Source organism: Phodopus roborovskii, unplaced genomic scaffold (genome assembly GCF_943737965.1).
Source record: "Phodopus roborovskii unplaced genomic scaffold, PHOROB, whole genome shotgun sequence".
In the NCBI taxonomy this organism is placed as follows: Eukaryota; Metazoa; Chordata; class Mammalia; order Rodentia; family Cricetidae; genus Phodopus; species Phodopus roborovskii.
This window is the reverse complement of record NW_026126575.1, coordinates 910,106-1,054,284: the sequence shown is the minus strand read 5'-3', so window position 1 is coordinate 1,054,284 and position 144,179 is coordinate 910,106. Positions and strand designations below refer to the sequence as shown.

General features: G+C 44.3%; 2 protein-coding genes across 3 annotated transcripts in view; both read left to right on the top strand.

Annotated features, from left to right (window-relative positions):
* The window catches only part of Prokr1 (prokineticin receptor 1), a 7,611-nt gene extending 5,455 nt beyond the window's left edge, over positions 1-2,156 (top strand). The window contains exon 2 of the mRNA XM_051203335.1: positions 1,377-2,156. Coding sequence (XP_051059292.1) covers positions 1,377-2,073 — 697 coding nt within the window. The 3' untranslated portion in view covers positions 2,074-2,156. The remainder of the gene's footprint in view (positions 1-1,376) is intronic.
* Positions 2,157-46,464: 44,308 nt separating this feature from the next.
* On the top strand, positions 46,465-122,083 carry Arhgap25 (Rho GTPase activating protein 25). Of its 2 annotated transcripts, none has more exons than XM_051203332.1 (11): positions 46,465-46,781; positions 80,627-80,826; positions 85,577-85,664; positions 89,194-89,310; positions 104,936-105,143; positions 110,600-110,732; positions 112,672-112,745; positions 114,086-114,207; positions 114,963-115,159; positions 118,217-118,749; positions 121,359-122,083. In XM_051203332.1, the coding sequence occupies exons 1-11, from the start codon at positions 46,721-46,723 to the stop codon at positions 121,570-121,572; spliced, it is 1,947 nt and encodes a 648-aa protein (XP_051059289.1). In that variant the 5' UTR covers positions 46,465-46,720; the 3' UTR covers positions 121,573-122,083. The 2 variants fall into 2 exon arrangements, with proteins under 2 accessions (XP_051059289.1, XP_051059290.1); XM_051203333.1 differs by lacking the exon at positions 46,465-46,781 and adding an exon at positions 80,426-80,474.
* The last annotated feature ends 22,096 nt before the right edge of the window (positions 122,084-144,179 follow it).

Genomic DNA, 144,179 nt, shown 5'->3' with positions numbered 1-144,179 from the left:
AACTAAGAGATGCTGTGTGTGTGTGTGTGTGTGTGTGTGTGTGTGTTGATGTAATGTAAGCCCAGAGCCCCTGTATGCTAGGCAAGTACTCTACCTCTGTGCCACACTCCAGTCAGCATGATGGCTGCTATGAAGGTCCCATGTATGCACAATGCCAACTTTGATCTGTTCCAGTTTTCCAACACCAAGGAGTTGCTTGGAGTTCCAGGGATGCATGCTGGTGGCCAGCAGCAGCCATCTAGGGTGTTCAGAGGGTTCAGAGCCTTACTCCTGGGAGCTGGAAGAGCACAGGGGTCTCACTCCAGGGATCCCCCAGGCTGGCCCTTCATGGGATGACACTTGTGAAATTCAGTCAGGAAAACACAAGAAGGGATCTTTCCTTAGACAAAAGTCCCAAGCAAGATAACCTCAAAGGGGTTGTCTACAAAGGGAACAGAATTGGCCTGGCTCTCCTTCGGGGCCCTGTTACACTGCCATCAACTGCCCGGGACCAGCTATGCACACAAAAGAGTTTGTTCCTAGTGTCAGTCCTTTCTATCCCTTGCCTACCTTTCTTCCAACCTTACCAGCTGTGCAAAACCTTCCAGGAAGCCGGAGCTCTCTGCACAAGTGTGCACTCTGGGAAGAGTGCCATCATGTTACCCAGGTGACTCATAAAGTGCTCTCTGCTTCCTGGATCACTGTGGTAACAGTGTAGACTCTTTGGGAGAGGACAAAAGCAGCATCTTTTACTGCTCCATGCTTTGTGGTTTTAAAAAAAAAGTCATGTGTAAACCAATTGATTTTCACATCAGCCCCATGAGAGGGGAGTGTCTGAATGTTTTCTGTCAAGGGTTTTGTGTCATATAATCTTGAGAAAGTTCCTCATCTTTCAACAGCCTGTATCTTTCCAAATGAGGTAAACACACTTTCCCTCTCTGCATGCAGAACAATACTTCCTAAAACCCAAAATGAAAACAAAACCTTGGTCCATGCTTTGGTTGGAAAGGGTGATTTTTCCCCGGCAACTAATTCAAGTTGGAGCTGTCAGGCCTACTTAACTTTGAACCTTGCAGGCCTAAGGAGAAATGATGGGCCAGTGCCTGGCCAAAGACCTATGGGAACTATAGTTACTACATTTAAAAGTAATTTCCCCCAGTATATGCCCGGTTTAAAACTTAGCTAGGGATATTATACTAATTAACACATTTAATCTTTAAACTACCCAAATAATACTTGGGCAGATGAGCAAGCTGAGACAGGGACTAGTCAGAGGTGGAGCTAAGGTTTGCTACAGAGCTCTTGACCTGTGCATCTCCCTCAGTATCACAGTATCCAGTATCCAGTATCACAGGCAGGCTCCTTCAGAGGCTGACTCCTCTTCTGTGCTTGCCCAGGTACCTGGCCATAGTCCACCCTCTGAGACCACGAATGAAGTGTCAAACAGCTGCGGGCCTGATCTTCCTGGTGTGGTCAGTGTCCATCCTCATCGCCATCCCGGCCGCCTACTTCACCACGGAGACTGTACTGGTCATTGTGCAGAGCCAGGAAAAGATCTTCTGTGGCCAGATCTGGCCGGTGGACCAGCAGGTCTACTATAGGTCATACTTCCTCTTGGTCTTCGGCCTCGAGTTCGTGGGCCCTGTGATCGCCATGACCCTGTGCTATGCCAGGGTATCCCGGGAGCTCTGGTTCAAGGCGGTGCCAGGCTTCCAGACCGAACAGATCCGCCGGAGGCTTCGCTGCCGCCGCAGGACCGTGCTGGGACTTGTGTGTGTTCTCTCAGCCTATGTCCTATGCTGGGCACCCTTCTATGGCTTCACTATTGTGCGTGACTTCTTCCCCTCCGTGTTTGTGAAGGAGAAGCACTACCTCACCGCCTTCTATGTGGTGGAGTGCATTGCCATGAGCAATAGCATGATCAACACGCTGTGCTTCGTGTCGGTCAGGAACAACACCAGTAAGTACCTCAAGAGGATCCTGCGGCTCCGGTGGAGGGCCTCTCCCAGCGGGAGCAAGGCCAGTGCCGACCTGGACCTCAGGACCACGGGGATGCCTGCCACAGAGGAGGTGGACTGCATCGGACTGAAATAAGCAAAATGGTACCACAACACCTGAATGCTCACGGAAATGATGAATGTGTTTTTCGGGAGAAAGCAGAGGAAAGAGACAACCACTTAGACACACTATTCAAGGAACATCGAAGTGTAGATTTTCTGAAAGGGTATCTGAGACACTGTTACCAGTGGTCAGTGTTTACTGAATACCTAAATTTTGTAAAGAGTAGACACCAGTGAAAATCATTTATTTGATAAAAATGAAGTGGGGATTATAGCAAGGAAATACGGTGCAGAGTGTCTGGAATAGAGTTTCCAAATAGAAGGCAGAGCAGGCTATGCAGGACTCTCCTGGGCCACACATGGGCCTGCCTCACCCCCAGCAGTACTCTTGGGCTTGCCTTTACTTCCAGCATTAGCAAGCCTGGAGCAAGAGTACAGAAGAGGTTCCCAATTCTGCCTACAGGAGTCTCTCTCTACTCATCCCAGAATCCAATTCCCACTGGGAGGGGACTCAGATGCAGGTGTGGATACTCTAGATCCCATGGCCAAGTTCTGACCACCACTCCCTATGGCCACCTTTTAGGCCCAGGTTTCTGCATTAGACAGTGGGGGGAGGGGGCTTCTCTGGAGAATGGACTTGGGGGAGAAACCACATGGACTCTGTCTGGGTACCATTTGGATAGGGAATTTGAAGTTCTGAGTCATGTCGAGAGGGGAAGCCTGGGTTCATGAGAAAATGGCTCCCTCACTTCATGGCCTCCTCACTGCAGCGGGGGAAGGAGGTAGAGAGGGAGAAAGCATGTGCAGGAGAAAGAAGGTGCTGTCCCATTGTTCAGCTACTGTGGCCTGGACCACTTATGCTTCCCCTGGAGTTCTCATGCCTCTGTGTTTATGGAGCATAGAGCCCTTGAAGGTAAGCACAGCACCTCCCTTTCCCATTCCCGCCAGCTCTCAAACATGGGGTAGGAGGTGGGAGGGTGGGGGGTTTCAGCCCAACCAGCCTATTTGATGAGGTTGCCTCATGGGTACCATTGGGAGAAAAATTTCTTAGCCACTGGTGCCTGAATCTTGGCCTGGTCATGATTCTGGGGATTAAGACTTGCTGCTCTTTTGAAATGAAGGTGGCCTGGGGGAAATCACCACATCTCTGCTCTTCAGTGTGAATGAAGACTTGCATGTCAGTGGCATAACCTGGACACCCAGAAAAAGAGATTGGCCCAACAGGGAGCTCTTGGGACTCTACAGACTTAAGGAAGTTTCACCCATTAGGTAACTTGCCTCCTTTGGCATTTAGACTTCTTTTCTGAGGAGATCTGAGATCCAGCTTTGACTGTGTTGTCAACACAGAGCTGAGATGAGCCTTCTAAAGACAAAGGTCATACCTGAGAAACGTTCTAGAATTGTTGTGAGAGCAGTCAAATAATATGTGGAAGACATTCTTTTAACCATTTGAATAGACAATGACAACTGCCACTACCACAGCTGCCACCTCAGCAGCCACCACCACCACCACCACAATAGTGAACTTAGCAACTGCGGGGTGCCTGGACAAAGGAAAACTTGTATATATACCTTGCTTATAGATCCATCAGCCTCACAGACATCTCCCATCAATGTTCTTCATGTGAATTATTTTCTTATGCTTCTGGACTGTGTATTGTACATCACAGCCCATTGATACAAACAAGACCATGAGCTTTCAAGGCAGATACATAAAGGAAGTGCTACATGGTCTCCAATCAGGAGATAAGCATGAGGTTTTGTATACTCCAGATCAGAGAACCCTTCTTGTCAAGTAGACTGTCATCTCACACATGCTCCCAGAATCATATCACCCTCATAACCCATTATCCCACACATGTTCCCAGTCAGCATGAACAATGTCTCTCAGCCTGCTTTGTTCTCATGAGCATGCAGAGCCATAGAGCAGCCTCTTCTCGTTCCTTAGATTTCATTATAGGGCAAGGCATTAATAAGACTGGGTGATACCCATGTGTGCTTTCCCTCCAATACAGGCAAGACTATTTTTGACCACAAAGTTTTTTTTTTTAAATTGTCTATTTCCCCAGAAAAACACATTTTAAAGACCCATTTATTTATTCTCATTCAATATCCAACAGATTTAACCTTACAACAGAATTTTCCTAGACGATAAAAATTCATTAAAGAACAAACCTAAACCAAACACCGGGGTGGGGGGCCCTAGTTTTTATTTGAAATTTCATTACAAAAAAAATTACAAAAAAGAAAGAAAACTACATACCAAAATTAATCAGACCCAAAGACTCTTTTTTTTTTTTTTTTTTTTTTTTTTTTTTTTTTTTTTAGAATAAAAGCACATATTACATTCTAAAATGACTAAGTTAATTTGGGGATTTAGAAATACTTAGATGGCACAATTGTTCCTGCTACTAAGGGTAAACAAAAAAACTCTGTTAAATAGTTCTTTTTAATCCATAACATATGGACTCTTCTGCCTTTTAGTCTATAATGTATTAAAATTTCACTTCTAACTATTTATAGTACTTCTAATATTAGTGTTTGCTTGTGATTTTATGGCAAATGGTTGTTATCAAATGGAATACCAATAGATGTACACATATGATCACTGACTGTACTGTGTCTGTCATTTCTCTCTACCCTTCCATCCTTTTCCAAGCTCTAGTATGATGGTCTTTAAGATAACATCAAGTAGCTTTCATGATTATAGTAACTCACACTGCTCTTGCCAACAGTTTCCCATCTCCATCAAGAGCTATGGCTGATTGATGTACCTTCTTCCTTGAGTCTGGGCTGATGGAGTCAAGAATGATTTTCAGCATCTGAGTACTAAGATTTGATGTCTGTGTGCCCATTATGCCAGTCCTAGGAGTAAGCCCATGAACAGGCTCAGTGTCCACATGTGCAGAGAGGATGACAGAGAGACTGAGGATTGGTGCTGCATACAGATTCCTGGGGCTAACAGCTCAGACAATGGGCTTCTCGAAAACAAAACCAACCAACCAACTAAACAAACAAACAAAAAAAAATCAACTAATGGTAAGCTCCCAAAGATGACACTTGTGACAGATATTTCTTTTGTGTTATCTAAATACTTTCAGTATTCAAAGAGATATGCAGATATCCTATGCAGAAGGGTGTAGATGTGATTTTGCAAAATCATACTGTTTCCATAACTAAGAGAATAAATAAAACATGAATTCTTAAATCAAAGACATTAAAACAGATGATGTGGTGGGTACTCTGAAGCATGAAGCAAGATCCATGTTTGCTGTGGGCAAAGATGCTGGAGTACTTGTGAGATGAACAGATTTTAAATCTGACTCCTATTCTTGAAAAACGTGATCTTTTGTAGCCTGGTTGAAGAGAAGAGTCCGGTTCTCCTTCCTAGAGTGTGAGAATATCAGTTTAAAACTCAGATTCTGCAGTTGTAGAAACTGAAGTGCAGCAAACAGGTGAGGTGGGGGAGGCTGGACAGGATGGAGTTCAATGTCGGACAGTTGGATACTGTGAGAGCCTCGAGTTCCTGAAGCTGAGCCCAGCATTCTTTTATCACAGAATTCCTTGGTGCAGAGTGCATAACATCTTAGAGAGGTGGGATTCTGTCCAAATATTCTTGACATGTCTGTTCAACCTGCCTGGCCTTCTCTGGAGACCCTTAAGGAGTTTAGCAGAGACATTCCTGGCTCCTCTGCAAGCCAAGTTTTAGCTAATTCAACCCCCTGGACCTCACAGCCAGCCAAGAAGGCTCCAAGCTCAGAGGGAATATCTCAGATCTATTTCTGATGGCTCTATTTACCTAGCCTACCCTGAGGCCTCTAGGAATGCAACAGAACAGAACTTGGCTTCCCTTCCCTAAGATGCAGAATGAGCACAACGCTATGTTTGCCTGGATGTTCACATAGTCAGGATGCCAGAGTTTAGAAACTGCACAGAGCCAACTCACGTCCTTCCCTGGGAGGCCAAGACTGACATGTTTGTGAATGAAGGAGGATTTGAACTTGAGGATTGAAGCACAGAGAAACAAAACAGAACACTATGTCACAGGCCCAGAAACATTTTTCTGCTCCTGATAGGCAACCGTTTTTCCCACAGCATTGAAACTGTGGTCTCTGCAAGAAAGAAATTGAAACCTGAAAAACATGTAAACGTAGTTAAGGGCTATCACAGTCTCCCCTTTCCCCCCATGGTGCTTTCAAAGGCTCGAGTAAGAACCATTTTAGAATATATGCAGGTGACTCCATTATTTTTGGAATTAGTATGACTGTCATTTTAAATTATGATTGATTGTATTAAAAAGCACTGAGGAGATGCACTGTTGTTTGTCTGAAACAGCTTCCTAGAGAGGATTAATTAAAGAAAGAAGACCTAGCTGGAATGTGGCTGTATCATTGTTGGGAAATTTAAGTCCTTGTCCCTTACAGCTCTCTTCCTCCCCGCCCAGATGTAGAACTTCCATACAAACAAGGTTGAGCAAACAAGGTTGTTTTCAGAACTTTCCAGTGTGCAGTGCCTGTGCCTTGACCCCAGGTGTGGGTGGTGCTTAGCCCATCCCTTGGCTTGGGAATATAAGCCCATTACTCTCTGTAATGAATGGCAGCAGCTTCTTCACTTCTGGTGGTGGTCTGTTAAGTGCTTCGATCCCGACACCCTCCGCCAAGCTCCATACTCTGGTCCCGCGAGCGCTACACATCATTTAATGACTTGGGGGCTTGGAATAAATGAGAAGGGGAAAGCTGAAAGCCAGCTAAGCACCAATACCCACCTCTTCCTGCTTCTCTGCCTGATGAGACTCAGTTTCATATTCTAACTGCCACAGACATCTAACTGCCCTACCTTCTTGGCTACAGTGGGTTTATACTCCCAAACTGTGAGGCAGAATAAAGCCTTTCATCCTTAACTTGTGTTTGCACAGCAACAGGTCAGGGGATGGACAGAGTCTAAAAACAGTTTATATTTTCATCTATCACATCTGTATCTGCTTCTCTCTATCTTATTGTTGTTTATTTAGTTACATTTGATGATAAATCTTCTTTTCCATTCTTTCCAATAGAAATGTCGATGCTCATGTATTATAAGAAAGCAGTTATCTTGGAAGGTGTCTCAATCAGTGTTCTATTGCTATGAAGAAATACCACAACCAAGACAACTGTTATAAAAGAAAGCATTTAATTGGGGTTTGCTTACAGTTTCAGAGTTAGTCATCATGATGGGACACAGGCAGCACTCTAGGAACACAGTGCTGGAGGAGTAGCTGAGTTTTATACTGGATCCAAAAGCAGCAGGAAGAGAAAGAGACTCTGGGCTTGGCTTGGGCCTTTGAAACCTCAAAGCCCACCCTCCAATGACATACTTCTTCCAAGAAGATCACATCTACTCCAGCAAAGCCACACTTCCTAATCCTTCTCGAGTAGTGCCACTCCCTGATGACCAAGCATGCAAACATAGGAGCCTATGGGGTCATTCTTATTCAAGCCACCATAGGAGGGTGAGTGGCCAAGACAGGAGGCAGAGAGACTGATTTGAAAGCACAATAACAAAAGAGATAGATGGAGTGGATCTTAGGGTCCAGCCTCGCTTTTTGACATGGCCATAGGATGGTATCACCCACAAATGTGTGGGCTCATTATATGCTCTCCTGAGGTACTTATGAACCGTGAGCCTCAAGTGGGCCTAAAGTAGGGAGGAAGGAAAGGATTGCAGCTTTCAATCTGGGTAACTGCAACTTCTGGGATGAGAGCTGATTTAGGTGGCATACGAAACATTATTTGATGTATTGATTTGAGGTATTGATAAAATATTTAGACTACAGTTACAGCAAGTAGCTAGAAAGAACAGTTAGAACTCAGAGCAAGTTGTAAGTCAGAGAGTTTCCATGCAGGAGTCACACTGCCAGATTCGACTCATAGGTTAGAGCACTCACAAATCATCAAACTGATAATGTGTAGTCTTAAGAAAACCAGAAGTGCTAATAAAGCCAGAGTCTGCTGGTACAATAGAAAGGCTCCCAGGTCTTCTCATATCAGACACAATGTTTGCTCCAAGAGGAAAGCTGAGTAATTGTAAAAATGTAAAAATTATGTAAGGCAGGGAACTTCCAGGTTTTGAAATCTTTTTAAAAGTAGATCACCTTAGGAATTTACCTAAGATCTCAGTCACTTTTCTTCCCTCAGAACACCTGTAAGGAGCAACAGAAGGGGGAGCAGTTTTCTTTGGCTCAGGCTTTGAGGGGTGGAGTCCATCATGGCAGGAAAGGCACAGTGACTTCGTGAAGCAGCTGTTCATACACACCGGAAGTCAGGAAGCAGACGGGTGAATGCACACGTTAAGACAGCTTTCTTCTTTTCCCCATTCCATTCAGTCCAAGCCCCCAGTTCATGGTATGGTGCTTCCCACATTCAAGGTCTTCAAAGACATGACCAAAGGTGAGCCTCACTAATGCTGGGGGATTGGGGTCCTTAACACAATCAAATTGGCAACAGAAACTAACATCACAGAAAGTAATCCTGAAAAGGGCTATCTTGCTAACAGAATTCCACAGATAAGGACTCTTATGTCAAACTATTAGAAAATTCCAGAAGATCCAGGGGCCCACACGTTTCCAAGGAAATAAGACTGAACCACCTGTCTTTCCACCCAGACAGACTCCCTTTGATCATGTCTATCTATCCCCGGATGCACTTCTGAGGTGGTTCTCTGTCTTTGTTAGGGTTACTATTGTGATAAACACCATGACTGAGGTGTTTGGGGAGGAAAGGGCTTATGTAGCTTACACTTCTGTTCATCATCTATGAAATCAGGACAAATAGGGAAGGACCCTGGAATCAGGAGCTGGTGCAGATGCCATGGAGGACTGCTGCTTCCTGGCTTACTCCTCATGGCTTGTTTTGTTTTATTTTGTTCTTTCAAGATAGGGTTTCTCTGTGTAGCCTTGGTTGTTCTGGAACTCATTCTTGTAGACCAGGCTGGCCTTGAACTCAAAGTTATCTGCTGACCTCTGCTTCCCGAGTGCTGGGACTAAAGGTGTGCACCACCAGAACCCAGGGCCACCCACAATGGGCTGGACCCTCTCCCATGAATCACTAATTAAGAAAATGCCCTACAGTCAGATCTTGTGGAGACATTTTCTCAATTGAGGCTCCCTCCTTCAGATGGCAGTAGCTTGTGGCAAGGTGACACAAAACTAGCCAGAAAAGTCACTCACTACCTTAATACCACCCTCCCTGTTTAATTAGAAAGAGCAGAGCTTATAGAAATGCTTAATAACTATTTGAGAAACCAAAGGAGATAGGGAAAACAGGGATGGGGAAAAAGAAAGATTACTTTAATTTTTTTTTTTCAAATGAATGGGAAGTTAAGCTCCCTCCCACTATCCAGTGTTCTATTTTTCCTTGGTAAAAATCAATCAACTTTTTATCTCATAGTAGATATCGGATTTCCCAGGTTCCCTTGCTGTAAGGGTGATTACAAGTTATCTACTTGCAAAATCTAGGAGAAAACTTAGTATTCTTCTCAAGGAAGAAAGGAAACTTTAATCTTTTCTTTCCAACATGCTGCTGTGTATGGAGAACAGTTGTGATGGCCAGAGCTCTAGCAGCCTTCTCTGATAATTGAAATGAAACTTGTACTAGACTGTGGGGAATAAATAAACCAACTGTAATTCTGAGGCATCCACACCAACACTGACCTGACCTCCTCAGACAGAAATTAACTTCCCTTTGGTTTAAAAGAACTCCTTCCTAGTGGCTTCCCCCAAAATAGTTGTTTCAGTTAGTTAGAATGACATTTTGTTTTCCATGGGACCTTCCGTTTGTATTTAGTGCTGGGATTCAAGGCATGCACCACTGCTGTCTGGCTCACAGCTGTTTTTTGAGAGCTTGCACCGCTAAACTACAGACAGTGTGTTGAGCTCAGGCTTGAAGAACTCAGGATTAGAACTGCTTCCTGTATGAGAGCTGTGTGTATGTTTTTCTGACTTTTTAATTTAGGAAGTAACCAAGAACAGTCTCTCATGAATTTTTAACAAGAACAGTTAGAACATCAATATATCTAAAATGACCCAAAAAGTACATTTTATTTATGAATATCAAAGGAGAAATAAGGAACAATAAAGGCCATCTCATGTGGACATACACAGAAACTCCCAGAACCCTTGAATGAGAACAGCCATTTGGGTTTCAGTGACATTCAGTACTTTTGGAATCATCAAGAGGGAAAAAAAGGTATCTAAAGACCTTCAAAATGGAAGTTTACAAAACAACTCTCACTCCAGGTTAAGAGAGGCTACAAGAACAGTACATATTCAGCTAAATGGCTTCAGGGATCAATCACAAACGCACGGAGGTTTACATTGACCTCCCACTTCACCTCCACAGTCAGCAGGCGCCGCTACCCCAGGTGTGTAACATAACAGGAAGGTTAGACGCCCCATCCACCTTCCACGGGTTATGGAGGCTTCCCAGAAAGTCTGGGCCTCATAGGTTTACTAACTGTCTCTGACCAGCAGTCCCATTCCTTAGACTATGTCAGCTGTTACGGGATTCTGTGGGCTGTAACATTCCACAGGAGGCTCTTCCTCTAGAACCCTCTGTCCCCCACTTCCTGTAGGACCAGTCACATACACTGGGCTTGGCAGGGTCCCACCTTTCTTCCTTATCAACAGCAGTTTACTAGAGTCTCTCCAATCTGAGTATTGCCTGCCCCTCAGGTGATCTTGTGCCCAGGAAGCCCAAGGCCTCATGGAGCTTGTTCCTCATTGGAGGAACTGACTCTACTGTATGACCTTGATAATGTGAACTTCAATTAATGCTTAGGAAAATGCATATATGAATAATATATTACTAAATAATAATATACTACTAAAAATTAGCATCTGTTGCTAGTATTTCTTGCAGTCCATATATGGGGTAGGTACAAGCACATAGTCTGACTAAGAACGAGGATTTTCCTGAGAAAACCACTCTCACTTGGTCTGAAGAATCAGCAGTCAGCTTTAGTGTCTTCTCTATGAACATGCGCATGCGCACACACACACACACACACACACACACACACACACACACACACATACACTCACACTCACAGAGTGTAAGTTACTCTTTACCTTGTGATGGATAAAACATTGGTCCTGGGATATTTAATTCTTAATTCCAGGAACCAGTGAATGCTGCCTCATGTGGTCAGTATGATTGCATTAATGATTATGGAGTCTAGATATGGAAGATCACCTAGTGAGCCCCAAACAGTATCAGAATCGTCCTGGCAAGTGGAAGGTGAGTTATGTGTGATTTTAGGCGGCTGTGCAATCAGAGGTTGGAGGGATGTGTTTTGACATTAGGAAAGGCATCACAAACAAGGCACCAGAGGCTCAAGACATCAGCTTCCCCTGCACAGCCTTCAGGAGGAGTCAGCTCTCTCCAGCTTGCTACAGTGTGGTGGTGGCTTAGGACTTCCAACCTCCTGCTGAGGACTTGAACTCCCTCAGGCCTGTTGCTTTGGGATCACTCTGAAAGGTCAAGTTTCCAAAGCCTCAGCTCTGCTTCCAGATTTGCTGCACGATTTAGCCCCTCACTGCTTGGGGCTAACAGTTGGACTCTGGTGGCTGGTCTTGCTCTGCTGTGCTGAAGAACAAGAAGGACCTTTCCCTGGGGCAAGGCATTTTTGGGAGTGAGATGATTATTTGTGATGAGATGAGTTATTTGGACCACCACTGATTTCTCCTTGTTGTTCTCTCTACACCCCTCATTGTAGTGGAGATAGTCCATAAGAACCACAGTCTAATTGCTTTTCCCAGAAAACCCTCATTCATGGCTTAAAAATGCCCCTGTCCCCAACTGTGGTTCTCAGGACTTAGGAGAGGCAGATTGGCTCTGGGGCTTTTCTTCCCATGAAGTGTTTCCCCTAAGCCCCTGGTCAGGAATCAATTTGCTGGGGTGGATGTGGCTCATTTTTGGCGAACAGGCCTCTCCCTCCCTGTTGTCCTGGTGGGAGCATTGTGTTCAAGCAGACTTTGAGCCTTGGACTTGTTTACACACTCAGCTAAATTCAGTGCTGTGTTACTCCCTCCTGTTCAGTGCTTGAGGATCTGCCAGGAGGGCGGGATCTGTGGGACTCAGCTGTTAACACTGCTAAGCCCAGACCCAGCATGTCACTCACTCCAGGGTTTGTGGGCCGAACAACATGAAACCCATATTGCTCTTTGTATCATTATTGTTACCACCCAGTGTTACTCAATCATTAGTTCACAAATGTCTGTTTGGGGTTTGTTGTGTTTGGGGGGCATGATGGGAATTCAGCAACCAACAAAGCAAAAGCATCAACTCAAGAACCCAAGGAAGAGAATGCACAGACAGAAATCCCCATAGTGGTATGTGTTATGGAGGGGTGGGGTGAAGGGCTAGCGTGTGGCAATTGGAGGGAAGAGACTGAAAGGAATTGGGGGGGGGTGGTTCTGGACAACTTAGCTTCTTGGAGATGACGATGAAGAAGCCAGCCCTGCAAAGACCCTGGCAGTCTTTTCTAGTATTGGAGCTTGCAAGAGCAAAGGCATAGGGGATCAAGGAGCTGAGGTAAGAAAGGACAAAGAGCTACATGGTTGGAGCAAGGAAGGGATGGGTGGAGAGTCCTCTTACTGACAAGCCAGGGCCTCACAGGCCTCAGGAAAGAGAATGGCTTCTCAAAATTTGAGGGTTGCTGTGGCTCTGAATTAGTGTTGAACATTTGTGTTCAGTCCCTGCATTGAGAACTATGCGTTAGTGTGGGAGAGCCACCAAGTTTATCAACCCAGGTGTCAAACATGGGGTGAGCTATGAAGCTCAGACTCCGGTTCTAGAAAACTTCCCATTCCTTTGAACTTTTTACTGATGTTCCCAGAGCTTTGGTTGCCAAGACCCTAGTGTTTCATTAAGCGTTCCACTTAATAACATTTTTTAAAGTCATCTTTTAGTTTACATAGGAGAGTACTATATTTCTTGAAGTTTTCATCTTTCTTAATGGTCATTTATTGCTAACTAGTATGCTTTATGTAGTATGTTGGACACTATGTTTTAGGCTGTGTGCTGAATTATTTTATGTCAACCTTATACAAGCTAGAGTTATTTGAGGGAAGGGAACCATACTCTGGAGAATTGACAAGATTGGGCTGCAGTCAAGCCTATAGAGAATTTTTCTGACTAGTGATTGATGCCTAGTGATTGATGGGGAAGGGCCCAGTGCATGGAGCCTGTTGTGCCCAGATTCTGAACCCCCAAATAACCAAGAGACCTGTTCCAATGCAAAAGCAAAGAGTCTTTTTTTTATTGATGTTTAATGAACTAACTGCATTAACTCAGACCCTTTGTCTGTTCATCATATCGGATGGAGGGAGAAGGACCCAGGGGAACCATGAGGCAGGAAACGTATGGGGCAGCATGAGGGGAGTGTCTAGGGGCACACAACAGTCTCAGGACTGCTGAGCTTCTGGGCTTGGATGTCCTGTCCTGTGTTGATTGGTCAAGTGGTCGTTATGGCCTATAGGTCTTCCCGGGAGGTTGCTTTGCTCTGCACATCACTGTTGTGCCTCTTGCACCTTAAAGCACACACAGAGTCCCACCAGCTAACTTCTGATATATTCCTTGCCACAAGGATGGCATCTGATCTTCTAGGGCAGGCCCAGCAAGGTCAGACATGTTCAGAGGCCTAATTGTCTTTTCTGCAGCCTGTCATGGCTGCTAAAGCAGGGGGCTGGTTCCTTCAGTGCCATACCTGGGGTGATGGTCCTGGGTTCTATAAAAAAAGCAGGCTGAACAAGCCACAAGAAGCAAGCCAGTAAGCAGCACCCTCCATGGTCTCTGCATCAGCTCCTGCCTCTAAATTCCCACCCTGTTTGAGCTCCTGTCCTAACTTCCTTCAGTGATAGACTATAGATGAGGAAGCATAAGCCAAATAAGCCCTTTCCTCCCCATCTCGGCTTTGGTCATGGTGTTCATTACAGCAATAGTAACCTAAACAAGGGTAGGTTGAATGGTTACAAGCCAGATTGCCTAGTTAGAGGAATAGCTTCTTTGCTTACAATGTGACTTTAGGCAAGTTCCTTTGTGCCTGTATGACAATTGCTTTCTCTTTCTTCATAGGATTGATAACAGCATTAATTTCTGCAGACACGTGGCCCAGTCTTATCCCAGCACAAGGCTAAGGCAGGAGGATTGTGAATTAGAAGCCAATTGCCTACTTCAGTTTTTTTGTTTTGTTTTGTTTTTGGTTTTTTGATCCCCCCCCCCTCCAGACAGGATTTCTTTGTGTAGCCCTGCTGTCCTGGAACTCAATCTGTAGACCATGCTGGTCTCCAGCTCAGAGATCCACCTGGCTCTGCCTCTCTGAGTGCTGAGATTAAAGGTGTGTGCCACCACTGCCAAGCTCTACCTCCGTACTTTAAACTAAATGGTGTTTGTGAGGACTGGTTGTGTAAATACACGGGCAGTCCTTGGCACAGTGCCTGGCCCCAGGTGTGCATAGTGAATGCAGTTTTGCTCATCTTTTCTGTTTTCTTTGTCTGTCTGTGGCAGTGCATGCTTTCCTTGATTTCTGCTCATACTTAAGAAAGGGCATTGAGAGGGTGTCTGGGAGGCAGCTGCACTGTGGGCGTGGCTCTAGGGTCCTTAGCTGGAGGGTGACGCCCTCCTTCAGTGCGCTCACCTTTGCTGGCCGGATGCCCAGAGAAGGCATCCTCCTTTCTTCTGTGCTCTCAGCTCAAGAGCTTTCCTGTAGCCCCCATCCTGTTTTTCAGTAACATTTCCTCCATCAAAATTGTTTTATGTCCCAGATGGAGAATCCTTCAGCTTAATTCTTTCCCCAAACCAGTCTTCCAGTTTTCTCACAAGGTCAGAACAGGTTCATTAGCGATGGGGTAATCTGGAGTCAAGAATTTTTTAACAGTGTTCCAGTGTTCAGCCTCATCTCTAGTGTTACTTCCAGAGATCCAGGACTTGACAGATTGGAGCTCTGAGGTTTCTGTGGTGCAAACGCAACTTTTTATCTGTCTACATGGAGTGTTGAGATGTGGCTTTCCTGGACAGTTAAGCCTGTTTGGTTTCCAACTTGCAAACTTTTATTGCCAACTTTCCTTTCTTGATTCCTTTATTTAAAAATCCCAGAACAGCGATTCTCATGGGTTTAGAAAGGATCAGAGACACATGTACCAAAGTGTCATGTCTAACTGGGGGATAGCCCTTCATTACATATCAGAGATCTGGAGTCCAGGGTAGCCACACTGATAGTGGGAGACAACACAGGGAAGAGATAAGTTCCTCTGATTTGTGGCCAAATGTCATCTCAAAACCTTTGCCTTAGCACAGGAGTCCTGATGTAATAACATTGGACATATTTTCTTCGTTACCTCACTCTTGCCTCCAGAAGGGCCCCAAGATCCCAGACACTCATGAGATTGTGGCTCTTGCTTTCCCCCAGTCCTCGCCTGTGAAGCTGCTGGCTGTACCTGCAGAACAACAAAAATGCCTCATAGCAGCTGATCCCTGATGGAGGCCCCTCATTTTAATAAGTTAGTTTTCATAAATGGAGACAATTTCTCACGAGGTTTGGGTAACGTAATGGAAATTTCTACTCAAGAAAAGCATGTGCCATTCCAGTATGTGACTCACTGCAAGGAATCGGCTCTCCAAAGGTTCTAAACTCCACTTCAGGAGCTGTTGCTGAGACACCTCGAGACCACACTCCACCCTTGCTCACTGGGCTATGTGGATACTCTTATTTATTTGACATTTCAGTTAAAAAGCATTTTTGCTGCTATCCATGGGGCTGGGATGACCAGGCTAGGGAGACAAGGGGATGAAGAAATGACAGACACACATACAAAAAACGCTGGGGTTAGAGGCCACACGCTCTGATGGAGCTGCACTAATAGCCCAGAACCCCAGTGCTTTAATTAGGTCAGTGCAGTGGGGGAGGAGTGGGCCAGTCTCAGGAGGAGGATTATAGGTGAGCAGTGTCAGGCTGCAAACATCGGGAGGAGAAAGCTGTGGTTGCTGGACTTTGCACATTATCAATATTTGCACTTGGACCACACAAAGACTTTGCCATTCCTCTGAGCCTGACCTGAGGGAAAGGCTTTGTCAATCCCTCATGGCTTCCAGGCCTTGGTCTTGACTTGGCAGTGTCCGTGCCAAATAACACATATCCACTCAAGACTTCATTGACTCCTTACAGATCAGGGCTTCCAGGATTCCCACACATTTCCATGAAAACTTTCAGGTCCACACGTATAATATATGACCAGAAAGAGATCTTAACAAGTTCTTTATCTAAAGGTCCTATTTTCTAGGAAAAGGTGGTTTGAACCTAGAAATTTGCTTAAGGTTGCACAATTATTATGTTTTTTTTTTTTTTAGGAAAAAATCATCACCTTTCATGCCAGATTTCTAGGGTTCAAAGACATCAAGCTACATGTTCTTTCCAATGCATTTACTCCACATTTACTCATCAGTAGACAGAGCTCTAAGCACTGGATAGCCTGGAATGAACAATCACTCAAAGCTTGGCCTTCATAGAGCCCATATTTTGGTTGAGATAGGAAACTTTCTAAGTACACATTTAAATAAAAGAAGGAGCGTTTATATATGACTCCCAGTATAACTAAAGTAAACGAGGAAGCAGGTGGAATGCATATGTACATGCTCATGTGTGTAAATACACACACATACAGGCTATAGAACATAAAGAAAAGTAACAAGGACTGAAGGACATGGAATGATGGCTTTTTAAATGATTAGTTGAGAAAGTCCTCTCTGAAGAGGTGACATGTTATTTTGACATCTTATTTTGAAGGTAAAACTCCTGGTATCTGGACTAAAAAACTTCCATGTTGAAGAAACAGAAAGAAGTCCTGGAATGAGAGAGTGGGAGGGCCAGGAAAGTGGTGAAAGCTGAACAGAAAGGAACACCACAGATGGCAGGGCAGGTACCAAATGTCACAGAACCTTGATGGCCACTGAAGGATTTCAAGGGTTATTCTAGTGTTTTAGAAGTGAGTGGGACATTTTTGAGTAAAAAAGTGACCTAAACAAGCTGCCTTTAAAAAATGTTCCCTCCTCCACAGTGTATAGAATGGACTATAATAGGCAAAGATAAAGAAAGACCTATTATGAGAGCAGGTGATTTATGTGGAGATAATAAATATTTTAGCAATATGAAGACACTATTATGAACAAGTGTGAGCCAATATTAAAACAAGTTTTAATACATTTCAAAGAGCTGAAATGATCTAGGATATATTCTCTGAAAAGTAATTATAAATGAATATCAATGTTAAAATAATTCTCCACAGCTTGGAGATTGAACAAGACATGTAAAAATGACCTAAAGAGAACACCATGGACAAAAGGACAGGAAGACAATAAGGACTGGAGGATAGGGTGGAGTCACAGGAAATGCTGTCTTTTGGATGTGACACTGTCAATGTAATCATAAACACACAGCAGCTGTGCCTACCCACACAGGACAGGAGAGCAAGAGAGGGATAGTTTGGAAGAAGAAGGGGACCTTTAGGAGTGGGAGAAGGGATGCCAGGGTGTAACATGTTCGTGGCATATGGCATGCATGTGTGGAATCATCAAAAAACTAAATATAAAAAGAATTGTAAACAAACAAATAAAAATTAACCAATAAAAATATTACAACAAAAATTTAAAAATATTTTGAACGGGGTGATAGCATATTGTGGAGTAGTATAGCGGAAGCATTTCTTAGAGGGAATTTATAGTTTTAAATTATTAATTTGGTTTGTACAAGAAAAAATTAATAACACACAAAATAAAGCAGAGAGGAGAATGGAAGCAGAAGAAATAAAAATAGATAAGAATGAAAAAAATCAAATTAAAAGACTGCTTTGTAAAGGGTTAAAAATTTTAGATGCTAAAAATTTCTTAGCAAGACAAATCATTAAAAAGTAGGGAAAGAAAACAACAATAAACCCATAACAATGTATTTCCAGGGTGAGATAGGAGATGTCAGGAAAGACTCTACATAGATTCTACATATTAAAACATGAAGGGTGAGGTGCCTCATTAGCGCAGTAGGTAGTGCGTCAGTCTCATAAAACATGAAGGGTGATAATATAAATATTTTATGCTAACTGAATTTGGAATTCACATAAATGGACAAATTTCTAGGTAGATACAACTTATCAAAAGTCACCCAAAAGAAAATGGAAAAAAAATTCTTAATAACTTCAGATCACTTTAAAGTTAAATTTGCAATAAAAATTTCCATTATTTCTTAATACTTTTTCATTAAAATCAGCAGCAGCAGCTGTGGCAATCCCCAAACTCTAGTCTGGTACTTTGTAAGACACCAGTCTGGTAGAGATTGTACAGTGGAAGGAAATTACAGGCTAGTACCCCTTGTTAATCCCATTGGAAAATGTAGTAAAATGACAACCTGTAATTTATCTTAGAATTGCAAGGCTGGCACAGATCAACCAACTTAGCTCAATGCATTAATCAATGATCAAACCTTATGATCAGCTAAATAAAACATCAATTATCGATTCAAAGTTGGAGAAATTGCTGACAGAAGGAAGCATCCCAACCTGCGGAATGGCATCTACATGAACACCTTACACCAGAGTCATGACCTGGTCACCTGTTCTGAGTTGTTTACTCAACACTGCTACAAACCCCACTGGCTTCACTGAATCAGGACAATTTTACAAAAGGCATTAAGAATGGGTGGAAAACCTATCATTTATATGGTGAAGTGAGTTTTGTGTGTAGAAGTCTCAAGTAATCTATAAGCAACCTGTTAGCAAATCAATTTAGTGAGTTTGTAGATTATTAGTCAATCTGAACATAAAGCTAATGATTTAGTTACATCACAGCAGCAAGCAACTGGAAAGTAAATATTTAACTACTACTATCTACAACAGCATTGAATTTCATTAAACACTTAGGAAGAAAAGTTTTGTACCTGACCACTCTTATAACTACAAAATTTTATAGTCATTAAAGGGGGAATGAAATCTAATTAATTAACAATAGTTAGGTCCATCCAGTCAACTAGTCAATGTTCATAGATTAGAAGACTTGGTTTTGCTAAATTTTACTCTTTCCACTTTTGTGAATTCAATTAAGTGCCACTTAAAATATCAACTCTTCTACAGAAATTTTCATGTTGTCTCAATATTTACTTTTATTGTGATTTTTACTTGTGTATGTTCTCTGTGTGGGTATGTGCACCTGAGTGCAGATGCCTGTGGTGTCCAAAAGAGGGCATAGGAGTCCTTGGTGCTAGAGTTAGAGGCAGTTGTGTGTTGTCTGATGTGGGTGCTTGGAACTGAACCCAAGTCTTTGGCAAGAGCAGCACAAACTCTTAACCATTGGGCTGTTTCTCCAGCCCCTGCAGGCTTATTCTAAGATCCATGTGAATTGCTAAGGATCTAGATATTGGGAGAGTTAAAAAGGAGAAAGTGTTAAAACAAAGTTAAAAGACACATGCCACACCACTCCACTTCAAACAGCATGCCAGCACACTAACGAATGCACGCTGGTGTTAGTATAAGATAGGCAACACAATCAAGGGAAGGGAGGAAGAAGGGGATCTAGAACAACACCCACTCAGGTCTGTGTAGGCAATTCTTTTTTGAAAAGGTGTCAAGACAACTTAAGTTGTAAAAAGAACTTTTTGTTTGTTTGCTCTTCAGCAGGTGTTGATGAAACAGCTGGATAGTTGAACAGAAGAAATGAATTTCAAATCTTCTCTCTATAGATTCAACATAGGCAAGAACTGCAAAGAAAATGTCAAGGAATGTCTTCAGAACCTTGGGGACAGGAATCAAATGATCAGACAGAGCATAAAAAGCCTAACAGAAAATACAATTTTGCTATATTAGAACGCCCTGAGGTTAAAGTTTTCTACTCATCTGAGATACTGAGAAAACAAACAGAAAAGCCATAAATCAGTAGAAAACATTTATAATATATAACTCTGATAGGGATTTAAATACAAATATTTTAATGATAACTAAAAATTAAAAATTAAAACCAAACAACAAAAGACAAATAATCAAAGAAAAATTACAAAAGACTTAGACACATCACAAGTGAAAATACAGTATAGCCAGGCAGTGGTGACACACGCCTTTAATCCTATCATTCAGGAGGCAGAGGCAGGTGGATCTCTTAGTTTCAGGCCAGCCTGGTTTACAGAGCAGGTTCTTAGGCAGCCAGGGTCACACATAGAAACCTTGTCTAGAAAAAAAAGAAAACACAGTATAAATAACCAATTTCATGGTGCATCTCAAGATCTTGGAGAAACAGAATAAGCTAAACACAAAACAAGTGGAAGGTGAGAATAAGAATAATAAAGACCAAAACTAAAATTAATGAAAGAGCCTAAAAGGACAAAACATACAAAGTACAAAGGACTCCTGAACTAATAAGTTTTTTTTTTTTTTTTGCTTTGTTTTTTTGTTTTTTGGTTTTTTTTTTTTTTTTTTTTGGAAAGATTAACAAGATTGACATGGCCAGAAACAAGTTAAGAAAGAAAAGATTAAATGGAATTAGAGATGAAAAACTGATAAGAATAGCAGATACCACTTAAATCAATGGGTTGTTAGGTGCCATGCCCGCACAGCCAGAGTACTGAGCTTGGCGGAGGGTGTCAGGATTGAAACATTTAACCAGGAGAAGCTAAGAAGAAGCTGCTGCCACTGTTTATTACAGAGAGTAAATGGCTCTCTGGGCTAAGCATAGGAAGAAATCATGTACCACCCACACCTGGGGTCAAGGCACCTGCACTGTGCACTGGAAAGTTCTGAAAACAACCTTGTTTGCATCGAAGTTCTACAGCTGGGTGGGGAGGAAGAGAGCTATAAGGGACAAGTACTTAAATTTCCCAACAGTTAGGATATTTAGAAATCTTATACTCAATAAATCAGAAACTCTAGAACTAGATTAAAATCTTAGACTCAGGTAACCTTTAAAAATTGAACCAAGGAAGTATTTCTTAGATCAATGGAATAACAATTCTCCCAGCAAAGAAACTGCAGGAATAGCTCCAGGAACCTATCCATAAAATGAAAATGAAGAAATGCTCTTAAACCCATTCTCCAAAGCCAGTATTGCCCAAACCAGACAAGGATTGGATACGATCAGAAAATATAGACCTATTTACTCGGTGAACATAGATGCAAATTTTCTCTACAAAAACCTTGCAAACTAAATTTAACAACACATTTAAAAAATCGAACCCCATGAACAGGTTTGTTTCATTTCAGGATGAATGACTGTTTCAATAAGTGCAAATCAATAAATACAATATAGCAGTGAGTCAAACCAAGGATGAAAGTTATAGGGTCTGCTTAACAGAAGAAAAGTCATTTGAAGAAACAACAAACTGTGCCAACCCCCGAAGAAAATGGGTCTGTAGGGTTGTCTCAACATAATAATAATAAGCTCTATGAAACTCTTGAACCAGCAATGGGCTGAGCGTACAGCTGTTGTGGTACTGACTGCAGTAGTTTGAACTGAAGGACTTGCTCCAAAATCAGGAAATGAGACCTGAAAAGACAGAAGTCAGCTTATCCCCATTAGAAGGTGCAACAATCTAGAAGAGACCAAAAGCAGCAAAGCATTTGATAAATGCAGCAAAGCAGGAAAACAAAAAATCAACATTAAAAAAATAACAGAAAGAATAAGATAGTCAGGAATAATCCTAAGGAAGGAAATGGAGACATTTATAATAAAACATATACTAGATAAAAGACAACTTCTTTAGCAAAAGGTGCTGAGGATACTGGGTATCCACATGTAAAAGAATGAAGTTAGGTCCATATTTTTTAGCTTGCACAAAAATGAATTAAAAGTGGATCAAAGTCCTAATCACAACATCTGAAGTTAAAGCTTCAAGGACAAGCACTTCTAGGCAGAAGCCGAGACAATGGCTTTCAGAATAAGATTCCAACAGAGAAGGAAGTAGCCTTCAGGGCTGACTAGTCCAATTGTATCAAATTAAAAGGCAGATCCAAAGAAAGAATTACTGGAGTGAAGAGACAGTCTACAGAATGGGTGGAAATCTCATTCAGCTATTCAACTAGTGTGTGATTGATCCACTAAGTACGTAAAGAACTGTTATGAATAAGTTTTTTTCCATGCCAGTCTGGACCCACCATGGTGGCAGCCCCAATTAACACACAGAGACTCTGTATTTGATATAATGCTGTTGGCCAGTTACTTGTTTCTTATTGGCTAGCTCTGTCTTAAGTATTAACCCATTTCTATTAATCTAAATACTTCCACGTGGTCTCATCTTATTGGAGAGTGGGGCTGGCATCTGCTCTCCCCAGTCTCTCCATGCTGACTCCTCCCTACTACTCGAATCCTCCTTGTTTCCTAGTCCCACCTATCTTGCTTTCCTATTGGCCAATAGTGCTTTATTCATTAACCAGTGTGAGAAACATATTTACAGAATGATATCTCCCATCAAAGAACTTTTTTAAAAAGTACACACTGAAAAACAAAACAAAACAAATAACCCAATCAATAAATCAAGAACTAAACAGACAATTCTTACAAAAATAGAAACTACCTGGAAGTATACGAATGATAAATACATGATAGTCCTAATGACTGTCATTAGGGAAACAAAACAGCAATGCTGAGAAGGATGTGGGGAAAGAGGAATTTTTAACACTGCTCGAGTGAATGTAAATTGGTGCAGTCATGATTAAAATGAGTATGGAGGCTTCAAAACAACTAAGAATAGTTCTACCACGGACCTGCTTTACCTTTCCTACTATATTCCAAATGGAATCAAAGTCATCAGATAACAGGTACTTTTGCCTGTCCATGTCTTTCTGTGCACTGTTCCCCGGATGGAACCAGCCTGTACAGGCCCACCAGGATGCAGACAGACACAGAGAATGTAGACCAGATACTCAATAGGTGTCATACAACCACAAAGAAGACAAAATATTTGCAGGAAAATGGGTGGAAATGACTCAGGAAGATAGCTATCTTGTATCTGTGGGTGGGGTCTTGGAGAAGGGCAGCCTAAGGTGTGGGAATAGTGGGCTGACTATGATCAAAGTAAATTGAACACACTATGAAAATGTCACAGTGAATCAGTAAATATGTGCAAATACAGTGCTTACAAAGGGAAACACATGAATGGCTAAGTATAACAAAAAGTTTCAGCTTCATTGGTCAGCAAAGAAGTGAAAAGTAAAATATTAAGGAAATTCCAGTTCTCACAAATAGGAATGGTTAAGATTTAATGAAAACATTACCAATACTGTGGGGGACTAGCTTTCATATACTGCTAGTAAAAGCACAAAGTGTCAGGATGACTCCCACAAGTTGATGTCTTCTGTGATCCTTCTCTGTAGTTTCCTGCAGTTGTGATCTCCCAGAATATATGCAGCATCTGTGACACATACCTGCTCTACTTGTTTATGTTAGTGTTTTCTTTTCTCTTTCTTTTTTTCTTTTCTTTTCTCTTCTTTCCTTTTTCTTTTTTGTCAACTTGATACAACCTACAGTCACTAGGGAATTTTCAACTGAAGTTGAAGTTTTCAACTGGAAAAAAAGTAAATAAATAAAATCACATTGATCAGATTGGCCTGTGGCCAAGTCTGTGAGGAATTGTCTTGACTGATGATTTATGGGAGGGTGGAGTGCAGCATCATCCCTAGGCAGGTGGGTATAAGAAAGCTAGATGTGCTGGGCTTGGTGGCACACTCTTTTAATCCCAGCATTCTGGAGGCAGAGGCAGGTCTAGTCTATAAAGTGAGTTCCAGGATAGCCAAGGCTGTTACACAGAGAAACCTTGTCTCAAAAAACCAAAGGAAAAGGAGAGAGAGAGAGAGAGAGAGAGAGAGAGAGAGAGAGAGAGAGAGAAGATAAAGAAATAAAAAAGAAGAGGAAAAGAAAGGAAAAAAGCTATTTGAGCAAGAGACAGTGAGTGAGCCAGTAAGCAACATTCCTCTATGACCTCTGCCTCAGTTCCTGCCTCCACATTGCTGCCCTGACATCACTCAGTGATGAACACCCTGGAAGTGTAAGACAAATATGCCCTCTCCTCCCCACATTGCTTTGAACTAAAATGGTTCTTCATAGTAACAGAAAAGCAAACTAAGACAACTGTCATGAGTATTCTGGCCCTATCTGATAACATGAACTCAGCTACTGTGTTTATGCTAGAAAAATTATTCATGCACAATCGAATTTGTGGCAGCCATTTAAAAATAAGATGGAGAACCACTCGACTACCTCCTGCCATTTTCTGTGTCCTTTCCTTTCATCTGAGGTCATCAACCCTTCCTGTGTTTCTGGGTCCCTAGTCAATGCTGTGCTTCACTACAATGAGGCAGAGGAAGTTTGGCCCCTTTCATGTGACATTCACATAAATGGCAAAAAATGAATTGGTTAGAAAATATTACATTGTTCATGTATCCCAAAGCAATTAATTTTTTAAATATTTGTGTGTGCATGCACACATGTGTACATGTATATACATGTGAACTCTTGCCATTTCTTGTGTATGGAGGTCAGACTATAACTTGCTGGACTCCTCTTTTTCTACCTTGTGGGTCCTGGGGATTGAACTTAGATCATCAGGCTTGGTGGTAAGTTCCTCTTTCTCTTTGCTGAACCATTGTGGTAGCCTGCCAAGCCAATTGTGAGCTGTTATTGTTTTATTAATTGAGTACGTTCAAAGGAATATCATAAATTCATTTCCTGCTCAGCTACATGGCAGAATGGAGATCAGAAACTAAAATTTTGTTTCAAGTGAAAGTTTATAGTCAAACCAGTGTTGTAGCTGCAGTTGAAATAGCATCACATTCTAAATAAGGGGAGGGGGAATTCTTGTAAGGAAATATGTCTGCCATGAAAATAGCTTATCAATGACATTTACAGGAAGCTATTTCTAGTCAACAAGTTATTTGCTTTGCATGCTAGGTTGCTACTGGGTTCAAACTTTGGGAATGTCAGATCATGAAAATTCTCTTATTCCACGTAACTCTTGCTGCCCAGGAAGCCAAGGCATCTTGGAAACCAGCCTTCTTGCTTTTCAGTTGAGGAGAACATTGAAGAGACTCACTATTGAGGCAAGAATCACACAGCTAGTTAAGATTTGGAAGAAGACCCTGATCTTGCAACACATTGTTCTTTCTGTTTCTATAAAAGGAGAAAACATGGTGTGCCTTATTGTCAGGGTCCTGGGGTGGTGTGTAGGGAGGGGTGTAGGGGTGGGGGTGGGCAGAGAGTCAGTTTCAGGGAAAGTTGGTTCATTACAAAAACACCATCCCCCAGGAACCAAACTCTGTGCCCTCCTCCTACCTGTATCAGCCATGGCCCCTTGTGCTGCTTTGGGTCAGGGAGGTGGGAAGGGGACTCAAGACTAGGAGCCCAGAGAAAGTTCAGTTCAGCAAGGAGTCCACAGAAGCTGAAGGAAATCCCAAAGGATGCACCCACAGTTGTAACCTTCTTAATCAGGGGGTCTACTGATTTTGAATATTGCATTTAATGGCCTCTGGGCTGTTCCCCTGATTGCCATGGGGCTATCATTTTACTGATTGATGAGTCAAACAAACAGAAAGTGGTTTGGGCAATGAACAAATGCAGACAGGGAATAAGGTCACCACTCACGCATTCCTCTCTGTATGGCTCCTTTGGAAGTCCTTCATTGAGTGATCTTTTCACTTTGAGTGATGTAGCAGGGTTTCATGTAAACTGTGTGACTGTGATGAGCTTTCATCATGAGAAAATACATTTCAGCCAGATGAGAACAAAGCCTGGGCAGCTTTGTAATTTCTTCCAAATCTTTATTTCCAGGTTGGAACCAGTCCTTAGTATTGAGAGTCTGGGGTGTGCTGACTGCTGTTCACATGAAACAATGTAGCATGTGCCTAGCAAGCAGATAGGGCCTGTGGATGGGCTCTCAGGACTGTGCCACTATCCTTAGAAAGCAAAAAGATAGTATACCTACTATGAACACATCATGCCAGACACACACACACACACACACACACACACACACACACACACACACACACGTTTCTTTCCATAACATCAGAATTTGATGAATAACAATAAATCCACATGCTACATTGGTTTCATTGGCTGCAATTTTCTAAGTAGTCACTATTTCTCTTGATGGGTGGCTGCTTATGGGTTCTGTCATTCCAATCTTAAGATACTAATACTAATGTTAACTCTGAGTTCAAGTATTACATGCAACACAGTAGTCACAGCTACATATGTGTGTATGTGTAGGACACAGAATGGCTACAAAAAAGGTCAAGGAGGTCGAAGCATTACATTGGGAATTGAGGGTCGAGGAGGGATTGCTTCCAGAAAATAACTTCCAACTACATGGAAGTTACTGAGAGGGTGGTTTGGATATTTCATGAAGGGTTAAGAAAGCAGACCCTTCGAAGATGAAACTTGTATTACCTTGAACAGCTTCTAGGGAAGCAGGAGGCCTTATCTAGGGTGTGGTCTTGGAAGTGAGGGGTTCCCTGAGGGTTGAAGCCCCACCTCCAGAGAGAAGTGGTACTTCTTCTGGCCAGCAGCCAGACTGCTGTGGACTTGTGACTTTACCTCTCTCCATAGGAATATCTAAGTATTTGCTTTCTTTTTAAAGACATATTCAGGTTTATTTTGGGGTGTTTTGGCTGCACATATGTCTGTGCCCATGGAGATAAGAAGAGGGTTCTGGGTCCCCTAGAACTAGAGTTAGAGGTGGTCGTGAGTCATCGTGTGGGTACTGGGAATCAAACTCTCTTGGCTGTGTTCCAACAGCCCATCAAACTCCTCCTCAGACAGGAGAAAGTGTGAAAAAAGACAGATGATGACAGAGGTGCTGTGGAGTGAACCTCCATGCCTTCCGCAAATCTTACCAAACTCAAGGTAGTGCTGAGGCTGAACCCATGTCAGTGCAGGACACAGTGTGTCCCTAAAAGAACAATAGAGGCTCACGGAAATGGCCAAGAGGAGACTGGGATTTCAAGGGTATGGAACTGAGGGTTTTAGACTAGTTTGCCCTTGTCCCCCGGACAGCAGATGTTGGGTTTCCATAAAAAAAAAATGGTTTTTAGTACACAGCTGGAGACAGACTAAAGGAGATGACATGGGGACACAGGTGTACACCAGGGGACAAAGAACTGATGGCATCTGAAATGGGAGGTACTAGTGAGCAGAGGCAGCCAGGAGTAGGGTGAGTATCCACAGCCAGGACCCTCACAGCATGGCTGTGGGGGAAGTCCTGGCACAACCAATAGTCAAGTAAGTGACAATCTCTCTACATTGCTATGAAGTCACACATTTAATAACAACAATAAACTGTGGTGATCAAATTCTGTTCTCAGCTCTCAACAACATGAAGTAATATGCATATTTCTACACCTTTAAAAAAAGACTTAAAGGAGCTAGAGAATTGGCTCATGCTTAAGAACACTGACTTTTCTTAAAGGATCCAGATTAAATTCCCAGCACCCACATGGTGGCTCCCAACTGTCTGTGACTCCAGTTCTTGGAGATCCAATGCCATCTTCTGGCTTCCATAGGCAGCAGGCATACACATAGTGTGTCCCCCTCCCCAGGCAGAACACTCGTGCCCATAAAATAAAAAAAATTACAAATATATTTAGAAACTAGATGTGAGAAGCTGAGATTATGTGACCGATCACAGCATGTACATGCTAAAGTTAATTCTCACGTTTACCTTCTTACTTTCAACTATAATCATCCCTTAAAAGTGAAATTAGTTTTTCCTATAAAATTGTCAAAGTTTCATTCTAGTTTTTCTAAATTGCTTCCAAAAATAATTTCCTGGCTAAATCATTTGGCCTTACCTGTTCTTGATACCCAACACAAATGCCTCGAGCATTTCAACTCTGGCAAGGAAGCCATATAAAACTAATTTAAATGTAGTGATTTCAATTGCACTTGAAGCACCTGGTGCTGCTTGGCATTTTCTAAGACACTTTGGGGAAAAGCATGGCAGTGATGTAAACTGTTATCAGAACAGGAAGGATGAGGGGTGAGTGTGGGGTCACTTAGCCTTCTGAGAAGAGTTCAGACACGATACATCTGGTCAGCTAGTGACCACATCTGCTGGATGTGAGTTTAGGAGAAAGTCTTCCTATTGGTGCCCAGTATGCTGCAGGAGTAGGGGTGGGGAGTATGTGGGGGTTGTTGGGGGTTCAGACACACTTGGGTATTTCTAGCGAACTGGGAAGACTGTCTGAGATGAGCCTGCTGTGGCAACTGTTGCCTGAGGGAAGGAGTATGGGAGGCTCGGCCTGTAAAAGGGTGTGTTTTCCCAGGGAGGTAGGAACAGAAAAAACACAATATTGATGTTGAAGAGCTCTCCATTAGCTTAGATGCTCACATGACTTCAGAAGGGCAGAACTGAAGGACAGCAGGAAACTGCAGCCCCCAGTAATCCAGCTTCAGATCCCTCAGCTAGGAAGGACCATTCTTCTCTCTTCGATGGGATACTGGCAGGCTCCCTCGTGTGTTCGATGAGACCATGAGCTTGGTTTGCATTCACCCCTGGGAAAATATCTCCTCTATCTCATCACCTGGAGCCTTGGGGTCCCTGAGACTTTCCTACTTGCTGTGGGCCTGATTCCAGTGAGGCACTAAAACTGGATTCCCACAGAGAGAGCTCAGGTGGCTGGAAAGTCCAGCAGAGGGAGCTAAGAAGCAAGAGTTTTCCTTCTGCCAAATAGTCTCAGCAGTTATGGATACAAAGACAAAACAAAACAAAACAAAACAAAACAAAACAAAACACTTTTCTCTGCAGGATTATAATTGGGAACAGATTTAAGTCAAGCTCAGAAGTCCTGTAATTTGGTCAGTGTTTGTGTGGCAGATCTGTCCGCTTTGTCAGGTCTTCTTTCCTGAGGGTCAGGAAGAAAAATGCCACATCCGCCAGCTGATGGGGACATCTGCTCTGTGTATGTGGCTCCTTGGAGACAAAAAGAATGGAATTCAATTGAACTTTGGATTATGAGGCTGAATAGCCAATGCATTTTTCATCTTGCTCTCCCCCTAGTAAGTTAAAAAGAAATGCTTTTCTTTAAGGTAATAGCATTATCCTTTCTGAGAGATGCTTCAGTGTAAGTCCTGTGACAAGCCTGGACATCAGATCTATAGAAGAGGGAGCTATTTAACCAGAATGCATTGTATGAGCTTGATTTTATATATGTGCACAAATGGTCAAACCAGTAATTGAAAAATGAGAAAAGAGAATTGGCCACAGAAAAGACATGGGCTTGAATTATTTAAAAAAAGTTAGAAAAAAGAAATTGAAAAGATTCAGTTCCTGAGCAAATGGAATAATAATGATAGTTTTGTACTAATGGAGGGTCTACAGACCCATCCTGGGTATTAAGTGGATGATAACCAGAGCCTGATGGACCTAAATAGCCTATGAATCAGTCGCTACTCCTCAGATGGTAGGGAAATAATAACTATGGTACAAATCTGACTGAAAACTGCTATATAGTTTCTATTTACTTACTGAAAACTCTTTCAATAGGTCACATTTAGCTTTTCTGGCTAGTTCTATTGATGAACTCTAGCCCAGGAGCCTTCAGAGTTGTTCCCTCTGAGTATATAGTGAACTGTTGGCCATCAGTGACTTCTAGGCCAGGTGAATTTGGACACAGAGGAGGATGCCCCACCCTACAGGCTTCCAAACAGGGGCCTCTGCCGCAGATAGATGACAAGGCATTTCAGGTCGGACTTATCCTCGGTGATACATGACCTCACCATGCACACTTATATAACATGTCTACTTATATATCTTGACCATAGCTTGTCCTCTCTGCTACAGATGTATTAGGTAAGTAGGAGTCAGCTAAGATGGAAATGCCTTTCACTCTCTAGTAACTGGTGCGTGGTGCATAAAAAGCCAGACTTCTGCTATGTGTCCCATAGCATAGGGCCAGCCCAATGTAGACAGGGTTTCCTATGCCTCCTTGGTCTCCAGCTTTCTCTTGGGCTGTTTGGATTATGTAGCACTTGAAACTTTGCTTCTTAATTTTAACCACAACCGAATGAGTGGCACAGGCTGCAGCCTTCATTGTCCCCCTAGAAGATACCCATCTTCCCCTTTGCTTTCCTGCTCTAGGTCACAAGAGTGTCTAATGCCACTCTCTGTTTGCCAGTTATTCACCTCCTCAGGGCCTGGTATTGGCCTCCAGGGTGGTTCTTGTGGCTCGGGGAGGAGTAGAGGTGAACTTTTCCCCTACATCTTAAAATAGTTTTCTAGTGGGGACAGGTGCTTTCCTAAGATAAATTTTGGTGCAAGTCTTAAGTCAATATTTTTTTCAGTTGTTATGAGTTTAACTAATAATAGTGTATTTGTAAGACACTCTAGCCTATTTAAAAGCTACACTCATATCCTTGGTCTTGATGAAAAAAAAAAAAAAAAAAAAAACCTAAAGAAAAGAAAAAAGTAGGGAAAGTTCCTTAATAGGAAAACATGCTTTACAAAAGTATTTCTAATCAATAAAATCTCATTGGCTCGGATGGGCACAGATAGAATGGTAGCAGAGCGTTTCTGCTTTCCTTTCTCACAGAGCACTGGTTTTGAGTACTTCAGCTGTTCTGATGGCTAAACAACTTCCCTGTCAGAGCAATGACTAAGCTGTGAGCCGGAAGTGTATACCACAGAGCACAACCTAGTTTGCCAAAGGAAGTCCATGCTTTGAAATCTGGGGAAGAGGACGGGCCCTTTCACTGCAGGTCCCTCCCTCCTCAGAACTCTGCTCAAACCAGCACCGCCTAAATGCGCTCAAGAATTGCCATTCTATCCTCCTGCCCCAGACTTAGCAGAACTTGTGGGTTGAAGCCAGTGGAGCCAAGCTTTTATTTTGGGTGCTGGAGATTACATCAGGGGCCTTGGGCATGCTAGAGTAGAGTGACTGCCTGGATGATTCTGCGGTCCTCTCCAGTTTGAGAAGGACTGCTTAAAGACAGTTTCTTTCATCTTGCGAACTGTTCATTTCTCTCGCCAACACTTGGTTTCTGGGTGGCAGGTGACCTTATTCTGGTCACTGAGTCTCTGTAGAAGGATTGTTGTGGGGGCTTCTGGGCAATGAATTCTTGCTGTTGGAAGGGGTGGGGGTGGGGGGATGATGCAAGGACTGCTCTGCCTCAGACTAGCTGGTTTCCTGTCTGGGTGAGAACAGAACTGTTGTCTTCCTGCATCATGGGGGGAGCTAGCATATTGAACTAGTCTAACTGAAATGGCATCTGGGAGCCCATAAAATTGGTGGTGCGTAGCCAAACCATTTGGGGACTTCTTGTGTTTTATCTGTGTGGTTAAGATAGTTGAGTTGGATTCAGCACAAAGCCCCATGATAAAAGTCCCTTCTGGAACTCCATTGCCTCTGGCTATATGAACAAGCGGCTGCTAAGACCTGAACTCTAACTCTATGTTGGAACATAAATTTACTAAACTTACCACCTCTACAGCCCAGGGCTCCTGCAGAACAGCTCTGGGATCCCTTAAGTCCATATGATATATCTCCACATAGACACAGACTCTTAGTAGCTGAATAAGGCCACAGGATTCTTTGTTGCAGAATTAGGTGTGTAGGATGGCTGTTGAGGTGTGGCAGACATACTTGCCCCAGGCTAGATCAGTTTAACAGTAAATATATTCATATACTCACACGAATGAGTGGGGAGAGGCAGGTAGGAGAAAGAACACCCCACCCTCAGGTTCAGTCACTCACACCTCTCATTTCTGAGGCTAGGGCCATTTCCAACTCTTTCCATGCTGAAGCCTTTTCTGAGCCATGTTTTGATCATTCTCCTTCTGCTGCCGTTTATCCCTTGGTGCAATTCTAACCCCCAAATCCCATACTCATCCTTTTTCTTTTTATGGTAGTAAAGCTTTTATTTATTTCTTTTTAAAAACATATTAATTCCAGTTCTCCCCTTTCTCCTCCTCCTGACCCCAGAGCCCTTTTGCTCCTCAGGGAGGATAGGGCCTCCTATGGAGAGTCAGCAAAGTCTGTCCCATCACCACAATGAGGCAGGACCAAAGTCCGCTCCGCTGTGTCGAGGCCGAGCAAGGTATCTCTCTGTAGGGAATGGGCTCCCAAAGGCCAGCTCATACATTAGGGATAGATCCCACTGTGGTGGCCCCACAAACTGCCCAAGGCACCCACTGTCACCTGCATTCAGGGCATCTAGTTTGGTTTCATGCAGGTTCCCCAGCTGTCAGTCCAGAGTCAGTGAGCTCCCACTAGCTCAGGCCAGCTGTTTCTGTGGGTTTCCCTATCCTGGTCTTGATCTCTTTGCTCTTATTATTGCTCCTCCCTCTCTTTGACTAGACTCAGGGAGCTCAGTCCCAGTGCTTAGTTATGGATCTCCACATCTGCTTCTGTTGGTTACTGGTTGAATTATGGTAGTCTTCAATCTGATTACAGGGGAAGGCCAGTTCAAGCATTGTCTCCTGTTGGGAAATTTAACTTCTTGTCCCTTACAGCTCTCTTCCTCTCCACCCAGATGTAGAACTTCCATACAAACAAGGTTGTTTTCAAAAGTTTCCGGTGCGCAGTGCTTGTGCCTTGACCCCAGGTGTGGGTGGTGCATGACTTCCTCCTATGCTTAGCCCATTCCCTGGCTTGGGTATATAAGCCCATTACTCTCTGTAATAAATGGTGGCAGCAGCTTCTTCTCCACTTCTCGCAGTGGTCTGTTAAGTGTTTCAAACCCGACACCCTCCGCCAAGCTCGGTACTCTGGCTGTGCAGGCGCAGCAGTCTCCATGATTGCTTAGAGTTTTATCTGGGGTCATCCTTGTGTATTCCTGGGAATTTCCTTAATGACAGGTTTCTCAATAATCCAATAATGGCTCCCTCTATTAAGATAAGTTTTTCCTTGCCCTCCCTCTCAGTTCTTTCCCAAACTTGACCATCCTGTTCCCTCACATTCATCTTCTCATACCCCGAAGATGGAGGTTTCTGTCTACCTGGTCCTGAAGCTGTTTAGCCCCAAAGAAATACACAAAGACCTATATTAATTTGTAAAGTGTTTGGCTGCTTGCTTAGGCTTCTAATGACTAAGCTCTCTCTTAATTATTAACCCATTTTATTAGTCTATGTATTGCCTTGAGGCTGTGGATTACCTGTAATCAAGCATGTTACTCCTTAGGCAGCATGGTGTCTCCTGGCTGCCTCTCTCTCCCTCTCCTCCCCCCAACATTCTCCTCATTGGTAGCCATGCCTATATTTCCTACCTGGCTCCTGGCCAATCAGTGTTTTATTCATCAACCATAGAAGGGCATTCTCTATCAATTCCCCTTCCTTCTTCTCTCTCCCCTGTCACCCTCCCATCTCTCTCATGCTTCTGATTTACTCAGGAGATCTTGTCTATTTTTCCTTCCTATGAGGATCCATGTATGTCTCTCTTAGGGTCCTCTTTGTTACCTAGCTTCCCTGGGGTTGTGGACTATAGGCTAGTTATCCTTTGCTTTATGCCTAATATCCACTTATGAGTGAGTACCATATTTGTCTTTCTGGGACTGGGTTACCTCACTCAGGATGGGCTTTTCTAGTTTCATCAATTTGTCTGGAAATTTCAAGATGTCATTGTTTATTACCACTGAGTAGTACTCCATTGTGTAAATGTACTACATTTTCTTTATCCACTTTTTGGTTGAGGAGAATCTAGGTTGTTTCCAGATTCTGGCTATTATGAATAATGCTGCTATGAGCATAGTTGAGCAAATGTCCTTGTGGTGTCAGTGTGCACATCCTTTGGGTATATGCCCAAAAATGATTTTGCTGGGTCTTGAATTTTCTGAGAGGGGCCACACTGATTTCCAAAATGGTTGAACAAGTTTTCACTTCCAGCAGCAGTGGAGGAGTTTTCCCCTTACTCCACATCCTCTCTAGCATATCATCAGTGTTTTTGATCTTAGCCATTTTGATAGGCTGGTATCTCAGAGTTGTTTTGGTTTACATTTCCATGATAGCTAAGGATATTGAGCAATTCCTTAAATATCTTTCAGCCATTTGAGTTTATTCTGTTGAAAATTCTCCATTTAGATCTGTACCCCATTTTTAATTGGATTATTTGGTATTTTGGTGTCTAGTTTCTTGAGTTCTTTGTATACTTACAAAGATTAGACTTCTGTCAGATGTGGTGTTGGTGAAGATCTTTTGCCATTCTACAGGGAGCCATTTTGTTTTGTTGACTGTGTCCTTTGCTTTATCGAGGCTTCTCAGTTTTAGGAGGTCCCATTTATTAATTGATGTTCTCAGTGTCTGTGCTACTGGTGTTCTATTTAGGAAGTGGTCTTCTGTGCCAGTGCGTTCAAGACTACTTCCCACTTTCTCTTCTATGAGGTTCAGTGTGGTAGATTTATGTTGAGGTGCTTGGATCTATTTGTATTCTTCTATATGTTAGGCTCCAGTTATGCCAGCACTCTTTGTTGAAGATACTTGTTTTTTCTTTTTTTGTTCTTTGCATATACTCATCCTCTAAAGCCTGTGGTTCCTCCTTGCCTTTCTTTATCCCCATTTAGATGGGAACTGGGGAAATTATAGAGAATGGAGTATGATTTCTAGCCAAGTTGGACTAGTTTTTTGTTTGCTTTTATTGGGATATGGCATTTACTGTCCCTGGTGACTCATTTCAGAGGAAGGAGAGATGCCATCAGGGACAAAGAACAGAGCCTTCATTGAGTATACATGTTCTGTGAACTGATAATTATTAACAATAATTATTCTTAACTCTTTCATACCATTAAGAAACTTCAAGATAGAAAAGGACACTACAGTGTGTCATGTGGATAAGGGATGGCTCCTAGACTCCCCCTGTCTTTCACCCCCTCCTCTGGAACTTGAGTGAACAATCTCTCTTAGACACCTCAGAAGGTGTGGAATGTAGATCTCTTTACTTTCACAATTTTATTTTAAATTTAAAGTTTCAGTTATCTGGCACAGATTAAGGAAGAAAATGTGTGTAAGCCATGTGTGTGGAGCATTAGACAAACCATCATATGACAGTATCTTTAGGTGCACTTACATGGTCTCCAGGACAATGTCAAGTAGGCACATGCATTCTACTTTGTAGCATCTTGGACCCAAACTTCCTTTAACCCAATAAGATTTTGCCCCAGCCTGCTTTTCTCTTTGATCATAGCTAAACAACACATGCAACCCTGCCCACCCTCCATTCTAGGCATTCTAGGCATTCTGTGTATTCAGTTGCATTTGTGTGTGTGTGTGTGTGTGTGTGTGTGTGTGTGTGTATCCCTCAGCGCTTCTATTGTAGTTAGATGTGTCTTAATTTAAATTCCCATGCTATGTGTAACCAAGGTCACCTCTATAATATAGACCCTATAGACTCATGATCTCTCCCAGAGCCAAAACATTGAGGCTTATATTAGATTTACAACTGAGCTAATTCATTGCTTCAACCTCTTTCCCTGCAAAAGACCAGAGATTAATTACAGCCTAAGAGATTTTGCATGTACACAGCTCACATCATTGCCCTAGGCTGAGAGCAATCACTTGATCTTTCACAGTTTAACTTAAAAATCAGATGTGCATTCTTATAATTTTCAATATACAAACTGCATCCAACACGCATTGGCAGGAAAGCTTTGATTTCTTCAAAGTGTGAGTGAAAACTGAGGCAGGTCTTTAAGTTCTTCCACATGTGGAGATTTTTTCTGATCTGTATGTGGACTAATTTATTTTATAGTGATCTGCACTTCTTTTCTCTAAAGCCATTACCTTAGACTTCATTGAAAGAGCCCCATTTTCTTCATTGCACTTGTGTTTACTGGTTTAAGAGATCTACTTAATCATATAATTAGAATGCTGAGTAATTTATTTTACCCAGGGAAGCATTAGCTGGGGATCAGATGCAACTAAGTCCATTTGGGCAATCCATGCAGTTCATTTGATGGGAATAGAAAGGAATAGCAGGCCACTAGCTGTCAGTGCAAACTGACATCTGTCTAAAAGCTTTACAGAGGAGAAGCTGTGGACTGAAAGGAAAAATCTGATAGATGAAATCTCTTCCATACAGTTGAACGATTCCTCTAGAGCCTGGTCATTAATGTGTTGTTGGGCACCTAACACCTTGCCATTTGGGATACAATGAATTATGGGCTGCACTCAGTCTTCTTGAAACAGAATCTTCATTATTAAAGAAGAAGCCTTAAGGTTCAGATGCTCAGAGAAGCATTGGTGTAGAGTCTGGGTATCAGTTACTTTTCTGATGCTATGATAAAATGTCATGACCAAAATCAACTTAAGGAAGGTTTATTTTGGTTTATAGTTTCAGGGGATTAGAGTCCACAATGGCTAGGAAGTCATGACAGCAGCGAGGAGTGGGAAACTAGTTACATTTCCCCTGTACACAGGAAACAGAGTACAAACTACAAGTAGGTGGGTAGGGTGAAGCTATGCATTCTCAGAGCTTCCCCCACCCACATACTCTAGTAAACACAGAGTCCTAAAGATTCCATAGCTGCAGTAAACTGTCCATAGAACTGTGCCAAGTGAGCCTCTGGAGGATGTTTCCTGTTCAAACCACCATAGTTTGCCTTAGAACCTCATTTCTCACTCTCTGTGTTTTTCTCCTTGATAGACTCACCACCTTTTGAATTTGGCACAAAGTAAATGGAGGATAACATTGTTCTGAGAACAATTGAAAAGAGTTTTGTTGGAAATTGCCATAGGACTCTTGAGAACAAGCCAGATTTATAATGTTGTATGAGCCTTTTCCTGCTGCTATAACAAAAACCTCAAAAAATGAATGTCTCAGCTTTATTCTCTGGCAGGTCTGGAAATTGGATGTTCAAAATTGGTCTCCCTGGGCTAAAGTGAGGTGTCACTGGGTCTGATTTCCTTGGAGAACACGTGGGAGATGTACTTCCTTATCATTGTGGTGAGAGTCTGCCACACCCTTGCCTTCTCACTCCTCTCTGGCATCCCTTGGACCTCTGTTCTGTCTCAAACCTGCTTCCAAAGTCAGACATCCTGTCCCGCTTTGGGACACTTACAATTACAGTCAGGGCCCAGAGAATCATGTCTGCAAGGCCCCCACCATGCTGTGAAATCATCATGATCATGATCATCATTGTGTGTGTGTGTGTGTGTGTGTGTGTGTGTGTGTGTGTGTGTGTGGTGTATGATATGGTGTGTATTGATGTGTGTCTTTTTCTGGTTCCTGGCAAACTCCTAAAATCCTCTGTGGATTGTTATTTTGATTAGGTTAATTGAGATGAGAAGCTCTCCCTTTTGTGGACTGCACTATTTCCTGGGCTGGGAACCTGAACTACATAAAAACGAAGAGGGTAATCATGGAAGTTGTTCTTAAGAGCTGTTTGTTTTGGTTTTTGAGACAGTGTCCTTTACCAGTCTGCAGCTCTTCAGGCAGGCTTGGCTGGCTGACCACTGAGCCCCAGAGATCTACCTGTCTCTAACTCCCCAACTCTGGGTCTTTAAGTGTACACCACTTCTCCTAGGTTTTGCACGTGGTTCTGGGAGGTGGGACTCTGGTTCTCATGCCTGTGTGGCAAGCACTGTATCAAATGACTCAATCTTGCAGCCCCTTCAAATTCTTTTGTGGATTAACAGCCTCATTGCTATTTTCCCCCTATTCTTCAAGCACAACTATCTAGACCCACTTAGGAAACTTCTTGGAAGCAATTTTAGCTAATGCAACTCAGGATTCACAGAAAATAGTTATGTTTCAAACGAAGATGAACATGGATTTCAATTTTACGGCTAGTTTAAACTTCATAAGCAAAGTCTTTTGCATAATGGATAAACTGTGTTGGGATTCTTTTATGAAAATAACTAAGAATGACTTTCTCTTTTTACCATTAGAACTGACAATCACAAATTAATTCCTTTCCTTTCAGATTATATTGCATATTGTATGTTTCAGGGATCATATTATTTATTTTTAGGGGGTCCCTAAAACTTTCCAACAAAATACAGATTTCTAACCTGACCTCTAAACAAATTGCTCCTCTGTCCCACATGGTTCTGCAAAGCAGGAGGAGCAGTGTCTGTAAGAGGAAAAGGCAGCTGAGTGACTGTGAAGCCAGTGCCTTGTTCCTGCCAGTGTGTGAAATCCACTGCTCCTGCTCACCCTCCCCCAGCAGCTCTGTCCTGTGTGTAGTTACTCAACTGGAACCTCAGAGTTCCATATCAGCTCTGGATCAGCTGCTGTCACTTCCTGTTCCAGCAGAGCTTGGCTGTGACTCTTATGAGCTCAGGACAGCGAAGTCAGTGCTGAACAGTCCAGATTTGTCTCTGCAACATAGTTCTCGGGTTGGAGACACGGCTCATAAGCTAAGAGCACTTGTTGTTCATGCAGAGGGCTAGAATGCTGTTCCCAGAACCCACATGGTGATTTGCAACTGTCTGTAACTGGGGCTCTCATACCCTCTTCTGGCCTCCAAGGGCACTGGGCATGCATTATGTATGTATGTGTGTGTGCCCGCAGACAAAGCACTTATACACATTTACAAAATCTTAAACAAACAAACAAATAAATCAACAACAAAAGCCAAAAACAAAAACGAAACCCACAAAACATAGCTCTCCAGAGACTGAGGACATAGTTGGTCCACTGCTCATGTAGCAGCACAAGGCTCTGGGTTCAAGATTCAGCCCCGCCTAAACTGCACACCTGCAAGCTCAGCACCAGGGAGGGTGAGGCAGGAGGATCAGAATTTCAATATCACCCTCAGCTACATAGGAGGTTCGAAGCCAACCTAGGCCAAATGAGACCCTCCAAACATTGCACTGGATATCTTTACCATGGAGCCTGAGGAAGACAGGGTTCCAAGCTTGCATTTCTGAAGCTCAGGTCTCTTTCCTCTCTCTGACAGGGTTTGACTGTTGCCTTCCCGACATCCCACATCCTCTTACCGTATTTGTCCAACTAAATCAAGTTGGGTGTGTCATTGTCTGCACATGTGCTAGGCCATTGTGCAGGCAGAGGGGAGCCTTAAACCACACTAGTGGTTTGTGGTCTAGAAGTAGCCACCGCCTGAGCACCTCAGCACTACAGTACTTTGTGAACAGCAGCGCCCCTCCTCTTTCCTATATACGGCCTTCTGTGTCTGGTTCAGGGTGGCTTTGGTGGGAAAAAGGAAGGACCCAGACTGTATTCCGCTAGTTGGAACAGAGATGGTAGACTGTAGCTTGCTGGAGAGGAAGTCACATACAAGGGAGCTTGAAGGGATCTTCATGATTCACAGTTTTACCAATGACTATTGTTTTCTTATATACATTAGAGCTCGCTGATATGCCATGGACTGTATTTAGTACTTTGCACTGAGTATCTCACTTGACCTAAGGAGCTCTAAGCCAGTGGTTCTCTACTTTCTTAATGCTGTGACCCTTTAATACAGTTCCTTATGTGTGGTGACCTCAAACCATAAAATTATTTTTTGTTGCTACTCAACTGTAATTTTGCTACTGTTATGAATTATAATGTAAATATATGTGTTTTTGGATGGTGTTAGGTGACCCCTGTGAAAAGGTTGTTTGAACCCCAAGAGGTCATGAGCCACAGGTTGAGCCTTAGACCACAGCTCTAAGAGCCAATCAACACACTGTTGCACAAGAAAATAGAAAGGTTAATTAGTATCCCTGTGCCATGCAGGACGGAAGCTGAGAGAAAAGGTCTGGAGCCCTCGAAGTCTGTTCTTGGACTCCTGGTCTCTGATTTCTCAGGTTTCTAAACTCCCAACCTTTCCAGATCATCTGTGGGCTCAGCAGTACTCAAGTACAACTTTGCAAAGCACTGTGCAATATCACAAGGGCAGGCATAACTAGTGCAGACACCCACAGCAGACTCCAGACAGAGAGGCCTTACTCTCCAAGCCAGGGAGAGGGAATTCTTGGTCTGGGCTTCACTAGAGGAACTCTGGCCATGGTAGCTGTGGGTTTCGTCTAGAAGGGACAATGTCAATGTATGTTTACATGCATTGTTGATGTCCCAGAAGGAATGAAGAGTACGTAGAAGATCCCCTGTAGAACTGATCACAATTCACAATTTGCCAGAAAGCAGTACATCTCTGCCAATTAGATTCCTTGTGGGACTTTCAGTCATTGTATTGTGTTGGTCTCAGCAGGGATTCTGTAGGTTTTTGTAGTCTGTGGATGAGCATACTATGATGGCTCCTTGGGTTTTTGTGATTCCAAATGCTATTCTAATCCCTTGCTCAAATTCATAGATGAAAGTCCACAGATACAGGTGGGTTCTCTGTGCCCTGGCCCCAGCCTGTTGAAGAACTGATACTATTTGTTGTACCAACGTGTGCTGATGTGAAATGGATGTTGCCTGTCATAGTTTGAATGGAAATGGGTTTCACAGGCCCATAGGACATAACATTATTAGGAGGTATAGCCTTGTTGGAGTAGGTATTACCTTACTGGAGAAAGTATGTCACTGGGGGTGGGCTTTGAGGTCTCAGATACTCAAGCCAGGCCCAGTGTCACTCTCTCCTCCTGTTGCCTGATGATCTTGATGTAGAACTCTCAGCTACCTCTCCAGTATGATGTCTACCTGCATGCTACCATGCTTCCTCCCACGATGATAATAGACAGACCTCTGAAACTGTAAACCATCCTCAATTAAATATTTTCTTTTGTAAGAGTTGTCATGGCCATAGTGTCTCTTCATAGCAATAGAAACCCTAATTAAGACATTGCCCAGCCAAGCTCAGGAAAGGCAATGGTAGACCCACCAGCCAGACACATGGCTGGCTTCCTCGTTGCTCCTGGAATACACCAGTTCATGCCCACCTTTCTAGAATGCCCGCTCCTTTGCTTGCCCTGTGCTATACCAGAAGGTTTGCCTCATTTTCACTTTCTTCAGGTCTTTTCTCCCATGCTATTGTATCAATGAAGACTTCATCATCCGGCTACTTAAAAATGCCACCAATCTGACAAGACTCTCCCCTCATACAGTGCCTCTTTTCTCCCGCAGCACTCCCCACTGGCCAATACATCATACTCAGTTATTTGATTCGTTGTCACCTCTCGCTACAACAAGCCTCTCGGAAGCGTGCTGTTGGCTGTGTTCTCAGCATCTGGCCAGCACCTGTAGACTACAGGGGAAACAGTAACTTCATATTTGTAGTATGAATGAATCACAGACAGCCCAATCCCATTGAACCATTACAAATTTTGTTGAAAAAAATTTGCAGATCAAAAGCTGTTGAATATTGGCAGTTTTGTGTAGCTTGACTTAATACAATTAACCCATAATAATTGGTTCAAGAGAGCTATGTGGCAAGGGCATTTTCATCATTCAAAGCATCAAGATCTGTTTTTGTTTGTTTGTTTGTTTGTTTGTTTTGTTTTTAATCTGGTGTCAACTTATTTACTTAAATAGGAATGTCTATCCCTAATCCTGTAGAAGACGATCATATCAGAAGCAGAAATGCTAGTATTGCCTTTCAGACCTCCACATATAGTTTTTCTTGGCTATGAATTAGTTAGATAAACTAGAGTTTAATAAGCCACAAAAGTGATCAGACATCAGCCCCAAAGCCAGGGAAATAGTGGTGGTCAGTGATGAGAGAACATGGGTAGGGGAGCAAGGCTCTGTGGTAGACCAGGAGGCTATTCCTGGTGGGCTCAGTGTTCAGAGGGCAGAAATCTCTCTCTGCAACATGGTGGGGTTTTGTTCTTCTGTCCTGTTTTTTTTTTCATATAGCCAAGGAAAAGGGAATTAAAACCTAGACCCTCCTATCTTACAATCCCAGCTTTCTTGAAGCCAGTCTGTTAAAAATCTAAATGGAAAAAAAAAACCTTCATTTTGGTGTCCCCAACACAGTTCGGAAGACAAGTGCTGTGCAGTCTGTAATCCTAGGTGGCCAGATGCAGTTGTGAGTCTCCAACACATAGCATTGGCCCTATCATTAAGTCCCCTGCTGTTGGAAGTCCCCACAACACAGGGGCCACCTTTAATCTCTGCAGGAGCTAGGAGTGAAATATAGACAGGCTGGGCAATGGGGTGACGTGTATATTTGCTCACTTTGGAATGAGATTTGGACACAGAGTGTTCCCCTTCCTCACACGGATCTTAAAGAAAACAGCAATGTCTACAGGGACCCTTGGCACCCACCTACCAGGACTGTGAGGGTTTGGCAACATTAATGATCCACAAGGTTAGCTTGGCTGTCTCCATCAGCTGTGGCACTTCATGCTCTGTTCAAGTTGCTGTCAATCATTAATAATGCACCTGAATATAGGAGTGGTGATGCTTTTTGTCATAATTGTTCCATTCTCTAGCCAGGGGTGAGTGCTAACTTTCATCACGCCTCATTCATAAACTAGACCTTATTGTAAGCTTGCATGTAGAGAATTAAAACATACCATATGAAGGGATTAATACTATCTGAAGCTGCAGGAACTTTGGAGGGGTATTATATTATGTCAAGAGGTGCCACTATACTCATGAAATGGAAACAGCCATTTTTGTTAATACTTCTTTAAAATGTTGTGGAAATCTATAACCACAGATTAAAAAAAATCACAGTGAAAGGCATGGCATATTTTAAAGTTTTATTACCTTGTTATTACAACTGCCTTTAATCCTGTCACTTGAGAGACAGAGGAAGGCAGATCTCTGAGAGTTGGAGGCCATCCTAGTCTAGACAGTGAGCTCCAGACCAGCCAAAGTTGCACAGTGAGGCCTCTCCACACCTGCCCCCACCAAAAATGTCTGGTTCCTTAGCAAATGCCTGAGGTCTTCCTGTGACCTCTGGCTACCCATTCCTTTCACCGTTCTTGATTCTTCCCTGATTGCACACGACACATTTTAATGGATGCTGCTGTTCCTTTTGTAGACAGTGTCTTCCTCCCTGCTCCCTTGTGTCTTACCGCTTTTGTGGTCTTGTTTACTGAGAAAGCTGCTTTAGTCACCAAGTAGACCTGGCCAACCCTGGCTCTGCCACACCCTAGGAGAATACCACTTCTGTGCCTGAAACTCACCAAGTCCACAGCTCCTGACCCCTGACCCCACATGAAGCTTCATTCTTGTTGTGCACATCCTCTCTCTGTGGCAGTAACTGCCACCATCCCAGTCACCATAGTCACCCGAGTCAGGGTCAGGGCCCCTGTGCTTCTTGTGTAAGAACCTCCAGGGTTCTTAGTTCCATCATGGGCTCCTGGGTGTTTTCCCTTCTTTCCTCATGTGAATCTCTCTCCCTTACTCTTCCCACCCCTGGGGATGTTGAGTTCAGCCTCCTCACTCTGCCAAGCTGAAGAAGACTCCTTGCTGATCCTCAGATGACTGGAAGAAGTCAAAACTCCACCAAAGCCTTCTGGACCTGCCTACAGCAGCATCCTCTGGCTCTGCCTGTCTTTCCTCTAGCTCACTCCTTTCACACTTCTGGGCACTGTAGGAGAGCAAGCTGAGGAGTCCTTTCTGTACAGTACATTTGCTGCTCTAGAGAGCCCCTTCTTCCTCTCCCCCTCCCGCCTTTTCTTTGTGTGTGTGTGTGTGTGTGTGTGTGTGTGTGTGTGTGTGTGTGTGTGTGTGTGAAGGAATCTGTCTCTGTAGAGCTGGCTGCTCTTAAACTCAGGGCAGTCTGCCTACCTCAGCTTCAGTGCTCAGAATACAGGCACGAACCACCACAGCTGGTCCTTTTTGAAAGCTTCTCATCTCCCTAACACATTCCTCAAGTCAGAGTGAGAAAGAGGCTGCTTCAGGAAGCCTTCCCCTTCTGTGAGTCACACTCACGCCCCTCCCACATGAACTTTCACAGCTCCCTGTACTTCCCCTCATATTCCTTCTCCTGTTATATTTAGCTGTTCGCTCAATTGCCCTTCTCCTTCCTATTAGCTGCATCTGGGATATGGGAGAAGGGAGACAGAGAGACAGAGACCAAGTTACTTGTTCAAGTTCTTAATGAATGGTTAAGGTTGATAAACAAATGCATGGATGTTTGCTTTCATTATTGCTGGTGCTCACTCAAACTCTATTAACTAAGACATCTGGCTCTTCATCTTCTAAAGGTCAGAGAAGGTGCAGCAGAAGCTACACCACGCTTCTCCCCCAGGTCAGAAGCGTTGGCTTCTGTGGCTGCCATGAGCAGCCTCTCCATGGTGGCTGCTTTTGCTGATTGATTTTCTGAGTGTGCACAGTGACTTCCCCATGGGTCATATGTTTTTCCAAGACTCACAGGAGTCTAGGAAGCTCCCCACGTGTCTCTAAATGCCTTCTCCAGAATTCCTAAGTTTAAGGTCCTAGGACTGAAACTTTCTAAAGAGAAGTTCCCCGTGAAGCTGCCAGGGACGGTGCTCAGGAGGGCTGTCAGCTTATTTTAAGGCCATGTAAGGAACAGTGTGTTGGGTCAGGCAAGAAGCAGTATAGATCTGAGGCTCCAAAGTCCTAAAGAGCCAGAACCAAAGTCAAGGAGCCCAGCACTCCTGTGGTACAGGGTGGCAGACTGGTAAGCAGGCTAGTCCCTTTCCTCCTAGTGCTATGTGTATTTCCTGTCACAGTGACTTTGTGCTTGTTCATGTGACTTGGGTGGGCCAGTGTAACATAAGTAGACAAGACAAGTGCAGAGGCCTAAAATACATTTATTGGCTCATATACTCCTTTACTTCCCACTCTGGGTCACCATGTTGACTTTGGATTAGTCTGTGTTCCCTCTTGGAGATCTAAGCAGAGATGTACATAATTTGGAATTCAAAAGTGGCCTATTCTGAAAATACACTTAGGGGTTGTTATACCCATGGAGTAACTAAAGTCTCAGGGTAGCCAAGCTTGTCAAGATGATAACAATGGAGAAGAGTCGACTGGGGGAATCGTGATTTACAGACCAGAGAAATGAGAAGGAATTAGAGAGGAACTAGAAACAGAGTAAAAGGAAAAGAGAGAAAAGCAAGCAGCCACAGAAGGGCAGACAGAGAGGACGTTCAGAGTTGTCCAAAGTAGCAGTGGCCACTTATGTCCAGCTGGCTGGTAGGCCAGCAAGGTGAGGATAGAGATCTGGCCTGCTGGTTTAGAGACAGAAAAGTCATTGGTGTTCTTATGATGCCTTTCTATGGGGTCCTGGGGGCAAGAACTTCAAGGGAGAGATCAAGGAAACAAGAAGAGGAGGGAGAGATAACAGCAAGTTCAACAGTCCTTAAAAACAAATTCTCAAAACCAGGCTGTAGCCAAAGGAGGAGTGGCATCAAGAGTTTCTTGAAGATGTTAAAAAAAAAAAAAAGCTAACATTGATGGGAAAGATCCAAGAGAAAGAAGGCAGGGGCGATGAAGTTGAGCTGGGGGAGAGGGGAGGTGGCTCATCAGTTGATAGCATGTGAGAGGCAAGGAAAATGCACTCAGAGTTAGTTGTCAGGGAAAATGAAGTGAGTGAGCCTGGATGTGTGGTGCATAAGGAGATTATGCAGAGAGGCCCGGTGTCAGCAGAAACCTTCACAGTAGCCCTGTGAAGTCCCTCTGTTAACTACTGCCTTTACAGAGGAGGGCAATGAAACAGGAAATAAGGAACAGACCCAAAGTCGCACAGCAAGAAAATGGTAAAGCTAGGATTTGAACACAGGCAATTTGGTTCTTGGACCTAGAAGCTTAACTGACCCAGTTAAAGGCGTAAAGGCCCACTACAAGCTGAACTGAATTTGTGTTTTTGGGCTAACTACTGTGTGTCAAAAGTCTGCAGACGCCTCTGCAACAACTCTACACCCACAGTCGTGAAGGGGCCCATTTTTCTGAAAAAGACATGGAGGCCCAGAAGATTTTTTGAGAGGGGAAGGAAAACCCGGGTTTTTAAACTGTTGCTTTGATTACAAATATCACACCGTGTACACAAAATAGAAGAAGCATTAACCCTCTTCGTGGTCCTGCCTAGCTGGGATCAACTTACTAGCAGAGTGCATCCAAACCTCCATGCATCAGGTGGAGGTCACTAGGAGCCGTTATCCCAAGCAGATGAGAGCAATGTGGTTCTCACACAGCAAGAATTTTAAAGAACATAACTTGGGCAGTAAGCTGGCTGCCTGCCTGACCTCTTTTAGAAGCTGATTGTTTGAGGCAAGGAAGAGGAGGGCACAGGCGTCAAGGCACATGGTAAGAGCCCTGGGATTCTCCTTCTTTTTAAATTAAAACCACAGCCTTATATCACAAATATGCTCTGGCTTTGCAAAAATTTATAAACGTCTTCTGAAGAAAGTGTGCTCATAATGCCACAATGCTGAACAGCCACCCACTTCCTCAAAATGCGAGGAAGCAGACTGTTAGAAAAAAAAAAAAAAAAAAAAAAAAAAAAAAAAAAAACCCAGTGGCTGTTGTTTATCACAACTTCACTTCAGTGAGGCCTGAGATTCTTCAAAGCAGGGGTTTTGCTTCCCACAAGGCCAAGTGTCAACTGGGATATTTCTGGAAAAATCGAGCCAGCTTAAAGCAGGGTGCCAGCCCCTGAGGGACTTTGGGTGGGATTAGGAGAGCTTGGGTGCATCCTTAAGTGACAGGTGGGTGGACCTTTCATCTGAGGGAAAGGAAGAGGCACGTGGGCAGATCAGCCTGGCACATAAGGGTGCCCCTGAAGCAATCACCCGGCAGAGAAGACAGAGGAACGGAAGGGAAGATCAGAAAAGCAAGAAGAGCACAGACTGTGACACACTGGCCACTTGACCAGCTACTCACCCAAATCGGAAGCAAAATGTCCCTGAAGTTGCCAAGGACCTGGGACTTCAACTTGAAAGCTGAGGCCACGAAAATAGGTAAGGTCAGCGTCCAGGTGCTTTTGCTTGAACACCCACAATTTGCATGCTGGGCTGTGGGAGCTCAGTCAGTAAAAAAACCCCAGCTGGGCAGAAATTTGCATCCAGGTTGATGTGTTGACTAAAGTTTCAGAGTGCTGGGAGGGGGCTCTCCTGCTGGGAGGTGGGGAATGTGGGTTAAGGGAACTTTGGTGATTGTGAGCTGTGCCTTATATACAAAATTGAGATTTCATTCATGTCTCTGGATAGTTGTTTCTGGCTTGAAAAGTCATCTATCTGTTGAATAGCTTTCAGTAAGAGCGCAGAGATTGGAGTATTTTGAAGTGATTCATCCATGAGTGAATTTAAGTGAGTGTCATGTTTGTGAGCCCAGGGGCCAAGGAGGGGCTACTGCCAGTAAAAAGCACACACAGAGAATGAGGTGAGGGCATACAGACTTCTGAAGAATGAGAACAGTATTCTAGAGGAGCAGAATGTGAGAGGCTCCGGAGAGTTGAAGAAGACAGACTTTAGTTAGCAAGGATAATTCTGAGATGTTCTGGCCCTCAATTCATACCATTTTCCTCTAACGACAATGGCGATACATTGGTCCAAATCTATTGCTTGTTATTATATACGTGTCTTTTTTGTTATTTGTTTTTTGAGCCAGGGCCTTGCTACGTAGTTCTCGTTGGTTTGAAACTTGTTATAGAAAGTCAAATTCACAGAGACCCGTCTGCTTTGCCTCAGTGCTGAGATTATCAACATGGTTTGTATAACCTGATATTTCTTTTATTATTAAATTTTATTTTTAAATTGATCACAAACAGATGAAGCAATTGGTTTAAAAGTGATCAACTATGTTGCACACACACACACACACCATCTACATAGTAAGATAACTTCTTAATTAACTTCTTAATTTTAGACACTAGTGTTGAGGTCTTGCAACAGCTTGGAAGGATTTTGCTTGGAGGAAAGTTTAGACTGGATGGTTCATGGTTGTTGGTGTGTTAAAATAAGTGGTCCGTTGAAAACTCACAGATAGGAAGCAGGTCTGAAAGTAACCAGAGAAGCCATTTATCTTGGTGACTGGGAGACCATATCACCTAACAAAGCTGGCAGTGTGTGTTAAGGTCTGTTCAGAAATGAGGAGCAGGCAAGAGCTCTCTCTTCTGTCCATACAAACATCCATGTCTAATGTTCACTCTAAGTTATCCAAATCCAATTTTAAGGTAAACTGTCCATGACTTGGTCACCATGTAAATGTCTGGCCTCTCCTGTGTAAAGGTACCTCGCTCCCTCACCATCCATGTTTCACCCAAAAATGGGAAACTTGAGAGAATAATGTTAGATTGTTTTTATCAGAGACACTGAAAACCACCACACTAGCTTCTCAAGCCTGAGATTAGGCTGAGAGGGTTCATGATTTCTACCAGTGGTTCTTACAATAGTCCCTGGACAGCTTGTGGGTAGAGCAGCCTCTACTGCTGGCCAAAAACACAGACTGTTGGGGTCCACTGTGACTGTGCAGTCAAAACAGACCTGAAGAGGGGACCCCAGGATCCTGCATTTTATGAGATCCATCTGGTGAGCTTTAGGTTCCAGGACTAAGAGCATAGGCTTAGGGTCACTGTGTATATGCCTAACACCTGCACCAGCAGGGTAAACAGGGTTTGTGACTGAGTGGAATTTGATCACCAGAAGGCAGTATTATTTAGTATTAAATATGTGTAATAATAAGTACATGATGTTTAAAAGAGTTTTTGTCATTATCCATGCCATTTACAGTTTGTCACCATATTGCAAAGTGTCACATGAACTGGCATTCATATCATAACTAGAGCCCTCTAAAGGGAAAGTGCTTGACTCAGTTGCAACATTTTCAGCCTCTTCTTCCATGACCAGATAGAGTTAGTTAACACGTGTATCTGTTTACCAATATGTTAGAGAAGCCACCTCCATAGGAAGGGCTGTGTAACTGGGAGTCCCCACAGGGAATTCAGGAACTGTGGTTTTCTATCCTGGGTAGTATGGTGGAGCAGGATTGTGGCTTCTCTGTCTGGCCACTGCTGACATTTGTGACTGGGTAATTCTTATTGCAGGGGCTTTCCTGCACATTGTAAGACAACCATATCCCTGGCCTCTACTGTCTTAAGGATTGTAACATCCCTCTGCCATCACCAACCTTAGCAACCAAAAATGTCTGTTGAATAGCTCCAGACATTGCCAAATGTCCACTGGGGAGAGGTGGCTGTAATAGTTTCCCTAGACCACTGTACCAAAAGTTTACAGTTATAAGGCCATTTTTAGGAGGATTTTTAGGAGGCTTTTTTTTTTTTTTTTTTTTTTTTTTTTTAAGGTGTGACTTGAAGGGGATGGGAGAAAGTTTAAGAGCTCCAAGAAAGGCTCTTGATGGGAAGATACAAGCCACAACCACTGTGGAGCTCAGCAGGGGGCCTGCTTTTCCTTGAGTACTGAACTTGGGCTGGAGGGAAACCAACCACTCTGAGACTGGGGAGAATTCCGCAGCTGTGCTCTTTCTTGGAGAACGGAGGCTCCCTCAGAGGAAGCAGCAGAACTGCTTCCATGGCTTGGATGCTCCTGGTGCAGTGAAGACAGAGCAAGAATGAGACCACCTGACATCTCTCCCATCATTCCTAATGGGAGACAGGATTAGAAATAGATGGTAAAGGCAGCAATCTGGACTTGAGGTGGGACTAGGAGCATATCCTTCTTCCCAAGATGGAGCATTGGCTACTGTTTTACCCCAGCCATTTGAACCACGACAGCCTGCCACTGTGTTCATGTTCACACCTGTTCTTCTAGTACTTACATGTTTGTAGTACCTCCTTCCTCTCTCCCTGTGTGTGCACATGTAAGAAAGCAACCTCAGCCATCATTCCCCTCATACGTAGATACACAGAAGTGAGTGGGTAACAACATTTATGAGTTATTGGAAAGTAGGTGGACCAGTAACCATATGGAAATATATAGTCTTATTAGTCAGGGGATGCAATTGAGAAGTGCTGTGGCGCAGTTTTTCTCATTCAATAAATCAAATCAGCTGAGGAAATCTGATAATTCCAAGTGTTGTCCATGACATGGTGCGGGAAGGACTCCCAAGCCAGGCATACCACCATTGTGGAGAAGCACTTGGCATAGCTCATCTGAGACCACACTCAGAATCCCCGTTCATGTCAGCAGATTAAATGCGCAGGAGAAATCTACATGTTTATCAGCAAAGGGATAGTTTAATGCTCTGTAGCCTCTTTATAAGATGGACACGGCACAAGAGAAAATAATTACAGCTATACACAAGTGAAACTCAACAGCAACACCTTATTTTGGTATTCCCAGAAGAGAGAGTGAAATCATTCACATTAAGTTTAAAAAGGACATGTGCTTATAGAAAAACTATAAAGAAAAACTGAATTGCATGATGTAAAATCTAGGGTTATTGCTCTTTTGGGAGAGAAAGGATGGAAAACACATGTGTGAGGTACCAAAGTTCCTATCTCAGTAGTCCACACATGTGTGGTTCTATATCAAGTGAACACAACAATACACAGTAAACTATCAAAACCATGCAGGGTTTGTTAACAGTGGTTAACTGTGGGGAAAGACTTTATCAGTGAGATATACACACACATGGATGCTTAGACTAAACATTTAAATTAAGTGTTCTGTATTAGGAACAAGTATCACTATGTCATTAAAAATGCACCCCTTCCTAAGTGCTTGACCAAGTAAATTGACCAAAGTCTTCATACAACACATGACCCTTTAGCAACTCAGCAGCTGACTCCAAAGCTCTGCGTTAGCAGAAGAGGCTCCCCTACACCATACAGATGTCTCCCTACATGTCACAGATACCCCAGGGTACAGGGTATTTCTTGAACAAGCTCTGTCAGCCTATGGTTTTCAGGCTAGCCTGCTTGAGTTCACCTGGACACAAATGCTGCTGCTCCCAAGTAAGGCACACTGACACCACACAGCCGGAGGTGACCCGAGATAGGCATGTGTGAGCTCAGGGTTACAGTTTTCTTTCCACTTAGTTGTCAAGCTTAAGAGATGCTGATCCTGGCCAGCTTGGATCTGGACTGCAATAGTCTATTTTCTGTGATTGATGCCACTGTGCTCCCGGTGCAGCTCCATGTCCCCGCAAAGCTGAAGATTACCATAGAGTCAGCGGGGCCATGGCTAGAAACATACCTTCCTTCACTGTCACCAAGAGGGTGCTCATTCCAAGTTCTGTGCCTGTCTTTCCGCAGAGGTCACATCAGTAGTCCCTTGTCCCTAGGCCATTGTTAACTTACTTTTCAGTTGTTAATGTTAAACAACTGAAGGACAGAGCCTTTTTGTCAGTTGGGGGATGAAGGCTGAATATCCTCTCTGGGTCTCCTGCAGTGGCAAAGGGAAGAAACACCTGTTTTCTACCCACTCACACAGAGTGCTATCTGCAGACACTGGTGAGTCTGCACTTCCTGCTAGATTAGGAGCTGAATGGCAAGCTCAGTGGTTCTCAGAATCCAAGTCTCTTAAAATTAGCTAAGAGGCCTGAACATAACAGCTCATAGTGTCTGTCTCCCAATGCTCTTTACAAAGCATCTTCAGAGTCCTGTGGGAGAATGCCATGGGGAATTCTGTGCAGTGGCTCTTGGGAGGATTCAAGGATCTGCTGGGAAGGACAAGTTGGTAACAACAGTCCTTTCACACACAGGATGGCTTGAAAGAGAAAACTTTGCATGAGCTAACACCATTTGGGGCTACCTAGGTAACATGAGATATGACATGAGAGGGCGCAAACATCCCCAGCTGTAGCCATAGCAACTGAGACCAACTGGGTACCCCAGTAAGGGCCAGGTCATTTAGGAGGGTCCCATCACAGAGGACAGCAACAAAGCTTTACAGAAGCCCAGAAAGAACTTAGATAAGAAAGTCCCACAGAGAAAAGGGAATTTATCTGTCTCCCTTTCTTCATCACCGCTTTGCTCTTTGAAAGAAAAGACTGCCATAGGATTAGCAGTCATATCTAGGCAGCTCGCCTATTTCTCAGGAACCCACCAGTGAGTAGAGGCAGACAGGGAAACAATTACAAGACTGTGCTGGGAATAGTTACACGGGTCACAGGGAACATCACTGAGCCAGAAATCTGCTGCCACCTCTTCCTGTTCCACCATATTTTCCCATAAGACACTGGTCATTATTTTCTAAACTATCTCTGACTTTTTTAGCCTAGGGAATTTTATTGGTATACAAACCAATGTTTCTTGGTAACAATTCATAAACAAAATTTCAAATAAGTCTGTGGTAGTATATAATTTTGTCACTTACTGAAAATGAGAGCACATTTACACACTAGTGAGAAGGGTGCGCTTGTTCATTTTTTTGCACAGGGAGTTCAATCTTGGCTGAATAGTTGATCCTGAGGAACACAGAGGATCTTCACAGCTTTTCAGAGCTGATTAATATTTTGGTTATAATTGTCAATGCTGAGAACACTACTTTGCATAAACATATGAAGGGGCTGGGGCGATTGCTAAGTGGTTAGCCAAACTCTGCTCTTGTAGAGGACCCAGGTTCTGTTCCAAGCACCCACAAAGCATTTCACAACCATCCAGGAGACCAGGCACCTCTTCTGGTATCTGCAGGCACTGCCCATGCATATGGTATACATGAATACATGTAGGTAAACATTCATACACACAAAATAAGAAAAACAAATCTTTATAAAAATAAAAGCAAGATGGTAAAAAGTGTGTTAGGGCCATTTCAGAAATTGCTAGAAATTCTGCCCCAGTTATGAGCCAACATTCACAAAATGATTTCTTTTAAATGAAACTCAAGTAAGCAGCTCAAACAATTTTTAAAACCAAACATTCTAACACAGTTCAATCCCAAAATATACTAACTTGATACTTACATGCTGAGGAATGAATGGCAGGAAAGTGGTGTTTTAATTGAAGCATTTTGTTACTATGATTTTTTTTTTTGCATGTGCTGTAAAATCCCTGCAGTAATTCTGTGATGCCAAGGGCATCAGCGGTGTGTGTTGGTTCTGTGTGATGGCAGGCACAGTGCAAAGTGTGCAAGCACGCTATGTGTTCAGAGCCAAGGCTGCAGTAAAACCCTGTGACATAGCCTAGGCAGTTGCCATCATGAACACCTCACAGTCATCGTTTGTTTGAGTTCGAATCAAAGTTTTGCTCATTGTAAATTCAGAAACCTTTTACTGCTGCCATATTTCCCACAGATCCTACATCAGTTACACGAACCTCCATGGGCTACAGCCCATAGTTTAAGCAGCTCTTACCATAGAGGTTATCCTTCTGTGAGTCTCAGACTTCCCTTCAGTCCTATGTCAATTTTATTGTGTGGTCTCATGCATATTTTATATAGTTCCTCTTCAAGGAAGGAACCAAACTAGAAGGTTGTGATGTAACTCCAGTGCCACGCCGCCCTCTTGTACTTCCCAAGCATAGCACATACATTGCAGAGTTCAGTGCCTTCTTCATGAGTCCACTCTCTCTCCACTTGGGCTTTATCACCCTGGCCACTGGAAGTCGGCTCATCTCTGAACAGAAGATATAATGGTCCTTTATGAACAATTTCAACAGAGAAGTTGCCTTCTTTGAGATGAAATTTGTGGATACTACTGAACTTGAGTAATATAACTCAGTCTTGCCAACTAACCGGTCACTTTTTATCAAAACAGTTTGTTCTTTCCTCCATGGGCCACTAGTGAGGGTGACCCCCAACTGCCTGGAAGAATTGTCATGGGCATGAGATTGACATAGGTTGGACTATCCATTAATGATTGATATACAGGGAGGAGGCCAGCAGGGCATGAGGTGTGGGAAGGGCATGGCCTGGATGATGCTGACAGTTGACTGCAGATCTAGGATGCATGGCAAATAAGACTCATAACAAGTATGTGTTATGAGAGAGGAATAAAGTCTTCCATACACATCCATATGAAGTGCTAGCAAACATCTCGTGCATTGTGTATAGACAATGTCATCTTTACTCTTGTATCAGACCAACAGCTGTGCAGCAGCTTGCCAAGAAAGCCCACTGAGTGTTACACTCTTGGGCTTTATTTTTTTCTACAAAACTTGGTGAAAGTTTCCCATTTTGGGAGTAAGGACTGGCAAGTGCTATGAGCTCCAATATATCACCCCATACATTCGTACATTCAGGTCAGTGATTTCATCCATTCACCCACTCATTCATTCACTCATACCCATCTGTTCACTGCTATGTGACAGGTGCTTTCCAAAGAATGTTCTTGCCTCTCTCTGCATGCCTCCTGTGAAGAAAGCATGGCTCCCCTGTCCCTGCCTTGCTAAAGAAAGCCTTCCTTAACCCCGAGCCCATCACAGTCTCCATAAGCTGAGTGGATTGTGTCTGTGGGGCTGACTGACTGCTCCTCAGCCACTCCCAAGCCTGCCTAGCAGAGCTTCTTCTTAGGCCACTGGCAGCCAGTCAGTGCTGTACTTCCTTACACACTAATTGCAAGTTACCGTGATGACATAAGTTCCTGTCACCTCTAGTCTGTCACTTCCATTTGTCACCTCAGCCTGAGTGCCCTGTGCTCCCCTGAAACCAACTTTTCTTTTCATTTTATTTTATGTTTTCTTTTCCTTCCTTCCTTCCTTCCTGCCTTTTTCTTTCTTTCTTCCTTTCTTTCCTTCCTTCCTTTCTTTCCTCCTTTCCTTCTTTCCTTTCTTCCTTCCTTCCTGCCTGCCTTTCTTTTCTTTCTTCCTTCCTTCCTTTCTTTCTTTCCTTTCTTCCTTTCTTTCTTCCTTCCTTTCTTTCTTTCTTCCTTTCTTTCCTTTTTTCCTTCCTTTCTTTCTTCCTTTCTTTCCTCCTTTCCTTCCTTCCTTCCTTCCTTCCTTTCTTTCTTTCCTTTCTTTTTTCCTTCCTTCCTGCCTGCCTTTCTTTTCTTTCTTTCTTTCTTTCTTTCTTTCTTTCTTTCTTCGTTCCTTTCTTTCTTTCCTTTCTTTCTTCTCTTCCTTCCTTCCTTCCTTCCTTCCTTCCTTCCTTCCTTCCTTCCTTCCTTCCTTCCTTCCTTCCTTTTGGGCACAGAACTCACCCTGAGCATTCGGTTCCCTCTTTCATCACCTGTCTCAGTTTCCTTTGGACTCTAGGTGGAGAGGGGTGAATTCAAGGTTAATTTCCCACAAGGCTACAGCATATGGGGGTAAAAATGGAGGTGGGAAGACATTTTAAAGCAGGAATCATCCCTCCTTCCAGGATCTGGGAGTCCCTCCAGTTTCTTTGCTCAGACCATCTGAAGAGGCACTAGCCTGTTCCATTTGCTTTTAAGAAACCTTTCTGTGTTGCAGACTCTCACAGAATCACACAAAGTCCCTACCCTGATGAATCCTACATCCAGCTCTTAAGTTATTATGGTTACCCTCTTCCTCCTCCTGGGAAGTCTAATCAAATTGTCAGGGTGGGATCAAAACCAGTTTGACTGGTTTTCTTTATCCTGAGAAGATACTTAATTTTGTGGTGTCTGTTACATGCTGGGCACTCCACTCAGCCCAGGACTCTTGTGGATTAAAAAAAGATCCTGATACTTTCTAGAAGATGGCTGCTGTGAAAGTATCATTTCCGGTCATGACAGGGATGCTTCACGTGCTAACTTATAGTGGTGTGACTGCAGAAGCAAAATCAGGTCAGCCACAGTCTCAGCCCAGGTCAGATTGGGGAGGGACTCATGATGTAAGACCCTCAGAATGAGGAGTCTTCCAGGTTCGGTCGATACCCCAAGAACTCAATGTCTAGTCCAGTTGCTGCAAAACGAAAGAGGCTTTAATGAACAGGAAACGTTTGCGCAAACGGGCTCCTCCAGCACGCAGGCTAGGGAGAAGCCCCCTCCCCTGGGCCCAGGTGTTTTTAAAGGCAAACCCACAAGCTTAGGGAGGGGGTGGGACCCTCTGTCCACTGAGTACGTGACCCTTGGTGGCCGGACGGTCTGCTCTTAGGGTCAGCAGACCTTAGGGCCTCAGGTGTGCTAATTAATCTTGTCTGGGCAAACCAGAGTTACAGCTATCTCTTGACCCTATTTACCACCTGTTGACTCACAGGAAAGGAGGGGCAGTGTGAATTCTTCTTATCTCAGGGCCTTGTGAGAGGAAGCTAGCAAATTCCAAGGAACAGATATTGGTTTCCAGGTCAGTCCTTCATTAACTTTTCTCTTTTGTCCTTCAATGAGGTCTCACCCCTGCCTGAGGAGTTACTGACGACAGATTGACTGCCCAGGGAAGGACAGCCCGTTTACTTCATGTCTCCATGTGCCAGTAGGACAGTCTGACACCCTGGGAGGATACAGGAAGGGAGGGAGGGGAGAGTGGACTTGATCAGAACGTATGAACTTTCTCAAAGAATTCATTTTGTTTAAAATACTCAAACAGTGTCTTTTATCTGAGGGAAGAGGCCAACCTCACCAGAAAGCATCAGACATAGCATGGAAGTGTGATTGTCATTACAACATTTAAAGAGCCAACATAATTTCTTCTGTAAGGCCATGATGTGCATTCTCATTTACAGCCAGCAGAGGGCACAATGTTCTGTCCATGGTTACAGAAACACTTCCCCAGAATGCCTTGGATTTCTCTGAACAGCATTACGCTCCCCCAAGCTTCATCCTTCTATGACTTGAAATACTCAGCAGGATTGATTGGAAAACATAATTGTCTGTCTTCTCAAGTTAGAAGTAGGTTTCCAGATTAAAATATTTCTTGAATGAAAAGAAAAAAGATCTTGATTTGGAAAGCCATTCCTAACATAGATAGATGGGTTTGGTATTGGATTTGAGATTAGAATCCTTGAAGACACATACACATGGATTGGATTACAGTATCAACCCTTTGTCATTCCTGACTTTGGACATTATTCATCAGTGTTGGAAGGGGAGACACTCTGCTGTTTTGTAGGCTATTAGACAAAGCTCCCTCTAACAGGGACAGGCCACTCACTGGTTCCCTGTGCCATCTCTTACCTCACCTCAGTGACCTCTACATCATGTACACTGCTTACCTCTTCTACCCATTCTCTGATGTTACCCTTGCCACTCTGAACATCCTAGAGAAAAATCTAACCATTAGGCTATCTGGTTCTACTTCAGGCTTATGCCCATCACCCTAGATGAGCACTCAGAGAACCACTGAGACCCTGACTGAACTCTCTATTCTACAGTTGCAAAATATCTGTGATGACAAAGAGTTGATATTTGCATCTCACAGCATTGAGGCCAAGAAGTCCAATGCCATGGTTTTAGCAAGGTTGGTAGCGATAGCACTACCATTGGCACGATGGGAGGTGGGTAAAGGGAGGTCACACACTGTGACTTAAGAGAGCAGAGGAGCAGAAGAGGGCAAACCCACTTCCTCAAAACATTTTGTAAGGGCCCTGGGTCAGTCAGCTGTTTGCTGAAGGTATTTGAAGGAAAGGACTGCTTATTTCACCTGCAGTTCTCAACATCTCTGTCCACTGCCATTTAGTCTTACCTCTTTTGGCATGAAGTGGGATCAAACATCATGGAAGACAGCTTGGAGCTGAACAAAGATGGCAATGCATAGCGGGCAAGAAGCAAGGAGGGGATGGACAGAGACTAGGGACAAGATGTGCACCCTTCATCCTCCACCCAAATCAGGGTCTAGCTCCCCAGAGCCTGCCCAGCTTTCCAGAGTCAGTTAATTAATCCACTGTAAGGCCAGCATCTTTAAGATCCAGAACTACTCAGTAGCACCACCAACCAGAGATGAAGCCTTTGACACGATGACCTCAGGACATGGCTCATATCGACACCATTAAAGGCCTTGATTCTGTTCTCGAGGGCAGAGCCCTCCTTGCTCAATACTTGCCAAGGCATTACTACTTTTGGGGTTGAGCTTCAACTTGAGTTTGGAAGGGACATTTATCACTCAAACCACAGATCTTTCAACCAAAGTTGCTCTTTTTTTTTTTTTTTTTTTTTGCCCCAGACTCTTGCTGCTGGAGTTAGTTAATGGTGTGCGGGCCCCGGAGATGACAAGAGTAAGACATACATACCTGGGGTGTGTCTGTGAGGGAATTTCTAGAGAATCACTAATGGGTTATCTGGGAGCCCTAGGAGCCCAGAAGGAATTAAAAAGGAGGGGGAAGGGAGAGGCTCTGTGGAAGCTACTTTCGCTGTTTGCTTTCTGGCCAACATGAGTGAGTTACCCTGTTGCTCCATGTCCTCCCCCATGACAGTTAAAACTCTGGAACAGAGCCAAAGCAAATCTTCCAGCTGTCCTCTGAGCTATTTATTATGCTTTTCCTTCTCAAGGCCTTAACAACTCCTCAAAGTATTGCCCAGAATTTGCATTTCAAAACAGAAAAATGTGACAGCTAAATAAGAATGGGCCCCCTTTCCTGTCACAGGAGATTCCATCTGTCCCTCACTTTAATTCCACTTCACCTTCTGACATGAAAACAGGGGTGCCCTCCTGGAGACCTGCATGTTAGAGGGCCTCAGTGGTGTCCTCAGGGTGAGTGAAGCCAAGGGAGCATGCTCACCCACCACCTAGACTGTGTCCTGCCCACCTATGGCCCCACAGACGGTGTGTTCACCAGATGCCCAGGAACAAAGGAATGTTTTCATGGGTCATGCAGTGTTGTTCTGTGTTTCCTTGAATGTGGGGAAGCACAGATGGTTTGGACTTCTGGGCCAAAGAGTGCAGGCATGTGTGTGTGTGGTCCTTGCTGTGAGAAATGGAGCTGGGGGCGGCAGAGCAGGGGCATGGCCTTTCACACAGGGGCATTCTTGAATCTGCAGGCTCTTGAATGTCAGTTCACTTCTCAAGTAGCATAATTAAACATTGGCTCATGCCCCCCACTAGAATGTTCTCTCACCATCACCCCCAGTCTATACCTTGCTCAGCCATCATACTTCTGTCCTCATCTCTCTCCACTGACGCCATCAGCCGTCTTTACCCTGAAATAGGCTTTTCAAGGCACACTCGCTACCACACCCTATGGCTTTCCTTGGTCTCAATGGCCGCTCTTCCTGACACCTCTTTGGTCACACCTCATAACACTCAGGTGTTTCCGGCAGCACTAGCTGTGTCATTCATGGGGAAATGTTGGGGTTCTTGTCTAGAAAACATTAAGAGCTACAAGATGGTGGCTGAGCTCCAAGCTAAGTGCAGGAACTGCATCAGGGCAGGACCTACGTGACCTACGTGACCCCACAGGCTGTGTCTGTGAAGCTGGCCTACCTCACACGGAATCCATCAGATGAAGTGCTGGGCTCACCAACCTGTGGCTCTGGTCTGATACACTCCATTGTCCTTGACACAGGAACCCAACATTTCTCACCTCTTCTGCCATAGTAGTTTGTTCATCATTCTCCCTCCTCCCACTCTCTCATTTCCCTCCTCCCACTCTCTCCACTCTCCCTCCTCCCACTCTCTCCACTTTCCCTCCTCCCACTCTCTCCACTCTCCCTCCTCCCACTCTCTCCACTCTCCCTCCTCCCACTCTCTCCACTCTCCCTCCTCCCACTCTCTCCAGTCTCCCTCCTCCCACTCTCTCCACTCTCCCTCCTCCCACTCTCTCCACTCTCCCTCCTCCCACTCTCTCCAGTCTCCCTCCTCCCACTCTCTCCAGTCTCCCTCCTCCCACCCTCTCCAGTCTCCCTCCTCCCACCCTCTCCAGTCTCCCTCCTCCCACCCTCTCCAGTCTCCCTCCTCCCACTTTCTCCAGTCTCCCTCCTCCCACTTTCTCCAGTCTCCCTCCTCCCACTTTCTCCAGTCTCCCTCCTCCCACCCTCTCCAGTCTCCCTCCTCCCACTTTCTCCACTCTCCCTCCTCCCACTCTCTCCAGTCCCCCTCCTCCCACTCTCTCCAGTCCCCCTCCTCCCACTCTCTCCACTCTCCCTCTTCCCACTCTTTTATCTCCCTCCTCCCACTCTCTCCACTCTCCCTCCTCCCACTCTCTCCACTCTCCCTCCTCCCACTTTTGTTCCATGCCACGTTCTCCACACCAGGTCCAATTCAGCAGTTCTTAAGAAAAATCAAATCATGTCATTTGTTCTTTCAAACCATCAGTGTACTTAGAATTAAATTAAAAGTCATGGTCTCCAGCTGTAGGCTAGACTTGCCCCCACCAATCCAGCAACAAGGGCTCTGGTGCTGTTGCCTGTGCCCAGACACACCGACTTCCAGTTCTGGAAGCATTCTGCTTGGGATAATGTCAAGGCTAGGCCTCTGTTCTCCTTGAAATGCCCTTTCTGAGATTTTTACAGTGGCTTCTCCAATACTTGTTCAACTTTAGTGAAAACACATCTTTCCAAAGAGCCTTTGCACACTGTCTGATGAGCTCCAGCATCTCAGCCTCCCATTGCCCCAGTGTCTTCCTGACAATGTGACTTCGAGTCTGAAATTATCTCATTTGTCTGCACTGTAGGTTTCTCAAAGTCAAGGCTTTGCCTGTTTCTTTTACTCTCAGATCCCCAGGAATCAGAATGCCCCATCCCACAGTAGCCACCACAGAAAAGCTGTGGGATGCTGGGCTTTTCCTGAGTTTCCTTCATCATGGGACATTAAATTAAAATGAAACTGAAGCATATTTATTTTCATTATCTCTAATTGCTGTTCTGATTGGGGACAGACAGTGTTTTAATGTAGAACTCATTCTGGAATCTTTAGAGAAAGAGGCAGACTTATGGTTTTGGAAGATAATTTGGACACTATGCATATGAGTGGCGACTGAGCGAGTAGATATTCTCAGTCTTAGTGTCTCTATGGCTGGCTAGGGTCACAAGGAATCCTTTTTGCTCCATCATCAGAGCAGAGTGTGAGCAAGAGTTCCTCCACTTGAGACTCTGGGGTTGGGTCTGTGGGTGTTCTTTTCACCTGCCTTCTCCCCTGCTCATATCTAAGTGGGCATTGGTTTCCTTCCTTACTATCTAGGAAGCAGCCAACACAGGAATGAAGAACAAACAGTTTTAAACTGAAGGATGGGAGTAAGACGAACAATGTAACTCAGTTTTCCTCATTAGAGAAAAATCAATTCACACTCACTACTGAGGATGATAAAGTGACTCCCAGGAAGTACAAACACTGATGCTGTAGAGCAGTTTTGTAGTAGTTAGGGTTAGTTAGTATAAAAGAGCAACTGAGAGGAGGGTTAAGGGAAGCCAGGGAGAAGGAGATGGGGGGAGGAGGAGGGAAGGAGTGGGTAAGACTGTGATGTGGGCAGAGGGAAGAGTGTCTGTGTGGTTTTTCTATATTTTTGAGGATTCCACTTAAAACCCTGAAAATTTCAGCTTAAAAAGAGTAGCCAAGTGGAGTTTATCAACTACATATCTAATATAAATGCATTGCTTGTCCACTATGGATAGCATGGTCGCTACTCTAGATACTTCACTAGGAATTAATTCCCCTTTGTTGTGGAGAGGTTGGGAAACTAACCAGGGACTCCCTTGCAGCTAGGATTCTTTACCCACGTTACTTATACTGATTAAACTAGCTAGATAGGCTCAGTTAAGGGAAGGCATATTCCTGTGGTTTCACCACGGTTGCATGGAAACTGCTGGTGAGCCAAGAAAGATGCCTCAAAATTTCCTAGCAGCTAAGCTTCAGATACAGCATAGCTTTCAAAAGCCTGATTCTTGGGACTTCTTTGTGCCCACCAAGCCCACTAAGGGCTCCACTGCCCTTGAAGTGGCAGTATAGCTTGGGACTGGGCATTCAAACATCAGCCTGTCAGGACATCTCAGATTGCACTGTAACATCCTTCTATCCAGGCGGGACCCAGGATGCCTCTGTGGAGGTCTCCTTCTTGTCCCATTAGTAACCAAGATCCCCTTCCCACAGTGCCAGCTTCGCAGTGTGCACTGCGTAGGACCCATGATGGATCTCATATTGTCTTGCCACTGTTTTGTATCTCTCCATAGTTTCCAAACAAGGGGCTCTGTATTTTCACCTTACACCAAATCCTCAAATCTTCTATGTTCTGGAAGCCAGGTCATCTTTGAGCTTGCTCTTGACCTTATGACCTCTTGCTAGTCCAGTTAGTGCACTATGACTCTTTTTGTTTTTCTATATTTTTTTAATTTAAGTGAGTAACAATCTTGTTTTACATGTCAATTCCAGCTCCCTCTTCCTCCCCTCCTCCCATGCCCCCCACTAGCTCCCCATCCCATTCCCTTTGTGCTCTCCAGGGAAGGTGAGGCCTTCCATGGGGAGTCTTCAAAGACTGTCACATCATTTGGAGCAGGGCCTAGGCCCTCCCCTGTTTGTCTAGGCTGAAAGGGTATCCCTCTATGTGGAATGGGCTTCCAATGTCCATTTGTACACTAGGGATACTGTTCCACTACCAGAGGCCCCATAGACTGTCCAGGCCTCCTAACTGACATCCATGTTCAGGGGGTGTGGGTCGGTCCTCTGCTAGTTTCTTAGGTATCAGTCTGAGGTCCATGAGCTCCTGCCTTGTTCAGCTGTTTCTGTGGGTTTGTCCAGCCTGTTCTTGACCCCTTTGCTTGACCTCTCTGTAACTGGATACCAGGAGTTCGACTCAGTGCTTAGCTGTGGGTGTCTGCTCCTGCTTCCATCAGCTATTGGATGAAGGCTCTAGAATGGCATATAAAGTAGTCATCAATCTCATTATGAGGGAAGGGTGTTGGGGTCATCCTTGCAGATCTCTGAACATTTCCCTAGAGCCAGATTTCTCTTAAAACCTATCTTGGCTCCCTCTGTTATGGTATCTCTTTTCTTGCTCTCCTCTATTCTTCTCCCGACTCAATCTTCCTGCTCCCTCATGTCCTCCTCTCCCCTCCTCTTCTCCCCTTCTCTTTCTCCTAACTCCCTCTCTCCTGCCCCCATGCTCCCAATTTGCTCAGGAGATCTTGTCCCTTTCTCTTTCTCTAGGGGACTGTGTATGTCTCTCTTAGGTTCTTCCTTGTTTCCTAGCTTCTCTGGCAGTGTGGAATGTAGGCTGGTGATCCTTTCCTCTGTGTCTAATATCCATATATGAGTGAGTACATACCATGTTTGTTTTTTGTGGCTGGGTTACCTCACTCATTTGCCTCCAAATTTCAAGATTCCATTGTTCTTTTCTGCTGAGTAGTGCTCCATGCACTATGTATGAATTCTGAATCCTACTTGTCTCTCTCTGCTCCCTTCTCTAACTCTTATGACAGGCTGGGCCACACTGCTAGCCTCCTGGCCCCCTCCAGTCTATAATGCTTGCATACTTCTCCCCACCCAGAGACTGTTACATATTAACACTTTCATGGTTCAATGCAATCATCCCAGGCACCAGCAAATCAAACAACAGTGACAGCTTTAGGCTTGAGGGACGAAACCCTCCACCTCTTCCCTGGTTAGCTGCTTTGCAAATTTGGCTGCCCTGGGAGTTTCTGGTAAATTTCCACACCAGAGATGCCAACTGAAGTGACCCTGGGTAGGAGTTAGAAACTTAACATTAATTGTGTGTGTGTGTGTGTGTGTTAATTGTGTCACCCTGTGTGGGCAAGTGAGAGCACAGCTTTCAGGAAGGAGTCAGATCTCTCTTTCTAGTGTGAGGTCTAGGCACTGAAGTCACCAGGCTCACACAGCAAGCATGTTTACCTACTGGGCCATCTCACCAGCCCTAGAAACTCAGACTTTCCTCAGGCTCAAGTGATCAAACATGCAGTGGAGTTTGACGTTTGCTGCTGTTGGTGCAGCGCAGACAGACTCAGCACCCACCATGTAGAGCACATGTTGCCTGGAGGGGCCTGGAGCAGGGACTGAAATCATGTTACTCCATTGTAGTGATTTTGACTTTTGAAATCTTTTCTTTTCTAGCAACAGAGATTCCACAAAGGGGTTGCTTGCGTTCTAGAATAAAGTTTGAGTAATATGCACTGACTATGAGGAAACAATAACAGAGTTTTGCTAAACCAAAGGCGATGGGTTCTTTCTTTGTGTCTATTATGAAGGGAAAATAGAGACTGAGCCTTGTGTCAATAGGTCCAGGGAAAGGAGGAGGCCACACCCCTCTTCCCTCCTTGGCACTGGGGAGGGTACCTCTAAGAACTGCAATGCAGGCTCCAGACCATGCATTCCACTTGCGACTCTTTTGTTGTTTGTCACTTGTATTGGGGGGGGGAGTGGAGGGACTGCACCATGACCATAGAGATTAAGACATGTTTGTCCTCAGTTTCCAGAGAAGCCAGAGGGTTTGCTTATACACTGGGTGGTCAGGACTGCTAGCCTTTTTTCTGAGTTTGGTTTTCTCACTTGGTTTCACGGCCAAGGACTTTGGATGGGGATGAACAGGAGTGTGAGGGACCAGGAAACTCAGTGTGTAAAGCTGTAAAGTGGCCCTCAGGGCAAAAAGCAAAGGCAGAGAGTAATCAGTGCGAATAGACACAGCTAAGAACCCCACTGCTCAGTACAGCCTAAGGATGCAAGCACTGCCCCCTAGTGGGCAACAGTTTTCCCTTCTTTTTCTTACATATGATGTCAGAGTAGCTTAGATGATCTCTAGGTAACATCGATATCAAAGCCTACAATCAGGATTTTTCCGTTTGTGCTCATGTGCTGGTTTCATCGAATGGCGCCCCCGGAGGTTGTATTCAGAAATGCATGTGAACGCTCATTTTCCCCATGAGGTCTGTAACCTCACATAGGCTAAAAACACTGCTGTATGTTACTTCCTGCAAAGAAAGCCCTTCCCTTTAAGAAATCTTGTGACAGCTGGTGCAGACATTACAAGACAGACAAGTGGCTCCCGCCTCTCATCTAGGATGTTTTCCGTATATTATATGTAAAGGAATGCAGAAGAAACGATCAGGCTTGTGGGAAAGCACGACACAGGTTGGCTAGCTTGGTCTTGTTTTCCTAGCCCAAACCACATGCAAGTGACAACTGATGGAAGTTCCTAGAGCTGCTTTTGCTGCTAGAGTGCAGGTTTCTACAAAGCCTTTGCTAGTGGCATGATGAACTGATGCTTACAGGAGCCACCAGGTGGCAGCAAAGCCCAGTCAGGATGACATGACTCCTGTTGAGGCCAGCAGCCTCTTCTTTAGTAAAGACACTGGTAGTATAGGTTCCATTTTTAATTCCATTTGTTATTATCCTCTTCCTCATTGTTGAGAGGGAGGGTGTGTACTGCTCTTATAAAAGGACCATCTACAGGCCAAGAAGAGAGACACTGGGGTTGTTTCTGACTGATAGAGATTAATGCACAAACTGCTATAAATATCTACCTAGAGGCTTTCTTGTAACCTTCATTTCTCTTAGGTAAACATTGACAAGCTCAGCTACTGATGAATCTAAGTTTAACTCTATAAGATACTTGCCAGTTGTTTGCTGAAGTGGCAGTGCCAGGCCCTGTCTGACCAGCCTCCTAAGGACAGTGTCTACTGCTTGCTCCTTCCTTTCCCGTCTGTCTTTAAACTTTACCATGCCCATTCTGATATGTTTATGTTGGCCTCCCATTGTGGTTTTATTTTACATTTTCCTGGTGACAGTGATGTATAACATCTTTCCATCTGATAAAATGTCCCTTCAAATAGTGATCCTTTTTAAAATTGGCCTGTTTTCTCAGTGATGAATTTTGAGAGTTCCTCCTTCCCCTCCTCCCCCTCCTCCCTCTCCTCTCCTCTTCTCTTTCCATCTCTCTTCTCTTTTTCCTCCTCCCCTTTATGGGAATATGGTATATGCTGTAAGAAGGTAGCGGAGTGGGAAGTACGCAGAGTATCTTCAACAGACAAGAGCCTGCAAAGTGTATTCTAAATTCAAGTCTTTAGTCAGCTGTGAGACTAGAGGTGTTTCCTCCAAGCCTGTTACCTGCTTTTTAAGCTTAGTGTGTAAGTGAGCCTAGTAGAATTTAGTGTCAACTTCTTCCTATGTGGACTATGGTTGGTCTTGATCGCCTCAGCCCAAGATACTCTGGGAGTAACAGATACATTTCATGAATATAAGAGCCTCTGAGTCCTTCCTTCGCCTCCTTCCTACAGTGGCTTATAAACAATTTCTTCCATGTTTTCCTTCCTAGCACTGCCCACAAGAGCACACCACAATTAGACATAACAAATATGGGTTTCCTGTGTCTGAATGTGCAGCCCCTCCTCTCCCAGGTCCAAACTATCTTTATCACTGAGACAAATGTGATGGAAGATCGGGGTAGCTAGTGGGATAGTTATGGAAGAACACTCTGGAATATCATTCTAGAGCCTCTGGATGCTCATGCCTCAAATGCGTCTCTGCCCAAAATAACAAAACTTAGTCAGTGGTGGCATTTCCCACAAAAGGCAGCGAGCTGTTTATATCTGTGTTGTGGGATGTCTTCTCTCATGCTAGAGGTGCAGCTACCCCTGGAGGCTTTTCCTGAATCTAAGCACAACTCCCTCCTACTTCCTTTGGATCTGATTTTAAGTCACCCCCTTTCACAGCTGGTGTGTGAAGGAAATGTCAAGCAAACTGAGAGGATGATGGCTGAGCTAAGACATCAAAGGAGGAAAAGATTTATTCCTCCAGAAGCATGTGAAACAGTTGCCTTTCCCCTCATTTTATTTCCAATTCATATATTTATTTACTGGAGCCATCAAGATAACTCCTCGGTAAAAAATATTTGCCACATAAGCCTGATAGCTTGAGTTTGGTCCCCAACCAGAATCCACAGTGGGGAGACAGCAGTTGTCCTCTGACCTCCAATTATATGCATGTGCACTGTGACATGCTCACACTTTGCTTGTGCACAAACACATACATCAGACACCCAATAATAATAAATAAAAGGAAACATTTGCTGTTTTTCCAAATGTATCCCAAGTCAGATTATTATAAATTATATTATTTTTGAAAATTTCTATTTCTGGATTAGATTTAGTTGAATGAAATTATTCCCTAAAATATAGCCCATGGAGGATACAGACACACCAGAAATCTGTATTGCTGCTGCAGGTGTCAACCTTGCAGAATTGTTTTAGAACTCTGAGTCTCATGGAGGTTTCAGTTTTCCAGGAGAAGGGTTGGGCACTGAATTGTGTTTACCTGTGCCTCATTACCAGCCTGTGCCAGCAACTCTGAATGCATTCCCTGAGCAGCTTGCTGGAGCCAGGGTGGACAAAGAGATGAATCATCAGATGATAAGAATCTGTGCTCCGATCATAAAAGTACAAGCAGAAAACCCTGGAGAGGGGACAATCTTATTTCCAAAGTCACATTATTAAGTTCAAATGCTGTCTTCCTTCCTTCCCTTCTTTCTTTCTTCCTCTCTCTCTTTCCCTTTCTACTTCTTTCTTCCTTTCTCCCTCTCTCCACCTCCCCTGTCTCTCTCCTTCCCTCCCTTCCTCTTTCTTTTCACAGAAAAATAAATCACAAAATATATAAAGAAACATGAAAGTATGGCCCATTCCAAGGGGAAAAATGGTTTAGCAGAAATTGTCTGTGAAAAAGAGATAGAAATGTAAAAGTAAACTAAAAGAAATGCTGAAGCTAAAAATTATTATAAATGAAATGAAAATCTAACTGGAAGATTTCAAAACCAGACAGGAGGAGGAAGAAAACAGAATCCACAAACTCAAGGGTAGGCAGTGGAAACTATCAAGTTTGAACCAGATGAAAGAAAAGTGCTCAGAACCTAAGGGTCTGTAGGACCTGAGGTAACAGTGCAACTACTCATCCTGAAAGTCCCAGGGAAGGAGAGAAAGGGGAAGAGAGGATGTCTGAAGAAACAATAACCAAAATCTTCCCACATATGATGAAAGACATGAATAGAAAGATGCAAGAAGCTGAGTTAATTATAAGTGTGAGGAACTTGGAGTCTTGAAAGAGGCATTACAGCCAAACTTTCAGAAAAGAATAATAAAGAGAAATTAAAAGCAGATGGGAGAAGTGACTGATAACCTGCAAAGGATTCTCAATAATATGAGAAAATTTCTCATCAGAAGTTTTCAATCTAAAAAGCAGTGACCTGGCAAAATTACCCTTCAATAATGCTAATTCAACTCAGATAAAAGTACCTTCCATCAAACCAGATGACTGGAGCTCAATCCCTGGGACCTACATGGTAGACCCCATGTGGTGGTTTGAAAGAAAATGACCCCCACAGCGAGTGACACTATTAAGACGTGTGGCCTTGGAGGAAGTGTGTCACTATGGAGGTGGGCTTTGAGGTCTTTTTCTTAAGCATCATTCAGTGTGACAGGTAGTCAACTTCCTGTTGCCTGTAAGTGCCTCCAGCACTATGCCTGCAAGGGTGACATGTTCTCCACCATGATGATAATGGACTGAACCTCTGAAACTCTTAAGTGAGCCACCAATTAAATGTTTTCCTTATAAGATTTGGTGTGGTCATGGTGTCTCTTCATAGCAACAGAGACCCTAAGGTTCCCTTGCAAGTTGTCCTCTGATCTCCACATGTGTTCTACGAAGCTTGTTTGTGCACGTGTGTGTGTGTGTGTGTGTGTGTGTGTGTGTGTGTGTAACACACACTCTAAATAGATAAGTGAATAAAATGTCTTTTTAAAAAGTGAGAGAGAAGGTAAAACATTCCTAGGGAAACAAAAGCTAAGGGAACTTGTTAGTCTCATAAAGAAGCCCAGCGGTCAAATGGAAGGTTAACTGTCATTCAAGACAACAAAGACATACAGAACTCATAGAATGTGTGTGTGACCTACAGTTGCATAAGCAAGTTGTAACAGTGCTGTGAAACTACCCTTTTTCTGTATGTTTTAAAATATTTAAGGTTAGATGCTAGCATAATTATAATTTTGGTTTACAAACTATACAGTTTTCTTAATAATTTAAGAGATTAAAACTCTTAAGGTTAAAAAATTGGTAATTTTCTTGGAATTAGAAAATATAAAATTCAATTTGATAACATTCAAAACAGAAGGAAGGCATAGGGCCATAGTAATTAAAAAACAGTATTTACATATTATTAAAGTTAAATTGGGATAAATTCAAATTAGAATGGAATAAGTTTGGACCATTAAATGCAATTCCAATAGTAATCAACATAAAATAGCTAAATAATGCACGCAAGAGAAAATGAGAAATTTAAATCTTTTGCTATAAAATTTTAATTAGATAGTAATACAGAAACAAGGAACCAAATGCTATAAGGAATGTGAAGAGTGAATAGCAAATATACAGAATTAAGCCCATCATCATTAATGATTATTCTGAATGTAAATTACAAAATGGAGATTTTTCTGAATGGAAATGAAAACACGACCCAACTATATGCTGTCTACAGGAGGTTCACTGTATATCCAAAACCATGCTAGACTAAAAGTGAAAACTTTAGGATAACTTCCCTGCAGATACTAACTGAAAGAAAGCAAGGACAACTACACTCCCATTACCAAAGTGCAACTGAGCTGTAGGGGCTGTAGAAAAGACTCAAGTTACTGAATTAAAAATGGAATTAGAGACATTGTCACCGGTTGCACAGACATACAAATAATATAAGTTAGTACATTGCATAATTACATACTAACAACTTGATAATAGAACCAAAGGAAGAAAATCCCAGATATGCCACACTACAAGACTCAACCAGGAAGAGCTTAAGAATTGGAATAAACCTATTATGGTTGAGATTGGATTAGTGATCACAGTACCAACAAAGGAAAAGACCTGACACTTCCCCAGTGAATGCCATCAAATCTTTATGTTTTAAAATTTATTTTATATTTTATGTGAAAAATAAATAAACGAGTAAATACATTTTCTTTGCACCCGGTAACCTTGGAGGCCAGAAGAGGGCATCAAATCAGCTGAAGCTGGAGTTGTACATGGTTGTGACCACCCGGTGGGTGCTGGGAATCAAATCCAGGTCTGGAAGAGTGGCCAGTGCTTTTAACCTATGAGACATTTTCCAGTCCCTTCATCCAAATTTTAGAAATGACTGACACTAATTGTTTTCTTTTCCAAAATATTGACAAGAAAGGAAAACTTCCCAGCTTGCTTTATAGGCTAGCATTACCCTGAAATCAAAGCTAGCCAAAAATACAAGAAAACAACAAATTGTTATCTTTTATAGTATTGTAAAAATTCCCAACAAAACACAACCACTCTAGACCCCACAATATCAAAAGCCATGCATTGTCATGGTAGAATTCATTATGGAACTCCAGGATGACTCAGCCTTAAACATCAATCAATATGACAAGCCACAAAACAGAAGGAAGGAAAAATATGCAATTAAAATGCTGTGCCTATAGGAGTGCTCCAACACACCAGGACACATGCTCTGTAACACCCAAGAATGGAGTCTTCAATTCTTGATTCTGGCTGTCAATAAGGCTGGTGTTGTTCAGTCTTTTGAGAACACTGAGTTTTTAAAAATTTGCCCTGCCCAAGATGACATAGACCAGTATTTAAGCATTCATAGCATAGTCTAGACATTTGGCATAGGTAAGTGGCAAAACAGGCAAAGCTGTCTAAATTGGCAGGCTTTATTAAAGTATTTAACTTTATAAACTGCATGGAAATCATTCTTTTTTTACTTGTAGAGACTGTTTTTGTTCTTCCCTGTTTCCATTGTATTTTGTGTGCAATACCTTTCCTCCCCTTCCTCCTCCCCTCCGTCCCTTCTTCCTTCCTTCATTCTCTCCTCTCTTTCTCCTCACCTACAACTTCAGATTTTGTTTCACTCTTTTCAGATTTTTCTTTTTTATTGCTGCTGAGATAGCCTTAGGCATTTCCATGGCAGTTTGTAAAGGATACCTGTCCTTGGGGGTCAGAGACCCTAGTGCCAGCGCTGAGGATGGGGGTAGAGATGTGAAGATTGTACCTTCTTGATTCTCTCCTCTGGCCATCTGTGGTTGAGCATAGTGACTGTGCAGGGGTGTTCTTCATGCCAGCAGTTTAGTGCTCCCATTCATCCAGCAGCTTAGTGCTCCCATTCATTATCCAATAGAACTGGGGGGGGGGTGAGCAGATCCATGTGAGGGAAAGGTGACCTGTTTAATGTGACATCTGGGTAACCTCGCTGGCTGACTCAAGGGTGGGTAGTAACTATCAGGTCTGGAAATGCTGACTTGGAAAGATATCCACGATGAAGTTCACAGCAATGGCTGATTGCTGTGAGCTGGAGGAGAACCTAATGGGATCTTGAAAGAGTGAGTGTACTCCCCACACACTCCTGTATACACCATTTCTGAAATTTAGTATTTACTGAGGTTGTCACCTTTGAATCTATCCCTTTATTTCTTCTTTACTGAGATATTTTAAAGCAAATTCCACATACAATGTAACCATTTGCTTCATGCTAAAGCAAGAATCTTTAAAAAAAAAAGTGGATATTTTATTTCCTAACCATATTGCTTTGACCATGCTTAAAAACACTAATCAATATCTTAGGTCACCAGCCTTCTGGTTATACATACATTACTTTAATTTCTAATGAGATATGGGATCCTCTCACCAGGCTGTGTCATTGCCCATCACACCAAGGGTTGTTCACATACTGGGGAGGGTTCAAGGCAGAAATTATTCTTCCCCAAGTTCAGTGGTTGCCCAACGAGTCAATGTCTGAGAAAGGACAAAGGCCTGTGGCCCCCAAGACTTAGGTCTCAGTGGCCTGGAGTATTGTTTTCCTGGAAAGACTCTGCCTGAGGAAGGTAGGGCCCTCCCATGTAAAACATGTGGAGACTTCAAGCACTCTAACACAGTATTTATTTATGAATGTTAGTGGATAAAAATAATACCTAAAATGGCTGGTTTTGATGCTAGGGGGAAGGGCATAATTCTTAACTCTTGTCACTGGGTAGCTCAAGGCTCCACTTATCCCAAGGGTCCACAGATGTGGAGCCTGCATCCTCACATTCACACCTGGGGAAGCAGGAAACTTCTAGACAGCCAGAGCCATAGCTGCTTTGTCTTTGAGGGTTCATTTGTCACCCATTGCCAAATCTCCCCTGTATCTGCACAGAGGAAGAGGCAGTGCTCAGTAGGAAGTGCTTATGACTCTGCAAGGCTTCTTATTATTACACTTCACTTCCTGTTATGCAGAGAGAGAGAGAGAGAGAGGGAGAGAGAAAGAGAGAGAGAGAGAGAGAGAGAGAGAGAGAGAGAGAGAGAGAGAGAGAGAGAGAGCACACCAGGGAGCTGTAGCAACAGATGGAGACTCATGCAGGAAAGCCCCAAAATGTGGGCACCACAAGCATGTCTTGAGAGATAACCTAGACTAAGAGAATTATCCTGAAGGCAGGAAAACTTCTGAGGCTTACTTACACTGATTCCTAGCCTGGGTTTCTAGAGCTGCTGAATAAATAAAAGCAGCATAAATTCAGACCCTCCTAGTACACACACACACACACACACACACACACACACACGCACACGCACACGCACACGCACGCACGCATGCACACACACGCACACGCCTTCTTTGTCAGTACCTCTCTGTTACTACTGAGACCACCGTGCTTCTTCTGTCAGAGGTCATCACTATCTCTACACAATCCTTTCCAACCGCTCTTTGCAGTTGTCATGGTCGCCCAACTAACATGAAAGAAGTACAATGCTTTCCAAACCTGGGCGGCAAAGGCAGGCATTCAGGGAAAGATTCTTTGGTTACATCAAGCTATCCTCAAGGGTTAGTTAAGTGTTCAGGGAAGGTTCAGGGAAGGGTCATTTCAGAGCAGAAGGTGGCCCTCTGCTGCCTCCAGGCTCACAGGTTGTTGTCTGTGTAAATGATGATATTCTTCACACCAAAGTGAAAATGTAGTTGGGATTACTTCCTTGGTTGTTTGCAGCAGGAGGCAACAATGGCTTTGCTGCTTAGAAGGCACTTCAGCAGGGTACTCTTCCCACTGCATGCCCACACTAGGCTTCGGTTAGCATATGGCTCTTCCCATGAGCTTGGGCAGTGAGCTGCTAAGGCCAATGGGATTGCCTAATATGTCCATCTTCCTGTTGGTGGCAACAAAGCCTGGGTGGCTTTGAGGTTCTAGTGCCATCTCTCTGTCAGTGTTTTTTTAAGGTCTGATGAGCGTCACACATGACACACTGGGCGGAAGCAGAAGCATGAGGCTGTTCATACGCGCAATGCTTGAGATGGCTTGGGTGGGCGTCAGCAGGTGTCCTATGGCTTGAGTCTGTTACACCCAAAGTTCACATGTTGGGAATTTAGTCTGCAGTGCTGCATAGTTTAGAGATGGAATCTCACAAGAGGTGGTTATGTCACAAAGTCTCCCCTCCTGAGTGGAGAGATGCCTTTATCTGGGGAATAGGCTGTCGCAAATGCCCGTTCCTTCCTCTAGCCCTTTCACCATGGGACATTGTGGCTCAAAGGCTGGTGCCATGTGCAGCCTTCAGAATTGGAAGGAAATTACTCAGCTCCATGTTCTGTTTAGCAGCAGAGACCAGCCAAGACCAGGAGCTTCCTGTGGTCAGTCCCCATGCTTTGCTCCTGCCCAGCCATGGTTGTCTCAATCCTCAGCACCTCTCACCCTTTGATTTGTAATGTGGGCAGTTCTCTTCACCACAGGGTGCCTCTCCTTTCTGGTCTTGTGGCCTGAGCATGGATAATTGGCTTTAAAATCAGATTTCCAGTAGCTCTCTGAGCTTCATACCCTTGTACTGAAAACGGAGGTCACCTTCGGGTACTACCTAAGGAGGAGCGGACGTGGGCATGGAAGTAATGGGGGCGTATGGAGTGCTGCACCAGAGCAGGTGCTTGTGAGTGCGTGGGATGTGTTGTGTAACTGGCAGTTCATTATTACTGGAGTAGGCATCATTCCTTGTACCAACCTCTGCCTGCACGGGGACAGTGAACATGCCTACATGTTCCACAAATAGGAAAATTTGCCATTGTTTGTTACAAATTGATAACTGTCAGTGCATCCTCTTCTGGATTCTATGTCACCCTTATCGGTCGCACTTTCACTGTGTGACTCCTCTCACAGTGTGACTCCTCTCACCGTGTGACTCCTCTCATTGTGTGACTCCTCTCATTGTGTGACTCCTCTCATTGTGTGACTCCTCTCACCGTGTGACTCCTCTCATTGTGTGACTCCTCTCATTGTGTGACTCCTCTCATTGTGTGACTCCTCTCACCATGTGACTCCTCTCATTGTGTGACTCCTCTCACCGTGACTCCTCTCATTGTGTGACTCCTCTCACCGTGTGACTCCTCTCATTGTGTGACTCCTCTCACAGTGTGACTCCTCTCACCGTGTGACTCCTCTCACAGTGTGACTCCTCTCACCGTGTGACTCCTCTCATTTTGTGACTCCTCTCATTGTGTGACTCCTCTCACCGTGTGACTCCTCTCACCGTGTGACTCCTCTCATTGTGTGACTCCTCTCATTGTGTGACTCCTCTCACAGTGTGACTCCTCTCACCGTGTGACTCCTCTCACAGTGTGACTCCTCTCACCGTGTGACTCCTCTCATTGTGTGACTCCTCTCATTGTGTGACTCCTCTCACCGTGTGACTCCTCTCACCGTGTGACTCCTCTCATTGTGTGACTCCTCTCACAGTGTGACTCCTCTCATTGTGTGACTCCTCTCATTGTGTGACTCCTCTCATTGTGTGACTCCTCTCACCGTGTGACTCCTCTCATTGTGTGACTCCTCTCATTGTGTGACTCCTCTCATTGTGTGACTCCTCTCACCATGTGACTCCTCTCATTGTGTGACTCCTCTCACCGTGACTCCTCTCATTGTGTGACTCCTCTCACCGTGTGACTCCTCTCATTGTGTGACTCCTCTCACAGTGTGACTCCTCTCACCGTGTGACTCCTCTCACAGTGTGACTCCTCTCACCGTGTGACTCCTCTCATTTTGTGACTCCTCTCATTGTGTGACTCCTCTCACCGTGTGACTCCTCTCACCGTGTGACTCCTCTCATTGTGTGACTCCTCTCATTGTGTGACTCCTCTCACAGTGTGACTCCTCTCACTGTGTGACTCCTCTCACAGTGTGACTCCTCTCACCGTGTGACTCCTCTCATTGTGTGACTCCTCTCATTGTGTGACTCCTCTCACAGTGTGACTCCTCTCACCGTGTGACTCCTCTCATTGTGTGACTCCTCTCACAGTGTGACTCCTCTCACCGTGTGACTCCTCTCACCGTGACTCCTCTCACCATGTGACTCCTCTCATTGTGTGACTCCTCTCATTGTGTGACTCCTCTCACCATGTGACTCCTCTCACCGTGTGACTCCTCTCATTGTGTGACTCCTCTCACCGTGTGACTCCTCTCATTGTGTGACTCCTCTCATTGTGTGACTCCTCTTACCGTGTGACTCCTCTCATTGTGTGACTCCTCTCACCGTGTGACTCCTCTCACTGTGTGACTCCTCTCACTGTGTGACTCCTCTCACCGTGTGACTCCTCTCACCGTGTGTGACTCTTGTGTGTGATCTGAGAGATGCAGTGCATTCTCCTCTTGTGTGGCAGATTGTGTTCACAGCCTCCAGTGGTGGCTGGTCCCCTTTGTGCCAGCTGCTGCTGTGTGAAGCCCCATTGACTTCTGAAGATGCACCATTTCATTTTTCTGATGTGAGGTTTTCATGTTAGTTGACTTTTTCCTTCTAGCATCTCTTGATTCAGACCCTTATCTGTCAAAACCCAGAACTCTGGGGTGGTTGGAGGCTAAGCATTCTTATTTTCTAACTCCCCCCCCCAGATTGCTCCTGCCAATGGGTCTTGGGGCCCTGAGGGCTTCTTGAAGCACAGAGGTACGTGGTCTAGGATCTGACGCTGACCTACTACCTGTCAAGGGCTCAGCAATGTGGGCTGTATGAGCAGGGAGAAGGCTGAGCTATGCAAACCCCGAGCCTCACAGACTCCTGGCTCCTCCTTGTTCCTTCTGTTCTTGTCTGTCCACTCTCCATTGCATCTCAGTGTGTCCTTTCCTACTAATGCAGACCCATCTCTCATCCCGGGACCCTGTGTGGTGTCCTGCTGGCCCTCCGCTTTCACCTCTCTCCCCTCTTACCCTTTACTCTTCTCAGTCTGTCACCTCATTTGATATTAAATCAATTACATATTTAGAATAATCATGTTCACAACACTAGCTTCTTTTTAGTTCTTGGTTTGTTATTTTGTTTGTTTGTTTGTTTGGTTGGTTGGTTTTCTCAAAGTCACAGACATCTGCCTGCTTCTGTGTCCCAAGTGCTAGTCAATTCTCAGTGCTAGCTGAGAGACATCCATTATCATTGTTGACTCTTGTGGGTTAATTACCCATAGAGTGCCCCTGACACTTAAAGTCTCACAAGAAACATGCTGTAGAGTAGACTGAGACTCAGCCATGTTACTGTTACAGAAGTCTGTGTACCTCTATACTTCTTCCTGCCTGCTCTTCACTGGGAGCCAGAATACAGGGTGAGCATAGAAGCAGCATCCTTGTGCTCTTACACTGCTAGTAGAGATGGAGACAGAATAAAAACACTACCAAGTGAGGTAACAATTGCTGCACTACATATGTGCTCCTGGTGAAGAGGGGTCAGGGCTAGAAAACTGCTAAGTTTAGCTGTTGGGTCATGGAGGCATGGCCTGATGTGAGTCTCAAAGGGTGGGCAATAACTTCCTAAGAGGGAACCCATGAAGTTTGGATGGTAGGAAGAGCAGAAAATGTGTAGAAAGCCACAAGGACCCCAGGCTCACAGGCAGGTGTTTACACTTGATCTTCTAGAAGAGGTGCCGGTGTTCCTGGGAGATTTGTAGTCAGGAGACAAACACAGTCTGTGCCTAAGAATGGTCACAGCATCAGCAATCTAGTCAGTGCTGAGTGCAGGAGCCGTAGCCTATTGGGTTGGTCATAGAGATAGTCCTAGGATGTCAGTTATAGAGGCCAGAGAAGGCAGGCAAGCTGGAGTATGTTGTGAATACAAGACAGGAATTGTAGATGGTGTGTGTGTGTGTGGGGGGGTGGTGAGTTTGACTAACAGTAAGATGAACAGCCAGGTGATGGGTTTGCAACTCAATAGAGCAGACTGGAGTTCTCCTCCCCTTTCTAGCTCATCTAGACAGGTTTCCAGGGTGATGTACAGATCACTGTGAGAAAACGAAGACTGGCCCTCCCAGCATTCAATCCTGGTGAACCTCCTCCCACACCCACAGACAGGCCCCCAAAAGCAGAGCCTTGACCAGGGCAACTGGAGAGCACATGATAGAGATACTTCAAAGGTGGGCCCTAGGAAAGTTTGTGGTTATTTTTCAGGTCAGTGGGTCAGCAGATTGGAGATGAAGAGGAAGTGACAGTGTCTCCGAGGCGACTTCTCTGCTCATACTTCCTTCTTTAATTTTCTCTTGTTCCAGCTTGGGGCAGAAACAAGTTAACTTCAGTGCAGAAATAAGAACCTGGGTACACAGTGCATCTTCTATTTCTCTTCTCTCACTGCATATTAAAATTCAGCATGGACAATTGAATTGCAGATTATAGTTATGTTTTTTTTAATGGTCCCTCCCCCCTTGATCAGTAACATGAAATGGATCCCCTTTCCATTTCAGAACAAGGTTGTAGCCTCACTCTACACCTAAGGCCACTTGTCTGGGCCCGCTAGTTCATCGACTACTGAGTACTTGAAATATGGCTGATGAAAACGTACTTTTACTTAATTCTATTTGTCCTATCTCATTTAACTGCCTATAGCCAGTTACAGTGACTGCTGCTTTGTCTAGCACAGTGCTAGCTAGGGGCTTGGTCTTCTGGTCTCTACTAGAATAAGGGTAGATTTCCGGCCTCATTAAAACTATCATGCTGCTCTTTAAGGGAATTCTACACACACTGAGGATCTGTGAACTCACTCTCCTTCTCTTGTTCCCTGGAGGCTGCTCTGAAGCCCATACCTACCTAGATCATACCTCTTCCCTGAGGGGAACACTTAGCCTTGGGTGTGAAGACCAGCTCACAGCAAAGCTTGTCACCATGACCATGCTCATTATAAGGAATTAACCATTGACAGTAGCAGATCACCTACAAAGAAGTAACAAAGAATGTTAGTCAGAGCCAAGATCCATCAGGGTGCTCCTCTCATACTTGTATCGTCCACAAGAGGCCTGCCTGAAGACAAGGACTGGAGGCTAAGATAGGGCAGGAAGCTCCTCTGCTCAGTTGGTAGCTCACTGTGCCCCTAGCTGCCACTGCCCCCTGAGTACTCAGATCGCTTTCCAGCTGTGTAGAATGTGTGCAGATCACTCCACATGCTCTAACTTATAAGAGTGACCCTGGACTTATGATTGTGTCAGGGATGGTGGGATGACAGCAAACACTCAGGGAGTACTGACTGGATATATGGTGAGAGGTATCGTTCTGCACCAGGTCTTGGTGTGCTGTCTTTATGTCTCATGGCTATCATGCCTTCTTTCGGCCATATTTAAGAATACCAGATCCTCCTGCCTTTCCATGGCCATTCTTCAGGGCAGAGATGTTTTTAGGGGTGATCATTTTGAGCTTGTTATTGTTTTTAACCCTAAAGAATCATGAAATTCCCCCAGAACAAAGTATAAAAGAATATCCTAGCTACTGGGTTCCATGTTAATCAAACCCTCCAATCTAAAGCGCCTTTCTGGTTTCTTTGGATCCCTGTCCCATTTCTGGATGCTTCTGAGATCATCCACTTCTCTTGACTCTAGAAGTGATCCTAATAAAGTCTGTGGGGTTCTGGGAGTGGCTCAAGAGACCTACATCCTCACAGACACCACGTGGCCTTTGCCTGATTTCTTCCCTTTCTGTGTTGGTTCCATTTGGTCCTATAGAGGCTCCTCATTGCTCTACTGCAATAAAGAGGTCCCTTTCCATATCTGATGTTGCTTTAGATGGCCGGCCATAAGAGTTGCACTGGAATGGGCTCACACTGAGGCCATTACAACAGGAGAGAATGCCCATTGCCTCACTCTTCCATCCTCTTCAAAAGGTTTGTGTGTGAATGACACTTTTGCTTTTGTCCCCGTGTGCCTTCTTCCCGGTATAGATCAGTCTTCTCTAGATGCACTCCTACACAGAAAGACACAGTGCTGCACAGAGTCTCCAGTCTTTTACTCAGGTCCATCCTTCTCATTGCTCCAAAGACAGATCCCACTCCTCATCTATCACCCTGGTGGCTCTTCTGACCAGCTCCAAAGAAAGACTCTGGGAATAAGTAAATAGCTAGGAAGAAAGGTTGGAAGTAAAGATTTTCTTTTTTGTTAGGGTGTCAAGGCACACTGATACAAAGCAATCCCCTTACAAACCAAATGGGCATCAAGCTGAAAAGTTGTATGCTCTCCCATGTTGACGACTTTCCAGTGGAAGGCTCAATCACACATGTGTGTGACTCCTCCAGTTCCCTAGTGGGAGTAAAGGGATGGAGGTGCAACTCAAGTGTCTTCTGGGAGCACAGAGTGATGCAGAGTTGAAGGGGGGCAGTCCTGTGCACTTAGCCCAGCGGCACTCTGCATTATTTAGGTGACAACTTTTGGTACCGCTGTTCTGTGTAAAGTTCTGGTGTTTAGAAGGATGCCTCGAATGTGAATAAAGGCTGAGAACCATGGAACTAGGTGGAGACAGGTGAGCAGGAATCAGCTGCAGCAGGGAGAAGTTGGCAGTTAAACGCACTACAGACAGGATTGAGTGAAATCAGGAGGTTTAAGCTTGAAGTGAGAGAGTAACTGAGGATGCTCTTAAAGACAACCTCTATCCTTATAGCTAGATGTAGCTACCAATGACAGAAAATAAGAGTGACAAATGCTTACCTAAAAGTATGATAAGTGGTTTCTGTGCATTGTTTGTTTAATCTTCACAGTTCTACATTGTAAGAACTATGAACAACCCAGTTTAACTAGTATGGACAAAGGAGCTTGAAGAGATCTCAGTTAAAAGCAAGGAGAGGAAGGACAATTCTCTAGTCAGGTAAGGGAAAGAGCTGAGAATAGACTTGATAATTCAGCCATACTAGTGATGTCTCAGGGATTGACCAGAGCTAACTGAAGGGGAAATGAGCTAGAGACGTGCTTCAGCAGCAGGGCCCAGCACAGACCCCGGTGTGGCAAGTCCAGAACGACAGTACAAGCACGAGGCTCCAAGGAGCAGTTGCTGATTGTAAGGTCACCGCTGGGTTGGCTAGAGAAGAAAAGGGGCAGGTGCTAGAAGAAAGGGTTGGGAGGAAGCCCGCAGGGTGAGTGGGTTGCTTTGGAAGAAAGGAAGGTGATATAGTTAATCTGGGTGGGAGGCATCATGGAGGCACAGGTCAGGACCTGATCAAATGACAGGCAGAACTCTGTAGGAAGCCAAAAGCCAATGATAGCATGCAGTGTGGGCAGAGGGGTCTGGCTTTATGTCCCACTTCCGCTTCTGTTAGTGGTGACAATCTGACCAGAAGCTTAAGACCAAGGTAGTAACCAAAGACCCTGGCCCAGCAAAGTGATGTAAACACAGTGGGTGGGGGACCGGAGGGCACATGATGACTCTTGGCCAGAAATTTCAGGAGGTGCCAAGTCCTTGGGGGCTGGCATGGGGATACAGTCTGTTGGAGAGACAGTGTGGGCAGTGGGGTCCAAGCTAGAGGCTGTCTCCTCAGAAGGGCCGTGGAGGAAAAGCAGGCAGCTTCTGGTGGTCTGTGCAGCTGTGTGGGCCTTACTCTGGAGACAGAGCAGGGAATTATTTTGTCCTCTGTCAGATACTCCCACGCAGGAAAAGGAAGCACCTTCTGTCAGATGCTGTGGCCACTTCCTCTTCAGAGGCCCCAGCCAATCTCCGCTTTGCAGCTCGCAAGGCCGGAGGCAGCTGGACTGCAGGCACTGGTTGGTTTGGTTTCTTTTCAGGGGAAAGGCCCCAGCTTCTCTCTGGGGTGTGGGGAACAACAGGGCTTCCTCTCAGCACCCCCACCCACCCTGCTCTTGACTCCCTGCTTCATGTCCCTTCAGTCAGCCTGCTCGTCTCTTCCTCTCTATAGCTCGGTCAAGGAGTGTGATGACTGGGGAGCAGATGGCGGCCTTTCACCCACCAGCCTCCCCCAACCCCCTGGAAAGGCCAATTAAGATGGGCTGGCTGAAGAAACAGAGGTCCATCGTGAAAAACTGGCAACAGCGGTACTTTGTGCTGAGAGCTCAGCACCTCTACTACTACAAGGATGAAGAGGACTCAAAGCCACAGGTACCTGCTTGGTGTGTCCTCACTTCAGGCCCAGAGGAGCTGGGCAGGGGTCCACTGGCTGCTTTTACTGCTATCAGCCTCCTCAGTGGGGCCAGACACTTCTGTCTTGTCATAGATTTTCTCTCTATGTCTTGAGTGTGACGGTGACAGAGATGGTCCCGCTAGCACAGCAGGGTTCCTAGGGCACCCCAAGTCCAGTCTCACACTGTAATGGAGACACTGAGATGGCAACCAATCATGGTATCTGGGGGAACTGATGTGGGGGCTCTAGTTGTTGTTATTCAATACATATTATTGAACAGTTATTGTATTTAATGCCTAATACAGTCATGCATAAATATTCCCACACCTGTTACCATTGTAGACACATGAAGTAAATTAGTGAATAAAGCAGGGGAAATATGCAGGGAATGGAGCAGAAAATAATCCTAATAGATACATAAGGGAGGCATGGAGCTGTTGGAGAGAAGATGAGGTTTGGAGGAAAGAGAAGCACACTGACTTCATGTAGGTGGTGGCAATGCCAGGGAGAGGGGGTTTCTAGGCGGATCTCTGGGGATAGGAGCCTCCTGGGCAAGGGGACGGCCACACACAGACTAGAGGAGCATGTGTGACCGGGGTAGGAAGCATCAGGAGTCTGGGTGGCAGGAACAGAACCAGTGCTGAGGACCAGAGGGGTCAGAGAAGTGAGGACAGGGCTGTAGGTTTAGGGGCAGGTTGTGAGTGTCACTGCAAAGACTTGCCGTTCACACCGAGTGTCTTGGCAAGCCTCGGCAGGGCTGGAGTTTGAGTTGTAGCACAGGTTACCACGGAGAGTGGTAATAGTGCTAGGAGAGAGCTGTGGGCTGCAGGTCAGTGGTCAGCTTCAGGGTATCTGAGGGCAACTGAGGGTGCACTATGTCTTCAAGACAGCCTTGACCCTCAGTCTCAGGTCTGTATCCCCTCTATTCTGATGCTCACAGTGGGGAGTGAGAGTGTGACAAGCCACCATCAGCTAGGACTATGTGATCCTGAGTATAAACAGAGGTCTCTAGCACCCAAGACTGCTGCAAACCCACGCAGGGTTTATGTCTGTGATGATGGAAGCAGGGTGAGGGGCTTTACTAGAACTTATTAGAGAAAATACTACAAAAATTAGGAAGGCAAAGATAAGACATATATGGAGATGGGGGTGGCTAAGTAGGTGAACAGACAAGCAGATGTATGGGGCCAAAAAGAAACTGACACCGGGACTCCACCTCGCCAGGCTTTTTCGGACATCTGTGTGTGGTGACCGGACTTCCTGTTCTTTATGAACAACACAGACTCTATCAAGTCTAGCAAACGCAGGACAAGATCGCGGTGGCTGGTGCATCAGAGCGATGTGAGAACCCTCTGGGAGGCAATGGGCTTCGGCCACCCCAAGCCCACCGAAAGGGCCTCTGGGTAGACGCTGTCTTGATGAAATGTGGAAAGGGGGTGGTGCCTCCCGCGGAGTGCGGAGCTCTTTTCCGGGCACTGCACTTATCTGTACCTTTTCTGGATGTCCTTTCTTGTTTAAAAAGAGGCAATGCTGTGTGGCCTGTATTTGTCACATGATCTAATAATATAAAGCACACATGAAAACCTGCTTCGTAAAAACAAACTAGTGACATGGTTACAATAGCCGCGCTGAGTCCTGGCTTCTTCCCGTGTGAGTAGCTCATTTCATGGTTTCTCATAATTAAATTGACCGGAGATGAGTAGGCAATTGTTTTCTAAGTCCGCAAGGACAGTTTATTATGAAATCTGTGAATATAGTAATCAGACCAAGAGGCCAAGTGAGGAAATGGCACAACCCCTACCAAGTAGCTGTAAAAAAAAAAAAAAAGCTGATAAAACAACACACTCATTTCAAGTCTAAAAATACAAATTGTAGGGATAAAGTGGCTATTGCTTATAAAGGATATATTTTATGTGTGTCACTTTGCATATTTGATTATCAAAACCGTACTTGTGCATGGTAGGAAATTTAGACCATCAGAAAAACACAAATAAAAAATTATTCACAATTCCCATCAAGAAATATTTGCCTAAATCCAGCAAGATAAGAAAACTTTAATCAATGGGAAATTCTATGTGTATATTTAGTAAACAAATGTTTTTAATATTTAAAGTATTCTTCCAAAAGTGTAAGAAAAACTCAAACACATCAATAGAAAAAAAAAAGATCAAATTTGCTAAAGAAATGCAATGCCCAATAAACATCTATTAAAACTTTGATCTCAATAGTGATCAATATTATACAAGGGGACAATCCACCATGTCCTCTTGCCAATGTAGGAAAAGTGTTCTAGATGGTAGCAGGTGAAGCGAGGGAACACGAACTGTGCACAGCTGGTTGAGGTGTGTGATGCCCTTACATTAAGAAAACCTTTGTTCTAAATGTCAAAGTGCAGGAATTTAACCTGTCAGGCCTGACAGTAGTGTGCTAGTAAATGTTTAACTACAGACTCTCTGGTGGCAAGTTTTCTGTAGAATTTGCTAATTTCTGTGGTGTAAATATTCATTTCATGATTGATTAAAGTACCACATGAGGGCTGGAGAGAGGGCCCAGCAGTGAAGAGCACTGGCTATCTTCCAGTGTTCGATTCCCAGAACACATTTTGTGGCTCACATCTGTCTGTAACTTCAACCCCTCTTATGCTTCCACAAGCACCAGGTTTGAATGTGGTACGCAGCTATACATTCAGGAAAACACCCATATATATAAAATAAAAATAAAAACAAACCAAAAAAACCCCAAAGTACCATATGATGTCACCGAACACAGAGCTGAGATTTGCAATAGTGCAGCATTACATAAAATTGCTACACAGGGATACATCACAGCATAGGCATAAGAGAAAGAAAGAGAAATAGCAAGTTTGGGGAAACACTGTCATTTTCTTTTCTTACTTTTTGATTATGCAAGCGGGTGGGGTATAAGTGCAGGTGTCCAAGGAGGCCCCTGAGGTTTCAGATTCCCTGAGCTGAAGTTTTGGGTCACTGTGCTGGGAACCAAAATCATGCCCTTTAGAAGAGAAGTGCCCGCTCTTAACCGCTGAGCCATCTCTCCAGCCCCGCATCATTCTTTTGAATATGAACTCATTTACCATGCGCTCATATGGTGTCCATTTTTGTGACGGCTGTGCTTAGCACCTGGCACACAGCTTTTGAATGTGTCTCCCCTGCTCGCAGGAGCCACACACTCTGGCTCTGCCCCATCTTCACTGGGAATCCATCCAGGCCAACTGGCACAGTTAGTGACAGGAGCTACAACTGCTTGGGCCCTTCTCCCTTTTCATTGTCCCCCTCCCCCCACCCCCGTGCATCCCTCTAGTCACCTCCTGTTTGTTTATGATGCTCATGAATCTTCCTGCACAGTGGGAGGGAGGGTCTGCTGGCACTGTAGATGCTCTGTGTGAGTAACGTGAACTGTCGCCTCCATGAGCTAGGTCTATAAGTCTGGTTAGGAAGTCCTGACCTGGAATTCTGATTCTCGCTGTCCAGTGTTCATCATTTTTTTCCTGTTTAGTGTGACTTGTAGTCTTAGGAGAGCTAATCAACTTCTCAAAGCCTTGTTCCCTTACCTCTACAGTCAGGAGAACAGTCTTTGAGGGCTTTCTCATGAAAATCTGCTCCACTAATCAGAGTTTGGCACCTGGCAGTTGCTCAACAGATTATACATATATGTAGTAACACCAGTACTTTGTCTTTACAATTTTGTGATGAGGTGATTTGGGGTATCAAGTGACAGTTCAGAGAGATACCTCTGAGAGTGACTTCCCTTCCTGGCGGCTTTCCTTCCTGAATAAAAACCCACATGGCTTTTTCCTCTGGAGCTGCACTAACTCAAACTAGCACAGCAGCCATGTGACATAAGGATTGTTTGGTGGAGACAGGCGGTCTCCAGACAGTGAGGGCCTGCAGGTGACAACATCAAACACTGCAGAGGGATTGATTGCAGAGCTCCACTTTATAGGCAGGAAGCTTTTCCTCCTTTTTCTTCTCTGCTCCTCCCTGCCATCTTCCTCCCTCCTCCCACTCCCCTCCCTCCCTCCTCCTCCCTCTCCTCCCTCCTCCCTCCCTCCCCCTCCCCCTTCTTTTTCTTTTCCTTTTTTGATTTTTCAAGACAGGATTTCTCTGTGTGGCTCTGTAGACCAGGCTGACCTCCAACTCACAGAGATCTGCCTGCCTCTGCCTCCCGAGTGCTGGGACTAAAGGCATGCGCCAGCACCGCCCAGCCCCTCCCTCCTTCTTCTTTCTTTTTGCTCTCTGGCATCTTTATTCTGAGGCCTCAGTGAACTTCGCTCTTCTGGGGCCCTGACATTGTCTTGGAAGTGTCTTAAGCTCCTGACCATTTATACTTTCACTGCTGCTGGCTGGTGTTTAGACAGTTTAGAAAGATGACAGCTGAGGACCTGATGTCCAACCTCAGTGATGTGTATCTAATTAGGGATAACTAAGTCTAGAGAAGTCAGCCCTGTCTGTCACTGAGCTCCCAAACTAATCTCATCTGAGTGGTGGGGATCACTGGCCTTGCCACTCAGGAGCTGTAAGGATCTGGTGAGCTTCCATGTGGGAGAGCCCAACACGATGATGAAGCATTGTGTGCGACCAGGGTAGAGGTGATGTGGCTCTCTGCTTGTCCTCCTCACTATGCTGTTAGCTTCTCATTCATTTCCCTGAAGTAACTGCTTCCCAGGTAAGAAATTGATTGCATAAAAAAGCACAACCTTTGATCTTCCAGGGCTGCATGTATCTGCCAGGCAGCACAGTCAAAGAACTGGCCACAAACCCCGAAGAAGCTGGGAAGTTTGTCTTTGAAGTTATTCCAGGTGGGTAGCCTGCATTTCCACCCCACACCTAGAAGTCAATGTGACAGTCCATCATTCAACCATGCAATGAACTCATAGTGGCTCTTCATATAGTTAATGAGAAAATCTAGGTGATTGCTTAGCATCAAGGGCTTACGGGACACCCATGACAAGTGGTGAAATCCCATGAATGTTTCAGGAGTGCCTGGAGCCGGGTGTTGTAGCATGAGGCTCTGGGACTTCACTGTGAAGTCATCATCCATGCTGCCTCACCCAGATTGTAGAATACTACCTTTGCATGAATGTACATTGAGCTGTGTGTTTCTGCCATTTGAATGGGTTGCAGTGGCAGAATGTCAGTGGTCCTATGTGTTCCAACTGGACCTAATGAGAAATGGAATTAGCTTTTGAGACCTTAAAACATGCCAGCTATTGCATGACATCTGAGTGTATATGGGATGTATGCTGGAAGGTGCCTGTTCCCCATGAAAAATATATTAGGAACAAAGGGTATTTAGTATATACCCCATCATCTGCCACCTTGGGGTTCATTTTCCCTCTCCAATATTTCCTGCTCTTAGGCTGCCCCTGTCCAGCCAGGAATGTTAGTACTGAATACTGTCAGATCTGCCACAATCCTGATCCCAGTAGGGAAGGTCACAAGGGCACTCCTTCTTGCTCACATAGGCAGCCATGTACAAAGAGCCATGGGTGAAGGAGGAAGCTTGGCGGTGGTGGTGGTGGTGGTTAAGGGGGCAGTAAAGAACCCTGTCTAGTGCCAACCTACTCATGCCCAAATCCTGGCCATGTCTCTCATTGTATAGCAGCCCCTCTAATTTTTCCCTGATGCTTCTGATTTGTCTGTACTGAGGATAATGATGACAGTGAGGTTTACATGGAGATGTCTGGATAAAACATGTGGCATGGTGCCTAGTATATATTAAGTGCCATGCAAATGTTTGGTATTGGGAATTATGATGCAGAGAAAAATCCCAATGTTCGATTGACAATTTCCACCAAAGAAAAGGAAAATTGAAGTTCAGGTGATTTTCATGAGTTTTCTCTTGTATTCTAATCTGAAGATCTAGCCCCTTCTTCCCACCATTCCAGTTGCTCCTCCCCATGTAGGAAAACTCTATCAATTTCTCTCCTGAGTTGTGGTGTCTCTAGGATCTCTCTCTCTCAATGCAACTCTTGGATTACAACCACCCACAATAGTGTACTCCAATGACTACATTTTCTACCCAGAAAATTCCATGGAAAACTCCCTGATAGTACAATATGGGTTTGTGCCATAAACCTACACTCTAGAAGATTGCTCCATGGGAGGGAAGGGGAGGGGCTGTCCTCATCACCCTGCCCATATATAGCCTCCTGCAGGGGTTCCTGGATGCTTGTCTTTCCTCCTCCTCTCTCTCTTCCCCCTGCCTCCCCTCCCCTCTGTTCTATCATTCATTCAGTCTCTCTGTCTTTGTCTGTCAAGCTCATTATCCATCTCTGCCTCTTCCTGTCACAGAATATCTTCCTCTACTCACACACAAGTAATCACATAGCAATCCTAAACTCAGAACCTATGTTCCTGCTGCTGTTTCCAAGGCTCCACCCAGCACGGACTAAGCTATGCAAAACTTTCAGTTCATCTCTTTGTCCTCTTCTTGCAGAAGGTCATGCTGCCATTAGAAACAGGGTTCCCAATCAAGGCCCTCTCCTGTCCACAGGTTCAGGAGCTCACAGCAGTGTGCACTTGTAGTTATGCCTTTAACTTACAACAGGCAACTGTTGAGGGGGGCATCCCTCTCTGCTCAACTTTCAGCTTGAGAACAAGTGTGGGTTTCTCCTTCTATTGTGCAACACATCTCATTCAGTCTTCATACATAGGAGATATTTTCTTTCACCCAACATCAAATGTGTTGAGCATCTGCTAACAGCTGGTGCTGTTGTAGGACTGGAAGAACAGAGATAGCCACCCTCAACTTACAGTCCAGCCTCACACCAAATAGCGTGGGTGAACGGTATCATTTTCCTGATGGGACAAATTAAAGCAAAGGTAGAACATGTTCTGACTGTAGGGACTGGAAGTAGTTGCTTTGTCATTGATAGTGAAGCACGCAGAAGTTGTGTCACCGAGAACATGGAATTGATGTCAACTTATGAAGGTGCTAACTGAAAATCTTAAGTGTTTAGCTGGAGAAAGCCTTTCGCAGGACAGGGATGGCCAGAGAAATATCCCCAAGACTCCATGTATCTTAGAATTTCAAGTGGACCAATGTGGTCAAGATGACATGATTACAGGAGTGGGGGGATTCAATAGGCACTTTTTGGCAGTCATAAGAAATTGAATGTCTATGCCAGAAGCATCAAAAGCCATTGGGAAGTTCTAAGTGCAGTGATATGATATGGTTTATATTTAAAATTCATATGATTTGAGAGTAAAATATAAGTTACAGGGATGAGGACAGAGGGGTGATGGATATCATGGAGGAGACTTGTGTACTGAGACAATTCAGAAATGTTTCTCAGTGGGACTTCTTATGGCAGAACCAAAGGGTTTCTGGAGCCAATAAACCAAGATGTATTTTGACGGTGCCGCAGACCAGTGTGTTCTTGGCAGAAAAGGACACCAGATAGATTCTGTCCAGCAGTACATTCATAGGCAGGTGGAGAACAGCAGTCTTGCTGGTATTTGGCTGGGCAGATACCTGGCATCTCTGGGCTTCAGTCCTAAAAACCATAAGCTGGTAACATCACAACTCCCTACTCCATCTCACAGGAGTCCTGTGGTTACTCAGGTAGTTTTTAGTTCCTGAGCACTTTTGCTTCCTGTTTTACTCCCAGAGCTACCCACAAGAAAGACCTTTATGGAGAAGAGACAATGACAAAATGGGTTTAGAATTAGCTCATCCCAAACTGCATTAGAAAGCTTGGTGATACTAAGTCCAGGAGGCCAGAACCACAGGGGTTGGAAAGCTTGTTTCTGCAGGAAAATCCATGGCTGGACAGTTGGAATGGGCTCTCTTAAATGACCTGGCATTGTAGGAATAAGGGGCTTCAACAGTGTCCAGTGATCAAAGGGATTACTATTATTTTTGTCCCTCTGCAAGGCTCTGTGTGGTCCCAGCATCCTGTGCCAGGAGACATCAGTTTTGTGATAAAGGCACTCTAGTGCTCATTGTCCCCTTTCCTGGGGCTTTTGTCCCTTCCAGATCTCTACAGTTGAGCTCGGGCTGTTTTGGGAAGCACCAGTTGTGGGCATGGAGACCAGAAGTCTCCCTAAATGCTGAACTGAATGCTGCAGTTACTGTTCCTGTCAGTAGCAAATGGCTTCTGACCTCTGTGGAAATGGCTCTCTGCCAAAGCCCGGGCAACCATGAGCCCTGTATTCAGTAATAGAAATTTGCCACTGGCTAAAGCCATAAGAGTGGACTAAGATCCAGGGCCACTAAGCAAGCAAGGTTAGACAACACTTTTACTTGACTCTCAGGGCTTCCATTTCCCCTGGCTCTGGCTCCTCCCACTCTACAACCTCACCATGTGCTACTCTTTCCTCCAGCCTCATGTGACCAGAACCGCATGGGACAAGACTCCTACATCCTCATGGCCAGCTCCCAGGTAGAGATGGAGGAGTGGGTTAAGTTCCTCAGGAGAGTTGCTGGCACACCCTCTGGAGGTAAGGACTCCAACAACCATTTCTGAGCAAGCCTCTTAGAAGGAGGAGGGAAAGGGCTCCAGGTACCATCTCTCTTGTGCAGTGTTCAAGGAAGAGGATCAGAGAAGCCACTGGCATGGCCAGGTCCTCTACTGAGTGTTGGGGAAAGAGGCTTCTGGGTATCTCACCATCCTCCTAGCTCACCTCAAAGAGCCAGCCAGCTCTAGATCAAATAGAAACATAGTGAGTACTTTGCCTTGGCCAGCAAAGGAGCATAACATCCCAAAGTAGGGCCTTCTCCATTTTGACTAAAGTATTGTCTCTGAGATGAAGAGGTTGGCTAGCTGATTTGAGTTCCTGGTAGCCTTAACTCTTACTGTGCCATGGGCATGCCTGTTATGGATTAAGTCTAAGGACAAGATATACAACAAGGCTGGTCAGTACAGAAGGATAGCTGCCCCCTGGGGGGTCCTCTGTGGGCCTTACGGATAAGTGGTAAATTCCAAATTTAGCCTTTTCTAGGGTATACAAAGTGTTTGAGGCCCTGGGCATCCTAGTAATATTTCCACTCTTGGGCAACAGCCTGACCACAAAAAGACAAACAAGCGAAACAAACAACAAAAACCTGATGATAATGTATGTATGAATGTATATGTATATGTATACATATATATGAGACAAACAGATGTGAATTTATAATTTTTTTTCATTTTATAAAAATATAAAGTAACTCAAATGGGTAAGTTCACAAAAAGCCATTTTCTGACATTTTAGAAAAATGAACTACTTGTGTTGACTCCAGGAAAATATAAACAGGGAATTAATTATTGATGTCATCTCTTATTTTAGAACTCATTTGTGGGAGTGTTCATGGTTAAGTATTGATTTGATTTCCCAAAAGTTTCTTTCAGAAATTATAAGAATACCAAAATAATTTTACATACAATTGAAAAAAAAAAAGTTATTTTAGTGCTTCTTTGCTCCAGCTGGGATTGTGTGTACATAAAATTTTTTTTCTGAAGGTAAATGTAGAATGTATGAAATTTTATGTTTTATAACTTAGTTATTCCATGTTACTATAAAATCTTTTTAAAAGTTCATTTTTATTATTTCTGTGTGCATGCATGTGCATGTGAGCATGCACGCGCACACACGTGCATGTGTGCGTGCGTGCATGCGTGTGTGTGTGTATGTGTGTGTGTGTGTGTGTGTGCATGTACATGCATTTGGTGCTTGTGGAGACCAGAAAATTGTCAGATCTCCTGGAGCCATAGCTACAGGCTAGATCCACACTGCAAACCTCTGCAAAGAGAGATGCCCTCTTAACAGCTGAACCATCACTCTTAATAAGTCATTCCAAAGATTGCTTTGATACAGAATAGAAATGACATACAATGATGTTAAGTAGCAAAAAGGGTTGCTGGGTAGATGCGCTAAGGACAGGACTGCCATGGGGCCCACAGGGAAATGGAATTCTATCACTTTCTGTAGGACCATGCCTTCACCCATGGACTTTTCTTTGCACACCTGCCTTGTTCCTGTCTAGCCAGCATTCCCTCATGCCCACACTTGTCCCACATTTATTCTTATGCCCACCAACTTTGCTGTGCCTCTCCTGCCTAGCTCAGTCTCTGCAGCCCCATTGTTAACACTGGAGAAAGAAACTTCACCTGGCTCCTCTGAGGTCAGGATTCCATCTGGGGACTTGGGTCCTGTGGTCTACCAGGAGGGACATGGAGAAAGAAGCCACCAGAATAGGAGTGTCTCTGCCGAGGCTGTCATTAACAGCTTCACCAGTGCACAGAAAGCTCTATGACTCCGTTGGTTGTTTCCCAAGTCCTAAACACAAGCTTTTATAATGGCATCTGTGCCAAGAAGGATTTATTTATTTGTTTGTTTGTTTATTTATTTATTTATTTATTTATTTATAACATATGAAGGCTTGATCCTGTGCTGTTTCCCCTGGGATGTCTTCACCATGACCTTTATTAAGCCCTGGACTGCAAGATAAAGAGACTGCTGAGATATTTTCCCCGTGAAGGGCAGGGGTCATGGGTATTACCTAACTTTGCATCTGCTCTGTCTCATGCTTCTCTCTGTGCTCTCACGGGTGCATTCTACCAGCATGGATAAGACTTGCCAGGCTGAGCTGCTGTACTCTGTCCCCATACTCACCATTCTGAGGAGGAAACTGAATTTTCATCCTGGGGACTTGGGGAGCACTATGGGCTTATGCGGAGAACAGTGTTAGCTGTGATGACAACTCATTGGACCAGTGTGGCAGTGTCACATAGTAAAATAAGGGAAACCAATCCTTCATGTCATTTACTTGAGACTGAAGAGTTCAGAGTTTCCGACACAATGGCCGCCCTCTCTGTTTACTGAACAACATAACAAATACCAAATCAAAAAGGAACGAAGAGCTCCTGCCCTTGATCAATCTTTTCTAGGAGTCTCAAAGGGAGGAAATTGTTGTTAAGGCCCTGCTGACTCAGAGCAGCACACGAAGCCACAGCCAGACATTAGTCGGGACCTGCATGCACTTTTCATCCTTTTTGTTGGGGCATTGCCTTCAAAAGCCTTGTTGCTTTTAGCAAATGGTCTTCAGTCTAGTAACCACATCTTACATGCACATTTGTTGTTCCGAGGCAGGGCGGGTAATGACTGAGCCTTGAAGGAGAAATAGGTAGCATGGCACCCTGGGAGTCCAAAGTACAGTAAGATGGATTGGGTTGTTTTTTCTTAGAAGTCAGTCTCTGAAGGCTGGGTATGCAGTATGTAAGCAGAATGAGTACATAGTTCTAAATTATCACAAAGCACATTATTACCATGGTTACAGGTGAGGGGAAAGTTTGGTTTGTAAAGGCAAGCATCACAGCACTTCTTAGAAAAGTCATTTCCGCACACCAAACATGGATTGCAGATCACAGAGCTTCACTACAGTCACGGCATCGCTCATCAGTTCTTCCCATGTTAAATGAGGGGACTTCAGACCTGAAAGAGTAGGTGGCCACCCCCAAGAGACTATCTGGAGAGGGCCAGGGCTCATAGGACGTGCTCCCAAAACTGTGACATCACCAAGACACATTACCATCTCATTCCATCACATACCCCAGGGCAACTGTGCATTCTCCATGTACAGCTGGACCACTTCTCATGACCTCCACTCCTCCACTTAATCAAAAAGAACCCTTCCTGCTCAAACCCACCGCTAAGCTTGCATATCTGTTCCTTGACAGACATGCTGATATCTGTCAGAGTGAGTCCCCCCCAACCCTTCCCCACTCTTCCCTTCTCAAAGTAAAAGCTAAACACTTTATACTTATTCACAATGCACAATGTTCTCTTAATTACCTTTGTCCTTGTTTTCTAGAACCTTCTTCCACACCCATTCTACTCCAGCATCACCAGCCTCCTCAAACACCATGGGCATGCCCCTGCGTCAGGGCCCTGGCACATTCTGTTCTCTGTTTAGGATTCTCTGCATGGCTTGGTTACTTGTATACTTTTTGTTTGTTTTTCTTCGGGTTTTTGTTTAATGATCACCTCTGTAATTCCCCTCCTGGTCATTCTGTTTAACATTTGGTAGCTTTCTTCATCTTCTCTAGCCCTCCCTGTCCCTCTGATCTTCATTTATCTCTCCAGGATGTAAACCCTTTCAAACATGATTAATATTTGTTCATTTGTTTCATAATCCTCCCTCACTGGGATAAAATCTTCAATTTACATGGCAGGAATTGGTTTTCGCTGTGTATCCCAGGATTGAAACAGTACCTGGCTTGTGTTAAATGGACTGGTTAAGGAAGAACCCCTCCATAGCAGAGTCACTCTGGGTCATGCTTCCTGGCTGTTCTTGCCATTGGCTAATGCCCAGCCAAGAAAGGACTTACTGAAGTGAGTTTCTCCTTCTAGAATTATTTCCCATGGAACATGTCAATAGCAAAGACATTGTTAGAAAGTCCAACTAAAGTATGGAAACTAGCCAGAATGATAGCTGGACATGAAGAGCTTTCCTTCTACAGGAGGGCATTCTCTGACACCTGTAGCCTGCCTGAGTGCCAGCATTAGAGAGAAGCTACTCTGATCAGCACTGAATTCTTTTCTTGCTCTTGTCACTGAAGAGGTGGCCTCCAGGTCTCCTGGTTTCTCAGATGTCCTTTTCTGGCAGACTCTGTATAGTCCTCTTATCTCCTTGTAGAGAAGCTGCTTGCTGCCTTCTCAGTAGGCTAGCTGTTTATAGAGGACCAGCTGGTTAGACAGGGCATAGCAGAGGTATCCTAGAAGCTGGGATGTGATCCCAAAGTCTTGACAAGTTAAGCAGGAAAAGAGAACAGAGGCAATCAACTTCAAATAGCTCATCACAGGCCTCAGTTCTGGTGTGTGTGTGTGTGTGTGTGTGTGTGTGTGTGTGTGTGTGTGTGACCTATATTCACCAGACTCCTCTTCTCTCTCAGCATGGAGACCACACCCTCAAGTCCTCAAGTCTTCATGGTGAAATCTGGTTTCTGTCCCCTGGGAACAGGCAGTCCAGGCTGCAAATGGTGCCTCTGTTGACTGCTTTCCCTTGCCCTCTGGACACTTGCTCAGTGGCTCCTAGACACAGGACTTTTGTGTTTTGTTCCATCATTCTCTTTGATATTCCAGTTAGAACATGGGGTTCAGCTCTTTTGTTTAGGTTTCTTTGTGGGTTTGCCAACACAAGGCTTATGCCATGTAAATATTGACTTACAATAAGCCTCAAGGAGTTTTCCTCTGGTCTTTTATTTCTTTATACCCTTCAGAACATGGTTTTGCAATCCACAGCACAGTGCAGCTTGTGGGATGTGTCATCCCTTATTCTCTGTGACCCCATCTTTCTTTCTAGTGAAGCCTGATAATTTTATTTATTTCTAATAACTCCGTCACCCCCACTTCCCCCAGTTCCTAAATATAAGAGTAATATGTATTAATTCATTTACTCTAAAACTTCCTATTGATCACATGCCAATACCAGGGAGAAAGACCCACTGGTTTCCCCACCCCCCCATGGGAGAGGAGGAGGAAATTACTCTCTCAAGGAACCCACAGTCTACTAAAAGACACTAAAGTTAACATTTAAAAACCAAGGGATAATATAAAATGATAATTTTTGAAAAACACTATGAAGGCTGGGTGAGATTGCTCATACCAGCACCTGAGGCCTGTGGTAGGAGGATTGATGTGAGTTCGAAGCTGGCCTGGGCTACAGAGTGAGCTCCAGGTCAGACTGGGCTAGAATGAGAACCTACCTTATAAAATAAAAATGGAAATGTATCACAGAAGAAAAATGTCAGAAGCAAAGTTAATCTTTGTGAAGGAGACTGAAGCAGGCTTCCCTGAATCAGAAATGACTCACCGAACTCCACACAGGCAGGGGAGAACAGTTAGAGAAGCAGGCAAAGGGTTGCTGTCTATGTCAAAAGGGACAGAATGGTGAGTGAATGGTGGGGGTTGCAGTGGGGTGAGGGTAGTTGGTATCAGTAGAGATAGCTGGTTACTAGGACCAACAGGCAGTCAGTTGGGGGAAGTGTTCAAGCAAGACGGTGGTAAAGTCAGATTATATTTAAAAGGTCATTCTAGTTTCTGTATGCATCAGATCCTGGCTGGGGACCAGAAATGCAACTGGAGCTGTCATCCAGGCAAGAGTGGATGGGTGGCAGCTTGCACAGGAGGCGGACAGTGGAGTTTGGAGAATCAAACAGGTTTGCACAGCCTTCTAGAGGTGGCATTGCCAGGACATGGCTGTGAATTCCATATGGAGGGAGAAAGTGGTGTCAAAGATGGGTCCCGATTCCTGGCTGGGGAAAGAACGCTTGGCTGGCAGTGTGAGACTGCTCCAGGCCCTTCCTGGCAATTCTCTCCCTGCTTGCAAGGCTGTGATGGTTTCTAGGGTGCACAGGGTCAGTTGCTGAAGTCCTTTCCTTCTTCTCAATGGGAGGAGCGGGGTGGGAGTGGGGGGCTCGCTTCACCCAACAGCCTACCTCTGAGATCATCGTCTCAGAAGACCCTGACTGAGCTATGTGTGTCTCTGAAAGCCTTTCCAGGAGACGGTGGGCTGGCTTCATAAAGGCTAAGTGGCCTTCTGTGTTCCTGCCAGACAGCTTGATATATGGTACAATGCTGGTAAACGCTTGCGTGTGGGATTTTTCTTTTTCTTTCTTTTAATCCACCTCCGAGCTGTCCCCTGAATGGCGGCTGACAATTAGCTGCTAAGTAAAAGGAGGCACTTATTTTTATTGTGTTCTGACAGCTTTATGTTTACTCTCTGAAAGCCAAGGGAGCTTCTTGTGTGTAAAGGTGAGTAGGGAGAAGTATTGGGAAAGGGTTGGGCAGGTGCTGACACATCCCTCAGGTTCCACCCAGGAGTCAGAACCTGAGCAGCCTTTGCAAGCATGTGCTGATCTGGAAGCCAGAGAGGACAGTTAGCTCTTGCAGTGCAGGAAGTGGGGCCAGACTCGCTCCTCCAAAGCAGAGTGCTCTGCAGCCATGCCTCACGTCCCCAGGATGCCACGCTGGGAACTGGATTGTGGCTTTCCCACCCTGGCGCTCTTCTTTTGCTGGGACTTCAGGAAGAGAGCCCCCAAGCTCCGAAAGAAAGGTATTTCTTGGCTGTTTTATCACTCTTCCACTATAGGACACTTTTCTTGGCTGTTCTTAGCTCTTGTGTCAGGATAGGGTATGTGGCTGAAACTGAGCCCTGGGGAACTGTGAAGCTGGCACAGGGCTGTGCTGGGGTGTGGCTCAGGGAGGGATCCAGAGAAGGCCAGTGGTGACAGAGGAGGGACAAGATACCTGAAGGGTGCAGGGGGGGGGGTCACAGTAGGTCTAACCATTCCTACTTTCCTACATCACTCAGTGCCCTGGGGCTGTGTAGCCATGCTAGGGAGAAGTCTCTGTGGCTGAGGGTGGAAGCTGAATGCACAGAGAACAGAAGGGGCGGCTGTGTTATGGGGGAAGGTATGAGAAAGGGAGGATGGCACAGTTGGCACTGGAGCACTGTGGGAGAAGCACCGGGAGGTCCCTCCTGGACGTGGGTGATGTCTTAAATACTCTACAGTGACTTTGGGGGGTACTGTGGTGTAAAACCCAAGACTTCATGAATGATAGGCAAATGCTATGAGCTATATTCCCATCGCTTTAAAAAAATTGTGGTGTGTGTGTGTGTGTGTGTGTGCACACTCACAGTAAGTGTGTACACATACATGGAGGCCAGAGATCGACCTTGGGTGTTATTCCCCAGGAGCCATCCACCTAGTGTTTTGAGATGTACTCTCTCACAAGCAAGCCTGGAACTCAAGTAGGTTAGGCTGGTGAGCAGGGAGCCCTGGGGTCTGATAGTCTTCACCTCACTGGAACTAAAACTGATGATCAGAAACCAGCACGGGTGCCTGCATAGCAAATGCTTTACCCACTGAATTTTCTCCCAAGCCCCTGTTTTGTTATCTTTTTAAAAAGACAGTAGCCTGATTTCCCATTGACTTTAATAAAAACAGATTAGACTGCTGCACAGAAGGTCCCAGAAAAAAAAATATGGTCTTAGGCAAATTTCTAAACTGAGTCTAGCTTCTCAGATTCCAGCTTTGGATTAGCCCAAGTAAATCAGTCAATTTGCACACTAAAAAATTTGCCATACAAGCCTGTACAGCTTAATGGTTAGAGCTGGCATTCATCAATTGAGAATTTCCTAATCTGAACCCAGCTTATTTTTGTATGTGATACTTTTAATCTCAAATTTTTAATAATAATTAAAAAAATAAACCAGTCAATTGCTATGTAGATTATATTGCATTTAGCAATTATAAAATTTACATTGCATATAATGGATGTAATTAATAGGTTTGGCTCAGAGTGACAAAGAGCTCTGGTGAATGAACTTATTGGACTTCCCATTGCTGGCAAGAGCAGAGCTATGGAGTGCAGACGTCCTGAAGGAGCAGGCACAGCTTAGGCAGGCCAGAGGGACACCTGCTTCACTGTCCGCTTCCTTCACTGGCCTCTCTGGGTTTCCTTAGGCTGCCTCTCTTTCAGTCCCCATATCCAAGCTTTTCCGTGTACCCCTAGAAGCAAAGATAAAGACAATGGCTGGCTGGTGGTGTATGCCTTTAATTCCAACACTCAGAAGCCAGAGGCAGGCAGATCTCTGTGAGATCAAGGCTACCCTGGTATATAAAGTGAGCTCCAGGACAGCCAGCCAGAGCTGTTACACAGAAAAACCCTGTTCCCCCCCCCAAAAAAAACAAAAACAAAAACAAAACAAAACAAAAAAAAAAAAGATAGAGGCAAAGACCCAGAGAATGAGACCAGAACAGTTGGTGTAGTTCAGTGTGTGTGTGTGTGTGTGTGTGTGTGTGTTTGTGTGTGTGTGTGTTGGACTTTGGGGTCTGCTTTGGATGTCACACTCCTATATGGTCTTTAATGACCTGACCAAACCTGACCAAGGCAAGCATAGTGTACTTTCTTTCACAGAAGAAGGGACACAGTGGCCCTCATGTCTCTACGGCATATGGTGAGTTCTCCATAGAGGGCTTTGGCTGAGTTCTAAGCTACAGATATGAAGTTTGGGGACATCATCCTAGAGGAATTTAAAGTCATGAGTTTATAAGGTAGTGAGCAAGGACAGGGAAGAGAGTGCCTGGAACAAGCTAATGCTTGGAGATCACAGAGTGGGGAAACATTGGAGGAGGGTGAGCTCAGACGATGCCATGAATGAGGGACCCAGAGCAGGAGCCACTAGGAAGTGTTATGAGAAAGAGGTGTGACCTACTGTGCTCCAAGCTGCTGACTGAACAGCTGAGATGAGCCCTAGAAGTCTAACCCCACAATTACAAAATGAAGAGGCCATTGGTCTTGACAAGAGGGAGTTTGGAGAAATGCTGAGCAGAGGGAAGTGTGGAGAGTGGGGAGCACAGGAGGCAGCTGATGGGATGTTCCTGAGGTCTAAGACAGCCTTTGCGCTAGGGGATAAAAATAGTCGAACCAGACAGGCTGTCTGTCTCTGAGGCGCTCACAGACCATGGAAGAGTGCTGCTTAAATAAATCATCACAAAATACATAAGAGGTGCTAAAAGAGGGGCGTGAATGCTGAGATCTGGGGATTCAGAGACAGTGCCAACTCCTCCCTAAGTCTTCCAAATGCAGGAAAACGGTGTCTAGGGGGAGTAAGAGGAAGGGCAGCAGCTTGCGAGTTTTTAAGAACAAGCCTACGTTTCCAAGATCCTGCAGATGATTTTGTGAATTCTGCAGAAGAGATTTGCAAGAAACTCAGTTGTCCCTCCCTCCAAACTGTAATAACATAGACAGTGGCAGTGAGGCTGAGTGGGTTACATGTTTCGGGTGGCCCAGTCTATTTGGAGGGAGAATGTTTAGGGATAATTCCAGTGTGATGCTCTCAATCTTGCCAATTGGCATTAAGCACCTGTTGTTGGAGTCTTTGTGGTCTCATGGCACTTTGCACTTGGTTAACTATGTAAATGCTATGGGTTGTGAGGAATGCTGTGGGGCAGCAGGGATCAAAGAGGAAGCAGGAGGAGAATGGGATTGAAGAAGACACTGGGAGAATGGCTATTCTGTGTGTACTGAGGGAAACAGAGGAGGGAGGGGAAGTAGAGACAGCTGTAATGGTTACTGGTTTTTAGGTGGTCCTCAAATCTGTGGAGACATGGTGGAGCCATCAGGATGAGAATGAAAGTTTTGTAGGCAATGGAGAGGAATTGTGAGAAAGGCAAACCAACACTATCAGGGTTTGGAGAAGACCAGCAAGTACAGAATCATCCAGAGTCCAAAGTAAGATGTGGCCACTGGGATGGCATCAGAAATCACCAAGAAGTTTTAATGCAAAGAAACAAGCAACGGAAGCCAAACTGTGATGGGCTGAGAGGTTGGGAACTGAATAAATTCAATGGGCTGTGAGACAGGAAATACCTTTGGAAGTAGACACAAGTTTTGTGAGTACAATGACAAATACAAAAAGGTAAGAATTGCTGGTTTGCAGAACTGAGGTAAAGGATTATTCTTTCTAAGTTGGCAAGGGCATAGATTCTCTTGGCTTTTCATATCCAGAGGGAAAATGTTATCACACAAAGAGTAAGTCTCTGAAGAGGTGGGAAGGATGGGGCTGGTGGACCCTGTTGAGGAGGAGGGTGGAGAGGCAAGGCCTGGGTAGCCAGGCTTGGTTACCTCTTCCCTCCTGAAGGAGTCACCTGACCTGCTGAAGTTGGGAGGAGGTGGGACAGTAAGCTCAACGGTGGAGAAGCTCAAGAGCAGAGAAGAGTCAGAGCCAACGTCTCACAAAGACTGGAACAACACAGTTCTAGGATGCGGCCCTAGCCCTGTATGATATGATGCCCTCACAGTTCTCAGTGGCCTGACAAAGTCAGACCTGGCAGGGTAGGGTTATTGGAGGAGGAAGTAATATTAAGAAATGGATATCCTGGTGAGAACAGCATGGGAACAGCTGACTGTGGCAAAGGGGTACACACTGGGCGCATGGGGGGGGGACTCAAGTCAGACTTCTCTCAGCTTTCAGTGTGCTTGGGCTGTTTGTCCCCATCTGGATCTAGTGGCCACCTGTGTCCACACAATCCATGGTCCAGATGACATCTGCCTTTCCTTCTGCCCCTCTCAGAGAGAATTTCCCAGTGTGAGCTGACAGTCTGTGTTTTAAGTCATATCATTTCCAGCATGATCGTCTGGCATGGTGGAAATACCCATGCAGCTCCTTTCATAGCAAACAGAAGCCCAATTCTGTGTGGTCTCAAACATTGTCATTGTCTTGGCATTTTTTGTGTGGTCCGTTCATTTTCATAATGGGAAGTTGGCTAATTGGACACAATGACAAGGTCTTTCTGCTCCTTGTCATTCTACAAAGCTGCTGCTGGCTCATGCCAGGCACTTGATGACTGTTACAGAGAAAATGGATTAATTTATGTGATAACTGCTAGTGTTCCAACTAAAGAAATGCCAGAATAGCCACGAGTTTTGGAAAAATCTTCGTTTAAAGATATTAACCCAGTAAGTAATTCAGCAAAATCTATTGTTCATCCTCCTTGTGCCAGGCTCCCTGGGGGAAGAAAAGAGACCTCACCTGTGTTTTCTGACTACATTTTCCAGACATTTCCAGACATAGACATACAAGTTGCAATGCCCTATGTGAGAGGGGTGGAATGGGCAGAGAAGAAAGGTGCGCACAGTGGGGATGGAGTTTCTCTACCTGAGATCAAGAAGTGTGTGGCAGAGATAATGGTGCTGGGAAAGGCCCAGGAGAGACAAAGGGAATCCCAGGAGTCAAGGAAGGGGCAGATGCGGGAGGAGAAGAGTGTTCAAGGGCAGAAGCTGGGGAGACTGTTTTAGGAGCATCAGAGCGAGATGCCTTTGAATACATGTGAGTGGGCCATACAAAAATGGTAGATGGATGTCAGGCTAGCACTGAGACACAAACAGGCAACATCTGGGCAGATTCAGGATCAGAGTCGATATCCTCAATTCCCAGAACTAGATGCTGTGAGGGAGGAGCCATCAGGAACTGAGGGCAAGTCGAGGAACTGAGGAAGAGGTGTATGACTTCAACAGCAGAGCAGTGATGTTCTGACATACCAGCGGGTTTGAGAAGTAAGAACCAGAAGGTTTTGAAAATGCCAGATACTGGAGCAGAGGCCAGGAGGACATGAGGATTCAGGAGTCCAATACTGTTCTTCACAGGCACAATCCATGTTAACCTATGTCTGAATAGAGAATAGCTAGAGAGTCATGGGAGAACCAAGAGACTTTGCAAGGGCCAGCTTCTAGGACACAGTCCAGATTTGGACAGAACTGAAGCCATCGTCCTCTGAATCTGAAGGGTACAGAGGAGCCTCGGGCTTGTGGGATGACCAGGTGGGCAGTGGTTATCTTCATATAGGTCTAGTCTTGTCAGGCTCAGGGGTGGGGAAATTACAGAGCTGGGTGCTGACAGCCAAGGTGGAGCTGGCCCACGCTTGCTTGGCTGGAGGCTGTGTAATTTGGAAAAATAGTTTGAAAAGCAATTTGCATACCATTGGGCCAAACCACTTGACCCTGTATAGTTCAACATGCAGAAAGTTGCCCCAAGAAAATGGTTCAAAAGCATGAAAGAGCTGCGCCTATCTAAACACTATTTAATTAATCCAGCAATAACCAAATATTATGCCTTCGTGTGTGGACATTCCAGTGAACATGTTCACCGTGGTTGAGCTTTGGAAAGCAGAGGAAGCACTCTGGATTTTACAGGAAGTGGCCTTGACGTCGATGTTCCATGTCACCAGCAGAATTCAGTTCTTGATTTTTCTGTCACCTTTAAAGAATTTAGAACAATATTAAACAAGACCTGAAGACAAATTATTTGAATTTCCCCAGGCTATCCATTTGAGGCTATTTCTGTCAGTCTCCATTTGAGCACCCCACCTTTTTTTTTTAAATGTATCTAAGATAACATTCATCTTTTGCTGAGCTCCCTGTGCCAGGAAGCTTGTCAGGTACTGCTTACCAGTGCTCATTCATTTCCTCTTGACAGCAGCCCTGAGGTGACAACACTATCATAGTCATTTCACTGTCAACCACCCCGAGCCTTGCAGGCACGTTAGTAAACTTGCTAGATCGGTAGCTGGGGCAGGGCATGTTGAGAAGTCATGCCTGGTGCTGACACCCTGAGATGCAGTGGGCTATCTGTCATAATGTAATGGATATAATCTGCTTTCTCAGTGAGAAACACACTTAGAGATGAAGGAAAGCTCTTCACTAGTGCTTGGCTGTCTGGGGCTAATGGCCAATGAAGAGTCGACTCTGCAGTACAATATTTCATTAGCTTACATGCACCTTGGGGTTATGCATTTTACATATGGCCTTACATCTCTTTTAGGTCCCCGCCCCAGGTTACATTTCAATAGCTTAAACAGAGTCAGGAGACTGCAAGTCTGCCTGCTTAGGCAGATAGGAGATTTATATAACAAATATGTCACATATTGCCAGAATTTTTTTGTTTTGTGTTTTTTTGTTTTGTTTTGTTTTTCCAGACAGGGTTTATTGTTTTGGGGCCTGTGTGGAACTTGCTCTGTAGACCAGGCTGGCCTTGAACTCACAGAGATCCATCTGCTTCTGCTTCCCCTGTGCTGGGATTAAAGGCATGCACCACCAACTCCCATCGACAGAATTATTTTAAGCATGCCACTGTTCTCTTTCAAAATAATTGTTAGCTAGGGCCATCTTGCCCACCTGGCAGGATTGTCTTTCCTGATAAGGGCACAGGGGATTGGTTCAATGGCAGGACGAGATGGCCATGAATCTGCACTGCCCGCCCTGAGCTGCCCCTTAGAGATATGTCTTTATCATGAGAGTGGAGTCTGTCTTGGTCACTGTACTATTGCTGTTAAGAGAATATGGTGGCTCTTAGAAAAGAAAGCATTTAATTGGAGCTGGCTTACAGTTTCAGAAGTTTAGTCTATTATCATCAAGGTGGGGAGCATGGCAGCATGCAGGCAGACATGGTGCTGGAGAGGTAACTGAAAGTTCCACATCTGGATCATCAGGCAGCAGGAAAAGCAAGCTACTGGGCCTGGCAACACACTTCCTTCAACAAGGCCACACCTCCTAATTGTTTCAAATAGTGTCACTCCCTAGTGACCAGACATTCAAATCTATGAGCCTATGGGGCCATTCTCTTTCAAATCACCACATAGCCTAATGACTAGCCAATCCCAGTGAATATACATTTACATCCTAGCACCTTAAATTTCTCTTCTAACAGGCTGGTTAGCATGCTACTGATGGGGGGTGGGGTGGTATCTTAGAGACAGTGCTCCTATATCTAAATTTTACTTGTCTGACTTAATGTCTCTTAAACAAATCTATGAGTAAGTCCTTTATAATACCAATTATATCACTTTGAGTTTCTTCTGCATCAATAATGTTCCCTCTGAGAGCTATAGACTGTCTAACAAAACCCCAGTGCCAGGAATAAATACCTCTTGTCAAGCAGTTGACCAGGGAAGTAGAAGAGCCTCCCAAATATAGGCTAATGTGGCTGTCCTTAGTTTCTTCCCAGAAGTTGAATGTAAACCCTATTTCTGAAGACACCACATGCACTAGACATAAAATTCAGACAAACTGAGCAGGCATTGGCTTGGAAGTTCTTCCCTGAGGACCAGTTGTGTTTGGGGGCGGCGCAGCGGCAGGACAAAACCAGGCGGTGGGCAGAAAAACCGTACTCCTTACACAGTTGTCTTAGCAGCAAAAGGTGTTATGCAACCTGTCAAAGGAGAAAAGTAATCAATAGTTCTGCACAACTGTAAAGCCACAGCCATGAGCAGGATAGCAAGATATCCCTAAGGGTGCAATAATGACACTTATATCTTGGGGCAACCAACAGCTGTCTGATTGGATTGAAGACCTGCTCAATAGGAGGGAATTCATGCCTGGTACTATAGACCTAGCCAATTACTCATGGCTGGTGAGGTATTGGACCCTAGAGGAAAACCTATTATTTCCACTTTCCTACACAGTATATTCCTAGCTGCATTCTAATACTTAACCTTTCACCCACAGATAAATGTAGTTCTCATCCCTCATCAAAGAACTTCTTTTGGCAGCAGCTGGAGATCATTACAGAAGTTCACATCTAGTCAAAATTCACAGAGCAACTGATTGTGTGATGCCCAAGCCCAATTAATACATCAAAAACACAAGCTTGAAGCTTAGGGATGTCATGAAAGAGGGGAGCAAAAGACTGTAAGAGCTAGGAGACCAGGACCTCTGCTGTGAGATAGTGTCTGCTGTATAAGATCTGGAATATGTACCCATGAAAGTTCACAAGCATGGTCAAATAAGCATGAGCCAAACAATGACAATACCAGCTGACATGCCAGTGTTGATGAGGGAAATCTCTACCCCTAGATGAAGAGCTACAGATCATCAATGGCTGCTGAGAATTAATCTTCTCCAGAGACAAGCCCCCTGATAGATTATGCAATCCCAAGTATTGCCTTAAGCAAATACATAGAGCAACACTAAATGGATTTAGTAGTGTGCATGCGTGCTTATGCATGTGTACACATGCGTGTGTATATAAAACAATAATTATAGCAGAAAAAGCTCATGAATTTGAGGGAAGAGCAGGGCACGTGGAAAGAGCTGGAGGTGGAAGAGTGAGGGATGGAAATTATGTAAATACAATATTAATGTGTGAAAATCTCAAAAATTTTAAATTAAAAGTGAATAATATTTTCAAAGAAAAAAGGGACTGGAGAGATTCCTTAGTGGTTAATAACACTGAGTTATTGGGCACCAGTATTGGGCACCCAGGATGGGCCCAGTATTGGGTGTCCAGTATTGGGTGCCCAGTACTCTTCCAACGGGACTGGTTTTGATTTGGTTCCCAGCACCAACATGGTGGCAAACAACCATTTGTAACTCGTGTCCCAGGGGAGTCTAATGCTCTCATCTGGCCTCCAAGGGACTTGTGCATGTGGTGCATAGACACACATGCAGGCAACACACTCATGTGTAATATAATAATGATGATGTTGTTGATTTTAAAAGGAGATGAAACGTGCAAAGCCTCTGACCACCCATTGACACAAAAATCAGAATAACTAAAGGGTCCCACATTTTTTCTTCCCAGCGGTGTTCGGCCAGCGGCTAGATGAGACTGTGGCCTACGAGCAGAAGTTTGGCCCTCATCTGGTGCCCATCCTGGTGGAGAAGTGTGCAGAGTTCATCCTGGAGCATGGTGTGAGTGAAGAGGGCATCTTCCGTCTCCCTGGGCAGGACAACTTAGTGAAGCAGCTGAGAGATGCTTTCGATGCAGGGGAACGGCCTTCTTTTGACAGGTATGCTGTCCTTTCCTGTCTACCCTGCCCAGCTGACTAGGAAGAGAGGACCTAGTGGAGCCAGGGGCCTTTAAAGTCTTTGAAAGCCCCAAATCACAATAGGAAGAGGAGTTTGTTCTGTTCATCATTCCGGATTTTGGGACCTGGGCACAGTCAGAAAAGTGTGCAGACGATTTATATGACACAGTATGTTCTGGGCAGATTCAGGGAATGCTTAGGACATGCTTGTGGAGAAGCTGAGGCTTAGCCTATGGACACTCAGCATTCTCATCATGCAGACGAGAAGCATGAAGAGCAGAGCTATCTACATAAACATGTGAGAGAGGGTCACCATGTCTGTGTCCACAGGGACCAGCAGTCTTCTCCAACATTCCAGATGTGGCTAGAACTAGTAATTCTCCTAATAATCCAAGTCCCACAATACTGTGTGATTCTAAACTCAGCTCTGAGTCATCTGAATGGAATATGTACCACCATGGCAGCCTGGCATTCACTCTTATCCTCATCAAAAGTTTCCAGCCCTACATGAGGCACGTCTGGTGTGGTGACAATTCCTGCAGTCAGTTTCTCTCACTCTCCAGGCACCCAACAAGGATGTCCTTCTCTACCATGCTCAGCTACTGCAGCCCCACCACACTGCACACTCTGTTGACTGTGCAGTGCCTGATTGCCTGCACACACTTGTCCTGCTGGCTCAAGACAGATCACTCTTACCAAGTTAGCAGCTCAGCAATCTGGATTTGGTACAATGGGCATGAACACTCCCCGGTTTACAAATGTTGAAATCCCCTAGAGTTATTTAGGACAGAGGGGAAGTTATGAAGGTCTGAGTCATTCTTATGCAGAAGTCTTCTCACTCTCCCTCTTCAGCCCTTTCTGTTTACCAATGCAGTTGCTTTTCCTCCAAAGCATCTCTGAGGTCCATTGGTTTCTCTCCATGCCCACTCTGCCATGGTCTTAGTTTGGGCCACAAAATGACTATCTCTTCTACCCATAGTATTGTATAGGCTAATTTACCTATGTAGTTTAGACAAGCAGCAGTATAGTTACCACTGGAACCATAGCAAGTTATGGGCCCTTTTAGCAGCACAGTCATCTACAGTTTATAAACAGGTGTCTATTCAAGAATAGTTTTCTTCATCATTTTAAAATTATGTCCGGGCTAATCAAAAGATGTAGGTGGATTATTGCTTAAACAGTAAAAGGATGCTTGGCAGAGGTTATTATGGGATTTGCAATAACTTCCCTGGATGCCAAGTTTGAGTTCTGCTAGGTCAGTGTGGGGGATGGCACTGGAGTCTATGATTCCCATGAAATTTGGGAGCTTAGAAGGATGAAGAAAGCTGCCCCTACATACATACACACATATACACAATCACACACACACACACACACACACATATGCACAAAATCTCACATACATACATACATATATATACACACACATACACACACACACACACACACACACAATTACACACACACAGAGGGAGGGAGAGAGAGAGAGAGAAAGAGAGAGTTCTTCCAGGGCCAGCTCCTGGGTTCATATGCCCCTTGAGTGGACAAACCTTATTTGGGGAATAATGTAAGATTTTTTTGTTCTTGTCATTTAACTAACTTCTACCATGTTTAGAGCCAAGGCTAAGAGTGTGTCCCAGAACCTATAGGCGACTGTGGCTTAGCACATTGCAGGCTTTTGCCACAGGCATAGCTGTGGAGTAAGCTACATCTTTCCAATATTCACAGCTTTTCTGAACCTTGAACGTATTTTTTTCTTTTGGGAGACTGGCCTCTGGAGACAGGAATAGCACGAGAGAGGAAAGAAGAGAAGAGAGAGGAAAGAGCGGAAGGGAGGGGGAAGAGAGAGAAACATGCAGAGAGAAAGAAAGAGAGTTGGACATAATTTTATCAATTTATCAAGAAGGTCCGTCCTGGCATCTCTAACATGGGGCCAGTGGGTGGCCCCTAGATCTTGCATAAGGTCATACATTTATTTCTGTCAGATGATCTGCTATTTTTTTCACCTGAACAAAAGGATCTCTTGCTTGGTGAACTTCTAACACATGGTTTTCACCAAATAGAGACGAGCAAATATAAAAGCCTCCTGTATGGCTAGGGCTGGCGGTTCAGTGGCGAAGGACAAAAAAACAAAACAAAACAAAACAAAAAGATGAGGATAAGGGTTCAGATCCCCAACAATGGATGGCAGGGACATGGTGGTGGCCTGTCTATAATCCAGTCCTCCAGAGGCCGGGACAAGAGATTCCTCAAGCTATCTAGATAGCTAGACTGCCCAAGTCTTCTAGCTTTTGTGTTCACATGAAGGACATTGCTTCACTACATAAGGTGGGAAGAAATCAAGGCAGGCATCTATGTCAACATCTGTCTTCCACAGAAACACACAATCATATGTATGCATACCCACACACATGTAAACATATGTAAATACACACATCACACACATACACATATACATGCAAAAACTGTTTTAAAAGTCTCCTTGCCTGTTTTTACTGGGCCTCCAGGTCACAACACTGATGCCCTTCCTATCCCGTATGGACAGATATGCTGCACGCCATATAGGAGAGCTCCAAGGCAAGCTGGCAGGGCCACCTAAGATGGGTCAAAGTTCAGAACTGACAAAGAAAGTCATTTGAGGTTGATTCATTGATTTAGAGGGACAGCCAACTCAAGAGAAGTGATCCTGGAGACTTAGACCATAAGGGTGACTCCAGAGTCAGCACTAGCATAGTGGGGTGACATTATGCCCTCAATTCATGGAAATCAGTACAAGTTCCATTGTGTTAGTGCTGAAAATGACAAGTAGAGATAACAGAATTTAGAGAGAGGAGCCTGACATGGTCTGGTGGAACTAGAGAAGTCCTTGAGAAAATGGCATTGATGGTGAGATCCAATAAACCAAAAGGAAAAGTTGGTCAGGCCAACCTCAGGGACCATCAGCATCATCCTTGTTAAAATTAATTTGGCTTTCTGGAGGTTTCTAAGAATATATTATAATATAACCTTTGAATTATCCCTATTGTATTTGTGGCTATAACACCTTCCTTCCTTCCTTCCTTTTTTCTCCTCCTTCCCCTCTTCCTCCTCCTCTTTCTTCTCCTTCTCCTTCTTGAGACAGGGTTACTCTGTATAGCCCTGGCTGTCCTGGAACTTGCTCTGTAGATCAGGCTGGCCTCGAACTCACAGAGATCCACCTGTCTCTGCCTCCCAAGTGCTGGTCTTAAAGGCATGCACCACCCTTGTCCTCCTTTTTAATTTCTAATTTTGGTTATCTTTGCCACCTTAGTTCCTTGTGATAAAGCTGCCCCTTTTAAAGCTGTAGTTTCTCTTTATGGGTCTGTTTTCTCCTCTTACCACTGATGCTACTTTTCTCACTGAAAATTTCTCCTCTCCATTCATTGTATGGGTGTGTTTTGTGTGTTGGGGCCATGCCATCAATGGATAAGATGGAGAGGATGGGGGCAGGGAGCTGGGGAAGGCAGTGGTTATCTGAAGTCAGGTGCTGAAGGAGAGGGGATGTAGAAGGAGAGGGGGTGTGAGGGATTCATTTGAGATAATGGTTGGGACATGGGATCTTCATTATGTACAGGGCATAGGAGAGGCCACAAGCAAGCAGAGTCCCTGGATGCAATAAGGACACTGGGTAACTGTGACACAGTCATTTCGGAGAATTCTTCTGCAGACTGCCAGGTCACAGTTCTTTTGCCACCTTCTTGGGATCCTCTCATTATGTTTTCACCAAAAGTGCTTTCCCTAGCTGTGTTTCCCCCAGGGGTATTTTTAGGCAGTGACTCAGTCGGGTAGGATGTTTTTTAATATCCATGTTAAGGGAACATCACTGGTCCAAATTTCCTGTCTTGGAGTGCAGATGATGTTCTATGCATCTCTGCTCTCCATCAGAGGTAGCAAGTTCACAGGCTTCAGAGGCAGGGGGTGGGGGTAATGGGCTGAAGAGGTAGGAATGGGGTGGTGTGGTGGGGGTGGTGTGGAAGTCAAAGCTAGAAACTGGCAACTAAACAGAAAAAGAAAAGAAACACACACACATTCACACTCAAGTTCTGGTATTTTTGTTTGTGTTGCCTCAGATGCCTCATTGACAGGCCACAACAGTGCTTCCCATGTAGCTTAGGAGTAGAGCAACCTCTACCACCTGGGTTGATGAACATCACTCCACAATTTTCAAGCAGTGACTAAATTTCCTAATAAACACACTGTTATGCGATAGGTTCAGATTTAGTTTCTTTTTTAGCAGAATAAATGCAACCACTGCAATTCAGGGTCCAGCAGACTTCCTGGGCTGGCTCACAGATTGCACTCTTAGTCTCTTCAAGGCTTTGGCACCGTCTGTATTCTCTCACAGTAAGGAAGGAAGCAATGACAGTTTGTAGGTGAGGGAGCAGGGTGGTGTCACCTATTTCACTGATGCTGTAACTCTGAGTGCGTATAATCTTCACATAATGGAATAGACAATATGGCTTCCCCCCTCCCCCCAGCACTTAAAAAGTAATCCTTTCAGCCAGAAGGCTATAAAAATGCAGATTCCAGGCCAGACCTGCCTCCTGAGTTGAGACATCAGGTTGGTAGTGAGAGTGAGTCACAGGGCCACACCCCTTAGTAGGATGTCACACTGGAGTGTCAGCAGCAGTGCCAGCCCAGTGGTGCATTCTCATTGGCAAAACAGTCCAAAACCACATAGCCTTACCTTGTCACCCAGGCTGACATTCATCTGAATGTCACAGACCCTCGGTGGGGGACTGCTGTTTCCTCTCTAGGCTGACACACCTGAACTTTTCAGATATCCCACCACATGATTATACCCAAAGAGACACCTGTCTCTCAAGCTGTCCCTTTCTATGCTTGTGACCTACTGACTCCTGGGCTTCTCAAATGCCAGCATCTACCACAGTGTTTGGTAACATTTGTGTGTTCCAAGTGTTATGGCCTGATGGGATAGATATTCCCACAGGTTTTCTTCTGAAATAACAAAAAAAAAAAAAAAAAAAAAAAAAAAAAACCCTCAGAACTGCTTTGAATACTATGGGAGTAAAGGAGATCAATGGACCAAGGATTTAAAGGAGTTCACACACACACACACACACACACACACACACACACACACACACACACACAAAATGAGAAACTCATTAGACATGGTTAACTGTGAGGCACTAAGTGGTCTGAAGAAATAGAAAGCAGACAAAGATCAAAATAGTTACAGAGCATTTAATGAAAAGGTGAACCTTAATGTCACCTTTGAGGCAGCTGTGTGGAAGCAGAGAAAGTGGCTGGAGTTGTTTCCGGAGCTGGTGTCTGGATCTGGGACTTTCTCAGACTCTGGTCCTTTGTAAGGTGTCCCTCTGTGGTTCATGCTTTGACTTGGAGGCTCATCAGGGTAAGTGGATTCCACTCTCTAAGTGCAGCTTGTTTTCTTTCAGGGACACAGATGTGCACACGGTGGCCTCTCTATTAAAGCTCTACCTCCGAGACCTCCCAGAGCCTGTGGTTCCCTGGAGCCAGTATGAAGGCTTCCTTCTCTGTGGGCAGCTCATGAATGCCGATGAGGCAAAGGTTGGTAGTGAGAGTGAGTCACAGGGCCACACCCCTTAGTAGGATCGTCACACTGGAGTGTCAGCAGCAGTGCCAGCCCAGTGGTGCATTCTCATTGGCAAAACAGTCCAAAAGACCCAGGTCTGACTTTCACGCCTCCATTTGGCAAATTATGCACTGTATTAGTTGCTACCTCACTGGTGTGGTGAAATGCTAACAAGAGCAACGTAAGGAAGGAAGGGTTTATTTGGACTCAGTTTTAAGACACAGAGCACGGTGGCAGAGAAGGCATGGCATCAGGGGCATCCATCGGCAGCTGGCCACACTGCATCCACAGGCAGTGTGCGGCCACAGATGAATGCCCATGCTCAGCTTGCTTTCCTCTTTTTACCAAAACTCCAGACTCACAGTGGGGGTGTCCCTCCCCACCACCGTCAAAGCTCTCTGGACACACTCTTGCAGATGTACACATAAGTCTGCCTCCGCTGGTCATTCTAAATCCACTAGACTGATAACTAAAATAGCTACTTTGTGCATATTCTATGAGGCTCAGTATTTACTTAAAGCAATAGGATTTCTGTGGTGATGCAATCTCATCACTCACTGTCCCTTGTGCTAACTTCTAACCGCATGTCCACAAAAATATGGCTAAAATACCAGAAGAACCAAAGTCTTAATTTTATTTAAATTGAGTAGCTACATGTGGCAATTAACACATGTGTTGGGCAGCACAAACTTAGACAATACCCTTGTCTGCTTTGCCTGGAATTGTCTGGAGGACCAAGGCATGTGAAACTAACTAGTAACTAAGATTTTTTTTTTCCAGTTGGGTAGTTCTCTAAGTATTTGTGCTACAGATTGAGTCTTAGGACATCCGGGACAGTGAGAAAACAGCTTTCAGACTTCCCTGTCTGGACTGTTGGTGGGGAGAAATGGTTGTGGGGAGTTATGGTTATGAAGATCCTGGCACAAAGGAATATTTTACATCTCAAAGGTAGAAGAAAACCATGGTGATGCAGCCAACATATAGCTGTTTTCCAAGAAAAAAATCAGACTGCACAGTCTACCTGAGTTTTAGGTGTCGTAGGGGAGAGAGAAGATAGGAAAACCCTTGATTTACAGGGGCATTTCAGATCTCCTTTGTGAATGATGTATAATAAAACTTGAAAAACACCTAAAAAGAGTCGTGCTAGATGCCATTCCACACATCATCAGAGGGTGACCACAGGCTCTACCAGCCTGTGATCCGCAAGAGCGAGGAGCCTGTCCTTCCTCTCCCTTGGCACACGTGGTCTATGACATCTATAGCTTTTGTAGAAATTGAACTGCCCATCCAAATGTGTGCCTTCCAGCTAGGCCAGTCTGACCTACGTCCCAGAAGTTCTCAGCAAGACCATGGGGTTTAAAGCCACTCTGAGATATTAGATTGTGGCTTGATTGTTTTTTTGGATCATTATACCTCATTCATTCAGCAAATCACCATGAACATGAGTTTTCACGTAGTCCATTCTTACAGGCACTCAAGGTCAGGAGTGGGTGAGCAACATTATTACAAACAGACTTTTTAAATGCATGGTAGGAAGAAAACAGCAGCTGGGAATGTAGCTCAGTTGGTAGCCTGCTTGCCTACATGGATAGAGCCCCAGGTTTGATCCTCAGCCCGGCACACATTGGTATGGTGGCATACACTTGCAATCTCAGCATTCCTGGAGGCAGGAGGATCAAAAGTTCAAGGTCATCATTGGCTACATGGGGAGTTCAAGACTAGCCTGGGCTTCAATTATATTTTATGAATTCTCAGAATTTTAATTTCAAATTGAGTTTAACTCAAAGACCTGTGTGGGAACAGGAGTGACAAGCAAAGTGTTTTTCCTACACAGATGCACCAGTTATGTCCCTACATTCACTGCTGACAAACAGACAGCAGGCTTGCTTACTAGTGTCAAAACTCTCTTCCCAGGCTCAGCAGGAGTTGGTGAAGCAACTTTCCATCCTTCCTCGTGACAACTACAGTCTCCTGAGCTACATCTGCAGGTGAGTCTCCTGTGTGGAGCCATAGTCTCCAGCCACAGCAGAAAGGAGCCATGGTTAAAAGAGGAAACTGTTACTCTAAGATCACAGATTCTGGTCCAGAACTGTTGGTCAACTCCATTCATGTAGACACTGAGAGGGTGTTCTGTTTGCATGAGGTCATCAGGATCCCTAAGAACCTGTGCAAAAAGTGAACATATTCCTTACTCCAGACCTGTCCCAGAGCATGCAAGAAAACCTAGACTCCCTGTTGTCACCAAAACTAACACCCTGGAGACATTCATTCTAGGCCACCATTTGTATTTTCCTGCAGCCCTTTCTGGGATCTGCCACATGAAGTGCTTGTGCTAATACCTTGCAGGTGGACCAGCCCAAATATGGGGCATCTTTACCCCATACACACCTCAATTTCATCTTATTTTTTCAAAAAAGATGCTGTGATGTAATTTCTAAATTGTAAAGATGATTGTCTTAGTCTGGAAACCACAACGGTACAAAAACTGTGAGTAAGAATCAAAACTAGGTGTAGCATCCCATCCAGTGACATCTCTGGAGTGTTTTCTCTTCTGATGAATCTTTTCTTACATTAGTGTAACTACAGAGGAATGCTTTAGACCCAATCAAAAAGCATGTCCTTTATCATAAAATAAACCAACCCATAATATGTCTGTCATCTTCAGCATGAGAACACATAATTTTTCAAATTTGGAGTTTTATGGTATTTCATTTTACCCGCTTTCAAAGTATTTTTTGTTTTTATTATTTTTTATTTATTTATTTTTTATGATCCAGAATTCCTTTTATGATGTGCTTAGTCATTTTTTTTCCCCAACCAATCTGAGGATATCAGGCCTCTGACAGGTGGAAATATAATGGAACTTCCTGGTTAGACACTGGGTACTTGCTGAGAGTGAGAGGTACTCCACTCTTCAGTTAGAGGATGAGAGTGAGGAAGCACCATGGATTCTCCCACCCCCTCTAAGACACGCCCCCCGACACATTTTTTCCTCTCTGGAGACACAGATGGGGTGGATACTGAGAAATGAAAGTAAAGGCAAACCCCTGAAGCTGTTGAACCATCTGAGTCCTTGTCACCTCTTGCTCCCAAACAGCCCCTGTTGTGAGATTCTCCACCTCCAGCCCATCACCCCCCTGGCCCCTCACCCCTCCTTTGTCTGTGAAGTTCTAGATTCCAGTTAAACTATTGCAGGCAGAGCCAGTTCACTCTATTTCCGAAACAGGAGAAAGAGCTAGAATTCAACAAGTGTACTGTTGGGTCCAGGGATTGCTCTCTCCTGGTCACTTCTTTTTGTCTAAGGTGGGGGTTTCCTGGCTGCCCACAGATTTTTGCATGAAATCCAGCTGAACTGTGCCATCAACAAGATGAGTGTGGACAACCTGGCCACTGTGATTGGAGTGAACCTCATCAGGTCAAAGGTTGAAGACCCAGCTGTGATCATGAGAGGTACATAGGCTGATCCTGCAATGGAGGTGCCCAGGGTGTGACAGCAAGAACACTGCCCCTAGTGTCTGTGTCTTGCGTTGCCTCTTACTAAGCTTGACACTTGTTTTCTCTTCTGACTTGTATTAACCGCCTCAAGAGTAGTGTGGGAATTATGTCCCCTGCCCAAATGGTCACAGAACATAGTCTAACCTCAAACCAATTAACTGGTGTTTCCCAGTCTTTTGTATGACTTTAAAATACCCTTAGCCAAGAAGAGCAAACGGGGTTTTGTTTTATAAGCCTGTTCACAAAAAGGCTTCTGTAAAGCTAGGCTGAAAAGCTTTCCAAGGCTGTGTCTTGACTTGATCAAAAGTCCTGGCCAGGAGGACTCATGTCTGCCATGCATGTGTCAAGGAAGTGTTGCTGACCCCATTTGCTGTGGTACAATAGTAAAGAGCACAGCAGGAGAGAAAGATGCCTGTTCTCTTGACTGTTTTTATTAACCTGCTGCCTGATAAAACCTGATTCGGGCAATATAGGTGGAAGATGTCCTCAACAGCTCCTTGATTACCACCCCCCATATCTTTATTTTAGTATATCTTCTCACCAAAAATATTCTACTCCAAATAGTTAAGAAGGGTCTCATGAAGTGCAAATGAGGCCTGTGGTTTTCGGGCTAGCATGGAAGCGTCCTCATGGGGGGTAGCAATCCTGAAGTGCTTCCAGGCTCCTGTTCCATGGACCAGCACTACAAGTCTCCTATTTATTCCCTTCAGGGACTCCACAGATCCAAAGAGTGATGACGATGATGATCAGGGACCATGAAGTCCTCTTTCCCAAGTCTAAGGATGTGCCACTGTCACCCCCTGTCCAGAAAAACGATGCCAAGAAGGCTCCAGTGGCCCGGAGCTCTGTAGGGTGGGATGCCACAGAAGAGTCGCCACTCTCTAGGACAGACAGCTTAAATAACACGGTAAGATGCCTTCTGCTCTGCCAGATGCTTCCTTTAGCCTGGTCATTCCGAGGCAGTGATGGATGATGCTGGGACCATGGGTGTAGCCGGCACAGAGCCTTCAGAATACATTGGGAAAACCTGGGGCTACTGACATGTGTGAAAACTGCCCACAGGCTGGGGACCTTTTCTAAAATTTTCTCCAAGACTAAATCCCAGGGAAGTTCAAAACAAATTCAGCATTGCATGTGTAAGAGCTGCTGAGCACTCTGAGGGCAAGTCCAGAGCGGGTGGGAGTCCTGATGATTCTGAACGTGATTCCTTCCTCAGAGAAGGGGATGTGTTCGTGTAGCTATCCTCATTCCTTGATAAGCTGCCTCCACAGTGTCAGCCCCTCGCCTGTGCAGAAGGCTAGGAACTCACGTTCTCAGTGTTGCCAAACGCCGTAGTCTCCAAAATATAGTCTATTAGAGGGCGTCAACTGAGAAAGGTCAAATATTTTCATGTATTTATAGGAACAGATGTTTTAAAAAAGGATATGGAGACTTTTTATAGCAGCTTGTCCTTTTTAAAAAAATAAAAAATATGAGGTCAAGTAAAAAAATTTAAATTTCTAGTTGACCAAGAAAGCCACCTATGATACTGTTAGAGAGAGAGAAAAAGCAATTAATATATGGTTGGAGGTTTTATTTTTTTGTTTGTTTTTGGCTGCATCATCTCACAAACATTCTAAAACTAATTAATTTAAAGCCATGCAGGCTTTGTTAGTAAATCCCCACAGTTCTTGACAGCCATGGCTCTGGTCCATTACAGTGGCCCTGTAATGAGAGGGCAACCACTGTGCTGAGGAAGTTATTGGGTCAGCTCTGGAGTCCACACAACACTGGGGCTCTTTCTCCTGGATGTTCACTGTGGCTGAGGATCTGAGGTCAGAGGGGTCAATCAAGGAGGCAACACTAGCATGCTCTACAGCAGGCATCCTGTCTGAGGCCCTAGTCCCACTGCAAGACCAGGTACTCCTACAGAAGCAGGGGGTTGGCTAGAAGGTATCTCAGTCCCTCACTTTCCCATCTTAGTGGAACTCATTTTTTTTTTCTCTCTTTCTTTTCAATTTGATTTTTACATATAACCACATGGTTTGAAACCAGCAAATCATAATAAGTTACCAGCTGAGACGTCCTGATCCATACCTGTGTTGGTTCTTTCTTACATGATTGCTTTGAGAAAATACCTGGTAAGAGCTCCTCAGGAAAGTAAAGCTTCAGTTAGCTTACTGTGGTTGGACATTACAGTCCACAGGCAGAGAAGCTATGACAGCAAGGGCTTGGGGCAGCTGGTCACAGAGTGTCACAGTCAGCAGCAAAGAGAGGAACTCTGGTGCCCAGCTCCCAGTCTCCTTTTCTTCAGTCCAGGACTCAAGGCCCTGTGATTGGTTCTGCCTGAAGCTAAGGGTCTTCCTGCCCCTGTTAATTTGCTCTATTTCTCACAGGCGTGCCCAGAGCGTTGTCTCTGTAGTGATTCTAGATTCTGGCAAGTTGACAGTATTGACCATCACACTTCCCTTCACACACACCTCCCTTTCCTGCTGCCTTAGCTTTTCACTCAGCCTTCAGTAGTTCCTTTATGCAAATTAAGAAGATGTAAATAGAAACTGTTTTCTTATCTCTCCCTTTAACACAAAATTATATTTTTTTTCTGTTCTGTATCTCACATTTTATAACTTACTAATATTATCCTAGAGACTATAGCACATACCGGTATATATAGCTGACAATATGACCCTGTTTTTGGCAATTATATGATGCTCCATTCCTTGACTACACTGTGATCCCCTCCGCAGCGGTTTTGTACTGCTATAAATCATCTTGCCCGCACTTCCATTTGTATTTAGGCAGATACAATTCTCAGAAATGGGAGTAGTGGGCAAGAAGATAAATACATTTGAATATGTATTTTCATAAATGTTATTAGCATCTGTGAGATTTCTCTCACAGCACTACATGAAAAGGTCTGTCTTTCACCGAGTGTGCTTTCAGTTTTAGCGGTGTCCCTGTCTTATAAAGAGCTGATGGCACACACCTTTAATCCCAGTACTCAGAAGGCAGAGGCAGGCAGATCTCTGTGAGTTCGAGTCCAGCTACTCAACAAAGCTAGTTTGAGGATAGGCTTCAAAGCTACACAGAGAAGCCCTGTCTCCAAAAAAAAAAAAAAAAAAAAAAAAAAAAAAAAACAAGAAAAACAAACCAAACCTGATATAATTTAATAATTTTGACCCAAGTTGCTCCTATTATCATGAAAAGAGAGACTAAACATCTTTTTTTATTAAAGTGTCAGGATCAGTTCATTTTTCCTCTGTGAACTATGTTTTTGTTCTTTAAATATATATATGAGCCTGCTTGAGTATATGTGCTCCAACCCCACATGCATACAGGAGCCTACAGAGGCCAGAAGGGGGCGGGGCGTCAGGCCCTGGGAACTGGGGTTATAGCTGTGTGTGAGCTGCTTGTGGGTGCTGGAAAATGAAGCTGGGCCCTCTGCAAGAGTGTGTGCTCCTAAATGCTGAGCTATCTCTCCAATACAAACTAACTATTCCTGAAGTTCTTTGCCTATTTCTTCCTGGCCATTAATATTTTCCTTTTCAATCTACATAAGCTCAGGCAAGCAGAAGCCCATCACCATCTGTGAAGTGCATCATAAAGCCATTGCCAGTTTGCTGCTTGGTTTTTCACCTACGGCACATCTGCTTTGCTTTGTTCTCCATTTTGGGGGTGATAGAAATCCACTCAGTGGCATTTATTGAGCTTCATATATGTGACATGTCAGTCACAACTGACAAAGCCTCCTAATTTCATGAAAGAGTCCTTGCTCAGGATTTTCACACCAATGGGGCAAATACTTTCTCTCCAGAGTTTGAATGAGTCCCTTAACTGTCATATCACTGAGGTGACCCAGTAAGGGTGTCACACACATGTGAGTGGGAAAAACTTCCTTCCACATCTCTAATCCTTACCTTGGGGGCATGGCACACAGAAAGGAAAAAAAAAACCCTTATATAATATCCATGGCTATTTTTTTCAGGCAAGTAGTCCTGATGCCACCAGCCCCACCGGACCACAGCCAGGTGACCAGCATCAGGAGGGCAGTGGGAAAGCCCCCAGGGAAAACCCAGGAGACTGGAAGGTGCAGTCTCGTAAAAGGACTCAAACTCTCCCCAACCGGAAGTGTTTCCTGACGTCAGCATTCCAAGGTACCACTAGCAGCAAACTGGAAATCTTTAAAAATGAATTCTGGTCTCCATCTTCAGAGGCTAAGACAGGGGAAGGACACAGGAGAACTATGTCTCAAGACTTGCGCCACCTTTCCAATGACCAGCGGACTTCTACCTACGATAATGTCCCTGCTCCACTGGTGCCCCCAGGGAGTCCAGCAGGTGTACTCTCTCCTCCTGCCTGTGACTCCAAGAGAGACCTTCTTGGCAGCAGGGATTGTGAAATAGAGTCTGGAAGCAAGAGTTCTGGAGAGGAAGATCTTGACTCTTTGCAGAGGATGGTACAGCATCTACAAAAGGAGATAGAAACCCAAAAGCACATGTATGAGGGACAGATTAAAAAGTAAGTACTCGAGGAAAGCTTCTGAGTGTACCTGGTTTCTGGGTTTAGAAGGAAGTATATATTTTTATTTTTTCCACATTCTAAAATGTCACAGCATAAAGTATTTCAGGGGACAGAGCAATCCATAGCAACCAAACCTAATAAAGGAAAGGATAAACAGAGAAAGATTAGATAGGAAAACCATGCCCTGCTGAATAAATCCGGGGAAACTTAAAAATGAGGCCCAAGTAGCCTTGATGGTGAATATGCTTAGCTGAGTTGAGGGAAACTTTTCAGGGCTGATCATCTGGTGTCGGATGACAATTGGTGTTCTCTTCCCTGGGGAAGGCTAGTTCTCTGCTCTCATCCCTTAGTTGCTTGTTATTCTTTGTGTAGGCTTGAAGCCTTGTGGGCCCTTCCCCATTCACTTTGGCTTGCCTATGTTTGGGTGGTCATATTGGTGAGGGTTTATGGGTTTAGCTTCTGAGTGGTTGAAGACAAAAATCTCTCAGAAAACTCCTGGATCCTCTGCCTCTTACTCTTTCTTCCCCAGGTGTGGGAATGTTTTGTAGATGTGTCCCCTGGGAGCAGAATCCATAACTGCAGCTTGATTGGTTGTGGTTTTATGTAATGGTCTTTTGTCTATTGCAAAGAGATATGCTTCCTTGATGAGTAGCAAGACTACACTTGTCTGTGGGTGTAAGGACAGATTAGATGGTCATTAGGGATTATGCTGGTTTAATAAAGTAGTGGTTGTAGGTTCCCCTCCAAGATCCACAATTTTGCTAGTCTGTACCAGCCATGATTTCCCTCTTGTTGAACAGGCCTTAAGGCTCTTCAGTGACTGGTTACTGCCAACAAATGTACACCACTACTACATCCTTAATTTTGTCAAGCCATGATGGTCACTGTTGTGGTTCTTTCCCCATTCTTCTCCCTTGGAAAAGCTTTTCTCAGAGAGGTAACTTTAGTCCAGCTTGGCCCACAAAACAAAACGAAAAAACCTGTCATAATGAGAATAATGGGCTTCCATATTTATGGGTATTTCTATTAATATTTAGATACAAGAAAGAAAGACTATTGTGAGTCTCCATCCACTCTTTTGTTCCATACAGAGGATTGTCCCTCATGCAAAACATGGCCTTTGTCTGATGACCTAGAAATCAACCACTAGACTTATAAGACTTCTGTGATACCTTATCAGGGAGCAAATCAGTCCCAGAAAAGGCTCTCATTGTGCCCTAGCCTGAATGCCAGTGAAGAGCAGGCAAAGGACCAATGACCATAGAGATGTCTAGTCCTCTGGAATATAGCAGTCTCTGAGACACCTGTTAAACCATCCATAACAGAGGAAGGAGAATTAGCAGCTTGGCAGTGACTTCTAATTGATTCCACATAGGAAGCATCCCATTTATCAGAAGATTTGGGAGCCCCAGAAGTATCAAAGTATTCTTGAAGGCCATGCAGTTGATTCTTGTGGAGGTGGGTTTGAACCTTGAACTGGCTCTCAAGTCCTGCTTATTCTACTCTTCACTGCAATCAGTGTCAAGGTCTAGCACAGCATCTCATTATGTTCTCTCCAAGCCAGAAGGGTATGGGAAGCTGGAAAAGAAGACTGAATTTGGAATGTGAGGGTCTAAAGGAATGAGAAAATTTACTGTAGAAAGAGAAAGACAATGGGGGCAGGCAAGGCTCTGAGTGGAGTGTTCCATATAGAGACAGCCACAGTTGTTGAACACAGAACTTGAGACATGGGCTTAGATGGCAGTTTATGTCTGCAGATGAGCACAGGCATAGTACTCAGGGAAGATGAGGAATAGCTTGAGATGAAGGAGCACTCACAGAATGAGCTTGGGAGGAAGGAGGCAGTACCCAAAGGATAAAATTCTGAAGCAAATTTCCAATCACACAATCTTTATTTTACCCACAGACCTGAAATTTCCTCCTTATACTTAAATAATGGACTACGGTCACTCAGCCCTAAGGTTTAGTTCCACATAGCTTGCCAGGGCACCTGGGCTATAATAGAATTTTAGCAGTAGCAATGAATGTCATGGGAATGTAGGACACCTAGAGTTCTCCCATCCAGAGGAAGATTTAGAATTTCAGTGGGACCCCAGAGCCTCTAGCTTCCAAAGTGTCTTTCTCTTTGCTGTCACCAATCTTGATCCCAGTGAGTCTTAGCTAGGAAGGGTTCTGGCCCAGGCTGTCCACTAGAGCAAGATAAAGAGCTACCATGTGCACAGAGATGTTGTGGATCTAGAATCCGGAGCATCCATAGCCTTTGCTGAACTAGACAAACATAGGTGCTGCAAGATGGAAACACAACTCTGTTACAGGTGGCCCCTTCCTTCAAATAGTTTGTCAGGTTAAAGATGGGACACAATGCATAAAGTGACATGAAACACAACAAGAGAGCTGTCACTGGGGTGTTAGTGAGGCCCTGAAGTGCCTTGGGAATTCAGGTCTTCTCTTGGAACAAAGGACATACATATGAGGCAATGTCTAGGTTGGCAACTTCACCAATTGGCATTGAATGTCTCAGAGAGGCAAATGAACAGGAGCAGTGAACATGGGTGAAGGAAGGGTTTAGAATTAATACTCTGGTGTCCTTTTGATTTTCCTTGCAGCCTGGAGAAGGAAAACTACGATGTCTGGGCTAAGGTGGTGAAGCTCAATGAAGAGCTGGAGATGGAGAAGAAGAAGTTTGCAGCCCTGGAAATCAGCCTTCGAAATATGGAGCGTTCCCGGGAGGATGTTGAGAGGAGGAACAAAGTCTTGGAAGAAGAAGTCAGGGAGTTTGTGAAGTCAATGAAGAAGGCCGAGACAAAGACTGAGGCTTGAGGCTCTGAGATATGTGGCAGGGACAGTCAACCTGACTCCATTTCTCCATTCTCCTGACACCTGGGAAGCAGGATCACCTCCTGATGTCTAAGGGGAAGCGCTGCAATTCTCAACAAACAAACAGAAGATGGGGTGAGCAGGAGCACACCAGGGCACTTGTGACCATGTGCTGTACTCAAGGGACTGTTATTCTGCTGTGGGAAGAGTGAACTGGAATCTTCATGCATGGCTAGGTCCAAAGGAGACATTTAAGGTGTGTGACATCTCAGGATCCCAGGCCAGAAGTAGGCCAAGGCCTCAGGTCTTTGTTTTCTTTGTGGTTAATGTGCCTGGTCAGATGACTGGTCAGCTCTGAGACATGTGCAGAGCAGGACACTTAATTCTCAAGTACTAACCCAATGAGGACTCTTAGGGGAGGCTGAACTGTTGGAACCAGAATCAAAATGATGAGGTGTATTTATGAAAACAAAATTGGTGAGAAATTTATGTTCAAATAAAAAAAAAGGAAAACTTAAGCAAGGATATTGACAATCTATCAAATACTTTCATAAGATTTAGTAAGGATAGCTGGAGTGTTAACTTAGTGGCTAAGAGCTCTGGCTGCTCTTCTAGAGGAACAGCATCCACACATTGGCTGATAACTGTCTGTAACTTCAGTTCCAGGGGATCTGACACCCTCTAGGTGCATGCCTGAGGGCACTAGGCATGCACGTGGTATTTATACATTCATACAAGCAAAACACCAATAGACAGAAAATAAATACATAGATAGATGGATAAATAAAATAATAATAACAACAAAGAAAAAAGAATTAGGAACGGACACCTCTTGGTTGAAACAGGTGAGTCTCTCTCATGGCACATGGCTGTATGACCAGGGCTTATACTGGGTTTTGCTCCAGTAACCCAACTATGTCTGGAAAGCCTAAGAGCAGAGGGTTCCCACTGTGGGGTGACCTCAGGATAGTGGGTCTGTATATCAAATAGTCAAGTTATTCATTTATTGGTAGTATTATTACTATTATTATTTTACTTGACCAAAATGAAAATGAGTTTACTCTTTAGAGAGGCACCTGACATTATTCTGTTTCCTTAATTATGGTGAACACTGTCTGCCTTTCGTTATGGTTCATTGTTCAAAGTGTAAAAAGTACAGATAGGAGAGTTCTGCTCTACCAGCCCCAATGCCCTGAAGTTTGTACTGATGGAGGGAGTGTGTGGAGACCATAGAGCATCATTTTTGAGACCTGCTTGCCGAAGACAGGGAAGGGGGTTAGGGCATTACTAAGACAGTGAGGGCTTATGAGAGGCCTCAGTGGGTAACAGTACCTGCTTACAGACCTGATCTGCTTGAGAGAGATCCCTGGGACCTATATGCTGGAAGAGAGATCCAATTCCCCAAAGTTGTCCTCTGACCTCCACATCTGCATGTGCCTGCACACATACACACACATACACACAGATGCACACAGACAGATACACACACAGACACTCACACACATACTCAGACACAAGACGCATACACACACACACACACACACACACACACACACACATGCTAAAGATGCAGTAAGAAGAGCAATATACCATTTGGCTTCTTAGGAACTACAGTTCAGTTGTAAAGTGTAGAGTCACAGGCATGGTGCCATGTACAGAGCATCAATTTGAATTGATGAGTGCCTGAAGTTTCTTCTGTCAACACATGTCCTCTCACATTGCCTCATACTATTTCTTTGTGTGCTGAGAGAATGGAGCATGAAAGTGAGCAGCATCACAGGGGCTATTTTTCCTCAACACCATCAGGGGTCCCTGGAGTCTGTTTCAGGGTCTGCTTTGGCAGCCTGCAGTCAGGATGGGTAGAAGTGCCGGGTTTGAATCCTACCCTCTTCTGGTCTAGCAATGCCTTTCCCCCTCTTTTCCCATTGGTGCTGAGACAATGGAATGGCAATTCCCACATCAAAAGAGCAGGGCACGATGTGAGAGAGGGACAAGAAGGCACACATCAGTACTGTCAGGTGCCCCTTCCTGTACACAATACAGAATTATAGCAAAGCCTCATCTCCAGCCACATTCCTACTTCTCCTTGCTTCCTCTTGTATCATGTGATTAAACATCCTTGCTCTGCCTTCTGCTCAGGTAGGCTTCCTCTCCATCATAGTACCTAACCCGGCATGCATTAGTGCATATTTGTCCTAAGTGTAAGGTAGATTTTGTGCTTTTTTTTTTTTTTTTTGAAAGTTTACAGGCTGGGCAGAACAATTTGTGCCAGCCTTTGTGTGGACAATCTCCTCCTAATAGAGATTTCAGGTGGCCTGGGGCAGGTTGGGGGAGACCAAGTATGGCATTCCTAGCACAAAGCTTGCCACATTCAACATAAGCAATAAACTGATTTTGTTGTTTGATGAACTTCCTTAAATTCTGCTCAGGGAACCAAGATCCAGGAGGCGGCTAGAGACTGATAAGGGAGGGGGCAAAGAGCACAGTGCCTCAGCAAGTGCTGGCTGGGCTCCACAGGTTCATGGGAAGATGCCTGAGTATTCACATTGGGTAAACGTCCGCATTCCAACACTTCCTGTGCAGATACCAGTGAGGACCAGGACACATGCTCACCAGGAAGCCAGGGAATACTTGGATGTTGATACTGCAAGTAAAGTGGGTGGCCTTTAAACACATCACATCAGGAGAAGGCATTGCTCAGGCTGGAGCTCCAGTTCCACCCATCCCAGGTTGGCATCTGCCTTTAGCAGAGACACAGCTGGGTCTTATGACTCAGATTCCCAGGGCGGCATCCAAAATGTAGTGTGCAGAGAAGATGAGTGTGACTGTGGATTCCTGGTCAGGAAACTCAGAATCACAGATTGACTCCTTAGGGTGTCTAATCCAATCTGTTCTTTCCATGGACAGGAAGACCAAGGACAGGAGACACAAATTATCTGACTAGTATTTTCAAAGTAATGAAGAAAATGGCGGACCTACAGCCTACAATTCAGAGGTTGTTGTCATTGTTCCAGGAGTTCCTTTCCTTTGAGCCTCAATGACAGACTGAACCCCATTGACATCAGCTGCCAAGTACTAACAGAATGCAAAGGTGGACTCGGCTCTTAGTCATAGTTGAGACCCACTGATTATGGAGCTGTTCTTGTCTTTTGCATTGCCAGTGCTATCCTGTGACAGCAGCTGTTAGCATCAGCCACACACTAGAGTCACTTATGGTCTTTGACAAACGTTCTGCTGCTGGGCACAGTGGGTAAAGGACAGTAATTCCAGCAATAGAATCAGAAGGTAAAGGTCTACTAGGACCACAGACAAGTTCAAGCCCAGAATGGGCAACTTACTCAAAGCCTGTCTTAAAAGGAAAAATATGTAAAGAGAGCTGAGGATTCCCTGGGTGGCTGTTACTTTCCATTTTAGTCAGGGTTCTCTAGAGTCTCAGATCTTATAGAATGAATCTCTACATATATAGAAAGGGGATTTATTAAAATGACTTACAGGCTTCTGTCTAAGCCAACAATGGCTGGCTCTCAATGAAAAGTCCAAGCATCCAGTAGTTTCTCTGTCTACGAGACTGGATGTCTCAGCTGGTCTTCAGTCCATGCTGGAATATCAAAAAAGTAGGTTCTAATGCCAGTGAAGGAATAGATTCTCTAGAAAGACAAGACAAATAGGCATAGAACAAATCCATGTCCTGTATACAGGCTACCAGAAGAAGGCATAGTCCAGATTAGAGATGGGTCTTCCCATCTCAAGATCTAAATTAAAGGTGTTTTCTGACTAAATAGCTCAGAAGTAAATCTTCCTACTTCAAATTAAGCAAAATTCCCTCACAGGTGTGCCCTTCACTTTGGGGTCTTAGTTAATTCCAGGTGTAATCAAGTTGACAAACCAAGAATAGTCATCACACTTTCCTAGCATACAAGATGCCCTGGGTTTAATCCTGTATACCACACCGCACCGCACCACACCACACCATACCACAACACAAACCACACCGCACCGCACCACAGCACACACCACTCCACTCCACTCCAGACCGCACCACATCGCACCGCACACACCACACACCCCACACCCCACATATACACACAACTCCACACCACACCACAACACACAAAAATCTGATTCTCAGCTGTTTCTCCATATCCACTGAATCAGAATATTTGAGTGGGTGGGTAGGTGGTGGACCTAAAGAATTGACTGCTTTTAAAACTCCTAGTTGATTCTAACTTGTATTTGTAACCAGGATTGTTAAATACGTTTGCAAACTCCTGAGTGTGGTGTGGGTCATGACTGATGATAATATTAAATAGACACCTCTGTTCTCCTGTTCCAGTCCATACAGATCTGTTCTCTGATCTTCCCTACACACTGGTTTTTGTATTAGTAATTCTAATGAATTATACACACACACACACACACACACACACACACACACAGAGAGAGAGAGAGAGAGAGAGAGAGAGAGAGAGAGAGAGAGAGATTTTATAATTTTTGTTACTCTAGAGAACCCTGGCTAATACAGAAAGTAAAATTGGTAAGGATAAGAGATTACTAAGAGACAAAGTGGAGATTTATTATATGTGCACTTCACAGATGGTAAAATTCAACACCAAAGGCATTCCAAAAAATTCAGTAATAACTTAGTCATGGACAAATGTGGGGATCCTGAGACTCCACTGACAATGGGGTTCTTCAACTCACTTTGAAATTTGAGTCAATGCATTGGCAAAGAAGGTAAACACTTGAGGCTGGATTTAGAGTCCTGGGTGTAGCTTGCTTGCAACCATCTCCCTTTAAGAACATTAGAGCAAGAATCCCCATGGGCAGTCTTGGGATACCCACCATAAGAGTAATGTCACTGGGGGACAGTCTGTAATCGTTAACACATTTATGTTAGCATCTCCTTCTGAGCAAAGTGTGACAATTAACACTTGATAAGACATAGGTTTAACTGGGAGACAAACTTCTGGGCTTGTCTGTGAAGGAGTTTCTAGGTTTGGGATGAGGTGGGAAGAACCACCTTGCATGTGGAGGCCTGGACTGAAACAAAGGAGAAAGTGAGCTGAGATGAGGGTTCATCTCTCACTGCTTCCTGGCTGTTTCCTGACCAGCTACCTAACGTCCTTGCCACCACTTTTCCATAATGGTGAATGAGATCCTCAAACTGTGAGTCAAAATACACCTTCCTTTCCTTACTGGAAAAACAGTGAGTAAAATGCCCAAAACAGAAAGATCAGACTGTAATGTGGAAGAGCCCACTAGCCTCAAGCACATCCAAGAATTGGCAGAAGCTGTGACCCTGACTTCCTTTCTGCCCTCTGTTGCCCAGTGGTTGATGTTGTCTGTGTCCATGCTAAACTTATCCAGATCTTACTTGGCAACAGTCCCAATGTCTTAACAATGACTACCATTAACAATAGTTACTGTGCTCTCCACCAGGCTTGGTGCAGAGTATTTCACACATTTGTCTTCCTCAGCTCTCTCTCTCTCTCTCTCTCTCTCTCTCTCTCTCTCTATATATATATATATATATATATATGTGTGTGTGTGTGTGTGTGTGTGTGTGTGTGTAAAATATACATATGCATATATATATATACAATATACATATATACATACATATTCTATACAGCAGACCCAGGCACTAAAGACATCTGTCTAATTTGTTGAGAGATGTATTGACTATGCCCTTAAGCAGGCTACATCAACACTATCTTTTGGAGGTTAGAAAGATGGCTTAGCAGATAAAGTGCTTGCTGTGCCAGCATAAAGACCAAGCTTGACTCCTCTAAATCCAGTTTTAAAAGGGCTGGGCATGATGGCACATGCTGGGAAGGCAGAGACAGGAGGATCCCTGGAGCTTCCTAGCCAGCCAGTCAAGCTAAACTGATGTGTTCTGTAAGAGTATCAAAAGATACGATGGAAAACAATGGAGGAAGATGCCTGACATTAATACATGTGTGCGAAGGATTCTGCAAAGGGTGTGGTAAAAGGAAACTGGCCATGCAGTCCTCATCTCCTCTTAGGATGTTTCTGAGTTGATATAGGAGCTAGTCTATGGAAGCTCACAGCCCAACAGCCCACCCTGGCTTGGAGCACTCTGGTGTCCTCAGCCTGTTTCATGTAGACTGGCTGCTAAACACTCCCGATGGGCCAGTGAGCAGAAGCAGCAATGTCACATGACCACTGTAAACAAGGTTGTGAAGCACTATACTGGCTTGACCTCCGTCCCTTGTGTTTAATCATCACTAATTTTCCAGCAAGGACCAAAGCCCTTGTTCTTCTTAAAAGCTATTTATCTTCCAGGCTGTGAAGGAGGCGTATAGTTTACTGTGTTATCTTATAGGGAAAAGCTGGCCAAGCAGGGATGTCCTGAAGAGCTCTGCTTCTCCTCAGAGACAGACACAGTTGCAAAGTCAGGCCTTCCTCATTCTGCCTCAGAAGGAAGAGGGCAGTGTGAGCTCAGCCATGAGAGGAACGACCATGATGTGTTGCCTGGATGGAAGAAACCCCCTTGGAGCAGGCTGTAGGCCCTTGCCCTGTTGGCACAGGACTCTCGTAGTGAGGCCTGCCCCCATTCAGTATCTCCCAGGAGGGCAAAGATCCCCACTAGCTCCTTGGGGCTCACAACAATAATGCCTGGGGACTCTAACAGGCTTTTGAAAGCCATTGATTCAAAACAACCAGAGTGGAAAAAAATTAATATTTGTCATTTGCATACTGTGAGAATTCACTACATGGTGAGGGTCATCTGGATTTGAATTCCCAGTTTTGCTCTACTTGGTACCATTTTCAATTCTGTATTGCCATGTTTAAGACTCTCAGAAAAACTTGAACCATGGGGTGGATGTTTTCCAGGAGCCATAACAAAGAACCAAGGCAGGGGTGGCTTGAGCAGCAGGAATTTCTTTAGTTACAGTGTTGGAGGATAGAAGACTGATCAATAGAGGATGGGTGGGACTGTTCCTTCTGAAGCCTCCTTCCAGGACTGAGAGGTGGCTTCTCATTATGCACCCTCTTGTGTGTCTGTGCCTATGATTCTGTGTGTCTGTCTGTGTCCTGATCTCACCCTGTAAGGACACCAGTGACATTTGAACCAACTCCATACCTACGACCTCATTTCTTCGTAATCACCTAAAGTTGCCAGGTCTTAACATGGTCACATTCTGAGTTATTGGAAGGTGAGGGCCCCTCAAATAGATTTTAGGGGAACATGACTCATCATAGAGCAGTGGTTTTCAATCTGTGGGTGAGACTCCCTTGGGGGTTAGGATTCCTAACAGTAACAAAATTACAGTTAAGATGTAGCGATAGAAACAACCTTATGGTTGGGGTCACCACAATGTGAGGAACTGTATTAAAGGGTTCCAACATTAGGAAGGCTGGGAACCACTGCAGTAGTGTTGAGCACCTTTGTTAAAGCTGCCACTTAGCTCTCCCACTGTTCACAATCTCCACAAGACAGCAAATGCTTTCATATCCAAATGGCTGGAACCTTCGGCTTTTTCATCTGCGTGGTTTTTCACTTTTTGCCCCAGGGAGGTAAGGTCAGAATTCCCAAGCCTTGCCAACTCCCCCATAGATACTGTAAGAAGAGCCCTAGGTTATAGTCAGAAAAGTTAGCTTTTTACTGCTTTGTTACTTATTTTTATATATTTTATTATGCAATTATTTAAAATGGTATCTAATTACATTTTATTAGTTTTGTGTAATAATGTGGCTCAGGAACCCTAAAGTCCTGGTCCCTTGTTGGCACAGCTGTTTCCGTGACAGGTCTATGGAGAGGGGGCCACTAGCACATTCTGTATTTCTATAAGGTTTTTGCTCTGAGCTATTGTTTTGTTCCCAAGGGGTGGGTCATGGGCCTCGGGGCACATGGGTCTTTACTCTTGGCTCCAGAGTGGATCTTCAGCTCACACCCAAGGAAGGCCTAGCAGCCTCCTCCTTCATGTGGCAAAGAGGAAAACGTCATTCTGAAAGGAGGGCAGAAAGCACTCTGTGAGATCGCTTCACATCACACCTCCCAGCCCTTCTCTTATCTCCCTGCTCCCAGAAGAGTGGGAGAACCAGAAATGGGGTGGGCTGGGGGCTGGGAAAAGAAGGTAGACATATGCCTGTGTGCAATTGTAAAGGTGGCATAAAAAGAGCTAACTGACTTTAAATTTCTGTCCTGGACCTGAGTCTTTGGAGATCATTAATGAAGAGATTTCCTAAAGGCCTAAGGATAGCCATTGTTCCACGAAAATCCAGAGATGGTCAATGTTTATACCAATTCCCATAGTTGCTTAAACTGAAAACTGCTGCTGCCACTAGAGGGAGCCCTTTGCCCGCGTAGCATACCTGGAGTCCAGAGCCAGGATATCTATCTGGTCCTTCTGGATTGGAGGTCAGGTCAGTGATAACTCCCCTGAGGTGTGGTTCTGGGAGTCCTAGGATGTGACAGCTGGTTTGGCGCCAGGCTCCTGAAGCCACTGCTCATCTTTCCTTCCCTAAACATCATAGGTTTGAGGAACGAGAGATGCAGATGTGTTTAACAGTAAGATTATCTTACTATCTCATCTGCTCGCTCACCTGTAAGACCTATGAGGCACAGGTTGTGTCTATCCGTGTCATTGCATTAGACCCAATACTTTGGAGAATTCTAGACACGTGGAAATTCATAGCTCTGGAGATTCCCAAACTATGTGTCAAAGCAAACCTACAGGGGTGTAGTGCTAGCTTGTATTACATTTTAAAATTGTACTTTGTTAATGTTAAGTATTTGCGTGCATGAATGTGAGTGTGAACACCTGTGCCACGGAGCACATGTGGAGGTCGAAGGGCAGCTTCCGGTAGTCAGTTCACTCCTTTCACAGTGGGATCAGAAGAGTGAATTCAGGTTATCATGCATGCATGGCAAGCACTTACCCACTGAACCACCTCATCAGCTCTAAGTCTTACACTTCTCAGACCTGGAAATTTTTGATTAAGTACAAGAGCTCACATCCCATTAATGATGGTGATTATTTATAGTTAGGATTCTAAAACCATTGCTTTTCTTCCAATTTATGTGTATCCTTTCAAACAGCTACAAAGTTACCGAAGCCTAAGTTGGAAGTGTCCATGCTTTCAGATCAGCTGCGCTGTGATAAACACCTGTGCAGGATGGTGCTGCAGACTGGAAAAGGATCCGCTGGTACTGACGTGGGGACTGCTGGGAGAGGGGTGATGCTGGAGAGCTAATACTGTGTGTAGAAGGTGATGGGACCTCTCAGAGGAATTAGAGCAGAGCCATCAATCAATTCAGGGCCACTGCTGGTCCAGCCAAATGGAACCAGGTCAGAGAGGGCTAAAAGAAGTCTGAGTAGACATCCAGGTGGGAGAGGTAGACACTAACTGCTCTGAGCTCACAGCACAGCCTCGAACAGGCACACACCCTTAAATCTAGCACAAGTGTTAACATTTTCCCCCTTGAGTAGACAGGTGCATCTCTCTTTTAGGATTTTTTTTTTAAAGTAAACCTTGTACGTTTCACTGGTGACGTCCATCTCTCATCTGCTTCTTCTTTGTTTGACTCTGTTGTCCCATGCTTCGATCCCACTCCACACTACAGTGGGCAGAAGAGTAACAGAGTCAGGCAGGGACCCCAGCCAGTATTGTTAAACAGAAACTCCTGGGTTTTATTATAACGTGACTGACTATGCCCTGGGCCAAGCGTTCACCTCCTATAGTCTGTACAATAATGGAAACAGTGTGAAGAGACACATGCGTTTTTATAAGACAGAAGTCCCTGTCTTGCTTCAATACTTAGGGGCACCCCCCAGAAATAACTTAAAAACAAAAACAAAAAACAGGATCTTGTGTATCCAAGACTGACCTCTAACTCACTAGGTAACTGAAGATGACCTTGAGTTCCTGGTCCTCTTCCCTTCACCTCTGGAGTGCTGTTATTTCAGGCATGCACCACCACCACACTTGGCTTAATGTGAGTGATGCTGGGGACTGAACTTAGGAATTCCTGCATCCTAGGTAAGTATTCCACCAACTCAGCTGCACCCTCAGCCTTTCTTAGCTTCAGTTTCTTAATTCTTCCTCAGTGGTCTCAAAATTCTTTTCTCAGCCTCCACCTCAAAGTCGTTGTGTGTGTTTAACCTTGGTTCCTTTGCCTTGCCATGGGGATGAACTAAATTGAGATCTCTTAGCAGAGAAGCACCAATAAACAGGGAATCTGTTTTACCCACTTCATAAAGCTGTCATGAGGATTAAGCAAGGTGTCAGCCTTGGAGCGCTGCCTGGCACTTACTAAGGACTTAGTAAGTGTTAGATACTATTTTTTATTTTTATCTTAATCATTTTTATTCTGTCTCATCACCCCTTGCTGTGGTGGCATGATCACTGTGTAACCCTTTGTGTTCTCTCTGGGATATGCATGCCACACTCCATATAATACAGAGAAGGGGATCTTATTTTTCTTCAGAAGCCACAGGGGCTTTTGAGAGCTACAAATGAATAAGTGCCCCAGGGCATGAAAACATAAAGGCTTTGCAATGCCCTTTAATGAAATGGGCTGCACAGATGGCCAGCAATGCACTGGAGAGTTTGGGGACAGTCTCCGGGTCATAGTCTGTAGAGTCTGAACTATAGATCACCTGCTTGGATCACTTGGCTTACTCCATAGTAGTTGGGAAGAGTAAAGAAGGCAGGAAGTAAAGGAAATTCTGCCAAAAAAGTGCTACCAGCTATGGGACAAGCACTTAAAGCATGACACTGTAGGGGGAAACGTCAGATACACAGCCCAACAATGAGTCCCCATTCATCAGTCTTGGTCAGTAGACTTGACACTCAGAACCTCTAGGAAGCTACCCACCCCTCACCTTTGTTCCAATGAAATCCACTTCATGAAGCCAGCCAGATTTGCTTCTGAATATATCTTGAATGCATTCTTTCCAGACCCCAGGCATGTGTTCTGCTTCAGACAAGATCTTTACTTCACCTACTACTTCCCTGTATTCTTCCTGCCTTTCTCTTCCGTCGAGGAAATCTGGGAATGCTAGAAAAGAGAGGGACAGAGACCCCGAGTCACAGCAAGTGCTGCTAGGTCTGAAGACTCACTGACCTGCAACTGACTGGAAGGTGGGAAGTGTTGTCCAGTTCTCTATGAAGAGAGGGGCTGCTTCTATGATAGTAGGCATCTCCAGGTGTTCTGATTAACTTGGGAGATTAATTCAGTTCTGTTTTAGGGAAATAGTATGTTAAAGACCTTGGCAAGGCAGTAGGAACATCAATTAGGCAGTACGAGAAGCTTCGTGTGTATCTGGGAAGACAGACATGGGTCTAATGTGTGGAGTGTTATACTGGGCGAGTGCAGAGGAGCACCCCAGACTGGGGGTTCAGAGAGTCTGTCCCCATGGAAACAGAAAAGATTGTGCAGATCTGGAATCCCTACAGTAGGGAAGGGAAAGAAAGAATCACGCCTCAGAGAGAGAACCAGGTGATTCAACTTCCTCACTCAGAAGATGTCAGATACACTGGACACTGGAAATCAGCAGAAGGGTTTCCCAACGAGACATCCTGACCTGATGCCAACAACAACAACTTCCAGGCCACTGCCTAGTTTTAGTGCCAGCACGATTATCCCAGATACTTTCACTGATGTCATTTTTTCTAAAGGCAGCAGAATCCTTTGCAGGATAGCTTGTTTTGAAGAACTATCATACTTTAGTTATTTATTTATTGGTTTGTTTTGTTTTTTTGAGACAGGGTTTCTCTGTATGGCTTTGGAGCCTGTCCTGGAACTAGCTCTGTAGACCAGTCTGACTTCAAACTCATAGAGAACCACCTGCCTCTCATGCTTTATTCTTTAATAGCCATTTATTTATCAATTGAACAAAGTTATTGTTCCTATTGTCCCAGCACTGTGCTGGGCATACAGTGCATATGACAATTGCATTTAGTATCCACCTTAGGGTAAAACTAAAGGTTTAAGCGAATGTTCCAAGTGAACCCTGTGACTTCCCAGAGAGCATGTTCGCTCAGACTTCCAAAGTTAGCTCTTGCTTTGGGGGTTCCCAGCTAGCATACTAAGAAAATGCTTCCTGGTCTCAGAGACCCATTCAGCCTCTTAAGGGTGAAACGAGATGGATTCTGAAGCCACATCTAGGATATCTGCAAACTCACAGGGTGAGAAAATACCCTAAAACCACCTGGCTAACACCCGTAACCCACTTAAACGTGGTCATAGGACGAGGAGTGAGAGATGCAGACTAGGAAGCCCACTGAGAACATGTGTTCAGACTCAGGCAGACTGCTGAAGCCTCACCATGATGTCACTTCCCTTTCTCTGTGCAGTGCTAAAGGGATAGCCACAACTGTCCCACTTTTCTCTCTGAGTATGTGAGTTAGCTGGAAGCCAAGTCACACAGTGAACCCAGAGGTGGTGTGCTTCCTATCTGCTCATCACTTTTCCTTCCACTTGAAGGTAAAGTGTCTCTGGACACCAATGTGGGGGCATCTACAAGGCACAGAATGGGACTGTGAACCAAACTTGCTTTCTGGGGGATAAGTGATGTTGCTTTAGGGGCACATTTTGTCTAATACTTAACTTGGGAGCAGCTAACAGATATTAGCTGCTTTTCCATAGCTGAGACCAAAATAACAGACAAACAAAGCTTCTATTTGACTCCTGGTTTATCAGGACTCTGTGGTTTCTTGGTTCCATATGTTTGGACCAAACATTGTGGTGACAGGAACATATAGCAGACAATAGTTGTTCACATTAACAGAGAGTGACAAGAAGTGGCCCAGCAGTCACTGGAAAGATGACAATAGCAGAAATTTCACTGGAGTCTCTTTCAATGGGACTTTTGCTGCCAAAGAAGACCATTTCAGACCAATTCGTTCCCCTCTAGGGTGCCTTCTCTGCGGAACTGGAATATGTCTTTGATGTCACTGGAAGTGTCCACAAGGAGCTCCCCAAGAACTCTACTGAAAACCCCAAGGTTGTCTGGTGAATCTTGTCCATTAAAACCAACAATCAAGTTAGAGATATCACCACTTCAGTTGGTTAGAATGCTTGCCTCACCCACAGGAAGGCCTGGTTCCATCCTCAACCCTGCATGAAGCAGATGTGCTGCCACAGGCTTACAACCTCAGCACTGGGGAGATGGAGGCCAGAGTTCAGAAGTTCAGGGTAATCTTCGGTGATATAGTGAGCTTGAGATCAGCCTGGTCTACATGAGACCTTGTCAAAAGCACATAAATAAATGTATGATAAAGTCAGATTTCTACTAAGCCCTTTCCTGTGGGGAAAAGAATAAAAATATGTAACAGGGAGAAGTGGACATAAATTGGAGGCAGCCAGAGCCTCCAGAGTGGGGAGCAGGCTTCCAGCGTTAGTGCTTCTGTGGGGTGGCTACTGTCCCATCCCTCACTACTGGCACACACTTCCATGGAGGATTATCACTGTTAATCCTCACAATTGCCCATAAGGCTGACACTTGTATTATTTTGACAAGTAGAACAGCCAGGTCCCTTCACTCAGCTTCATGCCTCAGAACAGGAAACGGCCATCTGTATGTTTCCTGAAGCCTGGGAACCTGTAGGGGCTCTTGTTCTCTTTTCCCGCACCCACCACAAGATGAGCTTTGTAAGGCTTTGGGCAAAATACTGCCAACAACTAAAAGTTGCAAGAATCCTTGGTTTATAAACCAGTGGCCAGGAGATGGAGGGTTTTTTCCTCTCGTTTCCCATCTCAATCCCACTTCTAGTTCCTCTAATTTTGCTACTTCCCTTAAGGGCACAAATGATTATCAACATCAAATATATTTAAGAGTACCAACAATACTTAAATAGATAAATGCAGAGGAACACAAAACAGAAGGAACATAAAATACACTCTACAATGTGAGAAATTGTCATTTTCCTAACTTTAATAGTCTTCAGAAGTATGCAATGATATGAACGTGGATCTACTAGGTTACAAGGAAAGACAATATCACTTCCCACATTTCCCTCATGGGCCCTGGGTTTGTCCCATGGTGGATGGTGGGGGTTGGATGGGTGTTACTTGTCAAAGGACACTGAGGAAATTGAAAACCAGACAACCTGTGGGACCATTCCTCATGGCATCTTTGTCTGTCTCAAATGCCAACCCTGTTCCTGTAGGTAAATATAGATTCAAGTTTAAGGGCTGGAAGCCAAACTACAGGGAAATGCAGACTCTCAGCTTGTCAGTGTGCAGCCTGTAGCGGCACCAGACCGTATCTTTCCAACAAAGGGCTCGTTTGCATATGGGAAGCTCCACAGATTCACAGTTAATTTTGTTTTAAATGCTAGGACATGGTTTGCTATTAACACTTTCATCCTCCCACAGATTCACTAGTGGAATGTTCCAGATGTCACATGACATGTGATAATAATGATGAAACATGTCAACATTTAGACTGCCTATAAGCAGACTATTATGCAAGTGTCAGACGCTTGCTGTTTTGGAATCACACCTGGGTAAAGTAGTGCAAGAAGGTGAATGGGTTTTATTGTAACGAATGCCTTCTTGTTTTAAGATTCCACCTTGCAGCTAGCATTTGAGGAACTGTTGCTCACAGAGTTTCAGTCTATCATCGATGAAAACCCAATGTTAACTAAGCAGGCCACTAAAATATTTCCTTTTGTCAACTGAAAATTTATACAAAGCCATACTTCCTTCATATATTCAGTATAACTGACTGTGGCATGTTTGCTGCCTCTCAGCCAGACACTTATGAGATTTGCAAATTGTGAAGCAATGCGGATTTGTCTTCATAGCAACTTTTTTTATATATTGTATGTTTCCAAACTGAATTATTTATATGTATGAGCAATTAATTTGTTAATATAGATTAATAAGTACATTTTTAAAATTTCAGCTCTTGGTATAATAAATATCAAAGGAAATACTCCTCATAAAGGTGAATTCTTTAAGATGAGTAATTGAATTTTTAAAGAGTTAAAAGAATCCTGAGAATAAAGTGCTTAAGAACTTCCTGCCCTATATCATATGTCCTTGATTGAGTGATTTTCCTTATGTGGCCAGGAGTCTACTTGGAACATTCTCTTTCAGAGTAAAGTGAGGGGAAGATAAAAGGGTTAGAGGGAGGAGAGATGGGAGAAATGATGCACTTATATCTTAATTTTTAAAAATTGAAATAAGAAAAAAAACTCTCCCTCAGATAATTCCAATACACAAACTAGCTCAAAAACCAAGGAAGTGGAGTGCTTGGTTAAAGGTACCCCACTCATGTTAGCGATAGGAGCAGTGCAAGAATTAAGGATCTCAGCAAGCTCATTAGGGGATTCAAGGATGCTGTTAGTAGCACATCGGTGTGGAGCACAAACAAAATGCCTAGAATAGGGTGGGGGGTGTCTGGAAAAATCTACTCAGTGCCCGATTGTCAACTAAGAACCAAACAGAGGCGGGAACTACAACAGTGGGAGGGGCATGAGTTCACCACAGCCACAGAAAACCAACTAAGTAAATCAGCTGACAGATGTGTCTCCTTAGTGTTCTGGCTAGTCTTCCATCAACTTGACACAAGCTAGAGTTATCTCAAGGGAGGGAACTTTAATTGGGAAAATGCCTATATAAGATCCAGCTATGAGGCAGATTTTAATTAGTGATTGATGGGGGAGGGCCCAGCTGATGGTGAGTGGTGCTGTCCCTGGGCTGGTGGTCCTGGGTGCTATAAGAAAGCAGGTTGAGCAAGCCAGTAAGCAACAACCTCCATGTCTCTGCATCAGCTGCTGCCTCCAGGTTCCTAGCCCTTTTGAGTTCCTGCCTTGACTTTCCTCAGGGATGGACTATCATCAGAAAGTGTGACCTGGAATAACCCTCTCCTCCCCAAGTTGTCTTGGTCGTGGTGTTTCATCACAGCAATAATAACCCTAAATAAGACACTCGGCCTCAGAGAAGAATGAAGTTACACTGTTTGCAAGAAAGTGAATGAAACTAGAAGAAATACATCACAAAATAGTAAGGTTTTACTTCACATTTATTATGACCTTAAAATGAGATAAAATAACAAGTGTTGGCAGGAGTTTACAGAGAGAATCTGTGCACTGTTGATGGAAATGAAAAATGTACAAATGGGGAAGGGGGTGGCACACACACCTTTAGTCCCAGCACTTGGGAGGCAGAGGTAGGCAGATCCCTGTGAGTTCGAGGCCAGCCTGGTCTACAAGAGCTAGTTCCAGATCCTGTCTCAAAAAACGAAAAAAAAAAAAGAAAAAAGAAAAAAAAAAAAAAGAAAAGAAAAGAAAAAAATAAAGAGAAGAAAAGAAAAACAAATGTCATTACAGCTTGTAATGGCTTGAATGAAAATGGCACCCATAAGCTCATAGGGAAGGCACTATTAGGAGGTGTGACCTTGCTGGAGGAAGTGTGTCAGTGGGGATGGGCTTTGAGGTTTCAGAAGCTCAAGCCAGGTCCAGTGTCTCTCTTCTTGCTGCCTGCCAATCTGGACTTAGAAGTCCCAGCTACCTCTCCAGCACCATGTTTCCTGTGTGCCACCACACTTCTTGCCATAATGGATCAAACCTCTGAACTGTAAGCAAGCTGCAGCTAAATGTCTTCCTTTGTAAGAGTTGTGGTCATGGTGTCTCTTCACAGCAATAAAAACCCAAACCAAGACACAGCTCTTCAAAACACTGGAAATAAAATTACTGCACGATTCATCAATCACTTCTGGATTTATATTCAAAAGAATTGGAAGCGGGGTCTTGAAGAAATATTTGTAAACTCATTTTTATACCACCATGACTTAGAATGACTAAAATATGGAAGTAACCCAAATGGCCATCAGGAGACGACTGGGTAGTAGAGAGTGATGTATGCAAATTCGATTTAGCCTTGAAAAGGACTGGAACTCTGACATGTTGGGAACTACACAGATGAACTTTGAAGACATTCCTAGAAATATATGAAACACTTGGTACAGTCTAAACAGGGTTAGAGAGATGTATTATCTATTAGTAAAGTTCTTGCTGTGCAAGCATGAGGATCTGAGTTTGGATCCCCACATCCCACATGTCTGTAACCCTGTACTCAGGGAAGATCAGGACGCAGGCAGATCTCAGAAGCCAGTTTATCCAAGTCAATAAGATTCTGGCTCTGTGAGCAATCTGTCTCAAGTAATAAGGTTGAGAGCAATCAAGGGGGGGTCTCCCAACCTCTATCTTTGTCCTCCATGTGCATGCACACATGTGCACACATATGCCACATATATACACATGTACACACACAGAGAGAACATAATAGTCAAACAGTGTCAGGAATAAGAATGGTGGGCTACAGCAATGGGGTAAAGCAGAAACTGAAGAGATACCATCTAATGGGCATATAATTTCTGTTTCACAAGGTAAGTAAAGTTATTGAGGACAGGGGTGATGGTTTCTCTTTTTGATTGTATTTAACATCGTTGGCTGCACATCTACAAATGATTAGGATAGTGAATTCAACCAGGTGTACTTTATCATAGTTTAAAAGCCAGGGAAAGAAGTTTGGTATCCAGCATCAAAATTAAGAGGTTAGTGAGAATAGCTGAGGTGGGGGGGGGGGTGCTCTCCGAGTGCTCACCCAGGACAGGATTGAAAGGAAGACTTGGAATTCAAACTGAGCACTCTTGTCCATTGCAGAACTCTGCTTTCTGGAATCAGATTGGAATGTCTCGACTTTTAAATCTACTCCTACGTCAGGTCTTGGCATTTGGCTGAGTCGCATGCCTGAGCTCTCAGAGGCCACAGCCCTAGGCTTTCTCACTTCTCTTGTCTGCCTGGCTCCTGGGGTTGCCTATTCTGACAACCCATAGAACCTGGACCCTCTGATGGTCTAAGAAGGGGTATAAGCTGTATGGATGGCAGGGAGACAGCTGCAAGTCTTAGAGCAGCAGAGAAGAGCCCAGTTTGAGGAGAGGACGTTGGTCTGACATTGCCACCGAGGAACAGGAGTTAGCTAGCAACATCGAGTTCTACCCTCCAACCACTAATTTTAAGAATCTGTGTAATATCCCAAGTGAGAACTTTGATGCCTTTGTGTCAACTGCAGGTAGCCTAAAGTCTACAGCTGTAGTTGGCTGATTAATTGCATCTAATTGGTAATACTGGAACTTTGGAGTAATCATATTTCCATCAGTGCCTTATTTTGGTATCACTTGGATGGCCTTGAAACCCTGGTTACAATGCATGCACCGTATCTGCCCTACAGAAATCTGTTCCTCTGTTGCTGGCTTTTCATATCCAGTCACTATTTGTCAAGCTAGTCAAGTGGGGCCACTTCCTCAAGTGTCAGCTCTGGATCCAAAAACATCCATCAGAGATAAGAAGTTGTCATGACGAACCACAACAAACCAAAGGTGGCAGATCATGAGACTTGGTTACCGTAGGTACTAGGGGGCACACAGCCTTCCGTCTTTGCTTTCTCTGCACACAGCTTTTCAACACCACGTCCTGGGCTGTCTCAAAAGCACACTGTGCCTTCTTTTTGCTTTGCAGCTCCTCAAGCAGCTGGCATCCAGCCACACAGTGTGGCTCCTACTTAGAACAATTTGTGGCTGCATTTATTTGTAAATACCTGGCATTTGTTGAAGCATGTTTATTAAACTTTGGGAAAACTTGAAGTGCAGTACATAGAATCTGGGTTCTTCATTTTAGGTCTCTTCAAAAAATAAGATATTGGGCATATGTCAGAGTTAAACTTCGCTGAAAACACATTGTTTGCACGATGCTGAGTTCTCATATTAGATGCCAAGAAATCTAGTGTTGGGATTGATACTTCTACTCATTGGAAAGGTAACTTCAGGTGAGTTACGTTTATTATTGTTGTTGCTATGTAGTTCCTAAAGGAAGAACAATAGATATGGATTTAAAACATACAAAGGTAGGGGGCTGCAAGGGTCTGTATCTCTGGCTTGAATGTGTAAGATATTTTGGGTTACTAAGTATTTAAAACCTAAAAGTGGCTTGACTTAAGGATAATGGTTGTGCTATTAGAAAATATTTTCTATGCCTACAAGTATTCTATAAAAGTTGATTTTAGTGACTGTTAGTTCACATCTGATGTATCTTAATTTACTTAGCTGACTGTTAAGATGGGGTTGGGTGGGGGGGGGTAGGCAGCTGTCTATCAGGTCAGATGTAGTGAGAACTGCTTTAGAGGAGAGGTCTTGGAATGTGTTCCTTGTGTTTGAGAACAGAAGAGTCACAAAGGATTTAAATTGAAGCCCCAGTCAGGAAATCTGGTGTCAGAAGAAGTCTGTCACCTGGACAGGTGGGGAAATGGAGGGACCTTTGTCACTCTTTAAACTCAGTCATAACAAACGCCCACAGGACCAATGTGCCTGATGCATTCATCTGAGAATTTAGCAATACACTTATCAGCAGGAGAGAGTTGCCATCTCTCCCTTGAGTCTGAATTGGTTAGTGACGCATTTGCCCAAAGGGATGTTAAAAGAGGGGTGCTGCACAGTTGAGGGCAGAACATGTACTCTGGGAGCTTTTTGGCTGCCCCAGGGTGTCCTTGTGGGGAGAACATGGGGAGAGAACATGGAGACCTACAAGGCTCTGCCCCAGGTGCCTATGCCTTGATGGTATCCCTGCCACCATCAAACCAAGGATATCTCAAAACTGAGTTAACCCAAGATTTATGAGCAGAAGAAACAGTTGTTATCATGTAAAGAGCTTCCTGGGTGTGGCTTGTCACACTGCAATGGTAGCAATGATGAGATGCTCTTAGAAGCAAGATTTGGACATCAGTACACAAGAATCTGGGCAGGTCGTTTCAGGAGTCAACAATCAGCCCTCAGGCCATGGGCCAAAGAATTCACAAAGGAGACAGAAGCTCGGATGATGATATGAAATGACCTGACAAGGTGTTAGGAAATCCTGTGGTTTGTCGTGTTGTGATGGAGCAAGTGCAGTTCTTCAAGCCATGAACACTTACTGCAGACCCTCTGAACAGCCCCTTCAGAAATGCACAGGCAAACCTCTTTCCACTCCTGTAACCTGCTGAGCTGTTATGTACAGGCTGCCAGATCCCACAAACAAAAACGTGCAATTAAGTCTGAGCTTGAGGTAAACACCAAAGACTTTTTTAGAGTAAGAACGCTTTGTACAATATTTGAGAACTGTTTATATTAAAATCATATTATTTATCTTAGGTTGAAGTTTCACTAACCAGCCTGTGGAAGTGATGTCTGACCTCATACTGCGTCAAGAAGGGGGCCCTGGGAGCTAGAACATTATGCTTTGAGTCCATCTCTAAACCTCACAGGCTTTTGCAATTATATTTTTTGCAAAACCTTCAAAAAAGAAAGAAGGAAAAACATAAGACATATGATGGTTGCAACAACAACAACAACAAAAAAACCATAACAGAAGCCAGTCTCATGTAAATATTATGTTAATTAAAACAGATGGCGCATAAACAAAATAACTTTGGGGGCTGGTTTCTGTTCTGCCTGGCTTTCTTAATATAGTAACTCAGTTCCCATCTTGTTAGCGCCCTTTCCTTATCAAACATTGAACTGGGTGTAAGGAAGTTTAAATTCCCAGGGATGGAGAGTGTTCTCTAAACATTTGGAACAGATGGTCACTTGCCTGAAAAGCATGCTTCCTTTCGGGGAATGGAGGGTTGAACTTGACTATTTCAGGAAAATGTCTTGTGGTTCATTTTTAGACATCAGGTTTTCCACACTGAAGAATACTTCCCCCATCTCATCCTTCCACTGGATTTGCCCACAGGGCAGAGATTCCATGTGTATATACACACCTTACACACATAGCAAACAAAGAGAAGCGTAGTCCACATAGCTTCTCACCTCCTCAGAGAAATTGCAATTGGCGTACAGATTTGTCCCTTTGAGGGGGTGCAACTGATGAAGTCTGACATACCGCCAGGCAGCAGAGAATTAACAATCACAGAAAGATCTCAGTCCCATGACAGCCACCTGGCAGCACGTGGCAGAGCAGCCTGGCTCTTTAATCTTTTAACCCCTTCAGTTCCTCCATTTTGTTTTGCCTTTTCTTTTTACCTTTATCTTTACACAGAACTGTCTGTTTTGCCGAATGTTTTTCACATAGGTCTTCTGGTGTTTCCTCATTATTAATCAGGCTGTTAAATATTTAGGCAACAATACTAATTAGAAGTTAGGCTTGCTGTCAACTGGTATTGTGCTTGTGAAATCGTTCTTGATGAGCTTTATGCCTCTTATCAAAAAAAAAATCTTAACTTCAGCTAAGGGGTCTAAATTGTCAGACTCTAAGGTTGTGTGTCCATGCATTTTCCAACTTTCTCAAGGTGGACGAGATACTGGAGGTCTATTCAGACAGACTGAGGGAAGGCAAAAGAAGGCAGGAGCAGTTCTTTAAGCCACAGTTGAGGAGAGAGAGTCTGAGATAGTCACATAATCCATTTTTAACCACCAAGTTAACAAGCTCTCACCTCCAAATATACCCCTTATTTACAAAAAGCCACTTTGGAGCAAAAGTGGACTCTTGTCCACATGACCAGAGTCACATGCTGGGTGGGATCCCATATCTTTTTCTCTCAACACTACAAAGATCAGTTCATACAAGTTCATTCTTAGGAAATATATATATATATATATATATATATATATATATATATATATGAACTCTGAACATAATTAATTTTCTCACCCTTTGTTATGTGCTACCTCCCAAAATTACTTGACCCTCTGTTCTGCCCAGTACATCCCAGTTGCCTCAGTTAAAAAAAAAAAAGCCATCCAGAATGAAGTGGCTGGTCAGAGCGACCACATGTGGAGAAAAGCTTCAGGCCTCACACCATGAGCAGCATCTATAAATGGAATTATTTACAGAAGAGTGGATAGGCTGCTAAAGAATTTAAAGCTGTGTCATGAAGATGGCTTCCATAGCCCCCATAGTCCAGGCCTGGCCTAAGTCCTTGAGGAGGACCCTGCTCTCTCCTTTCCAGGACTGAACTCTGCTTCACCTTGTCAGTGCTCATCCAAGGACAAGGGCTGTGCTTCCTGTTACACATGCCAGATGGGTTCTGCCAGCCAGAGTGTTGGAGTCCACTGGAGAGAGGCAGAATAAGGTCTGAAGGGAGGAAGTGTGTTCTTCCATAGGCTGTCTCCTTGCCCCTCCAGCCCCTCATGCTGCCAAGGGAATGAGCTTCCTTCCGGAGCACGCACCATTCTTCCTCCGGCTTCCATGCATAGCAGGGAGCTACAAATCTCACATTCTCAGATACTCCCTGTGTGTTTCCTGGGGCTCTAAAGATCCTCTATGCTTCCCTAGTGACTTTCATACCAAGTGGCCCAAACTACCTATTAAACTGAGCACAGAATAGCAGTAGAGTTCTCTAAGAAGTCAGGACACCAGTCTTATAACTAACATTTGCAGAGACTATAGGTGTATCTGGATGTTTGTATAGAGAGGAAACACTAGGCAGCTATAAGCATCCCCTTTTAAACTTGTTATTATGTGACCCTCAGTAATGAAAGGTCAATCAAACTTAACCTGAATACTTTCCAAATTAATTGCTCTTTAATATAATATAATCAGGATTCAAAGAAATAGTTTCCAGTCATTAGTAAAGAAAGGCCAATTAATTTTCC

Bases quoted from the DNA above. Each gene is read 5' to 3' on its own strand.
- Arhgap25 (XM_051203332.1), top strand. From the start codon at position 46,721: ATGTCCCTGAAGTTGCCAAGGACCTGGGACTTCAACTTGAAAGCTGAG. The intron at 46,782-80,626 runs GTAAGGTCAGCG...TCCTCTCTATAG, and splicing joins AGCTGAGGCCACGAAAATAG to CTCGGTCAAGGAGTGTGATG. The intron at 80,827-85,576 runs GTACCTGCTTGG...TTGATCTTCCAG, and splicing joins AAGAGGACTCAAAGCCACAG to GGCTGCATGTATCTGCCAGG.